This window comes from Aethalodelphis obliquidens, unplaced genomic scaffold (genome assembly GCF_003676395.1).
Source record: "Aethalodelphis obliquidens isolate GAN/ISIS:26980383/991018 unplaced genomic scaffold, ASM367639v1 scaffold38, whole genome shotgun sequence".
NCBI classification, from domain to species: Eukaryota; Metazoa; Chordata; class Mammalia; order Artiodactyla; family Delphinidae; genus Aethalodelphis; species Aethalodelphis obliquidens.
In genome coordinates, this window is record NW_020837982.1 from 18,653,904 (window position 1) to 18,769,204 (window position 115,301).

A 115,301-nucleotide genomic window follows, 5' to 3' on the forward strand; every position below is an offset into this window, starting at 1 on the left:
AGGAGCCTGGTCCGAGTTCGCTGTTGTCACCCTGTTCTCAGCCCCGGACTCCTCCCTCTGTTTCCCACATTTGACTGAACGTTGTCTGCCTGGGAGCACATCCTCCTGCCTCCGGCTATTTTTAGTTCCATTTCCTCGGAATTCTGGATTCTACCTGTGAGCCCAGTGGTTATTTGCAGCTACGGTGGAGCGCTGTGACAGTCCCTCAGATAGGAGTAACTGAGAATGCTGTGTTTATTCTGCAGAATCCACTGATTCAGCCACTGCCTTCACTGGGGGAATGACTCATGGACTTTCCTTCCATCTCCTGGGGACGGAGTCCAGCTTTGCCGAGTGACTGGGATAGTCTCTGCTGGGAGAGCCCATCTGTACAGGCTGTAGAGGATACACCAAAGGCTTCCTGGGAAGAGGCATCAGGACAGAGCTGCGGGCGGACGTGGGAGGGTCCCGCGGATTTATCCCCACAGAGCCTCAGGCCTTCGGAAGACCAGGCGTGGAAGCCCTCTGAATCCTAGAAGAAGAGGACATTGTTGGCCTGTTTCCTAACACCTATTCCTTTTGTGCTTACAAAACCTCCATTCGTTTTTGATACGGTGTTCTAAGCCAGTCATGGTCATTTTGTTACCAAATTTCCCAGTGTCTCATGCTGGTTGTGTGACCCAGTTCTGGCCAATCAGTCCTAAAGTGGAAGTCTGCTGTGGGGCATTTCTGGGAAAGCTTTTGCTCACTTGATGAAAAGAGACATGTGCAGCTACTGTGGTCCTTGACCTTTCCCCTACCTTTGGCTTGTCTGGAAGCCAAGTGTGATGACTAGAGCTATGGCAGCCATCTTGTGACTATGAGGCCAAAGCATAAGCCTGAGAGGTCAGTTATATTAGGGATGGTGGAGTCAGGGTCCCTGGTGCTAGCAACTGCCTGCCTCTAGTTGTGTTTTGTGGAAAAACGAACCTCCTGTCAATTTGTTTAAGCCTCTGTTGGTTGGATTTTGGTGTCCTGCAGGTAAATGTGTTCCTAACTGATACAGACATGAAGGCAGGGTGGGCAGCTGTGAGGGCCATCCCTGCTCAGAGGTCCACAAACAGCTCCTGGGACTGCCCTGTGCTGGGGCCTCTGCTGGTCCTTGGTGACATCCGGTGAATCAGGCCCAGACCTTCCCCTCAGGGGGTCACAGTCCACCAAAAGACACGACAGACAAATTGTGTAACTGATAAGAACTGTTGCCAGCTCTCAGGGTGCAGGAAAGCCCTTTTCTTCTGAAAATCAGATTGAACCCTACTTTCGTGCCCATGTGGCAGGGTTGGAAAAACTGCACAAGAATGTGATGAGGGAGGTGGGGTTGCTCATGGTCAACACGGGGTACCGGGGCGGGGGGGGCTTCAGCTGGAAAAGCCCAGGGACCTGGTCTTGCACGCCTGACACCCCCGCAGACCCAGGAACGTCCGGGTCCGAGTCTGGGCCTGGTTTACACCCAGCGTCTCAGGGGCTCCCTACGCGCGGGCCGGGACCGGAAAGTCAGCTGCTGCACGAGGGTCACACTGAGCTGGGCGCACGGGCCAGGCCGGAAGCAAGCAGGGCACCACCTCCTCCCGCTCATTGGCTGGGACACGGTCACGTGCCCACCCCACTCCACCCCCACCCCCACCCCCCGCCCGGGGCCTTGGATGCACCTGCGGCTCCCAGCGCCACGCCCACCTGACCCCAGGCCTGCCCTCCCCCAAACCACACCTGGCTGTCCCGGCGTTAGAAGCTTCCTTGACCTCCGCACCATCACACCCTGGGCGGGATGATCTTGGCTGTGGAGCCGGACCCCGCGCTGTAGCAGGCTGAGCAGCGTCCCCGGCCTCGCCCTACCCGATGTCCGCAGCACCTCCCAGCTGTGACAACCACAGGTGTTTCCAGACGGCGCCCAGGGTCCTTGGGGGAGGTGGTCACGTGGCAAGATCACCTGATTGAGAACCCTGGACTTCGGTGGGGGGTGGGGGACTGGCTGTGTCTCCCTGTGTCTATAGCAGCAGAAAAGGACAGCAAGACGGCGATTCAGTTCCCAGAAAGTCACAGCTAACATAATAATTGGGTGAGATCAACGTTGTGATGGGGTCTCTGTGGGGCTGGGGGTGTCTTAAAGGCAGGACCAAGGGATCAGCTCCGTACAGGGGGTGGGGGACTCGGCAAATGAGGAGTCACTTCAACTAGGTCTGAAGGCTGGGAGAGTTTGCCAAAGGGTGGGGAGCCGGGGGTGGGGGGGTGGCTTTGGTGGGTTTGCAAGGACGGCAGGTGCATTCTGGGAGTTGGAGGTGATTGGAAGTGGCAGGAGCGGGAGTGGGTACTGGGGAGCTGCCCCCTCTGGGAAGCCCCCTGCTCACTGGGTCTGGTCCCCTCCTCTCTGTCCCCACTGTCCCCCCCAGGCCCTCTGTACCGCTGGCCACCCTGTGAGGCTTGCTCCTCCTCAAAGCCCTGTCCTTTGTTCACTGTGTCCCAGTCCCTTGCATACAGTAGGTGCTCAGAAAACTGAATGAATGAACCAACGAGCGAAGGGTCTGATTCCGGGAGGGTCTCCTATGCCAGCCTGCGAGGACTGGGTCTCGGTCTGGGCAGTAGAGCCACTGCAGGGCTCTGAGCAGGGGCCACCTGCTGTCGGTGGAGGATGCTTTGGAAACGGGGGAGGCTGGGAGGCCAGGTACCTTGATAGTCCAGGTGGGAGCTGATGAGGCCTGAGCCTCAGAGGAACAGTTACTCTGAGGACTGATTCCTTATGGTGGGGAGGGAGGGGGCGAGGGGGAGGGGCGCTGCGTCGGGGACCAGGGAGCGGAGAGGGCTTCGGGCAAGGTGCCTGGAAGACACCCCCCCGCCCGCCCCCGCTCCCCCCCGACGCTGGGGAGGAGTTCAGCATGTGGAAGGAATCTGGAAGAGAAGTCAAACGAGAAATGGAAAATTAGAAGTCATTCATGTGTAGTGACGGGCAGAGAAAACGCGTACGTAATTCTATGTTTAAGAAGCGGGCAGTAACTATTTCTCCGTTCATACGAGGTGGCAGCAGCACTGATGCTGAGAGGAAGAGCAGCTCTTGGCCGGAAAAACACTTTAAGAGCCCTTGACTGGGTGGAAGGCCTTGGGTTTGCCTGGGAGCAACCTCCCAGGGGAAGGCGTGCTCCGTCCTCCCTGGAGACGCACAACAGGGGCTAGTGTCCAGTGATGGGGCTGACAACCGTGAGAAGCTATGTCCCGCCTTCCGTTTTAAAGACTCCTGGTGTGTAATTACCCTTGACCTTAGAGCTCAATAATATAAAGGCAAGTAACCAAGTAAAATGGGCAAAAAGGATCCGAACAGACGTGTCTGCACAGGAGACGTGCAGAAGGCCAGTAGCGCAGGAAAAGATGCTCGATAGCATTAGACTTCAGGGAAATGCAAATCCAAACCACAGTGAGGTACCACCTCACATCTGTGAGAATGGCCATCATCACAAAACCGAGAAGTAAGTGTGGAAGACGTGGAGAAACTGGAAACCTCGTGTGCTGCCGGTGGGAGCGGAAAGTGGTTCAGCTGCTGTGGAAAACGGTCTGGAAGTTCCTCCAAAGGCTAAATATAGAGTTGCCATGTGAGTCCGTAATTTCCCTGCTAGAGAATAGCCAGGAGAAATTTTTAAAAAGTGTCCATAAAAAAAACACACCTGCACGTGAATGTCCACAGCAGCCCTGTTCACAGCCCCCAGAAGGTAGAAGCGACCCCGGTGTCCATCAGCAGGTGATCAGATGAACAAGCGTGGTCCATCCACATGGTGGGATGTCATTCTGTCGTAAAGAGGACGGAAGTACTGACACCTGCTACAACGTGGGAGAGCCTCAGATGCGTTGCTCTCAGTGAAAGACGCCAGATGTGAAAGGTCACCTGTCGCCTGGTTCTGTTTATATGAAACTTCCAGGACAGGCAAATCCACGGAGACAGAGAGTAGATCACAGGTGGCAGGGGTGGGAGCCAATGGGCTCGTGTCTCCACGTGGATGCCGGAAGTGTTCTGGAATGAGCTGGTGACGATGGTCATACGACATTGTGAATGTGCTGAAAAGCACTGAATTGTACACGTTAGCAAGGTTAAAATGATTGATTTTACATCAGTACAAAAACTTCTTTAAGTGTATGGGAACTCTCTGTACGTTCTGCTCAATTTTTCAATAAAACTAAAAGTATTCTGAAAATAAAGTCTGTTAATTAAAAAAGCAGAATAAAACATGAAGTGGCCATGAGAAGGGTGCAGTCTGTGGCCCTGGGCCCCGCGGTGCCACTAGCAGGCCTCTGGGCACTGGGACCCCCCTCGTGCGCTCAGGGTCGTCAAGGCCGCCCGCGCCTCCCGAACCCCCCAGCTCACCCCGTCCTCTTCCTGAGCGAAGTCTGAGCTTCGCACGGTCCTCAGAGGCCGTCTGCCGGGAGCTGGATAAAGGGCTGCTGCCTTTGACACTCACGACAAGCTCGTGAGGAACTGGGGGCCCAGAGAGGTAAAGGCATCCGCCCGGCATCAGTCAGTGCATGTGTGCACATCTGGGCAGACCCCAGGTGTGCCCGGTCCCCACGTGGGCAGGAGGGGAGCTGCTGTCGGTCAGCTCCTGGCCTCTGGATGGCAGTGCTCTGAGTCAGAGATACAGAGCCATGGCCCTGGAAACACAGAAGTACACTCCCACCGACATGCACAGACCATACTGACACACCCATTCACACACACTTGCGTGGAGGCTGAAGCAGACTTGGACACGCCTGGAAACACACAGACACACACACACCCACATGCACACTGAAACAGACCCAAACGCTACCATCACATGACACACACCCGAGGGCCTGGGCCCAGAGCTGGGCTGACAGAGGTGGAAGCCTGTCGGGGTGGGGTGGGGCTAGGCTGGCTTTGAGTTTCCCGTGGTCTGTTGGTCACTGTGACCCGGCCGGTCCTCCCCACCGGGCACGTGGCCACCTGGGCCCAGGCAGCCCACTTTAGATGCCGCTGGGCAAGTTGGGATCAGGGGAGGGGCAACTCCAGGACCAGGCAGGGTGCTCCGAGAGCTGCCCCCGTAGCTGAAGGCTAACTCTGCTTCCAATTCATTAAACCACCAACGGTCTGAGTCCTCGAGGGCAGAGCCTGGGTCTCCTCACTGGACCCCGGGCGGCACAGCCAACGGTACGAGCGGCGGCTCTAGTGACAGTAGTCACGCAGGACAAGCATTTACTAAGTGCTGTGTGTGCGCCGGGCCCTGTGCTGAGAGCGCAAGCCCCTCCCACCCACCCCACAACCTATAAGGTCTGTTCTGTCGTTGACTCTCACACGGATGGGAAACACCCGCCCAAGATGCTCCTGGAGCCAGGCTGTGTCTGTCAGCTACTACTGCAGTGATGCTGTGGAAAGACTGCCTACACCAGGGCCTTACGGCCACGAGACTTACACTCAGGCTGTGGTGCTGCCTGACCTGGCCAAGTCCAGGCCTTGTCCAGGGGTGTTTGCTCTGGGGTCCAGGCCATGTGCTTCTCGCACTGGTCACTGGAGCCCAAGGAGCCCGAGCAGATCACATGGGCCACATTCAGGGCCTTCGCCTCATCTAACGGCTCTGTATGTCCTGCCCGCTATGGTTGCATCAGCCCAAGCAGCTCCCAGGCCCAGGTGGATGGCACGGGGACATCCGTTCTGCCCTCAGTGAGAGGGGAAGCGTGAGGGCCAGTGTTTGCTGAGCGATAATCCAACCTCCTGCTTGGGCTTAACTCAGAACCTGGGGCCACACGAGCATGTGACGTGGCCTCCATTTGTGGACAGTGGGAACAGGGGGGACACAAGGGTCAGGCCTATGGGGTCACGGTCCCGGCTCCAACTTCCTAGGCCTCACTTTTCTCATCTGTACAGTGGACAGTTGGGCAGTACAAACGGGATAAAGTGTCTCAAGTGCTTGGCTCAAGGCCAGCTCAGAGGAAGTCCTCAATACATAGTGTTCTCTAGCTGTTCTCAACAGGGGCCCACAAACCCCTCCTTGGAGTCATTTGGAAAGGTTTGTGGGGCGTTTTGGGTTGGGGGTGTATTTCCAGGGTGAGGGCCAGGGATGCCCATGTTTGCCCACAGCACAGAGCGTTGTCCCACTTGCCCTTGTCCAGGAACCTGAGCAGGTTCTGACCCGGGCATCTCCTGTCTGGCCTGCGAGGGGCAGAGGCTGTACCAGGAGGAGGCCCAGCATGTCCCACAGATCCAGCGAGTCTGCTGGCTGCTGGGACACTGGCTCCTCCGTAGGGATTTTCCCCTTAGATGTCGGAGATGCCAGCATACCAGGGACGCATGGACCAGGCAGCAGGGGCTGGGGTGACAGCCTAGGCCCTGGCTGCCTCTGAGCTGCCCTCCTGAGTTGGACTATGAAACCCCAGGAGTTTTGTGAATTGGTAAGAAGAACAGGCCAGGGCGATGGCCGAACAGATAACACAGAGGAAAGGAAATAGCTGAACCCGTGCATCTCTGCGGAGGAGAGGCCCATGCCCAGACGTCGAGCTCAGGCACCGGGAAGGGCAGCTGGAAGCAGGTTCAGAGGTCGCAGCACTGAGGGGACGCTCTGGCCCCGAGACCACCAGACAAAACCCACTTGAGGGCCAGTCTGCTCAACGGGACAGTGGGTGAAATTCGGACGTGGCCTCAGCGTTAGCTGTCCTCTGTATCCACCATAAACCTGCTGATTCTGATCATTGTATTGAGGTTTCCCAGGAGAATGTCTTTGTTCCTAGGAGAAATATCCACTGGAGGGTTTAGGGGTGACGAGTCTGCACGTGCTCTCAAATAGTTCATAGAAAAATAACTCCAGGGCTTCCCTGGTGGCGCAGTGGCTAAGAATCCGCCTGCCAATGCAGGGGACGCGGGTTCGAGCCCTGGTCCGGGAAGATCCCACATGCCGCGGAGCAACTAAGCCTGTGCGCCACAGCTACTGAGCCTGCGCTCTAGAGCCCGCGAGCCACAACTCCTGAAGCCCGCGCGCCTGGAGCCAGTGCTCTGCAGCTAGAGAGGCCACCGCAATGAGAAGCCCGTGCACTGCAATGAAGAGCAGCCCCTGTTCGCCGCAAGTACAGAAAGCCCGTGTGCAGCAATGAAGACCCAATGCAGCCAAAAATAAATAAACTAAAATAATAAATTTTAAAAAATTAAAAAAAAAAACCCTCCATATAGGGACTTCCTTGGAGGTCCAGTGGTTAAGACTCTGCACCTCCACTGCAGGGGGCACGGGTTCAATCCCCGGTTGGGGAGCTAAGATCCTGTATGCTACACTTGTGGTTCGGCCAAGAAAAAAAATCCACCCCCCCCAAATAAAACTCCTTATAAACAGATAAAGCAAATGCTGGAGAATGAAAATGGGTCAATCTAGTGAAGGGTATAGAGGTGTTTATTGCATAATTCTTCCCAATTTTTTGTGGCTTGGAAAATTTTCAAGGTAAAAAAAATTTTTAATCACTTAAGAGTTACAACGGCCCCATTCATTTAATTAAGAAGTTCAAGAGATTGCTAAGACTGAGGCTCACAGTTCTTTCTGAAAGAAAGCCCAGGAGGTGCACTGTTAAATAGGGCAAATGAAACACTATTCTGATCAAAAAGAAAAGCACATGGGAAAACGTCCAACATCACATATAATGGGGAAAAAACAAGTTAAATAAGGTATAATTATTCAACTATTAAATTAATGTAAGTATATTTGGAATAATAAGATCCCATGCTGGTGAGGAAGTGAGGCACAAACCTGTGGAAGGAGGTTGGGCTGACTGTATCCTCTGTGCTCCCGGCAACAGTCCTAAACGAGACTCTGCACGTGGAGCTGACGCTGTGCGCAAGGCCCTGGCCCGTCCTCAGCGCTGATCATGGTCGCTTCCAGCTCCTGCTCAGGCTGTGCCCGAGGGGCAGCCTGCACAGTCTTCAGCCTGAAGACCTGCTGAGACTCCACTCGCCCTGAGCTTTGGGCCAGGACTGCTGGTTCTTGTGCACACGCTCAGCCCCTATTACACCCCGCAGCCCTCAGAGCACCCAGCGCCCCACCCCAAGCCCTCTCCTCCGCTCCTGGAACCTGGGATTAAAGGGGAAAGGCCCCTCCTCCAAGAGGCTCCTCGAAGCCGTGTCCCCCACCTGACCCACTCCAGCCAGGTAAAGGGCCTGGTGGGTCCAGGGAACTCGAAGCAGCTAGAACTTGTCTCTGGGGTTTAAAAAAAAATGTTTTGGGTAATTCCCAAATGTTGGGGGCTGCGGTAGTTGCCTTCCTGTTTTCTAGCTTAATCCACCTGTGTTTGGGAGAATAAACTACGTGATCGCAATCCTTCAAAATCTATCGAGATTTGCTCTATGTGCCTCTGCATGTGGTCGACATTGGCCAATGCTCTGCGTGACCTTGACAAGAACGTATACTCTGCCGCTAATGGGAGGAGGTTTTGTGGGGAATCAAACCCTATGGGGGTTTCCCTGACTTTTCTCTCAGTGACCAAGGTAAATATTTTAACTCCCACAAGATGTTTCTATTGTTACAAACGTCCAATATTGATTAGCTTTAACGGCTAATTTTCAGTGCTCTTCACTCCTTCCAGCGTTCCCAGGCTCCCGACCAGCCTGCTGGGGATGAATTCTCTTAACTTTCCTTTGTCTGAAAACACCTTTACTTTGTCTCCATTTCTGAGGGACAATTTCACTGGACTGAAATTCAGTTTTGACCGTCGTTCACTTGTGTATTCGTTTGTTGCGTGAGTATTTGATGAGCCCTGACTGGTCTGAGTGTGTGCAGGTGCAGGAAACGCCCTTGCTCTCCAAGAAGAGAGGGAAGTGTGTGCCTGGCAGAGGGAGAGGGATGTGCAAAGGCCCCGTGGCTGGAGCACAGGGAGCAAGAAGGGCTGGGGAGGCGGCTGCACCTGGGCCACTTGGGACCTTGTGGGCGAGGAATCACGCTTTGCCCTCGTCCTTATAGGAGCAGTGAGGCTTCTCAGAAAAGACGAAGCTTTAACTGGCCCGTGAAGGGTGCATGTGGTGAAAAGAAGCTGAGAAGGGGGCAGAAATCTGGTGGGGTTGAGCACTGACTGTCTGAACCAGGGCTGGCTCCTGCAGTGGGTCCTGTGCTGGGCTTTGGGTCACCTGCTCCATTCTGGTGGTAAAGACCAGGCTTGGCTCTAGGCTGGCAGTTTCCAAGCCCGTCACTCATTTGGCTGTGTGACTGTGGTCCCTTCCACATGAGTCAGCTTGCCATCTCTCCTTCACTGGGTTGTTATGAGGCCCAGAGAAAACGGTGCTGAGCGCTGGGCCTGCAGCTTTGCAAGAGTTCAAACATCTTAGCTCTTGTTTTTGTGGTTAGGATTTTCTCATCTGCTGAGAGTCAGAGAGGGTAAGTCGCTTGCCCCAGGCCACACAGCCAGTATCCTTCTCCCTCCCCATTCCACTGACAGGGTCCCTGAGGCCCAGAGAGGTGGTTTGCCCAAGGATGCCCCAAACATGGGAGTGGCAGAACTATTCACTCATTCACTATTTATTGAGTGCCTGCTTTGTGCCAGAAGTGACCCAGGTGCCAGGGACAGAGTGGTGTAGGAACAGATAAACCCTGCCCTCGGGAAGCTCATATCCTCCTGGGGGTGACTGATGCTACACAGAATAAATAAGTAAACCAAATACATTTGTTAGGTGGCGACAAGGGCTTTGGAGAGAAATACAGTTGGGAAGGGGAAGGAGAGTGGGGGGAGGCTGACAAGTCCAGTCGAGCGGAAAGGTGGCCCTTGACTTGAAGGAGGTGAGGGAGGGGCTCTTAGGACATCTAGGGGAGCAGCATTCCAGGCAGAAGGCACAGCGTGTGCAAAGGTCCTGAGGTGAGAGTGTGCCTGGGGTGCTCCAGGCCCAGCAAAGAGCCCGCAGCGATTGCTGGTGCTTCCTGGGCCTTGAATTCAGGTGAATCTGCCGCGAAGCCCTCCTCCCAGCAACAGAGGTCGCTGGGGAAGGGGCTCCTCCCCAAGCCCCGGCGGAAGGGAGAGTTTACTCTTTATGAGCGGTGCTGCCCTGCCACAGCTCCCACCCGGCTCCTACAGAACCTGCCGTGGTTAGGGTGGGGGCAATCAGGCCTGGATGTAGGAGGGGAGCTGGGCATCATGGCCGCGGCCCCTCAGTCCCCTCCTGGTTTTAAAGAACTCGCGATGACCTGGTTTCCGGTGACCTGCGGTGCCCGCCACCGCCCCAGCCTCCCCCTGCTTCCCACCCCTCAGGGGACGCTGCCCAGCCTGCCTCCTCACCCACGTCCTCCCGGGGACTCGCAGGCCTCCCAGCTAGTACCCGGCTCCGCTAGGCCCCCCGTCATGGGCAGTCCTAAGCCGCAGCGTGTTCAGGTGCGTCAGGAGTATGATCTTAGGCAAGTCTTGATTGTATGGAAAGGAGGGAGACAGGCACCTGTTGAGAACCTACTGCGTGCCGGGCTGATCCTATCGGGAGATGCTATCGTACCTATTTTATGAACAGAAAAGAGACTCAGAGTAGGGGAAGGTTTGGGTTTTACCAAAGGCCACTCAATAAGCAAATGTTAATTTTAGTAATAAAAGCTGCTTTTGGTGATTGCTGGGAGCCAGGCAGTCAGATCCAGGGCCACTGGGGGAGGGAGGACGGCAAAGAAATGGCTGTTAGCTTTGATCCCCTCCCAGCGAAGGTCAAACTCCTGGCCAGAGAGGTCATCTGGAGATGTTTGTCCTGGAGCTGCCTGGGAGACACTCATGATAAATGGCTCCCATATCTGAAGAGCTATCAAGGGGCAAAGAGAGATAACCCTGAGGGTAGAAAGGGGCTGTTTGCTAAAGCTGCAGCAAGAGGGACTTTGGGTCGGTGTCTGGAGCAAACATCCTGTCCGACAGAGCAGCACGCTGCCTCAGAAGTGACTTCTCTGTTTGCCAGGGTTGCCGGAAAAGGCATATTCCCCGGAGAGAGGTCGGCCTGGGGACACCCCTGCAAGCTCACACCTGGGAGTTTTCAAAGGGCCAGGCAAGACTTCTGCCCCCAGATTTCTTCAGCAGGAGGGTTTTGATCTGAACAGTCCCGATCGATCACACTGGAAGCTGAGTTTGGCTTCTGCACGTCTGGGTGTGTTCCTTTCATGGAGCCAGAGTGGTGGGGGTGGGTTAGCGGTGGAGGAGTGGATTCCTCCAGTTGCATCAGCTATGGTGCGACCTCTGACATTTACCTTTCTTTGTTCCCAGATAAACCAAACACACAAAAACTAATATTCCTGGCTTAATAAAAGAATGGGGGGTGGGGGGGAGGAGAGTGGCCTGGTAGGTGGGGAGAAAACTGGGGCTTGGGTGAAACAGACTGTAGTTGGGGGGGAGTGCTCCCTGGGGGCCCTCCCCCTTGGCGGGCTCTCCAGAATTGGCTCTGGTTCCGGAAGGCCCTGCCTGGACACCCTGACGGGGTGGTCAGTGGGCAAACCAGCCCTGCAGCACCTGCTGTGCACCCAGCCCATTCGTGGCCAGTGGTTCTCAAGCACTTCCCACGGGTCAGGTCCTGTGCAGTGGGTTTTACCAGCAGCTATTTCCCTTTTACTTTTGAGAAAACGAAAGCTGCCTGCAACCACAGAGCTAGTGCACCTAGCTAGCTAGGTGCCAGCATCCTTCCTGTCTCTTGGTGGGCCTGCCCCATCCTAGGGAGGCTGTGGTCAGTACAGGGGTGGGCACACGGTGGCAGCTCACAAATGCTCTGGGCTGGTAGGTGCTGAGGGCCAAGGGGGAGAGAAGTGGGCCGGAATCAGGAAGCAGAGGGACTGCCAGGGCTCCCAGGTATGTGACACCTAGCTACCAAAGGGGCTCTCTTGGGACCCAACCAGCTAAAATCCCACCTACTTTTCTAAACCCCTTCCCTCCCGCTGTCCCCCCTCCACCACTACTCCAGCCTTTTCCGGATTACTGAGGACTCCTCTGGTCTCCAGGCACCTGCACAGGTGGTCCCTCTTCCCACCCCCGCAATTTGCATGTCTGCCACCTTCTCCGGCGCACAGGCCTCCCTCGGGCCCTTCCCTGAGCATTCCAGGGCAGTGTCCCCCGCTTTGCCATCCCAGCCCGCATCAAGCTATAATCCTTTATTGTGCTGCTCGGCTCTCATCTCCCAGGGGACAGTGAGGGCAGCCCCGGTGAGTGCTCGAGGGCCAGTGGAGGAGGGGTCGCAACCGGGTGGGGGGGCGGGAGCTGCGGGGTGTGCCCGCCTCCCCGCCACAGGCAGCCTGAGGAGGGGCGGGGGGGCCGAGCCGGCCAAAGTCCAGGTCCGCGGGGCTGCGCAGCGCGCTACTTAAACCTACGACCCGCCGCAGCCGGCCAAGGACAGGGACACTAGGTCAGTTGGCGGACCGAGTGGGGAGCCGGGATCCGGGGTCCGGCGGGCGGGGGCCCAGCAGCCGCGTGGCCTACTCGGGACTGGCAGGCGCCGCAACGGGCGGCCCTGGGACTTGTAGTTCTCGGCTCCGCGAGAGGCTGGTGCGAGCCCGGGAGCGCGGCGCTGCGCGGGGACGGGGACTACATTTCCCAGAAGGCCGGGGAAGCGCGGTCACCGGGAAAGCGCCGCGTCCGGCGGCGCTTCCCGGGCGTGATGGGGCCGGTCTTGGCGGTTGGGGGCTGCCGCGAGGCCCGCGCTTGGTCCCTGCAAGGCGGCCCGCGGCCAATGGGGCCAGGCCGGGCGGGGCCCATGCGCAGCTCGGTGGCGGCGCCCGACTGCTGCGGGGGCCTCGGCAACTTGGACTTCAGGAAGGTACCGACCGCGCCGGCAGCCGGGCCAGGAGGGGGGTCGCTAGGGCTGCTGGGTCCGCGGCGGGCGGTGCCACCGCCTACGCCCGCGGGCGGTGCCGCCGTTACCAGGCAACGGGGGCGGGGCGGGGCCGCGGGTGCGTGCGTGTGAGTGCGAGTGCGCGTGTGCGCACCCGTAACCGCGCGTGGGAGTGCGTACACGTGTGCACCTACGGGATCGCTAGGCTCCGGGGAGGAGGTGCCCCGAGCTGAGGCCGGAGGACAGGCCTCCTCCCGGGTGGACTGGCGGGGAGTTCGCGGCCTGCGGAGCCCCGCACGGGCCGGGCCGGGATGGGCCAGGCGGGACCTGGTTCTGAAGACCAGCCGGGCCCCTGGCCCCGGCCCTTAGAGTCTCCTCTGAGACAAGACATTAACCTTTTCGGCGTCAGCCACTCCCCGTGGAGCTCCCAAGAGGTCCCTGCCCGAGGCCGCCTTTTGTGGTCCATTCATTGGTACAGCCGGTACCGATCGAGAGCAGGTGTCCACTGAAGAAAAACGCACAACCTAATGGTTGCGAGTTGTGTTCTGTTGGGGACCTTACTGAGGACTCTAGCCCAGGAAGGAGCCTCTCAGTAGCTCTGAGGGGGAGCCAGGATATATAGGAGTTTTTGCTGGAAGAAAACCCACATCGAACATCAAAAGATTACTGCTAAACACAAAAAAGCAGACATCTTGTACATGATATTAGCACTTTTCTATTTGTGGGAAGATGCGAGAGTCTGGGCTCCTTGAAATTATTCCTCAGAACTGCATCTTAACTGCCTGGGGCCTGTCTCCTGTTTTTCTCCATCCTGAATCCCCCCTCAGGGTGCACTGTGGGGTTGGCAGCAGCAGCCGATGGCTTGATGGGGGGCGACTTCCCTTGTTTACCGGAATGGCAGGCGGCATTCTTTGTCGGCTCTCACTGACCATTCACTCCACTGAGGCTGGAAATTGAAAATTCTCTGCCGGAGATAAAACTGGTCAATGTTTTAGAAACTGGCTTGTGGGGAGGTGGGTTGAGATCCTGAGATAGCCGGTCCCTATCTGAGGAGGTGACCTCTGATCTGAGCCCTGAGTGATACGCCCTGGGGGGGTGGGGGCCCAGGTGCTCTGGTGGGGGGCTGGCAGACCAAGGCCTCGAGGAGGAGTATCTGTTCAAGAACAAAGAGAAGCCTAGCCCAAGGGGACCCTCGGCATTGCCTGGCTTGGGGTGGCTGTTTCATGGGTGAGACCTACGGGGGAAGGATGGGGCACCATTAACTGGAGGTGGGGAAGCCTTCGGGGCTTCTGGTGGAAATCAAGGGGGCAGTGGGCCCCGCTGCAGGGTTAGGGTCCTGCCCTCAGGTCTAGGCAAGGCCTGTGTTCTAGACCTAGCAGCGGGGGAGGGGGAGATTTCCTGGGTGTTGGGGGGAAGGTCTTTTCTGCCCTTCTTCCCTTCCCTGTGGGGCTGTGCAGTTGGAGCGATCTGGGAACCTTTCAGGGGACAGGTCAGGGTGACCCTCGTTGGCTAACATTCCGTTTTTTCCACTGCAGCCCTATTGGTACAGTTAAGCTTCCTGTTGCCAACAACGCTGAACGTTGTGTATTTGTCCTACTTGGCAGCCCTCCTCCCTCCTCAGTGAAAACCTCTGGTTTTGAGAGATGTCATCCTCGGGATGGTTTCTCTGCAGCTGGGCGTCTGAGCTGCATGATGGCAGCGGGTTGGCCCCGCGCCGTCCCTTGGCGGTAATATGTCACGCTGAGAATCTAAACTCCTCTAGTAGCCACAGTTGAAAGAGTAAGGAATCGGTGAATCACTTTTGACAATATATTTGACCCAATACGTAAAATATGTCATTTCATCACGTGGCACCGCACGTCCTCAGCAGCCACACGTATGCTGACATGCAAGCATGGGCACGGTGCCCTTGACCACTAGCTCCTGGGCCTGCTCCAGCTGGTGCGGAATTTGGGCTTTGTTTTGAGCTTAGAAAGTCCCCCCTTGGGCTGAGGCGCGTCCCCGCTGCAGCTTCGTCGACCGAGGCTCTCCCTGCCCGGGACTCAGCCAGGCTCCTCAGCTGGGCAGCTGAGGGAAGCCCGCTGGCTGGTGGGCGATGGAGCCGGACTGAAGGGCTCCAGTGGGGCCTCGGGGTGCTGGCTTCTTTGGGAGCACAGGCTGCCAGGGCACAGTCGGGGGGCCCCTTTCATGCCCATTTCCAGATGGTTCTCCAGCCCTTGTGAGTGATGGGTGGTGTAGGTGTCAAGAGGGGCCCTTCAGTTACCTGCTCTGTGAGATGGGACCTTTGTCAGCTGTAAAGTGCGGCCCACCTGAGGGTGGGTGCTCTTCAGAAGGCAAGGCAACTGTGTTCAGGCAGCGTCGAGACCATGCTGGGCGACAGGCCCCTTGGGCTGCCCGGTCCCTGTTGTGACTCATCTGTGACCATTTGGGAGGCAAATCCCAGGGGCAGGTAGGAGCTGCCTTCGGGGCGAGATGTTTGCCTGCTGCACTGAGTTGTTTTTCAAACTCTTTTGGCGTTATCACATTAGTTAGAATAAACAGCAGGCCGTTTCTCTGGACGACTTACTGTGTGAAGTTCTCAAGGACATAATTTTTGTCTTCAGTGTTTTTGAGTCACAGTCCAGACCTTGGGCAAGTCACGTAAGCGGGCAGAACCTCGGTTTCTTCTCCTCTGTTGAGGTGATCGTGGGGCTTTACTCCTCCGTCTGTCCGTATGGATGTTCTTCTCTTTTTTAAAACAAATATTTATTTATGTGATTTGGCTGCGTTGGGTCTTAGTTGTGGCGCGCGGGATCTTCATTGAGGTATGTGGGATCTTTTGTTGTGGCGTGCGGGCTTCTCTCTAGTAGTGGCGTGCGGGCGTCTCTCTCTAATAGTGGCGTGCGGGCGTCTCTCTCTAATAGTGGCGTGCGGGCTTCTCTCTCTAATAGTGGCGTGCGGGCGTCTCTCTCTAATAGTGGCATGCGGGCTTCTCTCTCTAATAGTGGTGTGTGGGCTCCAGGGCGCGTGGGCTCTGTAGTTTGCGGCACGCGGATGCTCTAGTTGAGACACGCAAACGCAGTAATTGTTGCGCGGGCTTTAGGTGCCCTGCAGCACGTGGGATCTTAGCTCCCTGGCCAGGGATCGAACCTGCATCCCCTGCATTGGAAGGCAGATTCTTTACCACCGGACCACCAGGGAAGTCCCTATTTGTGTTCTTTATTTTATTTTTATTGTATTGTATTGTATTTATTTATTTATTTTGGCTGCATTGGGTCTTCGTTGCTGCGCGTGGGCTTTCTCTAGTTGCGGCGAACGGGGGGGGTACTTTTTGTTGCAGTGCGCGGGCTTCTCATGGCAGTGCCTTCTCTTGTTGCGGAGCATGGGCTCTAGGCGCGCGGGCTTCAGTAGTTGTGGCTGGCAGGCTCAGTAGTTGCGGCTCAAAGGCTCTAGAGCGCAGGCTCAGTAGTTGTGGCGCAAGGGCTTAGTTGCTCCGTGGCATGTGGGATCTTCCCGGACCAGGGCTCGAACCCGTGTCCCCTGCATTGGCAGGCGGATTCTCAAGCACTGCGCCCCCAGGGAAGCCCCCTACTTGTGGTCTTTAACAAGGATCTTTCTGGTACTGATCTCTAGTTTGATTCTGCTTTGGTTCAAGAACACACACACTTTTACTGTTTCTTTCTTTTTCTTTTATGGGCACTTGCGAGGGATGAGCCGCCTCTGTTACGGGGGCTGCTGCTCTGGCCCACCTTGTCCTCACCGATTTTCTGCCTACCCGTTTTGGCTTCACGTGTTAGCCTCAGTGTTTTAGTCTGAAAAATGGGCAAAAACAGGGTTGTGGGCGGACTCAGTCACAGAGTAATAAGTGAGCTTCCTGTATCATCTCACTTAATCCTCCTGATGGTCCCAGGAAGGAGGGGCCACCCCCGTCAAAGTTTACCCAGGTTCCCACAGGGCATCGGACCCTGTCTCAGGACAGGCTCTGTCGCCTCTGCAAAGCCCTGTCCCAGGGCTCGGTCAGCTGGCTTCCTGTCACCACTGCCTTGGACACAGAACTGCGTCCTTAGGTAAATAGCCTTAGGCACCAGCGTAGCAGGGCCTGTCCGGGGCCCCTGAGGGCGAAAGTAGAGAGGGGTCTGCGGCTTACGGCTCCCCGCAGAGGAGAGGAGGCCCCAGACCCACTCCCAGGAAGGGCCCACCTTGCCCCATGGACGCGGGACCCCACGGGCCCTCAGAGCCTCGCGGCACGTGGCCCAGGACAGGCTCATCGGAGGAAGAGTGTGAATAAACAGCTTCCTGGGAGGAGTCATGGATTCGGAACACCGGGCAGCCGCTGGCCGCTGTCTGTATCGCAGGAAAGCAGAGCCTTCAGGTGGTCTCCAGTGCTGTCTCGCCCCCCGTCCCAGCGTGTGGGCCGCACCCCTCGCTGGCTGTTCCTTAGGAAGGGAGCATTCTCCGAGGGCCCCTCCAGAGAGCATGTCTGAGCGCTGGCATCAGGCGCACAGGGAGCACCCTCTGCCCCTTGTATCCTGGCACCTGTGTTCCCCTCTCGTCCCCCTGGGCGGAGATGGGTCATGGAGCTTCCTGTGGTCCGTCCCGGAGGGTGAGGGGGAGCCCCCAGCCCAGCCTGGATTATCCGCTGCCCAGAGACCTTCTTCGGCCTGGTGCCCCGCCATGGGGTCGTGGCCGCTCCTTCTTGTATGCGCCAGGCTCGGGGCTTGCAGCAGAAGTTTCCCGGTGAATGTCTCCTGAATCACCGAGAAGGCCCGGAGACGGAGGGTCCAGCTGGAGGCCCGCCCCGCTGCCCCCACCCCGTCCCCTCCCCCGGCAGGGAGCGGTACGTGGGTCCCAGCTGCGGTCGATGTGACTTTGATTCCCTGGGCCCCTGCGGTTTGTTTGGATGCCACAATGTGGCCCTGGGTGCTGTTGACCCTCACACGGTGAGCGGCACGGGCTCTAGCCGCTGAGCCCCTCGCGGGAGCGCTGCCCGGGCAGCGGTAGGTAGCCCATCTCCTCTCTGTTCCAGCGCCAGGGCTCCGCGGCCCGTGACCCTGGAGCCAGAGGGGGGCTCCGTTGTTAGGGTTACCGGGAGCAGAAGGCCAGGACTTCCGCTGCTTTAATCAGGTTGGGCAGAGGGTGGGTGGGCCCCGGTGGGCCCCTCCCCTTAGTCGAGGTGGCCCACAGGGGTACAGGGTGACAGGAAGGGGGTCTGGGACCCTCCTGCTCTGCTCTTGCCTGACCCGGGAGGGCACCCTTTCCAGCGGGTTTTGGGGGTGACAGCAACCAGGACGGGACCTGCAGGCCTCTGGAGCGGGAAGCCAGGAGGGGGCCCTCTGCTGCCACCTGACTTGTCCGTCATTCTTTCCTGCTCGGTGGGCCCTTCTCTGGGCAACGCAAATCCCCCCTCAAGGTGACCGGATACTTCCTGGATGAGAGGTTGACCGAGGGCCCTGGGACCTGGGCGGGGGCCGAGGTTCCAGTTTTGACCAGTTCAGCCCTAACAGGGAGCCCAGGCCGGATGTCTGCTGCTGGCCACCTCAGCCAGTGTCACTGCTTAACCGCTCTGCCTCAGTTTCCCCTCCGCCTCTGCTCTCCTAAAGGCGAAGAAGCAGTCTCTCTCCCGCTCACTTGCCCGGCCTCCTTGGGAGTGTTCGGGACTCATCCTCACTCCAGTGCCTGAACCCGGAATCTGGAATCTGGAATCCGGAAGCGCTGGCCTGGCCTGGCCCCCGGGAGCCTCTGGCTCTCTGAGCTGGCACGACAGCGGTGCTCGTCTTGCTGGGTGGTGGCCCAAGGTGAGGTGTGAGAACTTACATAGGTGCACACTGGCCTTGTTGCAGGGGCTTAGCTCGCAGACCCCCAGAGTGGAGCCTCCCGGGGTGCTCAGCGTCTGCTGAATGACGAGCAGTGGAATTCTTAAAAATATCTGGAGCTTGGGGCTTCCCTGGCGGTGCAGTGGTTGAGAGCCCGCCTGCGAGGCTGCCGATGCAGGGGACGCGGGTTCGTGCCCCGGTCCGGGAGGATCCCACATGCCGCGGAGCGGCTGGGCCCGTGAGCCATGGCCGCTGAGCCTGCGCGTCCGGAGCCTGTGCTCTGCAACGGGAGAGGCCACAGAAGTGAGAGGCCCGCGTGCCGCAAAAAAAAAAAAAAAGAAAAAGAAAAAAAGGGAGTCTGGCTGACAATGACACCCTTGTCTGCAGAAATGCCATATCAACTCCCGTGGGAGTTGTTGCTGTCATCAGAGTCCATAACTGGTGAGAAGCATGTTTTGTGGGCGGCCCTAAGCTGGATGTGGTGATTCAGTTGCCAGGCCGGGGCTGGGGGCCTTTGGCAGGAAGCATGGTTTATGTACCCGGCTGCCCCCCAGCTCTGCACCCTGGGCACGGCTGGCCCGCCTGGAGTGGATTCCACACTCCCCCACCCCAAGCCAAGGCTTGTGACTTACCTTCCAGTTGAGGCTTATTGTTATTCTGAATTGCATGTGGAGAGCTGCCATGAATTTCTAAAAAAAAAAGAAAAATACAAAGAGTAATGCAGGGACTCAGTGAACACTGACCACGCAGAACGTCAGCAGTGTCTCACGGTTTTTAAAGGGGGAACTCAGCATTGGAGGCAGCCAGCTGTTTCCTCCTCTTGTCCCTAGAGGCAGGGTCTTAGTTCTGTCCCCGGGGACATCTGGGCCACGTCTGGAGCCATTTTCGGTTGTCACAGCTGGGGAGGACGGCCGGCATGGAGTGGGTGGGGGCCACAAAGAGTGACCGGCCGGAGGGTCGACAGCGCAGAGGTGGGGAGACCCGCCCCGGTCACAGGGGGCAATGAATCTGGGGCTCAAAGCTGGCCCTCTGCACATACGGGAGGGGCACTCAGCGCTGTGTGGTGGGTACAGGGTGCTCTGGGCTTCTGCAGCGTCCTTGTCCTTTTGACATGTGTTTGAGAACATGGCAGTTTGACACAGACCTGGTTTGTTTCAGTTCACTGGTTTAGCTGCTTTGGGGACGGCGCATCTGGTTTACCCGAGCCCCCGGAGTGCACACCTGTTCCACGCGTGCCGATAGGAGCAGCTGTGCACTGTGTGTGAGCTCTCGGGGCAGGGGCCGGGCTTTGGAGCCCCCATGCCCAGGAGCGCCGGTCCAGGGGCTGCCGATAGGAGCAGCTGTGCACTGTGTGTGAGCTCTCGGGGCAGGGGCCGGGGTTGGGAGCCCCCATGCCCAGGTCCAGGGCCGGGAAGAGCTCATCTGCATTTTCCTGGGTCTCGGAGGCTGAGCACGGATGTCGGCCCCTCGGGTTGGCTCTGGGGCCTCTGAACACCTCTGTTGGGTCCTGGTCACCCTGGTGATGCAGACACGGGTCCCGGCGGGGTCACTGCCCCGCCAGCGTGCTGGACACTCATCCTCAGAGCTGCTGGTTTCCTCTCTGTGCTTCCGCTGCTGGCCCGGCCGCTCTCCAACAGGAACGACACGGCTGGTTGGGTTTCGGCTTTTATCTTCCGTTTTATGAGATTACATTGTAGTAACCTTTGCTGGACTTGGACGTGCCCAAGCCTCCTGACCTGTTCCTGGAGGGTAACTTTGTTTCCAAGTTCTGGGGCTTGTCACTCGCTCCCGTGTCTGTCCAGGTGGGGCGGGGCAGGGCAGGCAGGTCTCCCGCTGACGCCGGCTCTGTCCCTGCAGGCAGACCTCTGCGTTATGACCCGGCTGCTGGGCTACGTGGACCCCTCAGAACCCCACTTTGTGGCTGCAGTCCTCACCATCGCTTTCAATCCGCTTTTCTGGAACGTGGTAAGTGCCGCAGGACAGGCTGTGCAGAGGGATGGGTGGACGGACGGGTGGCTCTTCCCTCTGCTTGTCTGTCTCTGGCCAGCATGGGAGCATCGTCCTGCTTCCCCATCGAGGTCGGCACCCAGGGAGGACATGGACCGGGGAAGCCCCTCACCGCGGGGTCCCACGACATCTTGGCCTCAGCGGACAGCAGGTCCCTGCGGGGCTTTGCTCCCCTCCTGCCACACACACAGGGCAGCTGCCTTCTTAGGAGCCCCCCGCAGCAGGTGTGCTCCATAAACATCATCACTTTTCCTAATCGAGGCTTCCTGCAGGGTCATCTGCAGCCCTCGGGCTGAGGGGTGCTGGGGGCAGGAAGGAGCTGACAGCAAGTGAAACGGGAGGCAGGTCTGCGCCCAGGTCTTCTGTGGGTGCGGGGCTGCACGGAGGCTGGGGGCCTGGGGGGCTGGCCGGGTGGGAGGTAGGGGGGAGTGGGCTCTGAGCAGTCCCTCCTGCCAGCCCTTCTCGGAGACATCCCTCCCCTGTCAGGATGTGGGGGAAGCCCTTGGGGTTTCTGGTCTGCTGTCCAGCATCTCTGGTGGGCTGGAAGGGGCGGTAGACGTGCTCCCCGGGCCGCCCCCGAGGCGTCTGCCGATGCAGAGCATGGACGTCCTGTGCTCACCTCGAGGGCGGCCTGCTGAATGCACACGCCGTTCCGAGCTGTCTTCCTCTCAGGTGGCCGCTCGGTCCCTGGGGCAGAACGGACCTGTTTGCATCTGGTTGACGAGTTAGGCCTTTTCTTCATCTGGGGAGAGCAGGGTGGGGGCAGGCTGCTCATCTCAAAGAGGCTGCAGTCAACACGCCGTCCCTCCCGACAGACTGACTGGTCTTTCCGGGATGGACACACGGCCTTTTTCATACGCCCCGCTGGTTTCCTGTGCTGCTGTAACAAATGACCACAGACTGGGGACTTTAGAACAGCAGGAATATATTTTCCCCTGGCTCTGGGGGCCAGAAACCTGAAACCAGTACTGGTCAAGATCCAGGTGCGGGCAGGGCTGTCCGCTCCCCAGCTCCAGGGGAGGGTCCCCTCCAGGAGAGCCGGCTCCAGTCCTCAAGGCCAGCATCTTCCCCCCACCTGCCTCCCTCCTATAAGGAAATGGCGGGGGGGGGGGGACAGCAGTCAGGGCCCCACCGACCCAGGACAACTCCCACCTCAAGACCCTGAAGGCAAGCTAAGCCCCCTGTTTGCTGGGCAGGCAACCTCCACCAGTTCTGAGGTCAGGACGTGGACATCATTTAAGCCTGATTTTCAGCTGCCACACCCTTTACCCTTCATCGTCTGGTGCTGCGGGAGGGGAAGGTGCACTGGGTGGGACGCGGGGAGGGTGCGGGGAGCAGAATCTCCGTGGGGCGGGCGAGGCGCGGGCCACCCCAGCTCTGGCCGGGGCCTGTGTCAGGTCAGGGCCACTCAGGCAGGAGGGGCCAAAGCTCCCCAGGAGGCCTGAAGATGTTTCCCCACGAAGCGAGCTCCGGTCCCCCGCCCCCCAGAGCTGCTCCGTCCCCTCAGGCCCCCTCCCGCCGAGGCCTCTCCCCTGGCTGTGGGTCTGTATGCTGTAGCTTCCTGCCTAACACACCTGTCATCTAGTGAGTGAGCTGGTCTCCAGAGGCCTGCGAGCCGGGTAGAGAGTGTTGGAATTGAGCTGAATTGCAACACACCCGGCTGATGTCAGCATTGTTCGGACGTATGGGGAAGACCCTCCCGTGGAAATTGGTGCAGAAGCGGGGTGGAGGCGAGGGCTGTGGGGAGCTCAGACCTGCCCCAGGGCCTCCAGGTGGAGCCAGGTTTGGGGAGTGGCTGCCCGGGGCTGGGCCGCAGCTCTTGGGCCATCTCTGGACGCGCTGCCCTGCCTGCCCACCTGGCGCCAGCACCCCTGTTGCTGTGCCTGCAGGGGGCCTCCCGCCCTCTCTCGTGGGGTGTCCCTGACCCCGTCTCTGCCATGACCTCCTCTTCTTCACTCACTCACCCCACAAGTGCTCTTGGGGAGCCCGCTGTTGGAGTGCTGAGTGGCCCGCGGGGGCGGAGGGATGAGCCCACGAGGTGTACGGATGGGTTAATGTTGGGAAGAATAAGTGCTGCAGAGGGACCAGCTGGGGCGTTTCCTTTGTCACCTGTGTCTCTGTCTGGCCCAGAATCTCCTCAGTGCCAGGACCTTGCGTCCGGGTGCTCGGCCGCGCCTGGGCACGTCCAGACCCCGCAGAGAGCTTGCTCTTTGGCCCTGGCCCACACCTCCCCGACATGCTCCCTCCCCCACCTGCAGGAGAAGGCCGCCCTGTGCCAGGGTCTGGACCAGCCTGCCCTCCTTGCTCGCGGTTGCCCACGCCCCGCCCCCGTCCCCCTGCTCAGCGTGGCCCCACCAGCCGCTCCTCTCCACCTTCCGCTCGTGTTCTCACCCCGCAAACACAGGGCCAGGGATCGCCTCGCACCCCGCCTTCTAGGACAAAGTGTGAGCGGTATGGCTGACCCGCTTTATCCCTGGGTGTCCCGCGTGCCCAGAGCCTTTCGTCCTGCTAGGTCACCTGGTCTGCAGGGAGACGCACCTCCCCAGAAAGGGGGGCGCTCCCCATGCGCCTTGGGGGGCCCTGGCACAGGGGCGTTCTGCCGGCTGAGTCCTGGCGGCCGCGGGCTCTCGAGGGAGCGGGGTGGGGGGGGCAGCAGGACGGTAGGTGGCGCTGTGGGCAAGGCCAGGGCGAGGGGGGTCCCTGCAACCTTGTGGGCGTTTGCTGTGCGGCTTCCGTGTCTGCCTCGGTGTCAGCCACTGTGGGGTGGGCTCGGCTGCCCCGGGGACCCCCACAGGGGCTGGGAAGCTGATGCTGTGGATGCTGAAGCAAGGGCAGAGGCTGGGGTCCCAGCCCCTGTGTTCACGCCCCCTCTGGGCCTTGGTTTCTCCATCTGTGAATGGAGGCCCATTGGGCTCTGAAGCACCGCAGCCACTCGGCTTACCCTGCCCCCCCTGGGGTGACCCCGCGCAGGCCCCCTGGGAGAGGGTGGCCTGCCTTCCTGGAGTTGGCAGCGAGGTAAGACTGGGCATCAGACCTGTAATCCAAACGTCGGAGCTGGTTACAAGGAAGCTGGTGTCTGGAGCTTGTCCAGGAGGCAGGGCGAGGGGTTGGGCGGCTCCTTGGCTTGGGGGCTGCGAGGGGATGAGCCGGAGGCTGGGCTGCTGGAGGAGCTGGGATGCGGTGCAGGTGGAGAAGGGGACAGGCCGGCCGGTCCCCTGCGGGAGGGCCCTGAGTGCTGGCCTGCAACCGAGTTGTGTGCTGGAGCCGGCGGCGACGGGCGTGCGTGAGGTGTACACGCGTGTGCCCGTGTGAGTGCGGGGGAGTTGGGCCGGGCGTGGACAGGCTGTGTGACACCGTTGCTCCCGTCTGGCTCAGAAGTTCGGCTCCGAGGGCACGGCCACGTACCCACTGGCTCTGTGCTGAGTTTCTAGACGAGGCGCGTCCTGCGTTTGCAGGGATGCTGAGTGGGGCTTCCCGGTAGGGCCCGTGGCCCAGCAAGGGCTTTCCTCTGAGCAGAGCCGGCTGGCCGGCCGGGCCTCGCTGAGACTTCGGCTCTGGGAGCACAGGGCTCTGGCCGGCCGGCCGCCGTCCGTTCCGACCAATGTCGCCCAGGACGCCGTGGAACAGCAGCTCCCCTGTCCGCCCGAGCTGTGCTCAGAGCTGGATTCCTGCAGAGCTGATGGGTGTCTGGCCTTGGCTCTGCAGTGGGGACAGTCAGCCCCTTGTCACTAGGACCCATGCTGGCTCCTCTGGCCGCGACGTCGGCTCGAGCGCAGGATGTCCTGTGGTGTGTGCGTGGGTGTGCTTTTCGAGGAGTAGGCGTGTGTCCTCTGGTGCAGGCAGCCCTGCCCACCCCTCGGCCCCATCCCTCTGAAGGGAGAGCCGTGCCAGGCAGCAGCGTCGTCTGTGGGCAACGGGCTGCAGCTGCGCTAACTTCAGGTGTCCGAGGATCGTGGCGGTAAAGCGTACGTGGCGGCTGGAATGCGGCTAGCTTGCCTTCTGCTGGGACCGTGCGGAGGCTGAGGGGGTGAGGCGGGAGGCTCTCCCACCCGGAGCCCCGGTGAGACCCCACCTGAGCTGGGCTTCCTCTCCTTCCCGGATCCTGACGCTCCAGGGATGCAGCCTGAGTTTCCTCACGAGTCCTGCTGGGGGCCGTGTGGGTAGAGGATGCGCCTCCTGCTGGGGGCCGTGTGGGTAGAGGACGCGCTTCCTGCGACGCTTCACTTGGACACGACCGGCCTCTGCGCAGCAGCTTGGGTGGGACAAGGTGGCTGCAGCGGCGGGAGGGCTCCTGGTGGGTCATCTCTCGGGCCCCTCCCACACAAGGGGCAGTTTGATGACCTGGCCTCCCCTTGGGGTTCCCAACAGATCAGCCCTCCTGCTTCGACCTTCCTGTAGGCCCTGCAGCCTCGAGGGCCTGTCCACACCTCCGTAGGGTGTCTGCTATGACCTTCCCTGGAGCTCTGGTGTCTGCCCTCTGCCATCAGCAGGCTTGGTCTCCTCGTGCCCCCATGCCTTTGCACGGCCTGCTCCCTCCTAGAAGGGCTCCGCCACACCAACCTGCCTCCTGTTTCCCTCCCAGGCCTTCACTGGCCTTCCCTGTGCCCTGGCCCCGAGCAGACGTGGCCCAGCTCCCTTCCAGCCTCCCTGACCCGCAGATCTGTGGTCGCTGTTGCTCGCGAATTTACGTTTCACCTCCTACCTTAGACCGAGGGCTCCTGCCTTGGAGTTAAGGGCAGGCCCAGTGTGATCGCAGGTGAGCCCAGAGTGGCCCGGGGTGCCGTGGGCCAGGCAGTCCCTCCACTTGGTGGAGGGGTGCTAGGTCCTCTCGCTGGCCGCACGGTGCCCACCTGGCTGTGTCGTTGGCTTTGCCGCATTCCCTGGTCTTCCTCTGAGGCCAGCTGACGTTCCGGGGAAGATGTCCAAGGCTTGGGTTTTTGTCTCATTTCACTGCTGACTTGCTCTGCCCTGGGCCTCAGCTGCCTCATCTTAGTTCTGGAGGAACTTTTCTCAAGGGGGGCTGCCAGGCTGTGGGGGGAGGGCAGTGGGTGTGAAAGGGCCTGGAAGCACCGGGCATACTTGGCCCAGAGGAGAAGCAGCCATGGGAGCCGCCTGGGTGCAGGTGCGTCCCGGGTGCAGGTGCGTCTGGAAGGGCTCTTGCATCAGCGCAAACTCCCAGAGCTGCTGCCTGAGCTGAAGGCCCGGTGCTCTCACTTGTCCCAGAGTCTTATGCCCAGAAATGCTCCACGGCCTAGGGATACATCTTGGAGAGTGTTTTGTAGCTGGTGACCCTTTCCTCGCCTCCAGGAATCAGGAATTGGCCTGGGAGAGGCTCTGAGATGCAGGGGCAATGGGTGTGCTTGTCACTGGCCGACGCCGGGCCGTGTAGTGCCTAGAAGTGCCGTGGGCTCCCCGTGGTGTCCGGCCGCTGCCCGCTTTGGGGCCTGCCACCTTTCCTCTGATCCCGCCTCCTGGTCCCCTGCCCTGGCACCCTGAGCCTCAGGAGGGCTAGGAAGCGAGGTGGTCAAGTGCCGGCCCAAAGACCCTGGCGATGGATGCCCACAGCACCTCAGGGAAGGCCCCTGGCCTCGCCGTGTTGCCGGATCTGAGACTCTTGTAGTTTCTGCAAAGAGGCATCAGCCTGGAGTGTGGGCTCCGGGGAGGCAGAGATCACGAGAGTCGGGGGGCCGGAACACAGGGGTCCTGGGCAAAGAGGGACGGAGAACCAGGCCACCTGATGCAGCAGGGAATCAGGAGAGGGCGGGGCGGAGCCTGCACAGCTCCCCCGACGGTACTTCCGGCTCCGGTGCCTATTGTCTGAGGCCCTGGCCAGCCTCAGAGGGCAGCCCCTGTACTTGGGTACCAGCCTCTGCAGGGAGCGAGGGTCGCCCCGCCTGTACACACCTCTGCTACCTTTCGCTCTGTCCAGCCGCCCCTGCTGCGGAGGGTCCCAGGTGGCCCAGGGGCTGGTGGCTCTGCAGCACAGTGAGGGCCACTGCAGCTCAACATCGGACTGACCCCAACTGGCCACCAGACGGCGCACAAGGGATGCGAGGTCCTCCTGCCTTCCAGGGCTGTGCTTGTGGGCAGAGGGGACCGCAGTGAGGATGGTGAGGGCCCCTCAGCCCCCTGGCTGGACAGGGTTATCCTCCTTCAGAGTCATCCTGCGGCTTAGGTAGGAAAATAGCCTGGGAAGCATACACTTTCCACAGGTGTGTATACAGGGGCCTGGTCCTGGCACATAACGGGCACCTGTTCGCCTGGCGCCCCACCTGTCCACCCACAGGGCTCCAGGTGAATAACGGGTGGGAAGGGGGTTCTGTGAATTACAGTAAGAAGAGTCCAGCCCTTGTCCTGCAGGTCATGAGCGAGGTGGCTGGGCGTGGGCGCCTGCGAGGGTCAGTCAGCCGTTGGGCGTGGTGCCTTGCTCTGTATCTCCCCACCAGCCCTGGGGAGGGGAGGGGACTGAGGGATTGCACCGCAGTGACAGGGTCAGGACAGCCTTGGGACTGGGGGCTCTGGGCGTGGGGCGCACTCGGTGATGGCCGTCCTGGGAGTGAGAATTACTGTCACCAACCCCCAACAGATTTGATGTGCAGACCCGGGGTGGGGGCGGGTCAACCCCAGAATTTTCAGAAGCAGCAGCTGAGGACCAGAGAGGTGGCTTGATCTGCCCGGGTCACACAGCTGTAAGAGCAAGAGCTGGGCCTGGCAGCTGCGGCTTCCGCTCCTGGGTATCATGCCCGCCTCCATCCCACCCCCCGGAGGGCCTGCCTGGTGCAGACACAGCCCTATGTGTCGGCCTGGCCTGGCCCAGATTGGGCAGGACCTAGGGCCCTGATGGCCGAAGAGGCCCTCACGACACCTGCTGGGGGTCCAGCCCTGCAGCCTGGGGTGCACGAGCGTGCCCCGCGCCGGCTTCCTGGCTGGTGTGCACCCCGCCCCGCCTGTGTCAGTGTTATGACGGCACGTGGACTTTCTGTGGGCAGGGCCGCGTGTGGGGCGCCCACGAGGGGCAGCCACCTGGAAGGGGCGGCTGCACGTCCTCGGGCCCGTCCTTGGCCTGCTTGGCCCTAGGAGCCCGGTGCAGCCGTGCCCCCCACCCGCCCCTGAGTCCTCCCTGCCTGTCTCGCGGCCCGGGGAGGGGCGTGGGCCTCTGAGCACACCAGCCTGTCCTGCTGCTGTTGCCTCCTGGCCGGGACCTGGGCAGGATTTTTCGCTTTTCTGAGCCTTGGTTTTCTCATCTGTAAAAAGGCACAGAAGCTCGCTTGGAGCCGGCCGGCAGCTGCCGCCCCTCCTTCCTCTCCGGCCACCTGGTGCCCTTTGTCGGCCTCGCCCTGGCCGTTCCTCGTGGCTGGGCTGCCTGGGCAGTGATGCCATCTTGCAGTGACAGGGCTACACTTGCCGGCCCAGCCTGGGGCAGGCCCCCACCCTGCTGGCCTCACCATACCTGCCAGGACAGGTGCTCCACGTTAGCCGTGCCCAGGTGCCGCATCAGTGCCCCTGTGCCCGTGGCAGGTGGCCCGGGAGCAGGTTGGGGAGTATGTAAGTTTCGGCCCCATCGACCGTCAGGCTGCTCGCTAAAGGACAGAGGTCAGACCTCACACCTCGGCTGGTGGTGGAGGTGAAGGGAGCCGATCCCCTAATGCTGTCTCCCTGTCCTGACGGCCAAATACCTGCACAAACTGCTTCCCGAGAAACAGACAAGGGGAGAGGAAGGGGTGTGGTTGAAAGCACCGGGGTTGCCTGGCTGGCAGGACCGTGGTCCTCCCGGAGGTGGCCATACGGATGCCATGAGCAGGGGCAGGGCCCTTCCCGGGAGCACTGTGGACTTAATGGGTGCAGAATTCGGGTCCCTCCGAAACCAACCCTGATGGCGTGGGAAGGCGTTCCGGCGTGGGGGCGGTCCTCAGGAAACAGGGGGAGTCGCAGGGACCTTCACGGGCAAGGAAGGGAAAAGGGCAGGTGCTTCCTGCCTTCCTGCAGCGGAGCGCAGACGGCGACCCTGTGGCCAGGTGACAGGTGGAGGACCCTGGCCGGGTCTCCCCGTCTGGGGGCAGTTGGAGCCCTGATCCTGGTTCTCTGGCCCACGTCTGAGTGTGGCCTGCATGGAGGGTCTCAGCAGTCGGCCCTGAGGACACGGTGGGGATGGTGGGGACCTCATAGCCTTTCTAACCCCGCCGCCTGCCAGGCGCCTTCAGGCCTGAATTTATGGAAGTGGTGAGCGGCCGGGGGTGGTGGGGGGCGCTGGAACCCTGCGGGCCGTGGTGCACAGGCGGGCAGCCCTCCAGCAGGCGGGGCTGGGACAGCGTGTTGAGAAGACACTGTTCCCCCACACGGATCTGACACCTTCCCGGGTCAGTGCTGACCCCCACCCCCCCAACAGGGAGCTTGGAAAGTCAGGTGTGAGATCCAGTGGCCTAATTTTAGACCTTGGGTGTGCATGTCAAAACAGCAGGATGATTAAAGAGAGAGAGAGAACAAGGACAGCCCGGCTTCAACCCTTAACTCTGAAGCCAGCACGTTCCCTGGGGGAGCATCACCTGCCACCTGACAGGGCTGCCCGTGGCCTCGGGGGGCGGGTAGGAGCTCCCCCTCCCCGGGCGGAGCTCAGCGGAGATGTGGGCCGGACCAGCAGGTGGGCGGAGGCCTCCACGCCGCAGAGCAAGTCATGGAGTGGAAGAGGTGCGTTTGTCCAGCACCGTGGGAGGAACCTGCTTTGGGCAATAAACCTGCTGGTGCGCAGGGAAGCTTTCAGCTCACACAGGTCCCCGGCCTGCTCGGGTCAGACGGCTTGTTGGCCCCGGGGCTGGGAGGCAGGTCCTGGGCTATCCAGTGGTTCTGACCCCTCGCCGGCTGTCACGTCCCCTGCCCACGTCTCCCTCCTGACCTGCCACTTACCTGCTGTTCGGGGCTTGTTAGGATCATGCGTGAAGGGAGAGCGTGTCCCCCTGAGGCGGGAGTTACGGTTCCCCGCGGGGGGGGCACCTGGGAAGAGCGGTGTGACCCTCCTCCCCTTGGTCGGCCTCGAAGATGCAGGATCGATCGCTCCAGCCTCCCCCCCCCAACCCCAGGGTCCCTGCCGTCTGCCCCTCTCCCTGGGCGCGGCCACTTGTTTTAGTCTCTCTGCAGTTTAGGACGTTGAAGGTTTAAATGTTGGCCACGCACGTGCACCGTCCACCGTCTGCGGAAGGCGGATGGTGAGAACAGCCGTCTGAGCCCTGCCCCGGGCCCCGGACGTGCCCTGAGATGCCCACCTGCCCACCTGCCCCCACCGCAGCCCCTGCAGGTCCCTCATCCTTCCGTTCGGGAAAGCAGAGGATGCTGGTCTTAGAGCAGTGGTGGGAACTGGCCTTTGTTAGGGTCCCCTAAGCGCTGGGCCCTGTCCTCACAGCCCCTCTGAGTGGATTTTGGGGGCCATTCACTTTCACACCCAGAGGCCTCTGCACTCTTTCAGCCCCTGTGGGGATGTCCTGTCATTCGCTCAGCAGGCCCCACCAGTGGACGAGCAGCTGATGTCACGCTTTGCCCCATAAACAGCCCTAAAGTAAACGTCTTCATCCTGCTTATCTGCACATGTCCAGGATCTGCTTCTGGACCCTGGAACCTCCGGTCACCGGACCGTGTGGCTGTGACTGGTGGAGCTGGCAGGGAGGCCCAGGGCCCCACATCCCGAAGCCGACTGGCTGGTGGCTTGAGCGCGACCCTTGACCCCTGGGTGCTGCAGGAGTCCCTGAGCCGCCCCAGCCGTGCATCCACGAGGCCCCTGGGGCTCCTGCTTCAGCCGGGCTGAGCAGCGGCTCGGGAGGCTGTGCGGGGTCTTCCGGAGAGAGCGTGCTGTCATGCTGTTGTGCTGCGGGCAGGGGCCGTCCTGTTCTGTGTTCTGTCTGCCGCGTCCTCGGGGGACACAGAGCCACAAGCCCCCCCTCAGGGCCCCAGAATGTTCCCGCGGTGGGGGGAGCGTGGCGATTAGCACAGAACACGGTATTTTGACCCAGGCTGTACTCAGTGAGGAGAGACTGTCCCCAGGCGCAGGGCTCTGCGAGGGGATTGGGTTTCCATCAGGACGCAGCCTTTTCGTGTTTCTCAGCTGCCGGGCGGGGTGGGGGTTGGTGAGGACGTCACAGCCTCTGGGAGCTGTGTGGCCGTGAGCAGGACGCGCACCTCCCAGCCCTGAGACCCGGCAGAACAGCATGGCCTCTGCCCGGGGAAGGGTGGGTTGCCTCGGCTGTGGCTCCAACGAGTGCGCAGTGGGTCTGGGAGGCGGCGGGCGGCCGGAGGACACGGGAGCCGCCGCGCTGTCTCGGCAGCTGTCGTGGGAACCCGCTAGATTCCAGAGTAAAAGGCCAGGCTGCCGTCACTGCGGAGGGCTGGGCCCGGTGCTGGGTCCGGGAGACTTCTGGACGGATGTCCCAGATCGGGCGTGTGCGCGGCCTGTGGCACCTGTGCGTCCCGCCCATCTTCAAGGCCTGCATCCACACATTTGGCCGCTGGCCGCGGGTATCCGGGCCGCTGGGGGCCGCAGGCGAGATGACCCCCAGCCCTCTCCACGCCGCTCTGCTCCTCCGCCGTGGGGCGCCCCTCCGTGCGGCCCCCGGCCTCGTACCTGCTCCCTGCCGGTGCAGCAGCCCTCGAGCCTGGTCTGTGGGTGGCGGGTCCTGATCAGCCGGGGTTCCTGCGAGGAGCAGGTGGTGCCGGTGGGCCCTGGCCGCCGGGGGTTCCTTGTTCGACCCCAGTGATCCCACAGGCATCTGGGGTTTCGGATTTCCTCTCTCTCTGCCTCCTTCGTTCCGCCGGCTCCTCCCCCATTCGCTCTGTCACCTGCAGTGTCCCTCCCTGCGCCTCTGGCGCTTTCTGGTGAACCCTGGCCCACTCCGCCCCCCACCCCCCACCCCCCAGGCCGGCACATGGCCTGGCCGGCTGGACGGGACTCCGCTGGTCTGGTCTGGACAGCACCCTGGGGCGTTGCAGGCCACATGTTCCTGCTGGAGGACCCATCTCTCTGTGCTCTGTGTGGGTCTCCTTTTCAGCCCTCAGGCCTCGAGTGAGGGTCACCTGCCAGAGAGGCCTCCCCACGGCCCTACCCCAATTTATTCTTCCTCCCAGCACACTTCTCTGGCGATCACATCCCCAGTACATCTGCCCCGCCCTGGAGGCCCCGAGGGCAGAGGCCATGCTGGCCTGGTCTCCTCGGTACCCATTGGCTGCCGGGGTCGGGGGGGGGGGTGCGGGGGGCAGGCCTGCAGCGCGGGGAGACTGGCCTGGCCTGGCCGCGGCTGCTCTGTAAATACCTCCCCTGGGTGCCCCTCGGTGCTGGATTAATTGTCCTGAACCTCTGCCCCAGGAGGCCGTGCCTGGCCCCCAGCACCTGGAGCAGGGGGGTGCTCAGCTCCGGTCCTGGAGAAACCACGGTCCCCCAGCCTCAGCGGGCCGCCGGGCTCAGTCCTGAAGGTCATGTAGACTTGTGCAGAGGCCCAGCCCCTGGCCACCTCGTTTCTGTCCTTTAAAAGGAGAGGAAACCAAATGGAGCCCAGTGGACAGGGCCCAGGTCGGCGTGCGGCAAAGTGAATGATCCCAGCTCAGCGCTGAGTTCAGCGGCTGTGAGGACACCAAGCGTGTTTGTCGGCACAGAAGCTCAGCAATTGTCAGGAGCTCGCTGGGACTTGGTGGTGGCCTCCAGGTCATAAGCCGTGGGCCACAGGCGGGGTCAGCCCTCCCCTGGAATGGCAGCCCCTCTTCCCCTCTTACTAGCTGAGACCCTGGAGTGACAAGCGTGCCTGTTGATTCCCACCCCGCGTGGGGTGAACGGTGGGGTCGCCCCCTCCCTGGGCTGCACTGGCCTCCCAGCATCTTTGTGCTGGTCCCTGGGCGAGAGGCGGTGGCCGGCGGGGTCGTGTGTGGGACGGGCCGCTCCAGGCTGCTACTCGCAGCCCCGCAGGCTCGCGTCCTCGGCAGACTCAGCAGGAGCCTGGCCGCAGGAGCCTGGCCGCGTGTGCACGGCCCCATCTGCTTCTGCACAGAAAGCCCCGCTGCTCCCGTGAGGCACCCAGGCCATCTGAATGTGCGTCCAGTGGGTTCTGGGCTGCTGGGCTGGGGTGGGATGGCGCCCTGCAGGTTCCTGCCGTACCTTGGCTGCGGGACGCGCTCTCCCCGACGCTGTCGCTCCCCTCTTTCCCCATGAGCGACGGCTTTGCCTGCCCCTGCCCACCGCCCACACGGAGGCGGCTGTGGACGTGGGCACTTAGCAGGTCGGGGGTTTGGCCAGTGTCCGCGAGCGCAGGACGCCCAGGAGGCTTGGAGAGGAAGAGGCCCCCCCCCTGGGGTTCCCAGGCTGCTTGAGGAGGGGGGAGCCTCCAGAAAAGACTCCGGGACTCGGAAGACGGCATGTGGCCCAGGGGATGGAGAGAACAGAGTGGAGACCCCCGAGGACGGGAGGCTCCTGGGCAGAGGGAACTGTTTTTTTAATTTGCAAATTTTAAGTATGTGGAACAGTGGCGAGAACGGGCCTGCTGTCACCCGGATCCCAGGACATCCTGCATGGTTGCTGCCCCTGCGTCGTTGCATCCCCAAAGCTAAGGACGTTTCCTGCCTCAGCACGACCTCATTATCATGAGAGAGAACATTGTGAGCAAACTTTGGAAGCAAGAGCAGGGTTTGTTTTGTGTTCTGGAACGAGCGGGTGAGTCATGGCATTGGCCGCCCGCCCCTGGCCCCGGGGACAGGGGAGGCCGTCAAGGCCCTGGGGTCCAGGGTCTGGACGAGGTGAGGCCTGGACCCAGGATGCAGGACAAGGTGGGAGGGACAGCCAGAGGAGGGTCTTCAGCATGACCAGCAGCAGGCGAAGGGCGGCGGGCAGCCCCTCCGGATGGCCGGGACGTGCAGGAAGCTGTGGCCTCCAGGCAGATGGACGTGAGGGGACGTGGGGCCTGTGGCCGCTGGGTGGCCTGGGTGGCCTGGGATGCCGGCATGGAGCAGGGCTGCCCGGGGGTGGCCCGTGGGGCTGGGCTCCATGTCGGTGGTCCCGGCCGGCCCGCCTGACGTGCCCAGGAGAGGTCAGGCTCTGAGGGGTGGGGCCTGGTCGGGAATCCAGCGACGTGCCGCCCGGGGGCAGCTGGGGACACCGGTGGCCCTCAAGACTGGGAGACGCCTGGTGAGGCCAAGGGCCTGGGGCCGTGGCGGCTCTGGAAGGGGCACCGGAGCGTCACCTCCGTCACCAGCGTGGCCTCCCCTCCCTCCCACGAGTGTTTCTGGCTCCACCGACAGAGACATTGAAGGTTGGGGTGGGGGGTGGGGGGGCCGTAAACTGCCCGCGTCTCCGCCCAGGCTTCACGTGGCAGAAGCTCCTGGTGTGGTGGGAAAGGGCTCTTGGGCCCCGAGCCATCGTGCCCAGCCCTGCAGGGCGTCGGGGCTGGCGGGGCTGTTGAGTCCAGCCCGTCTGGAGATCGGTGCCAGCAGATCGGGGTGGGGGGCAGGGGGAACAGCCCGGAGGCCCAGGGGCTTAGTGGCTACAGACAGGCTCTGGGTTCAAGGCTGGGCTTTCCCACTTCCCAGCTGTGTGGCTCTGAGTGAGTCACTTAACCTCTCTGTGCCTCTTTTCCCTTGTGTGTAAACTGAAGTGCTTTCCTCGTGGGTGGCGGCGAGGACTGAGAAGGTCCCCGGGCGGGCGCTGCACACAGTAGCTGCTGTGCTCTGATCCCATGCAGCCATCATGAGAGGTGCTGACTTCTCCTGGGAAGGCCGTTCCCGAGGTTCGCCAAAGCAGGAGCTCCATCTGCGAGCTCTCTCCTCCGAGGCGCAAAGCCTGTTGTTACAAGGACCTGACGGCCACCAGGGTCCCCAGAGAGTCGCGTGCCCCGTCAAGCTGAGAGGTCAAGGAAGGCAGGAGCTTGGTTTTGCCGTCTGCCTGTAGCTGTACTCTGAGCCCCAGACGGCCCAAGGGGTGTGTGTGAGATGCCTTCTGTGGCTGCTTCTAGGACAGCACCTTCCAGGGGTCATCCCGTGGGTGGGGAGACGGGAAAGAGGCTCACACACCAGCACGCCCGAGGAGTCGAGTGTGCAGCAGGGTCGTGGGTGTGCACAGAGGAGCCCGAAGCCAACTTTGGGGGAGCTGCGTCGGGAGCAAGCGGCTGCAGGGTCCCCACCATGTCCTGGAGCAGCACAGCTGCCTCGCCATCCCAGGGTGTCTGGTTAAAGCGCAGATTCTGACTCGGCAGGTCTGGGGCAGGTCCTGAGAGCCTTCCAAGCTGCCGCTCTGCGGACCACTCTGGGTTTGAGGAACAGGTTTAGAGGCAGCGAGGAGGCCAGCCTGTGAGGGAAGGCAGCTGGAGAGAGCAGCACCGCGCCCCCAAGCCCTCCTGGCGTCAGGTCCCCCCAGACGGGGCAGCGTCCCCAAGGGACGGCATCGTGGCCCCGGTGGCCTCAGGCCTAGTGACTGCACAGCAGGGAGGGCCCCTAGGCCCGGCTCAGCCCCGCTCACACCTGGATGCCACACAGGTTCAGGAGTGGGTGCTGTCCTGGTGGAAAGGTTCAGACCACAATCGCGACTTTCTTCCACGAAAGACAGTCCCACCAAAGCGCGATGCCCTGCCCTGGCCAGGTCGTGTCCCTGCTGTGGCCCAGCTCGCTCCGGGAGGCTGGTGATGGCCAAGAGATGGGCCCCTCCCAGCTCCGGACGCCTGACCAGGAGGTGAGCTGGGGCCTGGGCCACAGCGAGGTGAGCACCCTTGGACGGAGCTGGTGATCTCCGTCCCGAGCCGGGGGGCCCGCGGGCCGTGTCACGCCAGTCCATGCAGACGGGGCCTCTTTTTCTGGATTAACTGTGAGGGAGCACAATTAGGCAAAGCACTTTCCTCAGCGCAGTTCCTGCCCTGGAGGATAAGAGGATTAGCTGCACCCTCGGGCTCCGGCACCAGTATTGTGACATCGGCTGGTGGAGCTTCACTAGACCTCCGGCACATGCCCATCCTCTCTGGGCAGTGGGCTCACAAGGAGAGCCCCCGGACAAGTCCCGGCCCTGCCTTTGTGCATCGCGGCAGGTTACCTTCCCTCTCTGAACTGCAGTTTTCACCTGGAATGTGGTTGTAGAAATATTGATCTGCCTTCCCCCCCGCCACGCAGCCCAGGTCTGGGGCTGACCTTTCAAGCCCAGCAAGTGGGTGGCCTCCTGACAGATGCCACCACTGTCTGCTCTCTGGACCTGGGGACCAGGCGCCACACCCCACTGCTGCCGCCCCCTGGGGGGTCCCAGGGCCGAGAGGGGGCAGACGTCTCGTCTACAGGCTACAGGGGGGCTCCGCACTGCTCCCTGCTTCCCAGATGAAAGCGGTCTGGGGCAGAGGGGCTCAGGCCCGCCCTCCTGCAGAGCCCCCCCCCCCCGTTCCGCCCTCCCTGCCCGGGACTCCTCCCCCTTCCTTCTTGTGTCTCTTGACTCCTCCCCCCTTCCTTCCTGTGTCTTGTGACTCCTCCCCCTTCCTTCCTGTCTCGTGACCCCTCCCCCTTCCTTCCTGTGTCTCGTGACTCCTCCCCCCTTCCTTCCTGTGTCTTGTGACTCCTCCCCCTTCCTTCCTGTCTTGTGACTCCTCCCCCTTCCTTCCTGTCTCGCGACTCCTCCCCCTTCCTTCCTGTGTCTCGTGACTCCTCCCCGTTTCCTTCCTGTGTCTCGTGACTCCTCCCCGTTTCCTTCCTGTGTCTCGTGACTCCTCCCCGTTTCCTTTCTGTGTCTCTTGACTCTTCCCCCTTCCTTCCTGTGTCTCTGTCCAGGCTCAGGAAGGGATCTCTGTGCCCCAGGCCTTGGCTCCTCGCTCCTGCTGTCGGCTCCACGTCCTGCCCCCACCTGGGCCTCGGGCTGTGCACTGTGGGAGGTGCCCCCGAGGGTCCCCTGCCATTGCCCGGTCAGTCTTCCCAGCCCACCGTCCTGGGGTCGCACAACACGGGCTGGGTGGGCACAGGTGTCCAGACCGCTGAAGGCTCGCTTCCCTCAGCCCAGCAGACGTGCGTGCACACAATCCTGGGAGCAGCTCTGCTGACACCAGCAGAGCTCGTGACGCAGGGCCCCCAGCTGGGGTGCGTGAGCCAGCCATGGTCCATCCACGCACAGCTCCCTGGACGGTCTGGTGGCCACACACACTGGAGAAAGCTGGACGGGGCAGAAACCAGGTCAGGGGCCGTGGGGCGGGGGCTGGGGGGCGCGGGGAGCTTTCCAGGGCGACGGGAAGTGTCCTGTGTCTCACAGAATTTTACTTTTACCTCTAAAGCTGACCGAAAATAGTCTCCCCTTCTAAAATAACCTACTCTTAGCTCAGAAAAAAAAGAGAAACAGCCGTCTGGCCGCAGGTGCAGATGCTGTGCCGACACTGGCATTGGCACTGGTCTTGGTGGCCTGTCCCGCCCGCCCGCCTGTGATGCCGGAGGGGGCCCAGCTGCCTATCGAACCCGCGTGTCTAGACAGCTCCCCAGCTGAGTGCCAGCACGGCCCAGTTTTCTTTCCGAGGCTGAAGTCCGTGTAAATATTGACCAAATAAGGCAGACCCGGTTTTGTACTGTATTTGGTTAGTAGTTGAAGAGCCACTCACTCCACGGCTATTTTCCCAGTGGCTTCCTACAGGTGGGCCTTGTTTCATTTAAAATTTTAAAAAGACCCTAAAGAGCTGTGCGTAACTCAAACATTGTAAGTGTAGGGGGAAAACCAGCACATTTAGATGAATCCCCGAGCGAGCGGATCTTTCAATAAAGAATCAACTTTCGGGCTTCCCTGGTGGCGCAGTGGTTGAGAGTTCGCCTGCCGATGCAGGGGACACCGGTTCGTGCCAGTCCGGGAAGATCCCACATGCCGCGGAGCGGCTGGGCCCGTGAGCCATGGCCACTGAGCCTGCGCGTCCGGAGCCTGTGCTCCGCAACGGGAGAGGCCACAACAGTGAGAGGCCCGCGTACCACAAAAAAAGAAAAAAGAGTCAACTCCCTGCCCCGTTAGTGTATTTATTATGTAAAACTGAAAAGACAGGTATTTGGTCTGCTTAAGGACTGTGTCGCTGGGTCCACGGGTGCCCCCTGCCCCAGCCTGGGGCTCTCGGGCCACGTGGCCGCCGCATGGCCTATTGAGGGGGTGGTGGGCTTTCTTGTGGGGGGGCTGGGCAGCTTCCCTGCTTCCTCCAGATGTGCATGAGTGGGGTCCCTCCGGCGTCTTCCTGCACTGCCCCGTCGCAGGCACAGGGAAAGCTGCTCAGACAGGATGGGCTGCGCGGGGGTGGGGTGGGTGGGGAGCGGTCCTCACAGCCGAGCCGCCCCCCTGATGGATTTGCTGGCTGAGAGCTCCCAGGCCTCTTTCCCGGACTACCTGCGTTGGCAGGTTGGACCCCAAGACGAGGTCCCACCCGAGTCACAGCTGTGACCACCTTCCGAGTCAACAAAGGCGCCCAGAGCCGCCCAGAGGCCGGGTGGCGGCGGGGACCCTCGCCACGTCCTGAGTAGTGCCTGGCCCCGAGGCCCCGCTGCAGAGCCAGGATCTGGACCAGCCGTCTGTCCCCCGCCTGCCCGGTCCAGGGCTGGCCCGTCCGAGGCTGGCGGGCTCCACGGGGGCAGAGCCTCCGGGTCCCTTTCCTTCCCGCAGAGGCAAACATCAGGGACGGGGGAGGTGGCCACGGGGCAGAGTGTGAGTAATCGACATCACAACAGTGATCCTTTGGGGGGCCGGCGCAGCGGGGCAGTTGTGTCCTGCCCTGATGAGGTGACCTTGGTCGCCCTGGGTAGAAGGGGCCTGGGGACCTGCCCGGACGGGATCTGCCCTCGGGGGTGTCAGCAGGGGCGAGGAGACGCAGGGGACCCAGGGCCCAGGAGCAGGAGGGGGTCTTGTGACTCGGTCTCGTGGGTGCCGAGGAGGTGGCAGGGAATGCCGCAGGCCGCGCCGGAGGGCTGAGGGGGCCTGGCGGGCATTTGTGCAGGTGGAGGGCAGCTGGTGTGGGCGCTGGGGGCTGCTCCCCGCCCCCCGGGGAGAGCGACAACAGCCCAGCCCTCCAGCCGTCAGCCGGAACCCGACCATTCATCACATCTCCGCGTCTACGAATTGTGCTTTTCGCGGTGTATCTAAGAAATCACTGCGTGACTCGAGGTCATACAGATTTTCTAGTTTGTTTTCCTCTAAAAATTTTGTAGCTTCAGTTTTTATGTTTAGATTTATAACCCATTTCTGTTAATTTTTGTATGTGGTATGAGTTCTGCGCACGACACCCAGTGCCGTTGTCCCCTGCCCCCTGAATTAATGACCTTTATACTTCATCACAGATCGGTCGACCTTACACACGTGGGTCTATTTCTGGACTCCCTGTCCTGTTCCGATGGTCTGTTTGTCCACTTTGGCACCAGCACCCCAGTCCTGGTCACAGTGGCTTTATGATACGGTTCAAAATCTGTCGACTTAGCCTCCCTTTGTCCTTTTTCAGTTGTTTTGCCTATTCTAAGTCCTTTGCATTTTCATGAGAATTTTAGATTCAGGTTGTCGATTTGCAGCAAAAAGCCTGTTGGGGTTTTGATTGGGTTTGCGTTGAATCTGTAGACCAGTCAAGGAGAATTGATATCTTCATAGTACTGAGTTTCCGGACCCACGGACACTCTGTATCTCTCCGTTTATTGAGGTCTTTTCTTAAATTCTTGGCGAAGCTTCACAGGTTTCGGGGTGCCAGTCCGGCGTTATTTGTCAGGTTCATCAGCGTTTCTGTAGGTGACCGTGTGTCACAGTTTACTTCACATGATGCCTTCTTTCTGGTCTAAGGGAGCATCCGGGGTGATGTCAGCTGTAGGGTTTTCACAGATGCCTTTTGTTAGGACGAGGGCGTTTCCCACTACTCCTCATGTGCTGAGTTTCTGTCAGGAGTGTATGTTGGATCCTTGTCAAATGTTCATGTCTATTAAGGCGATCGTAGTGTGTTTTCTTACTTACTTTGTTTATGTGGTGAATTACATTGAATGGTTTTCAAACGTTAAACCAACTTTTTGTTCCTGGTATAAATCTCACTCGGTTATGATGTATTATCCTTTTAGTATGTTGTTGGATTCTGTTTGCTAATTTGCTAACATTTTGTCTAGAATTTTTGCATTTTGTTCAGGAGGGGTATTTTTCTCTAGTTTTCTTGCAGTGTTTTGGTATCAGCTAATGCTGGCCTCATTGAATGAATTGGAGAGAGTTCCTTCCTCTTCAGTTTTTGGGAAGAGTTTGTACATAATTGGTATTATTCCTTCCTTAAATGTGTGGTAGCATTCACCAGTGAAGCCGTCTGGACCTGGAACGTTTTCTCGTGAAGGTTTTTGACTATATGTTAAAATATGTTGATGGGTATAGTGCGTGCTGGTCAGACTCTCTGCTTCTTTTCCTGAGTGAGCTTTGATCCAGTTCATTGGTATAAGTTGTTCACGTATTCCTTTTTTTGCCTTTGTGTCTTTTTCCCTTGATCTCTATTCAGATCAGTCTGAATAGAGGTTTTATTCATCTTTTCAGAGAACCATCTCATGGTTTCATTGATTTTTCTCTAGTGTTTTTCCATTTTCTATCATTGATTCCCACTTCAAACTTTCCTCTACTTACATGGGTTTCGTTTTCTCTTCTTTCTCTAGTTTCTTGTGGGAGTTGAGACCAGTGATGGGAGACCTTCCTTCTTTCTCTCCTGTGGGTGTTCAGTGCCATAAACCCTCTCAAGCAGCAGCATCCCACAGACGCTGGTATGTTGTGCTTTCATTTTTGTTCAAGCCAAAATCCTTCTAGTTGCCCTTTCCGTTTCTTCTTTTTCCCGTGAGTCGCTTTTTTTTTTAGAAATGTGTTACTTAGTCTCTAGATGTTTGGGGATTTTTTTCAGCGATCTTGTTGTTATTAATTTCTAATTAACTCCATTGTGGTCAGAGAACACACTTTGTGTGATGTATAATTCTTTTGAACTTACTGGGACTAGTTTTATTTCCCGGCACGTGGTCTATCTTGGTAAATGTCCTGTGCGCACTTGAAACTAATTTCTACCGTTTTTTTTTTAAAATTAATTATTTTTTGGCTGCGTTGGGTCTTCGTTGCTGCGCGCGGGCTTTCTCTAGTTGCGGCGAGCAGGGGCTACTCTTCGTTGTGGTGCGCGGGCTTCTCACTGCGGTGGCTTCTCTTGCTGCGGAGCACGGGCTCTAGGCGTGTGGGCTTCAGTAGTTGCGGCACGCGGGCTCAGTAGTTGTGGCTCGCGGGCTCTAGAGCGCAGGCTCAGTGGTTGTGGCGCACGGGCTTAGTTGCTCCACGGCATGTGGGATCTTCCCAGACCAGGGTTCGAACCCGTGTCCCCTGCATTGGCAGGCGGATTCTTAACCACTGCGCCACCAGGGAAGTCCCTCTCCTGTTGTTGAGTGAAGTCTTCTATAAACGTCAGTAGACCAAGTTGGTTGGTAGTGTTCAAATCTATATCCTTATTTGTTCTATCAATATGGAGAGAGGGGCATTGAAATAACTATTTCTATTGTGCAGATTTATCCGTTTTACTTCATGGACCACAAGCTCAGGCATCGGGTGCATGGATGTTTCGGGTTGTTATGTCCTCTTGGATAATCATGAAACGATCTTCTTTATCCCAGTAATAATGTTTGCTCTGAAATCTACTTTGTGTGAAATCAATGTAACCACTCACTCTCCTTTTGACCAGTGTTAGCAGGATGTCTCTTGAGCCAGCCTGTTACTTTGATCTGGTTTGTATCTTTATAAGCAAAGTGTATTTTGTGGAGCCGGCATGCAGTTGGATCTTGCTTTTTTATCCAATCTGACAATCTCTGCTTTTTCTTTTTCTTTCTTTTTTTTTTTTCCTGTCTGAACCCCATGGCATGTGGAACTTCCCCGAGAGGAATCAGCCCCGAGCCCCCTGAAGTGGAAGTGCAGAGCCTTAACCACTGGACCGCCAGGGAAGTCCTGACAATCTCTGCCTTTAAATTGAGATGTTTGGCCATTAGCATTTAATGTTATTGATGGGGTTAGGTTTAAATCAGCGTCCTCCATTCCTTCATGTCTGGTGTCTGGAAAGCCCTGGTATATTTGTCCGTTTTGGGTGGTTTCGGGTGAGAGGCTAAGCTTCATCCATCTTAGCTGGAAGTAGAAAGGACAGCAGTAATGACTTAATACCATTCAGTACTCAGCCCGTGTTTAATTTTCCCCAGTTGTCTCAAAAGTATCTTGTTCCAGTTGGTGTGTTTGAATCCGGATCTGAATGAGGTCTACGCGTTGCATTCAGTTGATGTGATTCCCGAGCCCTTTTTACCCAGACCAGTGTCCCACCCCCTTCTTTCCATGTCACTTACTTCTGGAAGAAACTGAAGCACTTGTCCAGTAGAATTTTCTGAGTTTGGGCGATTATATCTTTGTGATGCTTTTTAACGTGTTCCTCTATATTTCCTGAACCTGATAGTTATAAAGAACTCTTCGTAAACGTGCTGCGTGTTCGGTTGAAGCGTGTGAAATCGCCAGTATTTGATTATTTGCCCTGCCAAGTGCCGTGTCCAGACGTTCCACGTCACGCTACCTGTCCCAGCCCGTCAGGAAGCGCCACTTTGCATGACACTGAGATTGACCAGTGGATTCAGGAGGTCAGCCTGACCCTCACGGCCAGGTTCTCCGCCCTGTCCCTGATGATAGAGTTTCCTGGGTCCTCATTTAGGAGTTGCAGATGGTGACGCTTCAGCTCCGTCATGCCGTGTCGGGAAGCTTTCAGGTTGTCTGGGGTGGGCAGTAGGATTTGGGGACCGTCTCCCAGGCAGTCGAGTCCAGATGGGAATTCACTGCTGGGGGAAGACTGCGTGCTGCTCAGCGTCGATGTATTCCCTGGACAAGCCGGTGGAAGGTGTCCAGTGAGCAGGTGATGGCTGAGCGAGCTCATGGACAGTGGTGAAGGGGCAGTTCGGCTGGGGGAAGCTCTTGGACGCCACCCTGTGCGACAGGGCGCAGCTTGGGACTCCCTCTCGCGGAGCCCTCCAGCTCCCACCCTTCCCAGTCCCTCCAGGCCAGGCCGTCGCCCACTTTTAGATGGAACCAGCTGGGCGGGCCCCACCGAGCCCCGCTGCAGGGAAGCCCCTCACCCAGCAGGCTGGGTGGGAGGCCGCTGAGCTGTCGTGCGTTCCCGCGTCCACCCGCGCGTGGAGATCAGCGCTCGCAGGGGCCCCCTCTGTTGGCCGCATCGCGTGCGCATATGACACTGAGCACAGACAGAGGTGGGGTGTCATTTGACGGTGGAGCCAGGTGCAGGGAGCGGGAGGTTCTGGCTGTGCTGGGTGGTCCAGGGCAGCTCGTGGCGTGCATCGCAGGCAGGAAGAAGAAGGCGAGAAGGCTGGAGCACCTGTGTGTCTGGCGGGAGGGGACCGCCACCCGAGCGGGAGGGGTGGTGGTGCACAGGTGGTCGTGCTTCTGGGCTGTGGGCCCCTTTGAAAAACGCAAGGAAACGCTGGCTCCTTCTCAGCAAAAGCTACAAATGCAAAAGCACTCGGCCTTTGCTTCCGTTTGGGGATGTTTACTGAGCCCCGGAACACGCCCAGGCCCCCAGGTGGAGAGCCCGGACTAGACGGTGGCCGGCCTCCCTCCTGCCGGGTTCAGGGCCGCGGGGGCTGCAGGGGGAGGTTCTGGCAGACGGGTGCCCGCGTGGTCCCAGTTCTGCCGGCCCTCACCGCCCGGGACGCGGGCACAGCAGGCTTTCTTCACCTGTGGGCGGCACCTCGCCGCCCCCGCTTGTCCCCCCAGAAGGAGGCAGACAGCGCCGCAGTCTCCTCCAGACACGTGTCAACTCCCGGACTCTCACAGCAGCGCTACGAGGTGCGACGTCGCTGCTTGGCTCCCTCTTCCGGGTTAGGAAACTGAGGCAGAGAGAGGGGCTGCAACGCCCCCAGGTCACACGGCTGGTAGGCAGAGGAGCTCGTGGGCGAACCCGGGACCCGGCACCCAGCCCACCTGCCGTCCTCCGGGCGCTGGGTCCCCACCCAGCAGTCAGTCCTTTAAGGAGCGTGGGGACCGCTGCCTCACTTCACGGACACGTGGGGCGTCTGAGAAGCTGGGGGCGGTCCAGAGCAGCACCCCCCCCCGCCCCCCGCCACGCTGTAGAGGTGCTCAGGGCACAGGTTCCTCCTGCTGCCCTGGCTTTTGTCCTGTGGAGCCATCTGGGCTTTGAGTTATCACTGTTAAATTACATGTACCAATCAAAGCAAGCACTTCCTTCCTGGGTTTTTTCCCCATTTTCTTTTCAAGAGAACACTCTAGCACAACATCAGGCCTGTAGTAGGGCCCCCAGTAAGAGCTGGACGTACAGATACATGGGCGCTTGGTGGGTGGGTGGATGGATCGAGAGGAAGGACTTCTCATGCTTCCAGCGCTGGACACTCTCTGCTCTGTGGACCACAGGCCCTGAAAAGACCCCCCAGGGTCCACCTCTGTCCTTGTGGCCTCACCCCCATGCCCCGTCGTTTCAGTTGCTGTCACCCACGCTCACTGTGTCCCCAGTGAGATGCTCGGACAGTGCGGGATGCTTGGCGGGTCCTGGTTCTAACAGGTGCCACTGGGCTGTCAGCCTCCCTGTGTGAGGGTGTCCCAGGGGACACACTGTTGCCTGGCCCTGGGCGAGCATGCGGTCCCTGTGACTGTCTGTGGTCAGTACCACTGGTGTTTCAGGCAGAGGACACGGCCCACGGGCACACTGTCTGCGACAACTGGCCAGGGTCCAGGCCTGCTGAGCCCGCGGAGACCCCCCTGGCTCACACACAGGAGTTCCAGGTCCTGAGTCAATGACGTTACCCGTCAACACTCTGATCCCTGCGCCTCAAACCCAGCAGGCCTCCTCTGAGTGTTGGGACACAGCGCCCTGCGAAGCTGGTGGCTCCTAGCTCAAAGGCCTCGCGTGTCTTGGGAACGTGTTTTTTCTCCTTCCCTGTGGACGCTGGCGAGTTGGCTTTGCAGTTAACGGGGCTGCCCATCCGGCAGGCATGCGGCTGTTGTCTCCCTGCCGCCCCCCCGCATGAGCCTGCAGGAGCCCGACCCCACATGGGACGCCTGCTCCCACCCCGGGCGTGGCTGCGGCCGGGGTTGCCGTGCAGGGTGGAAGCCCCCATAGCCTCAGTGTCCAGATTATTCACCTCAAATTGGATGCCTGGGTTTTTGTTTTTTAATTAATGTATTTATTTTTGGCTGCATTGGGTCTTCGTTGCTGTTTGCGGGCTTCTCATTGCAGTGGCCTCTCTTGTTGCAGAGCACGGGGTCTAGGCGCGCGGGCTCAGTAGTTGTGGCGCGCGGGTTTCGTTGCTCCGCGGCATGTGGGATCTTCCCGGACCAGGGCTCGAACCCGTGTCCCCTGCACTGGCAGGCGGGTTCTTAACCACTGCGCCACCAGGGAAGCCCCAGATGCCTGGGTTTTAATATGGAAATTCTAAATGGTGTTGAATTGTTGGGTCAAATATATTTTTTTATTATTATTTATTTATTTATTTATTTTTTATTGGAGTATAGTTGCTTCACAATATTGTGTTAATTTATACTGTACAGCAAAGTGAATACAGCAAAGTGAATCAGCTACACGTATACATATATCCCCTTTTTTTGGATTTCCTTCCCATTTAGGTCACCACAGAGCACTGAGTTCCCCACGTTATGCAGCAGGTTCTCACATAGCATCAATAGTGTACATGTGTCAGTTCCAGTCTCCCAATTCATCCCGCCCCTCCTCCCCGCCTTGGTGTCCATACGTTTGTTCTCTACGTTTGTGTCTCTGTTTCTGCCCTGCAAATAAGATCGTCTGTACCAGTTTTTCAGATTCCACACATATGCGTTAATATACGATATTTTTCTCTTCCTGACTTACTTACGTCACTCTGTATGACAGTCTCTAGGTCCATCCACGTCTCTACAAATGACCCAATTGCGTTCTTTTTCATGGCTGAGTAATATTCCATTGTGTATACGTACCACATCTTCTTTATCCATTCCTCTGTTGATGGACAGATATTTTTAAATAATGTGGGTTTGACCAAAACACCTCTGGGCTACGCCTTACGCCCTCTGAGCCCCAGGACGCGGGCCTCGGGCTGCCGGGGGGAACAGAGCCACCTCCTTTACAGGCAGACCCAGCACCATCAGTGTGGCCGAGTGGGACCCGGAGGGGACCGAGACGCAGGGGCTGCTCTTGGAATCAGGGCCCCTGGGGGAGGGGCCCTCTCCACCCGGACGAGGCCCTGGTGCTGGCGTGTGGCCATCCATCGCCCGCTGGCTCTTCCCCGCACACTGGGAGGTGGATAAGGAGTCACTGGCCCGTTTGTCGCATTTCCCTGCTGACTCGGTTGACGGAATGTACAGCTGGCGGCTGGCGGTCAGGGACAAATTCCCCCGATTTCCATCCATCCCAGTCCCCTCCTGCCCCGGCAGCCTCCTTCCTGGCCCAGATTCTGTGGGAGAGGTTTGCAAAAAAAAATCAACATTTTGGGGAAGAGGCCTACCCGTTACAGAGGTGAGCTGGTGACCCTGCCCGGGGTGCGTGCAAGGTGGCCCAAGGTGGCAAACGCAGAACCAGCCCAGTTCACTTGGATTTCAGGGAAACAACAAATGGGAGCTACATTTGGGGCAACTTGTACTGAATTATTTGTTCTTTATATGAGATCCAGGTTCACCTGGGGGCCTGTGTTTCTCCGGCAGCCCTCGGGAGAGGGAACGTGAGTGTGGGGTAGGGCCAGGGGCTGGGCCAGGGCATCTCCATTTTGGGGTCCTGGCAACCTAGAAGCCAGGCCAAGTCAGGAGGGTGACGGCAGAGCGTCTGGTCATCCCGCTTCGCACCAGTCACTCGGCCCCCGGGGTGCTGACCCGCCTCATCTCACGGCCCAGCCCGTGGTGGCCAGTCCCCTGTGCTCAGCTCCACTGCCTGCTTCCGGGCCCCTAATCCGATGAAGTGTGCAGCTGGGCCCCGAGGAAGGCCAGGCGGGACATTAACCTCGGACCCAGCGAGGCTCCTGGCTGCTGCTTTATTGATTGCCTTGAAATAACAACCTGTCTAAGGCTGGCCAGCCTGGAGGCAGACAGCTGCTGGCGAATCGGATTCGCTGTTTCCCCTCCTCCCTCTCCCACCTTTTGTCTCTGGGTTGCTCAGAAAGTGCAGTTATGACCCCGCCGTTTCCCAGGTGAAGGAGCAGGCGTTGGGGGGCCATCTGGGAGGCCAAGGCTGGCAGAGCCGTCCCCAAAGGGCCTTTGGTGGAAAGACGCTCCACCGTCCGCGAAGCAGCGGGGGGCCCAGCCCGGAGTCCGGAGGTCCCGGCGCCCGGTTCGATCGGCTGAAGCTCGGCCCCCTCCGCTGCCCAGGGCTCTGGGCTGGGGTGCAGCCGGTCACGGCCCCCTTGGGTACAGGGGAGAGGCCCCTCCTTCAGGGGCCGGACCCGGCGTGTTGTGAGCAGAAGAGTCTGCCCGGGTGGGTGACGGGTGTGGCCGTTCTCATCTGTCCCTAGAGCTCAGATTCGACAGGGACGGGATGTTCAGGAATCAGCTCTATTGAGCTAGAGTGTGTATACAATACAGTAAACACATTCTAATGTAGTTTGAGTCTTGACAAATGTATACGCCTGTGTCACCACCGCCCTGATCAAGACCCTAACCCTTCCTTCCCCAGACGTCCTCTCCCGCCCCTTCCTAGTCAGACCCCCAGCCCAGCCGCCGCGGCTCTGCCTCGTCACCGTGGTGGGCTCTGCCCTCCAGGCCTTTGCGAGGATGGAGGCTCCTCCTGCGCTGCATGAAGCCGATGACAGCCGTCCTCTGGATGGACCACACTTCGTCCACGTGCCCCGTTCGGTGGGTGGCCGGTTCGGGGTGGGGGGAGAGCGCGGAACATGCCTGCACCGACAAACGCGGGGGGCTCTGGGTCTGGCCCCCGGGGCTTGTGCTCCCGCACCGGGCCTGCAGGAGGGGTGAGGACGTGGTACTACGCGGTTTCCCACCCATTTCAGTGTCCTTTTGAAAGCGTTAGCTCGTCAGCTGGGAGGAAAAATCAATGGCCTTTAAAGCTGCATCTTGAAATCCCATACCAGGAACAAGGTTTTGTGACAAAGACAGCATGTTTGAAGGACAACTGGGCCCCTTCAGATAGAAGGGACCCTGGGCCCGGAGTCTCGGGGTCGCTCGGGTGCTCCTCTTTGTGGCTGAGTGACCCCCCCCACCCCAGTCACTTCTGAGGGGCCCCGTCTTCCCGACGTGTAAACGGACCTCATCCCACCCACCCCAGGCTTGTTTCTTTTTTTTTTCTTAACATCTTTATTGGAATATAATTGCTTTACAACGGTGTGTTAGTTTTTTTTTTTTTTTTATAAATTTATTTATTTATTTATGTTTGGCTGCGTTGGGTCTTTGCTGCTGCGCGCGGACTTTCTCTAGTTGCGGCGGGCAGGGGCTGCTCTTAATTGCGGTGTGCGGGCTTCTCATCGCGTTGGCTTCTCTTGTCGCGGAGCATGGGCTCTAGGCCCGCGGGCTTCGGTAGTTGTGGCTCACAGGCTCTAGGGCGCACGGGCTCAGTTGCTCCACGGCATGTGGGATCTTCCCGGACCAGGGCTCGAACCTGTGTCCCCTGCATTGGCAGGTGGATTCTCAACCACTGCGCCACCAGGGAAGTCCCAGTGTGTTCGTTTCTGCTTTATAACAAAGTGAATCAGCTATTCAGTTTTTCACCATTGAGAACGATGTTGGCTGTGGGTTGGTGATATACGGCCTTTATTATGTGGAGGTAGGTTCCCTCTATGCCTACTTTCTGGAGGGTGTTGAATTTTGTTGAAAGCTGTTTCTGCATCTGTTGAGGTAATCATACGGTTTTTTTCCTTCAGTCTGTTAATATGGTGTATCACATTGATTGATTTGCGTATATTGAAGAATCCTTCCATCCCTGGGATAAACCCCACTTGATCCTGGTGTATGATCCTTATAATGTGCTGCTGGATTCTGTCTGTTAGTATTTTGTTGAGGATTTTTGCATCCATGTTCATCAGTGCTATCGGCCCAGGCTTGTTTTGAGTGTTAAGTGAGCGCAGGTAAAAGCACTTAAATCGTCAGGTGCTGAATCGACGGTTGTGATTTTTATTGTTGGCGTTGGCATCCCTCGCTTCTTGGGACGTCAGCGCCCCTCCCAGCTCACTCTGCCTGGACGTCCCGTGCACCCTTGTGGCTTGAGTCTCGGGTCCATGTGTGAAAGCAGGCTGCTTCCTCCGGCCAAGGACACTTTGCGTCCACTTTCCCGACGGACAGTCACCCTGCAAGGACCTCCCTTCACCCCTCGGTGGGTTCCCTTTGGTCCAGCTGCTTTGGAGGGGACTGTCCCCCAGGGGCCCCAGAAGGAAACGTGTGCAGGTTCCTGTCCTGAAGGCCGACCACCCAGACGCCCCCGCGACTTTGAGCAAGTTGGCCCGGCTGGCTTTCGTGCCACAGGGACAGGCAGGCAGCCGTGGAGACGGCAGAGGCGGGAGGGAGCTGAGGGGCCGCCCTCAACTTGGCTCCGCTGTCGGCTGCCGAAGGTCGAGATTTCAGGCGTGACGAGCTTGAAAAAATAAAGGCAGGCTTCTGTGGCTAAAAGTTAAAAGCTGGAAAGTCTGTTTTTGGCGGCGCACTGGGGTGTAGGGCTGAGGGCCCCGGACCCGGTGGGAGCGCCCCGCGGATGGTGGCGCTGGGCCACGTCCGCAGGCTCCCTGCCCTCCGCGGTCCCCTGTGTCATGCAGTGGGCGACCCGAGTGTGTGCCAGGCCGTGGGCAGAGGAAGCCAGGGCGGCAGCGGGCCGCGCGGGCTCAGGGCCGCCCCTGCCCCCGTGTTTGTCGTGTTTGCCGGGAGAGGCTGCTTCCGGGAGCACCTTGTGGTCCGTCCGTACAGGACTCGCAGGGTGGATGCCCCACGGGGCTGGGCTGAGAACCCCCGGCTGCCAGCCGCATCCCCCCATCCCCCCTCCTCCTGACCCTTCCACCCCGCTCCTGCCCTGCACCGTGACCCTCCGCGCAGGCCTCACACGCAGGCTGCTTCTCTCTCCGCTGCGTAGGTCGCGAGATGGGAACATAAGACCCGAAAGCTGAGCGGGGCCTTCGGGTCCCCCCACCTGGCCTGCTGCACCCTGGGCGGCGCCATCCTGCTTCTCAACGTGCTGCGCTCCCACTGGTAAGACCCCCGCCCCCCGCCCTGCGCGCCTGCGGGAGGGGCAGCCCGACCGCACGGAACCCCGTCCCCTCCACGAGAGTCCCAGCCGCCCGGGAAGGCTCGTGCGGGGGTCAGGCGGCACCCGGGACGTGGAAGGAAAACGGGAGCCGCGAGCTGTTGGGGGGTGGGGGGCGCAAACGGATGACGACCAGGGAGCGAACGGATGGACTGTTCACTTCCACTGTGCAGGGGCTGCTCTGAGCTGGGCTAACCTCGCTCGCCTGGCTCTGCTGGCTGAGAGGTGCCCGCACAGGGCAGCGAGCAGTGACCTCGGGGGGTGGGGGAGAGGACAGCCCTGCGGGCTCTGTGTCGGCTCCTGAAACCCTCCCGCGGGCTTGGCTGCTGGTGCGTTTGTGCTGCACTCCGGCCTTCCTCCCCCAGTTACTCTCTAGAAACTCAGCCTGGGGGGAGAGGAGACCCAAACGGCCCCACCTGGGCTGCAGGCCAGCCCAGGTGCTACCTTTCGGCTCGATTGAATTTTTTTTTTTTTTCCTGTTTTCTTCCCTAACGAGCCTTTGCAGATACTCTGGCCCTTCTGAATGAGTGCATGAATGAATGAACGGGTGAGCGAACGCGTGAGTGCCCGAGTGGGCACATTCCATCCCCGCCGGCCGCTTTCTTCCTGGCAGTCACCGAGGAGGCATCTAGAGCTCCCGAAACATCAGTCTGTTTAGGATGCAGGACCTGCCTTTCCCCGAACAGAATGTGCTGTTCCCGGTTCTAGACTTCTGCGTTCTTGGCTTCCTGAGTCCAAGATGTAAAGAGAAAACCCCAATCGGGCTCTCCTCAGCCTGGTACCTGCTGGCCCAGAACCCTGGGCCAGCCGCAGCTGCTGTTTCTGGGGGGTGGAGGCTGACAGTCCCTCCCACCCTGCAGGTGGGCTGCGCCCAGGTGGGCAGCCAGGCGGGGGCCGGGGCAGCAGAGGGGCGGAGGGTGAGGTGATGGAGAGCCCGGCGGCCCAAGGGCTGAAGGGGGCCCCCTGGGGCCTCGACCCAAGCCCCCTCCCTTTGCCAGCGCTCCGTAGAGGCAGGTGGCTTTAGACGAGCCCCTCTCCCTGTCCGTCCTGCTTCTGTACCCTGAGGGCCAAGCCCCGAGGGCCGACGGCCTCTTCCTGTCCCTCCTGTTTCTTCTTGTGTCCTGGGCCCTTAGGAGGCCTGGGAGGAAGTGACCCCAGGTCCAGCGCCCTCCCCACCGTCCAGGCCCCTGTGTCAGTGCCGGCCAGGCCTGGTGTCTGGCTGAGCTGGCCACCCAGGGAATCTGGGGGGAGAGAAAGGACGCCCCCCCCCCCCCCGCCCCCCGCAGGCCTGTTTCCTCTTCTCCCCTCTCGGGTCCTCCTCCCGGTTGCCCCCTGCTGACAGGTCTGGGTGGTCTGGCTGGGGCTCTGCGGAGGGGCTCTGTGGGAGTCCCGCCCCCTTCCCTAGCACCCTTCACCTGTCGCTTTATGTGGTTCCTGCAGAGGTGTGTGTGTGTGTGTGTGTGTGTGTGTGTGTGTGTGTGTGTGTGTGTCCGTTTCAGCCATCTTAAGGTGTAGTTTTGTGGTGCTCAGGACCTCACCATGTGAATGGGTGTCCGTCAGTCATGGGCTGAGGCGCAGCGGACAGGAGCCGGGCTGTGCTGGGGGGAGCAAGCCTCCGCCCACACCTGTGTGCTCGTTGCCTGAGGGCAGGTCCCTGCGTGTGGACCAGCGCACTGGCGGGGTGTCAGCACGGGTGGCTCTGTCCCTGTGGCCATCTGGGTGCCAGCCGTTGCTGCATCAGAGTCCAGCTGGAGCTGCTCAAGGACATGGTCAGGACAGGCCTGATGGCTGAGTGGCCGCACGAAGGAGCAGTGAATGGGGCAGACAGACGGGAACAGCTCACTGCAGAGCAGGCCGGGCAGCCGGTGCAGGGGGAGCACATAGAGATCGGGTGGGGCCTCCCCCAGGCTCATGGGCGGGGGACAGGACTCAGCTCCTGTGGCTGCAGGACCGAAGCTCTCATCCTGGAGTCTGTGCCCTCCCCACAGCAGGGCGGGCGCCTTCCTCCAGGCCAGCAGGAGAGTCTCTCTGACCTCCAAAGCCTCTTTGAAAGGGCCCCAGGGTAACATTTTCGGTGAAATGCCCTGACCTCGCACCACCAGGTACTGGCACCCCTGGTGTTCACAGGGCAGCCCACCCTCCAGGGGAGGGGTTGTGGGGTTATGCAGAGCAGGGTGAGCCTGGTTATCAGCCTGGGCTCCTCCCCCTTCCTTTCCCCAACCGGGCGGATTTGTAAGACCACAGACCCTCTCTTGGCTGTGATGGGTTTGGGGAACACTTTGGAAAGGTGATGTGTTGATCAAATGTACAGAATCAGTACAGCATCGGAGCCCTAAATTCCACATGGTTTTTCACAGGTGGAAAATGTTACCCATGTGAACATTTTTTTTGATTTTGTGGTTGTATGCTTATTTTAATGTGTGTTAGAAAACACAAGTGAGCCTGTCAGATGCTACTCTCGTGGACAGTTTTGCTTGGTGTGGGTTGAAGAACCGGGAGCTTAGTGCCCCGAGCCCGAGACGGTGTCGCGGCCACGTCCCCGAGCGGCTGGGGTTCCCTGGGCTTATCGGCTGCGGATAGAAATGGGCACCAAGTGGGACACCCCTCCCCATCTCCACCCATGTTCCGGGGTTTCTGGGGAGCAGAATGCAGACAGCTTTGTCACATTGGTGACCAAAAGCTCAGTCCAGGTTTTAAAAGCAGAACTAGAGACATGGATGAGGCTCTCCACTCGCACCCCCAGCGCAGAAAACCCCAAAAGAAACCGCGTCTCCTCCGTGGGCTCACAGCTCGGGCCCCGCCCAGCGTGCCTGTCCTGCTTCGTCTCATGGGGTCACCCTCAGTTCACTCCCCTGTCCCTGAGCTCTGTGGGCAGAGCGCAGCGGGTCACATACCTCCCAGTGTCACCATCACAGGGGTGAAAACTGAGCCTGGGGCACCCAGGCCTGTCTGAACCCAGTGCCACTCTTCTGCCTGAGCCCACGGCGCTTCCATCGGGTCGCCATGCGGTGCCCCCACTAGAACTTGGGGCCGCAGGCGGCCTAGCGATGGACGGGGTGGGGGGCCCGGCATGCCTCGCTGCCCTAGGTTTGGGGGTTGGGGGTCAGCCTGGGCGGGGGGCTGAGCGGAAGTGGGTCATCCGCGTGGAGGCCTGAGCGCCTCCCCCACCCCACTCACGCACACTCGCTCTGCCGCGTGGTCCCTAGCACTCTGGTGGCCAAGGAGCCAGGGGCCTGCAGGTGGGCTCTTCTGGGCCAGGGCCCACCTGCTGCCCACACCCGGCCCCTCCCACTCCACTGCCTGCAGACAGGAGAGGGGGAGGGGCGGAGGCTGCTGGTCTCTCAGAGCTGGGGGTGGGGAGGGGGGCACGGCTCGGCCACCTAGCACAACACTGCGTGTGCGCGGCCCTGAGCCAATCCCAGCGGCTCAGCCTGGAGCTGCAGGGTGACCCTGAGCCCGGGCAGCAGGAGGGGTGGGTGGAGAGCAGGGGGTGTGGGCAGCGTGACCGGTGGCCAGGTGTGCCCTGACACGTGTGTGCCACTGTTTGACAGGTCACCATGCAGGCCTCTGCCCACGGCGTCCTGTTTGCTGTTCAAACAGACGCTTCTCCCTCTCTCCCTGCCCCCCTTCTTCCTTTGCGGGGAGGGGAGGCGAGGGGAGGGGGCTGCTTTTCCTCTGGCTACTGAACACATACTGGGACCCCTTCTGCCTGGCGTGGGCTGGGGCCAGGGAGATGCTCGGGGCAGGAGGCGCCGCTGTTCTCCACGGGCTGAATGTAGTTCGGGCGGCCCCCCTGCACCCCACTTCACTCGCTTTCGGCAGCCGCCTTGCACCGAGTTCGACACTCCTGGCCCGGCTACTCTGGGGACCCCAGGGGGTGGGGGCGGGAGGGGCAGGGTGGCCCCTCTGCACAGCAGTGACCTGCCTCTCCTGTCCCCTGCCCCGCAGCTTCACGCAGGCCATGCTGAGCCAGCCCAGGATGCAGAGCCTGGACAACCCCTTGGCCTACCGCGTGGGCCTGGCACTCCTGGGAGTGGGCGGCGTGTTTGTCCTTTCCAGTTTCCTGGCTCTGGGCTTCACAGGGACCTTCCTAGGTAAGACCCCCAGGGCGGGGGGCCGGGGCCCGGCTACCACCAGCTCCAGGCCGCCTTTGCTCCTCCAGGCCTTGGTCTGCCCTGCTCCGTTTGGGAGGCCGGGCTCTCAAACCCCATCCAGCTGCTTGGCCGCCAGGAAGGGCGGGATTTCTGTTCGCTGTGTGCGGGCTGCGAGCCGGAGCTGGCAACACATGGGGGGCGCTGCGCCTTCTGCTTTCCCCACTGCCTGCGGCTCCGGGTGCTTTGGGGCTGGGAGCCCAGTGCTGGCCTGGCTGGATGTCCTCCTGACGTCAACTCCCAGCAGCTTGGAAGCTCGGGAAGGGGAGCAGCCCGGGGGCGGGGTGGGGGCCGCAGGGGCCAGGGCAGCCCCGGGACTGGGGGAGGGGAAGGGGGCCACTGCCGCAGAGAGTGCCCTCCGGGCACACGGGGCACAGGGAGGTGACCCGGCTCTGACGGCCTGGTCAGGGGCTCCTGGGTCCTCCTCCCCTCGCCCCAGCCAGCTGTGGAGTCTTGGCCTCCATTCCCTGCAGTGCCTGGGGCGGCCTGGGGCTCTGCGGGCTGCAGCAGGGGTCCCACAGAAGACCCTCGGAAGGCAAATGAGACTTGTCGTCCTCTGGGGACCAGCACTTGGGCGAGGACCTGGCAGCAGCTGGAGGGAGCCCGGTGCTAGAGGAGGGTGTGCAGGTGCAGGCGGAACCCGGAGGGGTGGGGTGCGGGGCTGCGGGCGGGAGGGCAGGGTGGCTGGTGTGCAAGGGCCAGTGGGGCCAGAGTGGAAGGCCAGCCGGGGGCCACGTCGCACGTGTCCCGAGAGCCATGCAGGGGACTGAGGTGTCACTCCCGGGGAGAAGGGGGCCACAGGCGTGGTCTCCCAGCAACGAGGAGGCGACCGGTGGGTCCGAGCTGGGCTAGGGGTCAGGGAGGAGGTGGGGACCACGGTGTGGGCCTCATGGAGGGGGAGGGAAGGGTGGTGCTGTCGCCTCAGGTCAGGAGAGCCGGGGTGAGCAGCCCCACAGCAGAGGGCAGCAGGCGGGGGCAGCGCAGGGTCTGGAGGAGGGAGGGGGAAGGGCCCAGATACCAGCTGCCGCCGCGGAGAAACGGTGTGGAAACTCAAGGTGCCCACAGACTCTGGGATGTAGGGCACGGCGGCCGCTTCCCTCCGTGAGTCACCCCAAAGCTGGTCTCTGTGCCACCGGGAAGAAAGGTTCCCGCGGCTCCCCGGCCCCGAGCCCTCTGTCCCCAGACAGCGATGACGCCGCTGCCACTCCTTCTGCCCTACTTGTGCCTGGAGCTCAAAGGACATCGGGGAGAGGGGGCCTTAGTGAGCAGTGCTGCGCCGGACACTGCGCCTGTGTCTCATGCCTCTAAGGGAGGCTTCTCGGGGCGGCCACACGCTCCCCTGTGAGCGGCTCCAGGCCGGCTGGTGGGGCCCGGGGTGGGGGGCAGCCTGGTGGGGGGCGGAGGGCGGAGATGGAGGCAGAGACGGTGAATAGCAGGCAGGCCTGCCTTGGACAGTGTGGGGGGAAGGGTCTACAGGAGGGGATGTGAGCTGAGGGAGATGGCAGAGGAGAGGTGTGCAGGGAGCGGGCAATAGGCACCCCAGGCAGGGGTAACGGCGTGTGCAAAGGCACAGAGGCAGCAGCAGGTGGGCGTGGAGACTCACAGTGCCTCGGCCCCTGGGGACCCCAGGCCCCTTCGCCTGGGATGGGGTGGCCAGGGTGTGACTCCCCGCCCCCGTCCTGCCCACCCTGTGCACAGGCGACTACTTCGGGATCCTGAAGGAGACCAGAGTGACCACGTTCCCATTCAGTGTCCTGGACAACCCCATGTACTGGGGCAGCACAGCCAACTACCTGGGCTGGGCCATCATGTAAGTCCCGGGCTCCCTCTGTGCCTCCTGGGCGATGGGTCAGCTCTCGTGCCACCGTGGAGCCCAGGGCACTGGTCAGGGTCCCCTTCCTAGAACTGGGGTCGGTAAACTCCCTATTACAAGAGTGGGAGGTCCCCGGGCTGCAGGCAGGTGAAGGAATGGCCGTGGCTGGGGGCCCCACTGCCTTGTTCATGGACACTGAAATTAGAATTTCCCGTAATTTTCACGAGTCACAAAATATTCTTTTTTTTGATTTTTTAAAACAATTAAAATTGTAAAAGCTGTTCTTGGCCCGGGGCCTGCAGGCTGCTGACTCGGTGCTGGAACGTTTGGGCTGGGAGGCTCCCTGCCCACGGCCAGGCTCAGGGATCCGCGCCCTGCGGATGAGGCCCCGAGCCGACCTCCGTCTGCGTCGCCAGCTGTGGATGCCAGCAAGCGGCCCGCCGTCAAAGAGGCTGGCACAGGGCATCACGCCGCTCGCCCCCCAGAGCAGCTCCCATTCGTCCATTTTCTGGATGAGGACTTCTTCCATAGAAAGTTGTTTTTGTAGAAAGTGTTCTGCTTGAAAACCACTTACCTAGAAGGTTACCAGTGCTCCCAGAGACCAGAAGGGCGACAGGACCCAAAGGAATGAATCAATGGTGGAAGGCCTGGAGCGAGCGAGACGTCCCCTCCCAGCCCCACCTTCGGGGGTGGCCCGGGATCCAATCACTGGGCTTTGAGTGACGAGGAGCTAGAGGGGCATGTGTGGGTCTGTGGGACACCCCCCAACCCCAGTCCCACTTCAGACCAGGCAGCCCCTGCCCACCTGCCTTCAGCCTGGCCCCTTTCACCTGGACTCAGGCAGTGGGATCCAGTGGGGCAGGCTTCACATCCCTGACTTACCCACTCCCCAGAGCATCTCCCACATGAGACTGGCAGGGTGAACCCCATGCAGGTCCCCCTGCAGCCTGCCCTGCTAGCACACCCAATGTTCCCTCCCACTTGGGTCTTTCCAAACCCAACTGGAGATGTCCCCTCCTCCAGGAAGTCCTCCCTGACCACATGCCCCCAACACACACACACACTCACACACACTCACGTTCTTTCTCTGTGCTCAGACGGGGCCTCCAAGGGCAGAGCCACACACTGGGTCCTCTCTGTGCCCCAGCAGTGCCTGGCACCCAGAAGTGAGAGGTCGCTGCCTCCTCAGCGCTGTCAGGCCAGGCTCTCAGGAACACGTGAGGGATCCTAGGGGGGCCAGGCTCCCACAGACCCCTCAGGAGGACAGCAGCCATGCGGTGATGAGGAGGGGGCCTCGGCTGTGCTGGGGATGGAGCCCTCTGTCTGAGAGCTCATTAGAGACAAGCCATCACCCGGGGCGCCAGACGCTGACCCAGCAGGGCTGCCCCAGGCCTTCCGCAGCCCATCTGTCCCCGACCTGCAGCCCCACGGGTGGGCCTTCCGGGTACCCAAGCAACCAGGTGTGTGGGAGCCCCAGAAGGCCCAGAGCAGCAAGATTCTGGGGGCACCAGGAACCGGGCCTTCTGTCTCTGGGCCTGTCAGCCCGAGTGAGACGCGCCCTCCCCAGTATGCACAGCCAGGTCCCTGGGACCAACCCCACCTACCCTAGGCTCGGGGCCAGGCCTGGGCTCCGGCATGTGGGTCACTGTGGACCTCAGTTTCCTCATCTGCAGTGTGGGATGATCATCTCCACATAGGCTGTTAGGTGCGACAGGTCTTGGAAGGTGGGAAACTTCACGTGGACGGAACGGAGAAGGGCCCATGTCGGGGCTGACCAGGCACCGGCTGCCCCGACCCTCGCCTCCGTAGAGCCTAGTTAACTCTGCTTCCCAGGCAGGGGCCGTCAGCCTTAGGGATACAGTGGCCACAGAGCCCTGGCCCTGAGGTCCCCTGGGGGGTCCAGCCTGCCCCTCCCCAGCACCTGGGCTGCCTGGCTGTGCGGGGGAAGCCCTGCCCACTCAGGAAACAGCACCAGGGCCAGTGAGCAGAGCCTCAGGAGGGCAGATCTCATTTCAGCCCCAAAGCATCTGTGGCCTTGGCATCTCCACGTGGCAGTGCCGAGGGCCAAGCGGCCCAGTCCGCCTCTCAAGCTTGATTTGAATGGAGCCCATGGAACGGGAGTTGGCGGTTTCGTAGGGGACACTTACCCTTCGCTGTTGCTGGAGCCCCCAGATGGACAGTGTGGTGTCCCAGCGGGAGGGGAGTGGGCAGGGCAGAGGGTCCCCAAAGGGTATTCGTGTGTCTTCGAGCCCCTGTGCCTCGGGGCCCCTGGCCTGGGGCTCACGTTCCCCTCTGGCTCCTGGGCTCCACCAGCCAGCTCACCCACCTCTCTCCTCCCCGACTGTCTATGCAGGGGCTCAGCCCCCACAGCAGTCACCAGGAGAGAGCCCGTGAAGGGGCCCAAGGGACGCTCCGCCTGGCTTTGGCGGCCCTGGACCCACTTCTAGAAAACAGCCTGAGAACATCACCTCTGGTGGGCAAGGAGAGCGTTTTTTGCCCCAGGACAGCCTCCTGTGCAGAAGACACGCTGACCACTCAAGTGATTTGGGGAGGCCAGCCATTCCGTCCTCCCCACATCACTGTTCTGAGCTCCTGACTGGGGCTGGAGGCCTGTGGACAAGGAGCCAGGCCTGGACGGGCAGTGGCGAGCTAGTCCCCGGGTCAGGGCCTGGACCGTGGAACCCCGGTCCGAGAGAAGGCTGGACCCGGGCCTGCCCCTGACCCGCGTTTCCCCGCAGGCACGCCAGCCCCGCCGGCCTGCTGCTGACCACGGTGGTGGCGCTCACCTACACGGTCGCCATCCTGTACGAGGAGTGAGTAGGCGCCGTCTCGGGCCAGGGCTGCCGTGTACCGTCCGCGTCACCTGCACCAGCCCTGCCTCTCCCTCCAAGGCCTTTCCTGGGGCCTGGGCAGCTGGCCACGCCGAGTCACCATCAGGGTGGCAGACGAGCAGCTGAGAGCGGGCACAGGGTGGCCCGGGTGCCGGGCAGGTGGTGCTGGACCCTCCTGCTCCGACACGGACCCCTCACCCTGTCCACGCCGGGTGGGGGGCCTGGGTGGCAGCGTCAACCTCGACGCCAGCTGAGTGAGCCTCTCTCCCACCCCCGCAGGCCCTTCACCGCTGAGATCTACCGGCAGAAAGCCTCCCAGGCCCACAAGAGGAGCTGACGGACCGCGGCCACTCCGTGGGGGTCCCCACCTCGGGCTTGCCCCGAGCACACGCCCCTCGAGGGGAGGGGGAGAGCGGTGCCTGGCCTGGGCCGTCCAGTGCCTTGGAAACGTGGCTTGGGGGCCTGGAAGGTGCCGTGTGGCCCCAGAGCCCCCTGCCACCCACCACATCCTGACCAATAAAGGCGCCTGACCCCAGCCCCTCCTTGGTCTCTGTCTGTCCAGGCCAGGGAGGGGCAGGCTGGGGTCTGGGAGGGGGTCCGTGAGCCAGGAGCGGCGCCGCCATCCACGCCGAATGGGGGGGACTGCCCAGGCCTTTGGGCCTCCTGTGCCACCAGCCTCACCCCACTTCTGCCCCTTGCGGGGGGCCAGCGGGACCGGCCCTGCCTCGGCTTCCTGGGTCGGAAGCACTGGGCCCTCCCCCATCCCCCTGCTGAACCTGGTGTCTCTGGGTACTGACATTCCTCTCCTAATCCCTCGTGGACCTCGTGTGGCCACAAGGAGCAGCTGTGGGGCCATCCGGGGCCGGTTGCCGGGCCTGACCACAGAGCCACAGGGACGGGGCAGGACCCGCATTTGGGCCCGGCGTCCCTTGCACAGCCCCCAGCCCTCCAAGGGCACAGAACTCGCCTTTCCTCCCTTCAGGATGGCAGACGGGTGTACTCTGTGTGCGCCTGGCCCTGAGCCTTGCGTTCTCACCTGTGAAGTGGCTGCCACAGCCGTGCCCGCCCTGGGCACCGGAGCTGCTGGGCCCCCACCCCGCCATGGAGCGCCTCAAGGGTGCCCTTTGGTGTCTGGGCTCCAGAGGTCTCCGGGCTCGAGGGGCCACAGGAGGCACAGAGGCTGATCTTACCCGACGCCTCTGCTCACATACCTTCAGGGACAGGAAGCTCACCCCTCCGCGGGCACCGCTGCACACACATCCTCCCTAGCCTTCAAGGACATGCTGGCCCCCATGGCCTAAGCCCTCCCTCTGTCAGGGCAAGACCAAGCACCTCCGGGCCTCTGACCCGCGGGTCACGCCGCCGTGAGGGGTGGGCCCGGAGTGGGGAGGGTCAGCTGTGATGGGAGCAGCCCGCAGCTGAGGAGGGAACTGCCGAGGAAGCGAGGTCAGAGGGGAAACCCAGCTCCGTTCAGCCCTGCCCTCTTCGTCAGGTGTGGCTGTGGGCCGGGGTGACACAGGACCCTCTGGGCGAGGAGCTGCTGGGGGTGGGCTCGGGCGGCAGGCTGGCGCTCAGCACAGCATCCATCCACACGCCCCCTGACGTGGCCTGCCCGGCACTCCTCAATACGGCTTTCAAGAACCTTCTAAACCACTCTGTGCCAGCAGACCAGGCTGTGGTGGACACTTCCTGCCTTGGGGTCCAGCTGTCCGACCCCAGCCCACCCCCAACGTTTGGGTTCCCCATTCCACTCTGAGCTGGAAAATCGCTTCATTGCAAGGAAATGATACAGGCAGGCGCTCAAGCATAGGAAGAGAGATCACTGGTAACATCGTAAACCTGGACAACCTAGAACTAATGCAATGGTGGGAGGGAGGGGGCACACTTTGGGGAAAGAACGACAGGTGTGCTCAGGGCCTAATGAACTTGGCTGACCTGGGAGAACAAGTCTTAGAACCCGGCATCTGTGGGTGGGGATGGGCCCAGGTGCCAGGAATCGAAGGTTGAGAACCCAGGCTGGGCTCAGTACCCACCACTGTCACCAGCTGGAAGGGGCCGGACCTGGGGTCGGGGGAGGGAGGCTCTGACCCTAGGCTGGGTCCTGGCCCACTGACCACCCCAGGGAGAGCTGTGTTCAAACCCTGGACCCTGCAGTTACTAGCTGTGGGCCCTGGGCAAGTCACTTCCCTTGCCTCAGTTTCTCTACCTGTAAAATGGAGAGAGTAATAGTTCCCACCCCTCACGGGTGCCACGAGGAAGGACTTAAGAACAATGCCTGGCATGGAATACGTGGAATAAACACTCTCCTGGCCCCCCTGCAGAGGGTGTGAGATTCTGCTGGAATCCTCGTCATAGAGGGCTGGCCGAGAAGCCCATGAGAGTCTAGAGGCCCTGTGTAAACAGCTAGGGGTGCGGGCTGGCACCCCAGCATTGCCCACAGCTCCGACCTGCGTGGATGCGTGGATGGGTGGGTGGCAACAGCTAACAGCCCTGGCTTTCTCCCAAATCAGAGTGCCTCGCCTGTCACCACGGGGAGCGATGGCTTTTCCATGAGCTCCAGGCCAGAGCTGGCCAGCTCCGGCAGCCTCTTCCCCAGCCTTTCGGCAGCAGCCCACTCCTGGTTACTGATCTACCTGCTGCCCCCGCCCCCCGGCTTGTCCTGCAGCCTCGTGGGTCATTTGCTATTGTTGTTATTACTAGGTCCTGCCCCTACACTGTTCGCAAGTTCTCAGCCAGTCAGAGCCAGACCGCCATCTTCCAGAAGAGGAACCCGAGGTCCAGAGAAGGCCGGAGACTGCTGTGATGCCCACACAGCATTCAGGCTCACTCTGGCTTCGAGACCAGCTCCCCCAACTATAAAAATGGGAATGTTGGCCCACGGGACTCCAGAGGCACAAAATGCTATGGGGAGGGGAGGGGACATTGGCCTCAGACTAAGCGCAAACCTCTGGTCCTTCCAGTCTCCGACAGGAAGATGACGGGACAGCCTCTGGCTGAAAACCCCTGCCAGGATCCAGGGGATCTTTGGTTGGGAGAAAGGAGCTGAGCCTGCAGTAGAACGCGGGGTCGGGACGCTCTGGCTGCGCTGACTCCAGCCCTGAGCGTGGCGCTCACGGCTCCCCGTTCCGGCGGCGGGGCCTCTGCTGCACTCTGGCGGCCGGAGCGCGAGGCGCCCACCTCGCGCTGGCACGGCCGCCCGGGAGCAAAACCCGCCTGGGACGCGAAGGGGCCTACGCTGGGCCAGTTCGCAGAGCTGGCGAGAAGATGGGCGGAGCCCGGACGCGGTGCCTAGCACCAGGCAAGCACATGCCATCACGCTGCCCAGTGTCGTTATTCTCTGGCGAAGCTGCGTCCCAAAGAAAGTGAGTGTGTGCGCGTGTGAGTGCTGCGGTGGCAGGGGAGTGGGGGGTTCTTTGCCCCAGGCCAGAGGCACAGCCGGGACTGTGTCCCCGACGCCCTTAGGGCCGCTGAGCCCCGCGCAGCGGAGAAGCGAAGGGTCCGCGCGCCCGTAGCCGCAGGCAGACCCTGTACCGTTTCCTTCCCGAGCCCCGCGGGCGGGAACGGGCAGCGGCCCGCGGAGGTGGAGGGAGCGCGCGGTGGGGCCCGCGAGCGTGCGCACCGTGACGCGCAGAGGCTGGGCGGGCGCGGGGCGGGGCGGCCACGCGGGCTGCATATAAGGGCAGTCGCCGGGCGCTGAGAGGCAGAGGTTTCGTCCCGAGCTCGAGCCGCGCCGCTCTGACCCGTTCCCCCAGCCACAGTCGGCTCGTCTCGCGGCCCCGCGCCCGCCCCCGCGGTCCCTCTGCTCAATGAAATTGGCCGCGATGATCAAGAAGATGTGCCAGAGCGACTCGGAACTGAGTATCCCGGCCAAGAACTGCTACCGCATGGTGGTCCTTGGCTCGTCCAAGGTGGGCAAGACGGCCATCGTGTCGCGCTTCCTCACTGGCCGCTTCGAGGACGCCTACACGCCCACCATCGAGGACTTCCACCGCAAGTTTTACTGCATCCGCGGCGAGATCTACCAGCTCGACATCCTCGACACGTCCGGCAACCACCCTTTCCCCGCCATGCGGCGCCTCTCCATCCTCACTGGTGAGCCGGGACGGCCGGGCAGCGGGCAGGGGAGGGAGCGCGCCGCCGCAGTGCCGGGGACCCCTCGTCCCCGGACGCCTGGGTTGGAGGCCTGGGTTGGAGGCGCGGCCGCGGAGAGTTCGGCGCGACCCTCGCGGCGGCCGGAGCCCCGGCGTCGGGAGGCCCCGAAGTCAGCCCGCTTAAGTTGTCCCCTGGCGGCTGCCCTCACCCTCTCCTTTTCTGCTCCCCGTAGGAGACGTGTTCATCCTGGTGTTCAGCCTGGACAACCGCGACTCCTTCGAGGAGGTGCAGAGGCTCAAGCGGCAGATCCTCGACACCAAATCTTGCCTCAAGAACAAAACCAAGGAGAACGTGGACGTGCCCCTGGTCATCTGTGGCAACAAAGGGGACCGGGACTTCTACCGCGAGGTGGAGCAGCGCGAGATCGAGCAGCTGGTGGGCGCCGACCCCCAGCGCTGCGCCTACTTCGAGATCTCGGCCAAGAGGAACAGCCGCCTGGACCAGATGTTCCACGCGCTCTTCGCCATGGCCAACCTGCCGCGCGAGATGAGCCCGGACCTGCACCGCCGGGTATCGGCGCAGCACTGCGAGGCGCTGCACAAGAAGGCGCTGCGGGGCAAGAGGCTGCGGCGAGCGGGCGGCGACCAGGACGACGCCTTCGGCATCTTGGCGCCCTGGGCGCGCAGGCCGAGCGTGCACAGCGATCTCATGTACATCCGCGAGAAGGCCAGCGGCGGCGGCCAGACCAAGGACAAGGAACGCTGCGTTATCAGCTAGGAACTCCCGCCCCGCGCGGACGCAGAGCCTCAGAAGACCCTCTTGTCCAAGAGTCAAGTGTCCGGGCCGTGCGTCCCGAGCCGCGTGCGGGCGCGCGCGGACGGGCGTCTTCCTTCCCAGCACTCCAGCCTGTTCACTGGGGAGACTCAAAGAAACCGAGAAGGGACCATTATCTGCTCCGGAAGGAAAGAGAGCTAGCTGAGCCCGGGCTCCCCCCACGTCCGATCCCCCGTAGGCGCCCGCTAGCCCCACCCGCCCAGCAGAGGTTGAATTTGCCTTGTTTCTCACAAAGACCTAAGAATGGGGGTGGGAATGGGAGTTAATCAGCCACCACTGGGCTTTCAGAAATGGGTCCTGCCAGCTGGAGGGCCAGGACAAAACGGGGCATTATCTGTGATTGGGGGTTGCCATGACAGCTGGCCTGAAACTGAGGGCGGGGTCCGGTCTAGGGAGTGCCTTGTTTACATGTGTGCGCAACTGCACAAAGCGAAACAGAGAACTCGCACTGGATGGTAGTTCTGGTGTCACCACCTGACGTGAACAAAACCTTACCTTTGAAGTCAGTCTTGTTACTGGTTTTTTAATGTAAAATAAAATAACTTAAAATGGAAAACCATGCTTCCTCTGCTTTTAGAAATAGGGGGAAGGGGGAAGGGTGAGAAGGGAGAGGCGGGTTTCTACTTCTGTGGAATTAGACTCCCCTTCCCCAGAGCTGGAAAATAATCCTGGCTTTCTGAACACAGCTCCAGCCCTCCTGGGAGAAAAGGCTCCACAAAAGCTCCAGCTGACTGGATGCCTTTCCGCTCGGGGAGCCACTCCTCAGAACGCCAGGACAAAAACAAAGCACTTCAGCGTCCTTCCTAGAGATGCACCTTTCCAGCTGTTTACCTGCCTAGGTTGCCCACTAGCCCAGCCCCAAGGGCCTCCGGGACCGGCCGGCGCCGTCCTATACTCAGCACAGGCCCAGGGCAACAAAGCGTCACCAAACCTGGAACCCGCAGACGGTTCAAGGGGTCCCTCGGGCCCTCTTCTGTGCAGGACCCTCATCCTGAGTCGGCTTCAGGCTCTGCCACGTAGCCACCCGGATCCAGTCACAATGAGCGGCCCCGGCCCCTCCGGCTCCAGGAAGCGCTCGCCACCCACGTGGGGTCCAGCACCCCCTCTCCCAGCAGTTGAGGGCACCCAGTCCCAACTCGGGACCCAGCTCTCTCCGCCACTAGTAACTGTGCACGCCTGGGGCAAGTGACGCCTGCCATGCCCCAAATTCTCCGCCCGTGAAATAGAGAGCAGACGCCTCTGCTTGGGGTTGCTGTGAGGGCCACGGGCAACGTCTTACATGGTGCCCACCAACAGGCATCCAAGTGAGGTGTCAATGCTGTCCCGGGGAGGGCTTTCAACCGTTCTGGGGGACTGCCCCCCACCAGGGCCCAACCCACCTCTGAGAGGAGGAATGGCAGCCCCGGGGGCCCCCGGGCCAGCTGCACCCTGGGGATGGATGCCACTCCCGGGAGGGTCAGCCCATGTTCACGTTGGTCTAGCTGATGTGGCCATGTGTGCTGGGGGCTGGCGCGGGGGCACAGAGTGGAGGTGCCCACAGTTCCTTCTGTCTCCTCCGAGCAAAGCAGAGGTTTTCCTCTCCACTATCCAAAGGGGAGGTCCTACTGTGAATTTCTCAGTACAAACCCAAGACGTCCTGACAGCAGAGCACAAGTTCTTTTAATCACACGCTTGAAAAGTGCCACAAGTCACAACTCTGGAGCACAGGAGAGGCCCATGAGGAGCCCGTGTCCGCCGCAGCCTTCCGGGAGAGCCCGGCCGCCTGGTGTTTCTGAGCTTCGTGTCCCACAGTATTTGGTCGGAGCCTTAAAACCGGCCCACACACTACTCTGAAACGTCAAGAAAATAACTGATTCAGTTGATAACATCCCCATGGTAGAGCTGGACTAACAGGTGACACCCACTTAAATTCAGAGCCTGCGTCTCTGGGCAAGGCCGCTGAAACCTGACACCCCCCTGCACGCCTGACATGGACAGAACCCCTGCTCAAAACATCTTCAACCTACATTCCTGCCAACTGGCAGGCAGCTGTTAAGCCCCCGACTCGGTCAGCACAGGTTATGAGCCCGTTTGTCCCGCATCCTTCAGAGGCGAAGGAAAGAGATGCTCTTACCTCAGTCTGGTCACACTAACACAACGTCCGTCTAGGTGAAACAAAGGTGTTTATAAGCATCTATGAACCAGGCCTTGGCCGCACGACTGCCAGGTGAGTTCTCCCCACCCCGAGGGGCTCTGAGCGGAAAGCACATCATGGCCGCCTGTTTGCGCGCAGTGAGGCCAGAGGGGAAGCCGCGCTAAACCAGGAACAGGACTCTGAGAAGCTGGAAGGGGTCTGTTCACCTGGAGACCACGTGGCCTGAGGCGGTCTGGCCATTCTTGGGCATGAAGTGGCTAAACGAGCTGCCTGAAGGTGACAAGGGACAGAGGAGCAAGAGCCTCTGCCACCCACCCACACGTAGGAGGCAGAAACCTGGAGGCGGGGCTGCCGGCAGGGCCCTGGGTGGGCAGCCCACGGATGGTGACACCCACCCCTCAAACACAGAAGGAAACAAATATTCCAGAGCAAAAAGCCACCCTCAAGTCTTTAGGAACCGTGCCGTTCTCCCAAGGCCTTTTTCTATCCTAAACCCTCGCCATGTGAGTGCAGGCCTAACTGTCCAGTGGACTCCACGCACCCTGCTGCTCACTCAACACTGGCTACCTGGATACCCACCACCTGGGCCGGGAGCGGAGGGGAGGGGCAGAGGGCAGCCGCCTCCCTTCCCCGGGATCTGCCAGCCCAGCCTGAAGGCCGTGCCGCGGCCCCGCCCCTCCGGCCTCAGGAGCCCTCCTCCATCCGGCGGCATGCACACAGTCATTATGCATCTGGACCGTGGGGACAGTACACAAGGACGCCCAGGGAGGCCAGCACGCACACCGCTCCGCAGTCAGGGCCACGTTCAGCTAAGCAGGCAGTACCAGAGACCCCCTCCCCAGGGCTGGAAGACAGGAGGCCCGTGCCCGCCTCGTCCCGGAGGCCAGCTCATCTACTCCTTGGGGATCTCGAACATGCACAGGCTCTTGTACTTCTGCAGGAGCTCGTTCTTGGTCCGGACCTGCTCGCGGAGGCGGTGCAGCTGCTGCTGCTGCCGCTCGGGGCTCAGGTGGATGCCAGGCATGGCGCCGACCACCTTGCGCATCTCCTGGAACTTGGTCCTGAGGGCGTTCAGGTCCTGCTGGACATCAGGGCTGTCCTTGTCCATGCTGCGGAGGCAGAGGGCAGGTGTTAGCACCATCAGCCCAGACAGCTCCATCCTCGCATCCCCACGTCAGAACGCCTGTCGCCTGTGTCCCCGGCTGGGCTGGGCTGGGCTGGGCTGTGCGCCCGGGGGACGGGGCGGGTTCTTGCCTGTGCAGCCGTAGTGCAGGCGGCACCCCAGCCCCCAGCAGGTGCCCGCCGGACGCTGAGCCCTCCCGCAGAGCTGCTTCCCCAGCCCGGGCCATGGGCGCTGCACACACTGAGGCAACATTTGCTGAAAGAGTGGACGCCTGGCAAATAAGTTCCTAAGTGTCTGCTGAATGAATGAAAAACTCTTACCAATGTCATGTAACAAACGGCAAGTAACACTTGCTGAAATACCACATTTCTAATTTGAGACATTCCAGGCCAATCAGGAGACTATCAACGAGCAAAAGATAATTTTAGCTGATGTTCAGATGCTTGAACCTGTTTACATCCTAATTTCCACAGAGCTATTCATAAATTTTAAACTAGTTACAAGCTACTGGAAAATTTTCAGCAGGTACCCATCCTCTCCCACCACACTCGTGTAAATTCCTCGCCTTCCGGTCACGCTCATTTTAAAGGCAGGATCGTACTCTTCACCTCACAGCTATTACTAGCTGCCCAGAGATCCATGCTCCCTGTCATGACTAAATTAAAAGCAAACAACAAGAACAAAAACCTTCACCTACGATCAAAGAAACGGCCTGTCAGTTGCTCCTATAAATTTTTTAAAAGTTAGTAGATGGATGGATGAGCTTTTGAAAACAAGGCAGTTGAGACTAGAATCTAAAAGCTGATTCACAGGCTGTTTTCAAAGTCACCCACTGAGTAGCGTGAGAGGGGAAAACTGTCAATGATCGTTTATTTTTTTTAATAAACGTTCATCCCTGATGGGAAATTTCAACCCAGATGGTGCCAGTTCATGTTTCTTATTAATCATTTCTCTGCTTACGCAGACAGAATATCCATCTTTCCTGGCGATCCGCCGGTTACAGCTCATTCCTGACAAATGAGATGCACCAGGCCTGCTCACTATTTATCAATAGCTTGAACTTGGAAGCAAGATTTGGAGAATCAATAGTTTATTCTAGGGAATGAATGGCCAACCAAACATTTCCTCTTGCCATCTGAGGCCCTCAATTTGCACACACCATCAGTGGTACACCTTACCCCAGCTTCGAGGGAGCACCTTATATTCTAATTCTTTTATGTCTCAGCTCAGATCTACAACCCTGGACAGACACCACTTGGGCTTCTGAAATCATTCCACTTGGATGGCATATGTGCTAACACATCGTTACGAATTTAAGTCCCAAGGGAGTTTTGAAATTAAAATATAGTTTTAAGAAAACTGATTTACATCACACAAGTCTCAAAGGACAAGGTAAAAACAAACAAAAATATATAAAATAAAAATTAGGTAAATAACAGGGTCCTACTGTATAATACAGAGAACTATATCCAGTATCCTATGATAAACCATAATGGAAAAGAATATTAAAAAAATGTACATATATGTGTAACTGAATCACTGCTGTACAGCAGAAATCAACACAACATTGTAAATCAACTAGACTTCAATAAAAAAATGCAAAAAAAAAAAAAAAGGGAGGGGAGGAAATTAGGAGCCATTTATAAAGCCCACCCGGAGGGAAGCTGAGCTGGGAGGCGGCTGCGCAAGCTTCTCAGGCTGCCTGAGGCGGAGGCAGCGGGACCCTGACTCCAGCCAAGAGAAGAGATGGCCTGGGTACCAGGGAGCAAGCGGGAGCTCCAGGGGGCCCGCCTCTGTGGCCAGTGCTGGTCGGCACCTGACTCAGAAGGAAACAAAGGAGACCAGGCTGGGTGGAGAAGCACAAAATCCACAAACCAGGGCAAGGTGAGGGCGCTCAGGACACCACCGCGTGGCTCGAGTGACGGGCCACTTCCTGCCGGTCCTCTGGGCGGGCCCGGGTGATGCGTGGCGGCGCCCGGTGGGAGACACGGGCTCGGGCACACCACACAGTTCTAGCGGGTAAGCCTAAGAACGATGCTTCACTTGCAGGTGCAAACTGGCGTCAGCTGGGCAGGTGTGTCCACTGGTGACTCAGAAGCAGAAGGAACCACCAGGTCACTGAAGTCACGTCCTCCCAAATCCGAGAGGCATTTCTTTGATCTCTTGGTGGCATCCGACTCGGGAAAGAAATGGGAAACTATTTCTCCCTCCTCAAAACCTCCGACCCCCTTGGCCCCATGTCCCCACACCCCCAATGTCCTCCTCGCCGACCGGCCCTGGGACCAGTCTTCTCCCCACACTAACGTCAGTGGCTGGCATCTTTCTAAAATAGTAGGGCCTTTAAGTTACGACAGTTACAGGGCTTGAGGCAAAAGAATGTTTAATGACAGACAACCAAGGCTTACAAAAGGGAAGTCCCTCTAATCCCTTGTCCCAGGTAAGCTCTGTTAACACGTGGTGCGTATTGTTTAATATCTCTTCAAGATAGTCAGTAGCACACAAACACACACATACTTTTCAGTTTGTTTTGACAAATGTGGCCACACTCCACACACGGTTCTGATTCTCGCTTTCTTCATGTAGAATGCACCCTGGGTGTCTGTCCGTGCTAAGATGTACACGATTATACGGCTAGATGACTTGGCTGTTGATAGGTATGCGCGTGTTTGCAACTGATCGCCTGCAATCCAAACGGCGATGACATCCCACACCTACACCCCTGTGTGCCGTGTGCCCCACCGCCCCCCGCCCCCCCAGCCACTCCACCTGCCATCCCCCTCAGGGCACCCCTGCACCTCTTCCCACTATTCCTGTGGACCCAGTCCTTTCCCCCTTCTAAAACCCTCTGTCCCATCTAGCTCTACAAAACCCAGGCCTGAGCTCAAAAACTTCAGATGGCTCCTCGGCTCCCAGACAAGTTCACACTCTGTGTGTTTGTGTGCGTGTGTGTGTACGCATAACCTCAGGACCACCCACAAACAGTCTCCGACCTCCTGGGCTCCGTGCTCTCCTCCCAAGAGAGAATTCCTTCAAACAGCCTACCAACAATCCCTATCTGGGCACTTGGCCTTTTCACTCGGATTCAGCAAAGAAGAAGACAAGGAAGGGCAGAGCTGCTGCAGGTGAGTCGTGGGGTCACCTCCTGGCCATCAGGACCCAAGGCCAGGCCGCGGCTGGCGGGTGCTGGGCGGACTGGAACCGGCACATGTGTGGGAAGAGGCCCTGCGGGCTTGGGGTCCTGCTGACCGGCCTCGATGACCCCTGGGCCAGCTCCAGCCTCGCACCCCAAGTGAAGGTGAAGGCCGACCCAGCGTGAGGCCCCCAACCCTCCTCTGCCACGTCCAACACGCCCGGGGGGACCTGCAAAAGTTTAAGTACCCGTGGTGACGGGTAATTCCACTAAGTGAGACCAGCCTGACAACCACGACTCCCTCCCTACATTGGATTTATGCTCCAGCTCCACCAAACCAACCGCGGACCCCCCACGGGTCAGGGATGTTTCTCGGCAGCCTGTCCTACCCCACCCACCTCCCCTCCCTTTCATACTTCTAGACATGCAGCTGGCATCTCCCCCAACAAGCCTTCTGACCCTTCCAGGCTCCACGAGGCCTCCTCCCCCTCACTGCCCTGACCCTCAGTAGCCTAGCAGCTCAAACAAATGCCGAGACACAGTGTTTAAAATCAGATCCCAGCCTTTCCTCAGGCTCACAGCACCTCCCTTCTCTCTGTGCGCATTGGATTTCCACTCTGCTGCTCAGTCCCGTCCTTTTTACTTGGGGTTTTCTTTCTTTCTTTTTTTTTTTTTGCGGTACGCGGGCCTCTCACTGTTGTGGCCTCTCCCGTTGCGGAGCACAGGTTCCGGATGCGCAGGCTCAGCGGCCACGGCTCACGGGACCAGCCGTTCCGCGGCATGTGGGATCCTCCCGGACCGGGGCACGAACCCGTGTCCCCTGCATCGGCAGGCAGACTCTCAACCACTGCGCCACCAGGGAAGCCCCTACTTGGGGTTTTCTTCTCATGCTTAGTGGCTTTGGCTGTCCAACCACATATTTAAGATTTAAGAGTAAACACTATTTGGGTTACATGTATAATAAACTGCTTCCACCATGCTGAGTGAAGGAAGAAAAAGATGTAACCTTACAATAAGGAAAATGCTGATTATTACAATTTGGATCAGATGGGGAGGGGGAAGCTGAAGGCAACAGAAAATATAACTGTTTTATATCCCTTAGTAAAAAAATGGGGTATAAATAAATACTGAAGAATACTAAAAACCCAAACAGTGAAACACTAAAAGGCTGAGTGGAAACTCTTGAGTATGAGTGAAGATCTACTTTCTTACAATGAACTAAGTTCAATGTCTCTGGGGTTGTGTGTCGGGATCGGACACCCGGGAGAGTCTGTTTTCTTTGGCTGCCAGTCTAGAAGCCGGGGGTGGGGGTGGGGGTGGTGAAGGCGGGGGCTGGGTCTCAACACCCAGTCTGTGGACTTGCTCTCAGCCCTCTCCTCAGGACGGCTCCCTTCCCTCAGGTCCTGCAGTGCGCCTGGTGTCCCCCAGTCCAGACACTCTCCAGCTGACTCTTTCCTAAAAACAACCTTGGGAAAGTGTGCGCCTTTACTTGTCTGCTGAGGTGGAAGGGTCGTCACTGTGTGCTTGCATCGGGGAGCGGACTGAGGGGGTCCATGTCCAAATGGCCTTTCAGGTAATCCTCCTGCTCTAAGTCCCCCTTCACCAGGGGTCCCTGGCTGTGCCATCTCCTGGGATTTGGAGGGGGCCACGGCCAAAGGCAGCTGCTCCGGGCTGCTCCTGGCACTGGGAGGTGGACTGGCCCTTGGCCATCGCTTTGTGGCAATCATCTCCTCTCCCGTCCTCTTCGGTTTTATGCTTTAAAACCAGTCTTCACTGTGCTTTCAGAGGGAACAAACACATGTGGCCAACCCGCCACCTTTCACAGGAGGATGCTCTTGAGACTCCTCACAACAACCTTATGACTTAAGTATCACTAGTCCCCGTTCACAAGAGAAAAAGAGGCTCAGAGCAGCTGCTTCACCAAGGTCAGTACATCATAAAGCTATCATTTGAACCCACCATTTGAAGTTCATTATTATTATTATTCACATATTAGAGATAAAAAAATTAAGGTCTAGAAAGGCTACGTATTTACTAAGATTACAAGGCAAGCAAGCGTCAGCGGGCAGACCCGAATTCAAGGCTATCTGACTTCAAAGCCCATGTTCTCTCTCGTGTACGTTACTTCTCGATCTCTGAGTCCAGCCCAACCCAACTGCTCTATCAGCGTGCAAGAATATACACCATGTATTTTCATTTTTCCATATTTTCCCTAAAACCAGAATAAGTATATTTGGGTTGATCTGGATAACGCTTTTATAATCAAGCACTGCCCTGGGATTGCAGGGTCTGCATTTGCGTTTGTGTTTGCTATATCACTGCAGCCTAGAAGTGCTACTTGATGATCACAGGCTCATGAGGACAGACCGGTCTGCCTTACTCGATAAACAGTATGTTCGCACCAAGTGAAGCCAGATGAAGTCAAGGTCTACTGTGAGAACAAATGCTTTGCAGCTGTTTAAAAAGCGGTGGAGGGACTTCCCTGATGACGCAGTGGTTAATAATCCACCTGCCAATGCAGGGAACACGGGTTCAATCCCTGGTCCAGGAAGATCCCACATGCCGTGGAGCAACTAGGCCCATGCGCCACAACTACTGAGCCCGCGTGCCACAACTACTGAAGCCTGCGTGCCTAGAAGCCCGTGCTCTGCAACGAGAAGCCACTGCAATAAGAAGCCTACGCACCACAACGAAGAGTGGCCCCCGCTCACAGCAACTACAGAAAGCCCGCGTGCAGCAACGAAGACCCAACCCAACCAAAAAATAAAAAAAGCAAAACCCAGCTGAGGGCTTCCCTGGTGGTGCAGTGGTTGAGAGTCCGCCTGTCGATGCAGGGGACGTGGGTTCGTGCCCCGGTCCGGGAAGATCCCACGTGCCTCGAAGCGGCTGGGCCCGTGAGCCATGGCCGCTGAGCCTGCGCGTCTGGAGCCTGTGCTCCACAACGGGAGAGGCCACAACAGTGAGAGGCCCGCGTACCACAAAAGCAAACAAACAAGCTGGGCCAGTAACAATATTTTCATGTTGTGAGTAGCAATTCCATTTCAGTAAAACATCCAGGACCACAACTGATGTTCACCTGAATGTTACTGTAAAAGTAACTTTGTTGTAATTTACTTTGTTTTGGTTTTTAATGGCTGAATAAAAATTTTAAGCCCAGGGGTTTACACTTTGTTTATCATAAATAACGGTAAAAAAATAATTTGGGCAAATGTGGGGATTGCGAAGATTTTGGGTGTGTGTGTGTGTGTGTGTGTGTGTGTGTGTGTGTGTGTTTCTTCTAAGGGTCAGTTTGAAAAGTTAGGTAACCTGAAGACTGGCCAAAAGGAGACAATCACCCCGTGACACCATGTTACGGCACCGTAAGCGCTAGCAGACGGCCAGCACCCGTTTCCTGTAATGTTCCCATCATCACCCCTATAATCTCTTTGCATTATGGGTTATTCTCTCTCACGACGTTTTCCCTTCTAACTGGTTACCAACGTGGGGGTGAAAAGTCTGCCCTTTCACCTGTACACCCCACAGCACTTAGCAGTGTGCCACACACGTAATATGATACACATCTGTTGGATCTGTTGGGAAAGACGCCGAAGTGAGTACTATACCCCTAATGACAGGTGAGAAGACAGGCTCAGAGAAGCCTGATTGGCTTCAGGCCACCAGGCTGCACACGAGTGGTCTGACCGTAGCGGGGCCTGCCAGCACGGGGCCTGGCAACTCCCAGGGCCAGAGTCTGCTGAACTCTTGGGACGACTGGGGGTGGTCTCGGCGAGGCCGCTCCCCTCCGGGTCGGCCTCCTCCTTTGTACCGCGGGGCGCCCCCGGAGCTCGGAAACGTGACTGGCAGCGGGGGTCTTGCGGGCTGACCCCCCTCGAGCCTTACCATTTGATGATGTTGTGAACCAGTGGGAGGAAGGAGCAGTTCTCCTCCGCCTTCACGCCGGCCGGTGACGGAGGCCTCGGCGGCGGTTGCGGCTGCGGCGCGGAGACCGGCGGCGGCGGCTGCGGAGGCGGCAGCGGCTTCGTCTCGGGCAGCGGCGGCTCTGCGGGTGGCTGCAGCGCATCCTCGGCCTGCCGGCCGACAGACACCCCCACAGAAGCCATGGCGCCCGGGACCCACGGAGCCGGTTAACGGGGCCGGCGGCCGAGCGCGCCGGAAGTGTCTCGGACTCTGTACGTCACCACTGTGCGCCGCGGGGGCGGGACCTGGAGGGAGGCTGTGAGATCGCGCGCCAGGGCGCGGGGCGGGGACCAGGGCGTGGGGCGGGGCCAGGGCGCGGGGCGGGGCCAGGGCCGTCGTTACTAGGCAACAGGCGGCTGGAGGGTCCGGGTTGGCCTGGATTTGGCTGTGCCTGAGACAGCTAAAATTTTCAATAGTCAGAAATAGGCGTACTTCAGGAATAACATCTTATTTCTATTCACGTTACAAAGAGGGTCCAAAAGCAACCAGTACAAGAAGACTTGAGATAAATAAGGCCTCGCGAAGAGGGGACAGCACCTGCCGGGCACCTGCAGGTGTCAGACCCTGGGCCCGCGAGCGTGGAGAATCCGAGGGGAAGGGCCCAGGGTTCCCACCTGCGCAGAAGCCTACAGGGGAGAGGCCCTGAGCCTGCCCTAAGGACGCAGAAACAAAGAAATTGCGAGGGCCTAATAACTGAACACTTAATTATTATCATAATTATATTATCACTTATCTTCTGGATGACACACGCTGTGCTAACTGTGGGGGTGGGGGTGGGAGGCTGTCTCAACTTCAACACGAGCGGGGATTGCCGAAGGGTATTAGTGCCAGGAATAAACATCGTATCCGAGGGGGAAGTCAACGTCAGGTATTCTCCGTACCTGTGGGCCAACTCCTTAAGCCCCTGGGTGTCAGTGTGCTCACCTCTAAAATCTTCTTGAGTTCAGGGTCATGACAGAGCTAAACTACTCTCCAACTTCAGACACGTGGCTGATCTCTGAAGGTGTCCTTGGCATGAGCTCTCACTCCCTGCTGTCTTAGGCCAAAGTGGGGACTTCTCCTGGGTTTGTGGTTACGCTGCCCAAAACGAGTCCTCCCGAGCCATGATGTGGGGCTGTGTGATACGTTTCTGGACAATGGGGACATGCATCCTAAGCTTGGCTAGGAAAGCCCTGCCCTTCCTCAGCGGCTTTGGAGAGGCAAGGGGTCCACAGTCATTGGCAAGAGCACTTAAGAGCAAGGTGGCTGGTCCCAGGGAAAGCCTCAACAGTGATATTTTCAGATGCATCTGGAGGCGTCTGTGGAGGCAGGTCCTAGGGGAGGAAGAGTGTTGAAGGAAGTGGGGAGGTCGGAGGGTGTGCTGAGGGGCGCTTTGGTAGCGGGCCTCAGCACAGCTTTCTTGTAAGAACTGCCCAGGGCACCCCACAGGGAGAGCACGGGGAGAGGGTGGCCTGCTAACCATGGGCCTCTGCCCCAGGGGGAAAGTTCAGGGGTCCTGGTGGAGAACAAGGAGGAAGGTCCTGCTGGGACAGGACTAGATGGGCTTGAAGAGACTGCACCCCGTTGGAGTCATCTGGGGAGATAATGACGGTATAATAATGGTAATTACCACAACTACTGTGGATCAAAAGTAGGTACAAGGAACAGAGCGCAGTCATCTCATTTAATCCACAAAAAAACCTCTAGAAGGTAGATGTTAGTATCACCATTTTATAGATGGTAGATTCTGGCCCCAGGGTCACACACCTGCCTGATACAAAGCCCATGGTCTTAACCAACACAGAGGACACCTCAGGTCCCTACCAGTTCTGTGACTGTATGATTCAAAATGTTAAAGTGAGGTTTTTATTCAGAATCAGAAAAAGAATCCAAAGTTCATCCACAATCTCCCCATTGAAATCACATGTCATCTTTCCCTCCCAGTGTGTTTACAACTTCATTACAAGCCCCGACTTCATCGTTGGCAGAATAATGAGGACATCTCTTAAAAAAAAAAAAACACTTCAGATATAAATAGATATGGCTAAAGAAAATAAATTGAAAATGTAGGAAGCAGGAATGGGTAGAGTGCATTGACAGTTTGCCCTAAAAATAGTTAATATAATTAGTGGTAAAGGGTAAAGTTGACCTCATAACATTGGCAAGAAAAATGTTGGATGTCAGAAAAGTACTGCCTGTGCTGGTTTCAATAAGGCTGAAATTACCACAGATGTGTGTCGTCTCAGAACTGCTCTGTTAAAAGTTAAAAAAAAAAAAAAAGAAGCCCCACTGACACATAAGGACTGTGTGGTGTTGATGTCCCTGAGTAAAGCTGTCTGCTCGTTGAGTTCACGGCTCTCTCTTCTTCTCATGGGCCCCTGCAGACCAGCTGGTGGCCAGGCCAGGCCCCACTCAGCCTGTTTGAAGCTGTATGACTCTGAACTCTGCACAACCTCCTTCATGCAGGCATACAACCTCCCAGGAAGACTGAACAGGTTATTACACATAAATCACCTTGAAAAGTCCCCAGGAACAGTAACAATCACTTCTTACTTTTCAGACTTAGGGCTTTCTCCTTCACCAATTGACAAAACCCAGACTTAGGGCACTTAAGAGGAACGAGCTGGATCAATGCCCTCCAACAGAAATAGACGCAAAGCCACTTGGGTCGTTTTCAGTTTTCTAGTAGCCACACAAAAAATATCAAAAGAAACAGGTGGAACTAATTTCAGTAACATATTTTACTTAACTCATGTGTCCAAAATATTACCGTTTCCACATGTAATCAATACTAAAAATGATTAAAGAGGTGCTTTACTGTTTTTTATACTGTCTTTGAAATCTACTCTGTATTTTACACGCATAACACATCTCAGCTGGAATTGCCACGTTTCAATTGCTCAGGAGCCAGACGTGGCCAGCGCCCGGACCTGGACAGATCGCAATCCAAAGGAACTAGAGTATATTGCTACTTATATAAATATTTGCAACATGAAAAATAACACTATGTATCGTCCACAGATATAAGACATACATGTAAAAATGTTTTAAAAGGAACTGAACGGTGCACCTCATACTCACGGAAAAGGGGAAGGTGATATAACCAGCACTGCAGCTTTCTGTGTGGTGTTGTATTTCTTCTATAGATTATAAGGAAAACTGTGAACGATTGCCAAGTGTGGGAGGGATACCTTAGAACCCAGGCTCTGCTCTTTCTGGCTGTGTGACCTCGAATAAGCCATTTATCCTTCCCGTGCCTCAGTTTCCTTATCTGCAAAATGGAATCATAACAGCACCTAACAGGACTCCTATAAGGGTTACAGGAGTTACCATGTGGAGAGGGCTTCAAACAGTGCCTGACACTAGGAAGCAACCATTGAAGCTTTAGCTACTACTGCTACTGTTCTATTAAATTTCTCAAAAGAACCAAACCTCACGAGTACTCCTTCTGAAACAAACTGTTACTACAAGAACACACTTAAGAACCAGGCTGCATCGAAGCCTCGAACTTTCTGATTCTCTAAGTGGCCCTACGCCACAAATAGCTATGAATGTGCTCGTGATACATTTCTGCTACCTGAAGTCCAAAAATAGTCATTTCTCTATCAGACAAACATCGCGGGGATTGCTAGACTGATCATGTCGTTGAATGATCCGGGCTTTTTCTTCAAAGCTATATTCTTACATCTGATTCATCCTTTCCTTTCATTAACTGGAGCCTCAGGCGGGTAGGAAAAGCTACATGATACTTTGACTTTTGTGAGTTTAAAAGAAAACAGGCAGCAAACATGGTTCAGGCCAGCATAGTGCGACGTGTCCCAGGAATCGGCTCGTCCGAGCCATGATTCACGGCTCAGACCTCAGGACGAAAGCTTTTCCTCTGATCCTCCCTGAGGATGGCCTTTCTCCTCTCGGAACTGGATTTGATTTTCTTTCTTTTAAAGTCTTTATTGAATTTGTTACAATATTGCTTCTGTTTTATGTTTTGGTTTTTGGGCTGCGAGGCATGTGGGATCTTAGCTCCCTGTCCAGGGATGGAACCGGCACCCCTGCACTGGAAGGTGAAATCTTAACCACTGGACCGCCAAGGAAGTCCCTGACTTTCTCCTTTTTATTCCTTTCAACCTTCCTCTCTTACTCTAAAATACTCCAGAATGACCAATTTCTCCTCTCACTTATGTTAGTGTTTCATTTCTCAGAAGCACTCCTTTTGGGGTCTTTCAGCTCACGAATTTGACTAAGTTTCTTTCAGACTCAGAATTTTCTCCATAAAACCTTTCCTTTAGTCCTTATTCCTACTTCTTCTTATCTTTGACCAGACCTCCATCTGCTTTGGATATAATAAAAATGAGAGGCAGGGCTTCCCTTGTGGCTCAGTGGTTGGGAGTCCGCCTGCCGATGCACGGGACATGGGTTCGTGCCCCGGTCCGGGAGGATCCCACGTGCCGCGGAGCGGCTGGGCCCGTGAGCCATGGCCGCTGGGCCTGTGCGTCCAGAGCCTGTGCTCCGCAATGGGAGAGGCCACAACAGTGAGAGGCCCGCCTACCACAAAAAAAAAAAAAAAAAAAAGAGAGGCAATCCATTCCAGAAACCTGTTTTTGTCTAAAATGGTGCGTTACTGTCCCGAAGCCTTACACCATCTGACCTCCTTATTCAGTCATTTTCACTCACATGATTTGTGAGCCAAGCTTTTTTCTGTCTCCTCAACAGCCTCAGTCTTAACCTGTCCTGTTAACCCTTTTCGTCACTTTCATTCCTCCCTATTTCTGGAAGTTACCTTGTTTCCCTTATTGGATTTATTGTAAGTCTTTTGACTCTCGATTGCTAACTCCAGTTGCAAAATTATAGTTAAAAATTATTATGCACCTGGCGTGCTGGAGAGCACCGCGCATCTGCTGCCTGTGAGCGGCGTGTGGCTGGTCCTTCTGCCCCGGTCCCGTGGCTGGGTTTTCCAACCCCTTTGTATGGGAGGAGTTAGCCTGTAACCGCAGACATTCAGAATGTCCCCAAACTTCAGAGGCCAGCAGGTCCCAAGCTGAATCCTGGAAGCAGCGTCAAGAGAGGGACCAGCAGCCTCTGTCCCACTGTCCGTCCTCTCCTTAGCACGTCTTTGAGAATGTGGTCTGGTGAGCGCTGCACATTTCCTGCCGATCTTCGGCTCGGCCACACGGTGTGACCCTAAGAGCCATCAGAAGATCCCCCTGCCCGTCCAAATGCTCTGTGCCAGGACCTGCCAGGGGAGAAGGAAGGCCCCGGGCCCGGCCACAGGGGAAAGGACTGGGGGTCCCGGCTTGTCCCCAAGATGCCCTGGTCTTCCAGACGAGGAAGCAGGGGCCTGGGGAGGCTGAAGGAGTCGCCTGTTGGTCGAGGAACTGGGGTCGGCATGCAATGCTGACACGAGGAAGAAATCAGGAAGCGGAAGGGACAGACAGCTCAGGGATAAGGGCCTACGCATGCTTCCTCCCCAGAATGTTTACTGGATTTAAATCCGCAGGAAGTGTTGTCGCAAGAATCCAGGGCTGGTGATGAGGAGAGGGCTGAGTGCAGCCCAGAGCAGAAGGGGAGGGGGTGTCACGCCTCTGGGAGCATCACTGGTTTGCGTGAGCCGTGATTTTTCAGGTGGCCTTAGTGACAGTTGACAAGGGGGGTGGCTTCTGTCACGGCCCGACCTAGGGCTGCTGTGGCTGCAGGGAGAGGAGACAACGTGGAAGACCGTCCCCGACCAGGGGTACCCAGGAGCTCCCTGTCCATTTTTGAAAAGTCCTTGGCAGCCAGGCTTACGGAAAAGCCAGCCGCGGACTGAGGGCTCCCGGGGACAGCACTGCCCTCCAGCCCCGCCCCGGACTGCCAGCTGGTGTCCTGGGTGAGAGCTGGGTTTTCTTGTAGTGAGAATCAGTGGGGAAGGAACAAAGGTGCAAAGTTAACCTGAAGCAGTGACAGGAACCCCTCGTCATGTGACCTCAGGCTTCAGGGGGGCCCCCCGAGGGACAGGCTTGAGGAAGAGGCTCCAACCCCACACCTGCCAAGTACCAGCTCCGAGACCTCGGACGAGTGATTCCCCCACCTGTATCCGGGCATCTCAGTAGTACCCACCCTTGCCCACCTGGGCATCGGGGGTAAGAGACCATCCCGTCCAGGGTCAGGCACAGCACCCGGGTCTCGGGGTCCCAGGGAACGGAGTTAAAGGACGATTCCTGCCCGTCCCTGCAGGTGGTTTCCTGTTCTTTCTTCTTCTGTCTGCAGTTACACATCTTGGGAGCCGCCCACACACAGTGCCCAGTTAGCCAGCGGCGCAGGAAAAGCAAGTCAGACATCAGAGCAAAGAGAATCGCGCTACTGCGTCTTCCCTCCTGTGCGTTCGGCGTTTCAGCTCTTGTTTTGGTGTTACGTGCAGCCAGGCTCACGATCTCGTCATCGCGTGATGCTGCTCTGGGGACGGGAGTTTAGGGGTCAGCACTGATGGAGCCCGGCCCCAGGCACATGAGGAGCGAGGGTAGTGAGGACGAGGGTTTGACTCCGGAAGCAAGTCGTCTTGCAGGTGTGGGGGGGAGTGAGAACATTACCCAAGGGACAAGGCTGGCGTTGGCCGAGAATTGATTTCCCCAGAGGAGATACTTGCTGACCCCCTGTACACGCGTTTTACAGGCAGATCCACTGCATCTGGTCTGAATGACGTGGGTCCTGCTAGGGGGGGTGGGAGGGGGTGGGAGGATACACTGTCTTCAAATGGCCTTGGCAGGAAGATGGGAGAGAAGTGGCGAGGCTGACCTCCACGTGCCCAGTTCCTGGAGATCTTGGTCGGGGTGGGCGTGGGCGGGTGAGCACGTAGGGGAGGGAGACTGAAACCATCTATTGTGCAATGTGGACATTTCTTGCAAGACAATTTTTGGGCTCAAACATCATCCATTGCCTACATGTGCTCTCCTGGCCTCCACTCCAGCACTGGGGGTGAAGGGACTGAGCTGAACGAATACCCATCCTCTCATTCCCCTTGGCTTGTGACTGGTCTAGAGGCAGCCGTGAGACTGTGCGGCCATTGATATATCAGCAGAAGTCTGTTGGTGGAGCTTCCAGGAAAACTTGCATTCTTCTGTGAAAAAGGGATAAATAAATGTGGCCGGGGCTGCTAGTTCCTCCCTTCTTTCTTCTTGGGATGTAGATGTAATGCCTGGAGATGCATAGCCATGTTGAGGTCATGAGGCTACAATGTGCAAAAGTGGCAGATATCGAGCTCCGGTCTCTGACAGCATCATTGCACAGCTGCACAGGCCAACCTCCAGGCTTATTAGGTGGGAAAAAGAGGCCACCTCTTACTAGCCCCTAATTCCATCCTAAATAACAATTTCCTTAAGGATTTTTTAAATTCTAAAAATAATATTATTTTAAAGTCTGTTAACAAAAAAATATTGAGTGAAGGAGTTTTGGGAAAGTGCAAAAACAAAAAAAACACAGAAGAAAATAAAAACTTTCTTCAAACACCTACACATCCATGTTTAACATCTTGTTGTCTGTCTTCTCCTACATTTTAAATGTATATGTGTTTTTAAAACAAATTTGGGATCATGTTTGTTTTTTTTAAGGATCTATTTATTTATTTTATTTACTTTTGGCTGCATCAGGTCTTAGTTGCGACATGTGGGATTTTCATTGAGGCACGTGGGATCTTTCGTTGTGGCGTGCAGGTTTTCTCTTCTCTGGTTGTGGCACGCAGGCTGGGCGGGTGGGCTCTGGAGTTGTGGTGTGTGGGCTCCTGGGTGCGTGGGCTCTGTAGTTTGTGGCACGCAGGCACTCTAGTTGAGGCGCATGGGCTCAGCAGTTGTGGCACGTGGATTTTAGTTGCCCCGCAGCATGTGGGATCTCAGTTCCCTGACCAGGAATCGAACCCGCATCCCCTGTATTTCAAGGCGGACTCTTTACCACTGGACCACCAGGGAAGTCCCGATCACGTTGTTTTGTAAACTGGTTTTTTCCTCTTAACAACTTGCCGTGAATGATTTCCCATATAAGCTAATATTCACTTACAACGTGTTTTCAATAAAAGGATGCATGCAAAAAACAAACAAACAAATAAACAAAACCACCCTAAACTAAACCAAAGAGAAAAAACAGCAAATTCCTGCAAAAGGCCAATAATAGCCAAGATTCTTTGAGGGACCAGGCACCCTGAGAAGCCTGCAGGATTTTGGGAATTACAGTGATGGCCGGGAACCTTTGGGGACCATTTTTACTGAAATGAAGCAATTTTTACTTCCTCTGGGATTCCTGTTTCTTAAGCTGTCTTGGAATCTCATTTCAGCCTCTTAAACACTTTAAAAAGGAAAATGGTTTATTATTGGTTCCCTGCCACCTCTTTCTGCCAAAGCGCCAAGACACTAGATCTTAAAAGTGACATATATCTGTACACACACCCACGGGTACAATGGGCTGTGTGCCCGGGTCTCCATCAGAACCATTCTGCTCGACACTTGAGAGCCAGCGCCCAGCAAGTGTGCTCTTTGACGGTGGCCTCTGCCTGATGGCTGGTGTTTCGACTGAGTTCTGAGCAGACCTGTCCTTGTTTTCATGCTCTTTCCTCCACGATTGCTTCATCAAAGTCTAAACAACCAGTAGGCAATGTAGCGTTACCTTAAAAAGTCACTGGAGAGTGATGCAGGCCCCCCTCTGCCCCCTGCCTGGCTACAACTACACCTGTGATGTCTTCATCTCGATAGGCACCCACGCAAAGCCCCAGGTTTCAAGCAACACACGGCCTCCCTCCGTGGGCTCAGCGAGACCTGGAAGGGCTTTGAAGGGCATCGTGTCACGCCTTCGTCCGATTTACAAAACAGAAATGTAAACTCAGCTCTACCAGGTGAGTTTCTAATCTAAACACACACCCACACGAGAAAGAGAAGATTAGAAATTACGCTCAAGAGCAGGGGTTTTTTTCTTTCTGGAATTAGAAAACAAGTCATTGGGATTCCCGAATAGGCAACCAAGAGGTCAATTACCAGGGTAACCAGATAAAACTCTTCAGTTTTGAAATGTGAGAATGTTGTCCAGCAGGCAGACAGAGTTCAGGTGAGCAGTGAGCAGACTGGCACATCGTTCAACGTGCTGTGATGAGCAGTTCCTGGGTGTCCAGGTGCTGGGACGCGGCGGGAAACACAACAAAGTCCCTGCGCTCCTGGAGCTCGGATGCCAGGCCAAAGCCACAGTCTACTTGGCTCCCACGATTAAAATCTATATGATTTTTTTTTTTTTTTTTTTTTTTTTGCAGTACGCGGGCCTCTCACTGTTGTGGCCTCTCCCGTTGCGGAGCACAGGCTCCGGACGCACAGGTTCAACGGCCATGGCTCACGGGCCCAGCCGCTCCGCGGCATGTGGGATCTTCCCGGACCAGGGCACGAACCCGTGTCCTCTGCATCGGCAGGCGGACTCTCAACCACCACGCCACCAGGGAAGCCCTATATGATGTATTTTTAACTTTGAAGTATCACATACATCCAGAAAGGTGCATGAGACATGCAGTGTACAGCCTGGCCGACGTACATAAGGCAGACACACCCATGCACCCAGCACCTCGACTGAGAGACAGGGCTCGAGCAGCATCTCGGAAGCCGCTCTGTCGCGATCTCCCCGGGAGTGAGCACTCCTGACTTCTGACGCCATCATAGATTCGTTTCATCTGCTTTTGAACTTTCAATAAGTGAAATCCTAAAGCAGGTACTTTTCCCCTGGCTTCTTTGTTCAGCATTATGTTTGTGAGATGAACCCATATGGGGCGAGTAGGTGTAATTGTCGTTGATGTAAAGTGAACTGTTATGTGAATACCCCTCTATTTGTCCATCCACGGTGGCTGAGCAGTTAGGAAGTTCCGGGCCTGGGGCTGTTACGGGACTCGGTGTCCAGCTGCCCTCTGCGAGCACGGGCGCGGGGACACAGCTGCGCCTGTGCTCGGCTCAGCAGGTGCTTCCAGGTAGCTTCCCAGTGGCTTATTCCGGCTTCCACTCACATCAGCAGCTCTGCATCCGTGCCAGCATGTAACACTGCCTGTGCTTTTCACGTTAGCCACCTTGGAGGTGTGTCTCTGTATTGTCTTCCACAACCTTTTACAAGACAGGCTGGGGATAGGTAACAGGAGAAAGGTGTCATGGCAGGGTGTGATGTCCAAAAATGGCGGTCACCGTCTCCCCTGGGACCCCCTGAAAAATGCTGGGCAATCTCTGTGCTAGCTATTGTCTGGTTCTTGACTCAGTGAGGATATGGTGCCTGTTTTACTGTTAAGTGGGAGATTTGCTGTAGGTTTTCGGTAAAAACTGCGAGTTAAGGAAATTTCTATCTATTTTAAGTGACTAAGTTCTTAGTGATTTTCCTAATAAACTTCTTTCATTGATAAGTGTAACTTCAGTTTAATAGACAATCTTTTGACTAGAAGTTACCCAGATTCCATCGCTGGTGACTGGATCAAGAAAGACCAGTTTGCCCACGTAACCGAATTCTCCCTGAGGCTGGAATTCTCAAATTCTTGCTGAATTTGAGGAGCAGCTGGAAAGCCCAGCAGGGAAACCCTGCCGGGTGTATGGCCTCTGCTCACTCCTCGTGTAAAATCCTATCACGTGTAACTCATGTAACTCATCAGCATCTTCATTTGTAAATAATGGAGCTGGACCAGGGTTCTGGCCATAAGATCCTTGGCTGTGAGTCTCTGAGGCTATGAAGGGGACAATAAACTGGAAGGTAATACGTATTCAAACCCCAACTAGTTATTCGGTGGTGGGATTGTGGGTGCTGTTTATTTTGAAAAGTTCTTGTGTGATTATATGGCCTTTTCCATAAAGGAGAGAGTGTGCCACGGGCCGTACGCTTTCACCACAAAAGGTACACATAACACTCTGTTCTGCTGGAAAAGAAAGAACCAGGAGAACTGGATTTAACAGTCCGTCTGGAGGGTGAGTGAGGGGTGAATATCTATGGCTGACCTTCTGAGGCCCAGCTGTGGGCCCTGTTTTTCCCTGTTTTGGGGGCTTAAGCAAACCGTCCTTTGACAGGAGAACAGGAGCCCCGTGAACTGGGCTGTTGCAGAGCTGTACCAAACTGATTGGGGAAGTCAGTTTCTGTCTGATTTACCGAAGTCTTTTTGACCCTGGTGCAGCCACCAGCGACCAGCCGTCAGCAAATGGCAGTCTGCTGTGTGGCATATGCAGGATCAGTTCCCCGACCAGCGATCGAACCCGCGCCCCCGGCAGTGGAAGCTCGGAGCCCTAACCACTGGACCACCAGGGAAAGCCCCCTGTCTGCGTTTCTTATGAGCCACGGCACACGGGATAGACTATGGGGCAGCAGAAAGTTATTCTGAAAACTTGGTCAAGAAACATTTGTTCCAATCCTCTAGCTGCCTGTCACTGCAAGGTCTTGGCCAAATGCTCACAGATCCTGAAGCTGGACAGACCGGGTTCAAATCCCAGGGGCACCACTTACCAGCTGTGTGACCTGGGTACATACATGACCTCTATTTCTTCCTGAGTAAACCTGGAATAATAAACAAACATATCTAGCTCAGAGGGCTTGTATAGGTTAACTGAATTAATCTATGAAAAGAGCACAGTAAATGTTCAATAAGTTTAGCAGTGGTGATGGTGACGATGATTATGATGGTGATGGTGGTGATGGTGATGATGATGGAGGCGGGGGTGTTATCACAATCATGGTGACAATGAAAACGATGATGGTGATGGTGGTGGTGGTGATGATGATGATGGTGATGGTGGTGATGGTGGTGGTGGTGGTGATGGTGATGATGGTGATTATGATGATGATGGTGATGATGGTGAGGATGATGGTGATGATGGTGATGGTGATGGTGATAATGGTATTGGTGATGATGATGGTGATGGTGATGATGGTGATGGTGGTGATGTTGGTRGTGATGATGGTGATGGTGATGATGGTGATGATGGTGATGATGGTGATGGTGATGATGGTGATGATGGTGGTGATGGTGATGATGATGGTGGTGATGGTGATGGTGGTGATGTTGGTAGTGATGATGGTGATGGTGATGATGGTGATGATGATGATGATGGTGATGATGGTGATGGTGATGATGGTGATGATGGTGGTGATGGTGATGATGATGGTGGTGATGGTGATGACGGTGATGATGATGATGATGGTGATGATGGTGATGGTGATGATGGTGGTGATGGTGGTGATGGTGGTGATGGTGATGATCATGACGATGATGGTGACGGTTGTGATGACTGTTTTGTGTTGGTCTCAGACTATTAATAGTGATGCTATTGGCTGGGAATGCCAGGGGTGCTCACCTTGTCCTGTACTACTTGTGGCGAGCCCCCAGAAACATTTCCCCTTTTGGAACCAGTGTTGTGGCTGGACCAGCCCCTGTGGTTCTTTTTATGATGGTAAGATATACCTCAGCAGTAACCACCAGGGAACTTTGAAAAAGCAGGTTTATTACTCACAAGTCCTGGAAGGCACCCAGCGAGGTCAGAGAGAGAGAGAGGGCACAGACCTGGGGTTCTACCGTTATTGGGGTCGAGGGTGGGGTACCTAGGGTTTTGCAGCTTTACTCTGTTGACAAATTGAAAACATAAGAGCGAGAATTAGGGTGTTGGGAAGGAAAAGTGGGGTCATTCAAGCAGCCAGTTATCTGGGTCACCTAGGGCTTTCGAAAAGTAGAATTTCGTGGGTGGGGCGGCCTGACCCTTTATCTGCTTGTGTAGCTGGTAACTGTGTCACACAGCTGGCAATATGTTTATTCGAGACGGGCGTCTCTGAAATGAAAGCCTCAGCAATCAAAAGCTCATCGTCAGGCACTCACTTTACAGCGAGGGTGGTGATCAGTACGAACACCTTTTGGCCTATTTTTACATCAGTCTCTGAGGCCCGTTCCAGGAGGTCTTCTATGAAATCTTTTATCATCCGGAGAATCAACCCAAAGATATCAGCTGCAGGACCACATGTCAGCAGGGCCCTGGGGTCCCCTCTTGCAGCCTGAGTTTAGCTCTTGTAGCTCACGTAGGCTGCAGAGCAAGCAGCCCGGGCCTGCTCTCTACGATTGCTTGCAGCCCTGCAGATGTTGAACTGAGCTGTGATATCTCAGTCGGGCATAACCACCAGCACTTCAGGGCTAGAGACGTACAGAACAGTGACCCACGGGCCCCTGCCTCTCTCCGAAGAGTGGGTCTCCTCCATACCTTCGTGGACAAAGCACCGCCTCCCTGGGCACCTGGTGTATTAGCAGGTCGACTCCCAGAAGGCCCAGATGCTGTCTGCTCCAGAGTCAGTGCTTTTTACAAGCCTGCGATCACGCAGCAGACCTTGCGGTGTCCTCCCTCTTCTCCAGCGAGGCCTGTCTTCTAGAGCCATCTGGGTGATGACACTGGCCTGCGGCTCTACCCTCTGGTCCTCTCGGGGATGCTGCAAAGCTGGGGGTGGCTTTATTACTCTGTCTGTGGCTGAAGCCGAGAGCCAGAGGCCTGAGCAGCAGTGGCCGCAGCTCCGTGATGGCCCTCACCGCCCCTCAGTCCTCTTTTTCCACTTCCGGCCACGTTGGAACCCGCTCTGGCTTCCAATGCCCGGCCTTGCTCCCCCCGAGAGCCGGCCCTGTGGAAAGGGGACGCATGGCCGAGGACTCTAGGCGGGGAGAGCTGTCCCGGCTGAGTCGGGGCACGGCTGCCCGTAGAGACCCTCCAGTTCTCAGGAGCAGAGTCCTTCCCAGCCCTTCAGACATCCTCACTCTGTTAGGGAGAGATTGAGATTGTTGTTGCTGTCATTTAAAAAGCCCTTCTCGGGGCTTCCCTGGTGGCGCAGTGGTTGAGAGTCCGCCTGCTGATGCAGGCGACACAGGTTCGTGCCCCGGTCCGGGAAGATCCCACGTGCCGCGGAGCGGCCGGGCCCGTGAGCCATAGCCGCTGAGCCTGCGCGTCCGGAGCCTGTGCTCCGCAACGGGAGAGGCCACAGCAGTGAGAGGCCCGCGTAACAGAAAAAAAAAAAAAAAGTGCACAGGGGCTGAGAGGCCAGAGGACTCAGTGCGCGGCCCCGGACCAGGACCGAAGGACCCGCTTCCCCATGGGGGAGGGGAGGGGAGGGGAGGGGAGGGCCGGCGGGGCTCGAGAGGGTGGCAGGGACTCTCAGCGGTTGAGTGCGGGACACGCAGGGAGCCCTTGGTGCCCGGCCGCTTTCCGTTCACAGGGGACCCTGCAAACACCTCGCCTTCAGCCCTCCCACAATAGCCCTGGGAGGAGGCGGCCCAACAAAGGAGGTTCAGGAACTGACCTGAATCCACATGACTAATAAATAAAATGAGCTCTCCCAGCCTTCCTTCTATCTGTGGAGGAAAAACGAGGACAATTCCTCTAAAGGTTTGCTTCCCTCTGAAAAATCCTGTGAAATGAGCGTTTTTCTGTAATTGGGGCAGTCACAATGGAACAACCGGCACTGACACCATCTGCTCCCAGCTCGCGTTTGAATAAGGCCCATTCGTGTGCCCCCCACGTGGAGATTCAGGGGAAATTGGGTTTCTGTGCACCACTTGGCAGGGGAAGGCGACCAGCGCGGGCGGCCGGCCCTGGGCTCCGCAGCCTGACCCAGTTAGCGCCCCAGGGCCAGGTGCAGACCCCATGCAGGAGCTCAGGGTGCCCCACGTGCGGGAAGGAGGGTTGCCGGGGTTCCTGGAACTTGCACCTGCAAGGGACCCCCAAGGTAGAAAGGGGCTGGGCTGAAACGCCCCACCCACCGTGGGGAGGCAGCCCCAGCCGCAGCCTTTGTGCCCAGGGTTTTGGGCTGGGACAGTGACTCTACCTGTCCAGTCGCCGCTCCCCGCCCCGAGCTGCGGCTGGAGGGTTCCCCGGACCCAGTCAACAGCACTGACTACCTCGAAAGCCCAAAGCTGGGCCCCGGTCAGGAAGCCCAATGCTACAAGGCCCTACGTGGAGGCAGGGGTGGCGGAGAAGCAGAGTCTGAGATAAAGCCGGGCAGGGCCGCCACACTTGACTAGGAAGCCCGGGGCTGAGTGAATAGCGGCCACATTCTGAATCCCTAGGCAGACGGACCTTGTACATGTATGATCTAATGTAATCTTCATGAAAGCTACATTCAGTGACAGATCTGCTACTTGCCACGCATTGTTCTGGGTGCAAGCGACACGGCAGGCAGCAAGAAGATGTTCGGGAAGGCTTGGTCTTTGTGCAATTTCTGAAAGGGGTGGAGAAAGACAAGGTATAAACAAAACATAGGGTCAGACGGTGAAAGTATCCGCTTGGATTTCCAGCTGCGCCCTCTGGGGCAGAGACTGCCTATTAGTCCCCAGGATCTATGTTCCTCCATAACAGTAGAACCCCAGGCTCTACCTGTGTGCATGGTAACTCAGGACAGAAACTTCATTACCCCCGGCTTCTCTTTCTGCTGGTGAAGCAATTAACTGAGAGGTGGCCAATGGGATGTAAGCTGAAGTCATATATAAAAATTTTTGGAGGCATCTTTAAAGGCACAGGGCATGACCCTCCTCCCTTTCCTCCTTTTTGTGTCCTGGAATGTGGACATAATGGTTGGTGCTCCAGCAGCTATCTTGGATCGTGAGGGAAAAATAAACCATTTTGCTTAGTCTATGGTTCTTTGGGGTTTTATTTCCTTATTCATGGCTGAACTTAATCTTAACTAATTTAGTCCCTCTTACTAACTGTGTAACTTTGGGCCACTGGCTCAAACCTTCTTTTCCTCGGCTATAAAATGGGACACATTGTCATACCTACTTCGTAGGGCTGCATATGCCAGTGGCTTTCAAACTTGAGTGTGCATCAGAATTACCTGGAGGTTATTAAAGCCCAGAGCGCTGAGCCCCACCTGCAGAGCTTCTGATTCAGTAGAAACTCAGAAGTGTGCGTTTGTACAAATCCTCAGATGCTGCCGCTGGGCAGACACTACATCTTGTAACTGCAGCCCTGTGTAAGCGCCCCTGCCCCACGCTGTGCAGCCCCCCGGAAGGACACGAAGGAGGTCCAGACTGCACCCCCAGGTGCAGCATCCCGTGACCTTTCACCTCTGTGCCTCTCCTGGGCCCCTGGGGCCCTGACCCCCGATTTCTGGAGGAGTGAACCCAATTCAGATGCCGTGTGTAGAGGGCTGCAGTGGAGGGCCCAGGGCCCAGCCCCAGGGGGGCCCCTCGGCACGAGGCGGCCTCTGCCCACTCCACCCGCAGGGAAGTGGCCTCCACTCCCATTAGTCACAGGGCGGCTCAGGCAGCGAGCACCACCTTCCAGGACCCCCTTCTGCCACATGTGTCGTCCTACCGTCTGCAGTTGCCGGTGGGGGACCAGCCCTGGCCCGGGGCTCCTGGATGGTGAGCAGGACAGGTGTGTGCTTCGGACACGCGCACCTGTGCTCGGAAAGGGGCCCGTGCACATGAGTGGGGCTGAGGCTGGGCCCCCCATTCTCCACTGGCCATGGCAGAGACTGCCTCTCGTGTGAGAGGTGCCCGGGCGCCAGCTGACAGCACGAACACCTCCCCGCCAGCCGCTCCAGCGTCATGAGCGGGTGTTCACTGCTAAAGGCTACACCAAGAGGGCGTGGGGACAATGTGTGTCCCTGACCTAGTGGCTAAGAGGGCAGGCTCTGCACCTCCTTAGCTGTGTGACCTTGGGCGAGGGGTCGAACCTCTCTGGGCCTCAGGCTCCTGCTCTGTAAAATGGGGGTTATCACAGTCTCTAGACTCTGCAACGATCCAGGTGCTTGTTGTAGGCAACATAAAATGAATTAGCTCTGCTAATTGAAGCAGAAAAGGCATTTCTGAAGAGGATATTGACAAAGGGGGCTTCCAAAGGGGGCTTCCAGGAGCCCCCAGGAGGTGACTGTACTCCACAAGGCAGGGGGTTGCCAGATGACCCCAGAGATTCTGATGAACTGATCGGGGGAGAGGCCCAGACACAGCCATCGTTATTTTCAAGCTCCCCAAATGCTTCCAAGTCGAGTCCGGGTTGAAAAGTACTGCCCTGCATCTTTATATACGAATTCTGAAAACTTTTTAAAGGGAAATGATGAAATGATCTAATAGCCCCAGAGCCTTCAGAGTTTCTGTCCGTCCAGACCCAGGGCTGGCACACCCTGCTTTAAATGAACCGAAGTACAGTGCTCAAGGCTTAGCAGACTCAGCTAAAGAGCTTGTTAAAGCACATCTGCTTTTAAGGGGACTTAAGCAGTTAAAGTATGACTCAGTTCGCTGTATCATAACTGCTTTAAATAATTTCCGAACAAGGTGGAGTCACCTTGGACGGTATGTTTGGATACAGGAGGAGCCGCCCCGCTGGTTCAGACGGTCTGGTGACCCGCCGGCCATGCAGGACCAGTGCCTGCCGTTTGGACTATTCTTGGGCTTCACGGAGCATTAAAAAGAAATAAGGAAATGAGGAGGAACGTAGCTAATTCTGGGAACAAAGCTGAGATTGCTGGGACTGGGGACTGGCAGGGTTATTGCTGCTTCTTGCATCACTTTTTTGGCCGTTCTTTCCTCCCCGGTCTGGGAAGGCACCCACGTGGCCATAGCTTCCTGTGGCTGCCATAATAAATGGTCACAAACTGGGGGCTTCCAAGGACACAGATCTGCTCCCTTTCTGAAATCAAGGAGTCGCAGGGCCGCGCTCCCTCTGAAAGCTCCTGGTAGCTGTGGCCGCATCACTCGGCCTGTGTGGTTGTCGCCTCTTCTGTCTCTTATCAGGACACTGTCATCGGATTTAGGACCCGCACGGGTAATCCACGGTGATCTCATCTCGAGATCCTTTATTTCATCTGCAAAGACCCTGTTTCCAAATAAAGTCACCTTCACGGGCTCTGGGATGGGACATATCCCGGTGGACCCACGGACACCTTTGTTCAAGGTGCATTTCTACGTTGAGCATTCTGAATCCAAAAGTACGCTTTGACCCAGCCCTGGATTCCAGATTTGGGTGAAAACAGCAGCTTCTGAAGGGCCCTTCAGAGTTGGCCTCCGCTGAGCTGGGGCCCTGATTCTCCAACCCTACTTCTGCTTCTCCAAGGTTAAAATGCAAGGATGGGGGGCAGGGGGTCATCTAAAGTCATTTAAAATGCAGATTCCAACTAGTAGGTCTGGAGTGGGGTTGACTGTCTGCATTTCTAACGAGCTCCCAGGCGATGCTCACCCCTAGAAGCAAGCCTCTGGTGCGTGTGAGAAATGCCAGGTCCCTCCCTCGCCCAGTCTCCATCCAGAACGGTGCAGCTTCTGACACCTGAGAAACTGGTCCAGCAGCCCCCAGCCCCAGGCTCAGGAGCAGGGCCAGAACTGAGCCCCGGCCTGCTCCTCCCCAGAGGCACCTCGGGATCCTGGAGGCCAAGGGGCTCTCCCGCCACGGATGGGAGTTCCAATAGAGCCCATGACCCGTCGGGAGAAGTCTGCACTCTTCCCACCACCCCCACCCCCTCTCTCTTCTGCCCTCTGACGAGCTCGCAGTCTGGTACTGAGACCAGCCCCCGGTTCCACCTGCTGCCCCCCTCGCCCACCCGCAGGGGCAGCCCAGGTGAGGGCACACGAGGTGCCCCTCCCTCCCATCAGCCTGGGGTGCAGCAAGGTGTCTAGCACAGGGACAGCAAGTCCGCTGGGGGAAGAGGTGGCTGTATATTTGAAGGGCCTCCCAGAAAACCTTGTCATTCTGCAGCTGGGTAAGCTGAGCGCCCTCGGCCGTGTGGCCAATGCACGTTGTCCTTGCCGGCGGGTGGCACAGGGGACAGCGGTGGAGGGAACCCAGGAAGGAGGCTCCTGTGCCTGTCCACCTGCCTGGGGCCGAGGAGAAGCTGGCAGAAGGGTGAGCTGATTGCAGCTGGGTGATGCTGCCTCCAGCCCCTTGTTCAGCAAAGGGCAGCACCCCAGACAGCAGCAGGCGCGTCCCTCCTGGACTGGCCAGGCCCTGAGGCAGCTCAGAACTGTGCACTGCGTGTCCGTGAGCTTCGAGGCAGCCATGAGAGGGAAGCTTAATTAAAGGAGGCTTGCACGCCCTTGAACTTGACTCCCACTGTGTCCGGCCATCTATTCCCTCAATCTGACATGAAAGGGAAGGGCTGGGCGTTGATATTATCTGCAAACAACTACAAATTCCTTTAGGAGAAAGTCACACTCCGTGGAGTAGACGCTTATGTGGTTCGCAGCCCCTGCGGTGACCTTCCGCACCACTCTGTTTACAGTCGGCCCCGGAAGTGCCTGGTGTCTGGCTGATGTCAACAGTGACCCTCCAGGAATGTTTGCACACCAGGCATCTTTGGATGGCTTATCCAGGCCCTTTCCTGCTCCCCAGCACCCTGCTTCCCCCAACAAGGAAGCGGCTATTTTAGGCGGGAGAAATGAGATGGCAGGATTTTCCCCAAAGGCAGCAGTGCCTGGCTCAGGGCTCCGCAGCTCCCCGGACAATGGCCCTGTGTGTCCGGCCCATCCTTCGGTGACTTACAGGCAAAGGGAAGCGGGGGGAGAGGGGACGGTGATTGGTGATTAGGCAGGACTGGCCCAGTGGGTGCCAATCACGGAGAGGAGAGCAAGTCCGCAGAAGGAATTACTTCTGCAAGTGACGAGCTCCCCATCAGATAAGGTGTGCTAGCAGAGATGGGATGAAGGTGTGGGGATGGAAGTGGACTCCTATTGTTTTCAAATGAGTCTCCCTGAAGCTCTGTTTTCTCTGGGAGAGTGCGTTTCCCCACCCACCGGGCCTGGGGGCTGCCCTGCTCGTGGCCAGATTCTGGAGGACACAGCTGGAGCCCTGAGCCAGCAGCCATGAGAGCCTTTGTGAGCTGGGGTTTCTGTCTTGCAGGGTCCTGGCTGGTATGCTGAGCAACTACTAAATAGTATGGCATCTCTTTCAAAGATGGGGGTTCAGCAATGGGAGACGAGGGAGAGATACAGCACTTTGGACAGTTTCCCGGCAGCACTCATGGTGGACAGGAACGTCTTGACCGGGATCGGGGACGTGCCCGCACACGGCTCTCGGCGGGCCCTGGGCTCCTCGGTGGTGGCAGGTGTTTGGGAGGGTGAGGGGGGCTCATTTGGGAAAGCAGCTTGGGCAGGTGACCACAAGGCTTGGAGAGCCAGGCGGGAGGGTGGGGGAACCAGGCAGGAGGTGCGGGGGTCTGAGCCATCGTCGGGGAGCCTGCTCGGGATCTACTTCCTGCCGACAGCGGGCCTTCCTCGAGTCCCAGCTCGCCTGCTAGGAGTGGCGATGCTTCAGCCGGAAGGGCCGCTGGGAGAACTCGGTCGCGTTTAGGATCTGCTCCTCCCCAGCAGATTTCACAACTGTTCTGCGGTCGCCATGGTTGCCAAACTTGCCCTTGATAACACGAAGACATCCTTTCCGTCCAAACCTCGCCTTCTTCCCCATCTTGCTCAGGAGGCAAAGCCAACGGTGAACACGGTTTTGGGCTTTTTTTGGCTGCATTGGGTCTTCATTGTTGCTGCGCGTGGGCTTTCTCTAGTTGCAACGAGTGGGGGCTGCTCTGTGGTGTGCGGGCTTCTCACTGCGGTGGCTTCTCTTGTTGGGGAGCACGGGCTCTAGGTGTGCAGGCTTCAGTAGTTGTGGCACGCAGGCTCAGTAGGTGTGGCTCGCGGGCTCCAGAGTACAGGCTCAGTAGTTTTGGCGCACAGGCTTAGTTGTTCCGCGGCATGTGGGATCTTCCCGGATCAGGGCGTGAACCCGTGTCCCCTGCATTGGCAGGCGGATTCCCAACCACTGTACCACCAGGGAAGTCCCTGAACAGGGCTTTTAAATCAGCAAACTCAGTGTGGAGACAGTAGGTGCGCCCTGTGTTCTCAGCGTGATTCCACTTGTGAATGTTCAGTTTTGTAACAATCACTAATAGAGTCACTGAGAAGTGCTTTGAAAATGATTCGAGGAAACTTTCCAAGTGACTCTGTCCCTAGAAGTCGGAGGCCATGCCTGCCTGCATCAGTTACCTACAGCTGTGTAACAAACACCCCCAGACTGCGTGCCTTGAAAGAACAATGGACTTTTATCATCTCCCACAGTGTCTATGAGTCAGCAAGTCAGGAGACTTAGCTGGTGGTTCTGCTTGGTCTCGTGAGGTTGCCGTCAGGGTGTCGGCCAGGGCTGCCTCCTCTGGGGCTCGGCTGGCGGGCGTGGGGGTGGGGGCGCCTCCACGGTTCTCCTCACGTGGCTGTGGGCAGGGCCTGCGTGTCCAACCACCCAGCTGCCTCTCCAGAGAGTGATCCAAGGAGAGCAAGGCAGAAGCCATGACGTCTTCAGGGTCCGGCCTTGGGGTCGTTTCTACCATGGCTTATTGGTTCCAACGGGCAGGCTGGAGGGTTCCGTGAGCTGTCTTGGGGGCACTTAGTCCTCACTCACATGGTTTGATTCAAGAACAGCGAGGAACTTTTCCACCTTGGATTGCCAGGAAGCAGGCAGACCCTTTGGAGAGCGCCAGAGCAGCCCTGCTGAGCACAGTGGGGGAAGGGCGGGACAAAGGCTGCTCACGCACGTGCCTACAGTGCACACACACTCTCCGCTGCCAAGTCTCGAGGGTGCAGACCGTGTGCCTGCTGCAATCGCATCTGTCCCACGTGGGGCCCGTGGGCTTGCCAGCCACGCCATCCTCTGGCTGCCGGGGTGAGCATGGGACCCAGGTCTGGCCAGCTGTGGGGCCCATTCCCCTGCCCAGAGTTATTGGTCCAAGGAGAGGGCAGGTGACCGAGCAAGGCCGTGGGAATCCCTCCGTGAAGTCCGGTACGTGGAATCCGCGATCATGAGCGAGGCTTACAGTGTAGCTTGAAGCTACCAGAGAACGAAGAGGAAGGGGAGAGGAGACTCGAGCACCTGGATCCAGCTGTGACTGAAGCTGGTGAGACGCATCTCTGTTCCTTTCGCCGGGCTTGCTTGCTCGCTTTTGCTTATGTTCACGCGAGGTGGCATTCCATCATCACAACTAGAAGATAGTGGGCTTTGCAGCAAAAACAAGCAAATGCAGCAGATTTCACGTCTTTATTACAGCCTCTCAGGGGCCAAGGATCCCCACCGTACCCTCTGCAGCCCCCAAAGAACCCCTCCTCCGCCACCCCAGGAGAGAAGCCAACAAAAATGAAAAGGAGCGAACAGACCACAGTTTGCCTCCTGGTTTGCGACCGAACGCTCCACGGCCAGCTGGTCCCACCCGGGACGGATCTCAGGTCCCAGCTGCCCTCAGAGCCTGTGTTTCCTGTTTTCACGGCCAGCTTCTGCATGGGCATTACGAGTCGACATCTAAAAATGGCTTCTTAAATGAACCGAAACGCCTGAAGCTTGTTCTTTTAATGACGGCCGGTGTTGAGTGAGTCCTAACTCCACGCCGGGCGCCGGGCCAAATGCTTTACCGGCAGTATCTCATTCAGTCGCCAGGCCGGGAGAGGCGGGGTCTATCATCATCCTCGTGTTCCAGGGGACAAGACCGAGGCCCCAGAGTGGGTCACTTTCCCAAAGTGGCCCCTGTGTCCCACCACCGTCACGTTTCACCCGGTTCTTTGGTCCTGAAACATCCACGCACACCCTGTTTTCTCTCTCGCTGCCCTGGTGGTCTGGCCCTGGCCCAGGGCTCGAAACCAAAACATGACGTTCTCTCCCTGCCGTTAGCTTCCCCCACCCTCGTGGGCCCAGGCGCCTGGGCTTTTTCCTGAGAAAGCCCAGGGTGGAGTTCTCGGGGAGGCGAGCGCCTGGCACCTAGCCGGGCATTTCACGGGCACCTGTGCACGTCTAATTGTGTTTTCTGTGTCAGAAGCATGGGCTGTGCTCTCCAGAAGCTCGTTAGAAGCCCGGCCAAAGGGTTGTTTGTGATTTCAGGGCCGGGGAGGAAAGTGCAGGACAAGGGTTTGGGCGCCAAACGGTCTCCTGCCGAGCAGTGAATCAAGGGACCAGGTCAGCACTTGCCCCGCCCTGTTTTTGTGTTTGTTTTCCCCAAGTCTGTTTATTTTGCTCCTCTAGACAGAAGCCAAAGGGAATACACAGCTACCAAAAATCTGTGGGGAGCAGATTTTCCTGGTCCTTCCAGAAACAGAGCAAGCCGGGCTAGTCCCTTTTCTCGGGGGATTACGCTGAAAGCAAAAAATCCCTCACCTCTCAGACCCGGTCGGCGATGCCAGCCAACAAGCCAGCAGCCCTGTGTCAGACACGTGCCGTGAGATACTTGTCCGTTCCCACCAAATTCCCATCAGGGCTGCCTGGGCATTAGAAGGAATCCTAGTGCCTTGCTTGCAATGAGGGCATCATGCCAGCAGGAGGACCAAGACACTTTGGACGAGACTGAAAGACCCAGGCTTCTGCCTTGAGCCCAGTTAAACGTCAGCAGGATTAATCTTTTCTAATTGCGTTTTTGTGTCGTATCAAACACTCCACATAAGGCAGCACCAAAACCATGTGGCGTTTAGAAATACCTGGCTAATTTCAAAAACTGGATTTAACTTTTAGTTGGGGTAAAACTTACATAAAACTTACCATCTGAACCATTCCTGAGTGAACAGTTCAGTGGAATGAAATGCATTCACATTGTGATGCAACAATCACTACCATCATCGGCAGAACTCTTTCATCTTCCCAAACTGAAGCTGTCCCCATTAAACACTAACGCCCCACCCTGCTGCCCCCTCCCCCCGCACCCGCTTCTACTTTCTGTTCCTATGAATGTGACGACTCCAGGGACCTCACTTAAGTGGAATCAGACAGTATTTGTCCTTCTGCATTTCACTGAGCATAATGTCCTTAAGCTTCATCCATGTTGTAGCCTGTGTGAGGATTTCCCTCCCTTCCACATACATTTGTGATAAAAACTTTCAACAAAGTGGATACAGAGCGAACGTACCTCAACATAATAAAGGCCGTATGTGACAAGCCCACAGCTAACATCATATTCAATGGTGAGAAGCTGAAGGCTTTTCCTCTAAGATCAGTAACAAGACAAGGGTGTCCACTCTCTCCACTTTTATACAACATAGTGTTGGAAGTTCTACCTAGAGGAACTAGGCAAGAAAATGAAATAAAAATCATCCAACTCAGAAAGGAAGAAGTAAAACTGTCCCTCTTTGCAGATGACAAGATATAATACATAGAAAATCCTAAAGATGTCACCAAAAAACTAGAACTCATCAATGAATTCGGTAAAGTTGCAGGATTCAAAATCAACATACAAAAATCTGCTGCATTTCTGTATGCCAGTAACGAACTGAGAGAAAGAGAAATGAAGAAAACAATCTCGTCAGCAGTCGCATCAAAAGAATAAAATATCTAGGAATAAATTTAACCAAGGAGGTGAGAGACCTGTACGCCGAAACTATAAGACCACCGCTTCTCAGGATGCGTTCTCTTCTCCCCTGAAAGGCCAAGAGGGAGTCCTGTGGGGCTCAGGGGGAAGCAGGTACAGACCCACGTTAATAGGGGAATTGCTTTTGGAATCACTTTGCTGGTCGACTGGTCATCTTTATGGGAAGCTCTCAGCTGAGCCCAGCCCTTTTAAGCAGTTAGAGTAGAGAAGGTGGCTAGTTTTCACATGCCTTTATTTTCCTATATGCAGTTTTCTCTGTCTAAACTGTGAGCTCCCTGGAGGCCCCTTTTCTTACATAGCAAGTATTGGGGGGGGATTTTTTTTTTTTTTTTTCCGGTACGTGGGCCTCTCACCGCTGCGGCCTCTCCCGTTGCAGAGCACAGGCTCCGGACGCACAGGCTCAGCGGCCATGGCTCACGGGCCCAGCCGCTCCGCGGCATGTGGGATCTTCCCGGACCGGGGCACGAACCCGTGTCCCCTGCATCGGCAGGCGGACTCCCAACCACTGCGCCACCAGGAAAGCCCAAGGCGGGGGGTGGGGGGATTTTGCCTGCCTTCCCGTTAGTGCTTGAGAGTCCACAGGGCCAGGAGGCAGGCTGAGGACGGACGTGCTCCCTGCAGAGGGCACCCCGAGTTCCCGTGCGCTGGGCCTCCCGGGAGCTGTGTCCGTCACCCCGCCTTGCTCTGTTGGTTCACGGGGAACGTGGAAGTCTCAGTGCAGCCCGAGGTTTACTCCGGGCGGTGGCCCCCTCTAAACCTCTGGCCCACGTGCGCGCACGCATGTCCGGGACAGCTGTGTCCGGTGGTAGAAGCAGCTTAAGCGGCTCAGGCACAGCCCTCGCCGCCTCCTCATAATTCCTGGCTTTTCACAGGCAGATAGACGCCAGCTGAGTCGGAGCCGGTGCTCGGAGGTGACGAGCGGGGGCTTGGAGAGGAAATGAGACAGTCCTCCCACGGGGACGCTCCTGGGACAGACCCCTGGATGTGCTTTTCCATCGGTCCTTACAGCAAGCCTGGGAAATGTAGACAGTCGGCTGCTCTGTCCTCTTGGAGGCCTCGGAAGCTCCGGGCTGCACTTAGGCAGCTGACACTCCTGATCGCCTAACCCAGGTGTTGCCCCTTGTCACGGCAGGGCCGCATACACCCAAAGTGGGAGAGAGGAAAACAACCCATTTGGGGCCCGTTCTGTGAGAAGCCACCTGGTCGGCAAGGTGGGGTGGGAAGGAGAGAAAAGCCGGCTTGGGCCTGGTCCCCTGGGCCCAAGTGGTGTGAAAGTGCCCGTGGTGGGAAGCACTGCCAGGACCTCGAATGCCCTGCGTGTACCACCGGGTGCGAAGGGTGACTGAGGAGGAGAGGTTGTCCCTCACGGGGAATGAAGGAAGGCTTCTTGGAGGAGGGGCCATTGTGGCAGGTCTGGAAGGTAGGAGGAAGTTTTCCGGGGCATTCCAGACGGAAAGAGGAGCTTAAACCAGAACAAGTGCTGGTGCCTACCTAAGAAAGAAGGACAGCGGAGGGACTGCCCTGGCGGTCCAGTGGTTAAGACTCCGCACTTCCACTGCAGGGGGCACAGGTTCCATCGCTGGTCGGGGAACTTAGATCCCTCATGCTGCACGTGCAGTGCGGCCAGAACCAAAATTAAATTAAATTTTAAAAAAAAGAAAGAAAGGGCAGTGGGAGAGAAATCGGGGGAAACAACTTCTTGGGAACACGAGGGGTGAAGAAGCACATTCATCGGGGAGAAGCGAACGGAGACCAGACGGAGCACCTTCTTACACCCACCACCTTGGCCCAAGCAAGAGATCCGACGGCACCGTGATTCCTCGAAGATTCAGAATGACGGGGCAGCTCCGCCACCGTCGGGGGTGTGAGTCGTGCGCACAGCTCGGCGGCGTCCCGCCGGGTGGGCTGTTCACACTCCCCAGGACCCAGCAGTGCCGCCCCTCCGCCTGCAGCGTGTTCACTAGCGGAAAGAGGGGTCGCACCCAGATCCTGTTCTTCTCTCTCCAGACACATCCCAGGCGACTCCCACTGGCAGAAACTGTACTGTGGGCCCAACCATAAATCAGTCATTTGGGGGTGAGCATTGGGGTAGAACATGCTAACGGCTTAAGCCCTGCAGGGCTCCCTCCTGAGGCCCCAGCGAACTGAGCTGGGCTGAGACGGGTGTGCCCTTCCCAGACCTCCCCGGGGCCGCGCACTCTGAGCCCCTTCCCAGGGCAGCCCCTGGCTGTGACCCACTGGGGAGGGAAGAGTGACGCCGGGCTCCCTGGCCTCCGGCAGGACAGACGGGGAGGCGTGATCCCCTGTCGCTGCAGGGCTTCCCCTAAAACCTCACCCTGGTCTCCACCCCTGCTTTCACTCCCTGGCAGGTTTCTCCCGAGGGCCTTGAATCTTTGACTCAGCATCTGTGTCTGTGGGAGTCTGACCTAAGACAGGTGCGATTTTATCAAAAGAGAAGCGAACAGAGGCTGAGCTACGAACACGACGGACCGCACTAAGCGTGGTGGAGAGAGATGGGTTTTATAAACGTGGACAAATTGCGAGACTCTCTGAGCCTCAGTTTCTTCATTTAGAACAAAAGATGCAACCAGGCAGTTTACAGTAGAAACAGCTGCAAACGGTCAGGAAACCCGGGGACACCTGCACAGCATCACGAATAATCAAAGAAACGAATGAGCTCTATGAGCTTCTCCTGCAGCACAAGAAGCCAAAGAAATGTACCTAAGTAGGAACACTCAGCATTGTTTGTGAGCAACAACTTGCAAAGCACCTAATGTCCTTCAGCTGGGGGTTGGCTAACACTGATGCACTTTCCCAAGGTGGGTACCTGACAGCCACTGGGAGGAACGTGGTCCAGCTCCAGGTCCTGGCGAGGAAACTCGCCCCCAGTGGGTGACTAAGTGAAAAAAGCAAAGTGCAAGGCAGCATGTACAGTGAAATTCCATGTTGGTACAAAGCATTTCTAAACATGACTGTTATAAATTTGCAAGTACATAGAACACAGTCTGGAAGAATGTACGGTGAGCTGTGTTAACTGTACTTCCTCTTGGGAGTGCGGCTGGGAATTTTCTAGGTAGTTTTGGGTTCTTTTGTAGTATTCTATTTGAGTGTTTTGAAGAAGATGGGTCACTTTTGTCATTTTTTTAATTTAGAAATTTAAAACAGGTGTACGCTCTTGCCTATCACAGAATCTGCTATCTAGTCCTCACAAAAGCCCCACTAAGGTGGGAATTGCAGCTGTCACCCACTCTACAGATGAGAAAACTGAGATCCAGAGGTCCCTGAAGTCACAAGTTGCAGGGATGAAATCCACCCAAGTCTGGACTCTTAACCACGTTGCTTCACAAAGGAAGAGAGGGGTGGGGGGCATCCAGCTCTGGTTTTTAGCACCAGAACCCATTCTTCCAATAAAACATTGGCTGGAAGCCCGGTTCATAAAACGGGTGAGAGGGGAGTCGCTCTGCTGAAGAAGAGAGGCTGAGAAGCCGCTGGCTCTCGGACCCCCGCCCCTTGAGGTACCCCAGCACCCAGGGGATCCCTGGGATCCCAGTCTGAAAGTCGCTGAGCTAGGTGACTCTGAAGGCCAGGATTCCAAACTGCTTCTGTTGAAAGGGACGAAGATAGAAATGTGTTACTGGGTCATGCAAACAGGTGGAGTCATCTTGCTTTAAATAAACGCGGGTATCAGGCTGCCCTGATTTAGCCTGAATCACTGCCCCCCACAGAAAGCTTTTGTGGGGGAGACACACTGGCCTACTTTGGTTTAGATATAAAAAAAAAAAATCTAGACCCTCAGCAGCTGCCTGGAATAAACAGCACCCGCCCCCCACTCCTCAGGAGAACAGCAGACAACTTCTGTTTTCCTCGCTGTTCCGTCTCCAGCAGTGCCCGCGCAGTGATGCTTGTTGAATGAATGAACGAATGGACGGACAGGGGCTTGACTGGTTGACCTTCATGCAAACAGACACCTACACGCAGCCCTCAGCCACACTGGCTTTGAGATTTGAGCAGCAAATCAGGGTACAGAGGAGTAATGTTGTATTTTAACTCATCAAATAAAATCAACATCCATGCGTCCATACGGATTTAAACTAATAATTGCACAAGTAAATGAGGAAGAAGGGACAGTTTTCCTTCCAGAGAGTTCTACTCAATAAACGTGGCAGGCATGAAGGACAGCAAAAATCACTGCTGCAGGCAAGGTCCACCGTGGACACTAAAATTAGTGGGAGAACGTTTAAGGAGAAACAAGATTTGCACGGTAGCAAACTATTCCCCCCCCAAATATGTATTAATTACAGAGGAAAAAACAATGATTTTACAGTGGAGACCTGGTGGACACCAGGATCACTAGTGATCAGAGTTAGTGCCCCAAGCAATGGGACGCAGTGTCACGTCCCTCCTGATACGAGACACTGAGGACAACACGTCACCACTTCTGTGCCATTTTTCCAATAACGCACAGCCTCAATCCGATCCTGAGAAAGCGGCAGACGAACCCAAATCGAGCAACATTTTACAAAACACCTGACGAGGGGCTTCCCTGGTGGCGCAGTGGTTCAGAATCCGCCTGCCGGTGCAGGGGACACGGGTTCGAGCCCTGGTCCAGGAACATCCCACATGCCACGGAGCACCTAAGCCCGTGCGCCACAACTACTGAGCCTGCGCTCTAGAGCCCACGAGCCACAACTACGGAAGCCCACGAGCCACAGCTACTGAAGCCCGTGTGCCTAGAGCCTGTGCTCCGCAACAAAGAGTAGCCCCCGCTCGCCGCCACTAGAGAAAGTCCACGCGCAGCAACGAAGACCCAACGCAGCCAAAACTAAAAATAAATTAATTAATTAAAAATAAAAACCTACCTGACGAGCGCTCTTCGAAAAGTCAAATTCACGAAACAGAAGAAAAGACTGAGGAGCTTTTCCAGGTCGGAAGAGACCAAGGAGACGTGACACCAAAGGCAACTTGAGACCGAGGCAGAGCAGACACGCACAGGGCCCGGCCAACAGGTGGCTTAAGAGATTTAAGACGAAAGTGTCTCCACTCAATTCTGAGGGCCAGAGCCAAAGGCGAGGGCAGGTCTGTTTTCCTTCTGGAGGCCCCCAGGGAGGATCTGTTTCCTGCCTTTTCCAGCTTCTGGAGGCGCAGGCATTCCTTAGCTCACCACCCCTCCTCCATCCTCAGAGCCCTCTGACCTCACACCTCCTACCACTCTGACTCTCCCGCCTCCCTCTCATAAGGGCCTGTGTGATGACATTGGGCCCACCTGGACCATCTGGGCTACTCACCCCATCCCAAGATCCTCACCTTGACCACACCTGCAAAGTCCCCTTTTCCATGTACTTTAACATATTCCCAAGTTCTGGGGATTAGGACACAGACGTCTTCCGGGGAGAGGGAGCGCGGTTCAGCCTCCTACGCTGATCAACCATGAAGGTCAGACTTTCTGCGTAAAAGATGCCTACCCCACCTCTGGCCCCGCGTGCCCTTTCCAGGAAGAAAGATAAAGAAGAAGGAAGTGGCAGCACCTCTATTAGCAAAGGAAAACCTTTCCCACAGATCCTTAGCAGGTTTCCACCTGGGTCTCACTGACCATCGGAACTGAATTTTGTCAACGCTTTTCCTGCACCAGTCGAGCGTGTGATTCTCCCTCCTTCATTCTATTAACGTGGTGTGTTACGTTATTGATTTTCGTCTGCTGAGCCGTCCTCGCGTTCCAGGAATACATCCCGCGTGGTCATGACGTATAATCCTTCCAACATGCTGCCGAGTTTGGTTTGTGAGGAGTTTTGCATCAATGTTCGTGGGGGATGTTGGTGTGTAGTTTTCTTCTCTTGTGTGTCTTTGCCTGGTTGTGCTATCAGGGTAATGCTGGTCTCATGGAATGAGTTAGAAAGTGTTCCCTCCTCTTTAATATTTTGGAAGAGTTTGAGAAGGACTGGTATTACTACTTGAAATGTTTGATAGAATTCACCAGTGAAGCCATCTGGTCAAGGATCCTTCTTCGTTGGGAGACTTTTGGTTACTGATTCAGTCTCCTCCCTAGTTAAAGGTTTTCTGGTGCCAGAATTTGAACCCAGGCTTAGTTCCCATCACAGTCTCTGGTACCCACTATAAGAGGGTTTAGGAGTATGTTTACTCTGCGGCCGCGCGTGCGGCCACAGATAATAAGATGACGGGGAGGTGTTTTCTGCTTTGGACAAAACTCCATTAGACGGTGCATGACTTGAGGGTGGAGACTGTCTTATTCATTGTTTCACTCCCAGTAACTGACACTCAATAACCGTTTGCCAGTAAAGAAAGCCAGTTTTCCCAGCACCTGAATCTAAATTATACACCCCTCTTCCTGGAGTATTTGTGGGACCTCCTTGACCATATGTCTTAGTTCAGTTTCCTCCCAAAGCAGCGTCAAGGCCCTGGGTGCGAGTAGCCCATTTGAAAGAAAGAAGGGGATCCTGAGGAGGGGACAGGACGTGAGCCCGGCCGGCGATGGCCGGTGCTGGTGAGTGGGGAAGAGCTGGGAGGAACCGGGGTGCAACCCTGCTGACAGCTCTTTCTCTGCCCAGTGCGGGGCTGGGACACTGACTTACCAGCTCCTGATTCCTGACCGTGGGGTCTGCCCCCGGGGGCATCCACGGCCCACCCTGCACTCCCGCTAGGAGCTGCTCTCTTGCATGAATTGTTGGGATTTTTTTTTTTTTTTTCTCTTTATGGAACAATTTATATCCAGCAGACTCTAAACAGAGCTCTCTAAGATGGGATTTGGTTTAAGCCGTGATCCTGAGTTTAACGGGCTGGAGTCGGTGGGGGGGGGGGGGCGGGGGCTCTGTGCTTACTGCCTCTCAGGCCTCTTTGAGTCCACTTTGCGCCCAGGGCCATTATCTCTGCAGCCATCCGTGGCTGGTTTCTCCTGGCCTGACCACTGGCCCCCGCCTTAATCTGGAAGATCAGCGGCTCTGAGCTCAGGGGGCCGGAGACCTTCCCGGAGCTCCTGTCCCCACCTGTTCCTGCAGGACTCTCTCTCAGACCACAGCACTACCCAGGGGAGCTGCTGGCTTCCTGGAAGGCAGAGAAGACGTAATGAAAAGGGAGGTGCCCAGGGGGCTGGGAGGGAGAACACAGGCGGGAAGATGGAGTCTTCTGTGTAAATGAGTAAAAACCAGGTTGTGGGGTAGAGACCCACTCGTTCATGCAGCCCCTGTGAGCACTTTAGGAAAGACACCTTTCTCCCAAGTGCAGCTTGGTGGGAAGAGCACAGGCTGATTTCAGCTCCCTTTGATCCGTGGGCCAGGCGAGTTTTGCAGTGCACAACCTGAGCAACTGCACAAGGGGGGCTTGTGGGCATCCCCGCCTCTCCTCCTGGCACCACGACAGTACGGCACACAGGCAACTGGGGATCATAACTTATCAAGTGCTCTTGTCGACCGACCGTGTGCTGGGGATGCAGCTGAGAAAAGCCTGTGCACTTCAGATCAGTCTGTTGCCAGAAATAGACAAGAAAATCATCACTTGAGAAACAAGACAGCGTGACCTCAGAGGGAAGTAACATGAGCAGAAACAAGGCAAACCAAGGGCACGATCACCGTTTCACCTTCAGCATCCTAGGATGTAGAAACAGAGTTTGCCGAGGGCTCCAGGGAGCCGTCCAGACAAAGCCCCTGTTTACAATGTCTCTCAGAGCCGTGGGGAAACGGAGAGGCCCCCAAAGGGCAGCCACAGTGGCAGCTGCTGCCACCCCTAGGGCTGCCCTTCGGTGACACTCATGGCCCGAGGCGAGGAGGGGGCCAGGAAGAGACCCCCAGCGGCCCCCTCCCTCCCTCCCTCTCTGACAGCACCTCCCATGGAAGACAGAGGCCCTGGAAAAGCAGCCAGGTGGGTCTGTGTCCAGGACCACGGCAGAGTGGACGTGGAGGAGGCTGAATCCGGAGGGGCAAACGTTGTTAACCTTATTTTGAAAATGAACAAACAAAGACACTGAGGCCCAGAGAGATCCAGTAACCTGCCCGAGGTCACACAGCTTGCAAGTGAGGAAGACAAGAGCCCCAGAAGCACAGGAGGTTTTAAGGGCAGGGAGAGATGACCCCTGAGGGGAAAGGCCAAAGTGACTTCCCCAGGAGCTGAGAGCTGCAGGCAAAGTAGGGGTGGGAGGGGAAAGGGCGGAATCTCGCTCCAGATGGGAGAAAGCGCGCCTGCACGAGGCAGGGGGAAGGAGCCGCAGAGCTGGCACTGGCTTCCCCTCCAAGCCCAAGGTGGGTGGACAGGCCCTGGGGTTTCAGCAGGGGCAGTCTGACCCCGGTCCCATTTCAGGAAGTTCACTTGGGGTCTGCGTGGAAAACTCGGGAAGGGTCTAGAGGTGAGGGGGCTGGTGGCCTGGCTTGAAGCCTGGCCATGGGGTGGAGAGCTGTTTAGGAAGTAGAACGATGGGTGAGACCTGGACGGGACAAAGGGAGAGGGGAGGGCAGGATGCTGCTGGACTCAGGCTGCTGCCCTTCACTGAAACGGGGGTGGGGTTAGGGAGGCTCTCAGCTGCAAACACTGGGCTCTAAGCCAGACAGTTTAGGCACAGGAGAGATTGATTAAAGGATGGAGCCGATCCTGGGCCCTTCAGGCAGGCCAGAGCTCTCTCCAGTCACAGCCCAAAGGAACAGGGCCTGGGGCTGGACGCTGCCCTGCACTGGACGTGACCACTGGTAACTCTGGACCCTGGTGGCCACGCCCACCAGCTCCTGCAGCATCTCCTGCGGGCGTGAGGGCCTGGCTGCCGCTCGGGAAGCAGGTTCCTGTCTTACTCGTGGGAAAGTCCCCTGACCTGGGGGGGATGCTCGGAAGTGCCGCCAGCCGAGGAGTGACTGGCATCGGCCCCACGGAGAGAGCTGGGGGCTGTCTGGGCCACGGGGAGGGAGCAGATGAGGAACCTAGGCTTAGGGAGAGGAAGGCTCCTGCCCGGGATCCACGGCTGGAGGTCTGGAGCCTGCCTCCCCTCCACCACTGCAGGGGAAGATCTTGAATCACCCAAGGCGAATGAGAATCAACTCGTCCAAACTTCTCTTTTCCACAGGGTGGAGACGGAGGCACAGGAAGGAAAGGGGCTTGGCAGGGACCCGCAGGGGGCGAGGGGTAAAGCGGGGCCTGAGCGGGCTCTCCTGAGCCCCTGGGCCCTCCTGAGCCCCTGGGCCCTCGGGCTGGGGCTGGGGGGCCGGGGATAGGATGCCGCTCAGTGAGATAGAACGCAGGTGTGATCCTGCTTTCCCAACAAAACAGCTGATGTCCGGCTTCTACATTTTTAAATTTTTGTGTCTTTTTAAATGTTTTTGTCAGCCATCCCCACGGCTGTAAAAATAGAGCTGCACAGACGCAGGCAGAGCTAAGCCGGGGGCCGGCCTGAATATTCAGCTGAAGGGTGCAGACCTCCGGTAAGCAGTGAAGCCTGATGAATTAACCAGTGTCCCTGAGCTGGGCCGGCTGCGCTTTTCCACTTCCTGTGGCTCCTTCCCAGGCCTGGGGTCAGGGGAGGGGAGCCCCTGCTGGAAGGGGAATAGGCTGGGTTTCTGGGTTCCAGGGGGAGTGGGCTTGCCTCTTCCAGGAAGCCCTCCAAGTTTTCAAGAAGTTGCTTCACCTCCTAGGAGGACCATGGAGACCAATTTTCTCTTTGTCGGTGTCTGGTTCCTTAAAGTACACCCCTTGCCATCTGGAAGCACCCCCTGCCCCGCCCCAGGGGGGCTGCTCTACCCCTCCCAGGAGTTCAGGATTAAAGCAGGAACACAGGTCCCTTGGCCTCACCTAATCCTGTTTTTGTCTCTCCGTGGGGTTGGTTGGTTGATCCGAACACCTACTTATTTATCCGCCCTGCAGACGCTCACCGGGTGCCGACCAGGCCCTGTGCTGGGTGCAGGTGAGGCCGAGCGAGGCTGCCGCCGACCTGGGAGACGTGAATGGTCACCCGGGGGAGCAGGTGCGGGCAGGTCACTGTCACAAGAGGCTGGTGGCCCGAGGAGCATAGCAGGCTGAGGTTGGGGCAGGTGGAGGCTGTGTCCACCTCTGTCCCTGCCCCACCCGCTCCCAACCCTGTCTACACTTGCAGCCCCCGGGGCCTTCTTTCAGCCCCCCTGCCCAGGGTCCTCACATGTTATCTCTCCCCGCCGACCCCACCGACCTCCTCTGGTCCCAGTTTGAATGTCCACCTTCTCCCTTGCCTGCACGGCCCGTGCTTAGGAAGGCAGGGACGGGGCCTGGCCTCCCCAGCATGATCCTGTACCCAGAACGGGCCTGGGCACACTGATGACCCCTTCCGCCTTCTGCCCTCAGAGATCACCCCAACCTGAGTGAAGCTGGGCTGTGGAGGCCCCGGAGGCCCGGTCGCTCTAACGAGACACAGTGTTCGCGTCTGCGTCACGGGCTTGCTCTGGGGACTGAACAGGATGAAGCGTGTAGTTAGACCGCAGCGCACCGTAGGTGTACCGCGCTTGCCCTCGTGACCTCGGCCCAGGGGCCACGCTGAGGCCAGGACTCATGCATCACCTGGGACCCAGGGGTGCTGAGCAGAGGGCGTGGCAGTGTCAGAGGGAGGCGGGGCATGGGTGGAGCGGACCTGGGAAAGAGACGATGCCCTGGGAGGCCAGGGTCACGTGGACGTGGGCAGTGGGTCTGGAACCCAGGGGAGTGCCCAGGTGGCTGCAGCCCAGGGACGTGCCGCCCGCCGAGGGAAAGGGCCAGCGAGACCTACCCTGCTGTGGAAATCAGCCTAGAGTCACTGCGTCACCCGACAGTCTCGCTCCTGGGTTTTCACTGAAAAGAAGCAAGAGCAGGTGCTCCACAGAAAACTTGTATCCAGCGCTCAGAGCAGCTCTGTTCACAGCGGCCTAAAGCTAGAAACAGCCCAGGCGTCTGACCAGGATGGTGGGTAAAGTGTGGCAGATCCATGCGGTGGAATGTTATTTGGTCATAAAAAGGGACGAAGTTCTGACACCTGCTGTGGCGTGGATGAACCCAGGTGAAACGAGACAGGCTCGGAAGGCCTGTTTCTGCTCCTGTGCGATGTCCAGAACAGGCAAATCCACGGAGACGGAAAGCAGCTGGGGGGTTTCCCAGGGCTGGGGGAGGGGAGAATGGATTTGGGATGATGGAAAGGTTCTGGAACTAGAGAGTGGTGATGGTCCGATGTACCTAATGCCATGGGATTGTGCGTTTTCACTTGGTTAAAACGGTAAATGTTACATGTATTTTACCACTATTAAAAAAAAAAAACAACCCAAGTGACACCATCTGGCCCCAGGCTGACGTCTTGGGGTCCCTCTGTTGCCTTGAAGGCTCCTGGGTGGCACTGGGCTCCACCTTCTGTCCTGGGAGTCATGTCACAGGAGGAGAGGCTGGACCATCGAGGTCAGGGCAGCCACCCATTGGCTGAAGGACCATGGGTGACTCAGAGGCCTCATTTGTGCAACGACAGGGTTGGACTAGAGACACAATCTCTGGGGAGTCTGCCTCTTTGCTCTGAGTGTCCTGTCCTGACCCGCAGGAGCGTCAGAAGGGCCAGGGCAGTCAGTCCAGGACTTCTCACCCAGGCTCCAGGGCCCCAGGGGAGTCTGCGCCCCTTTCCCCCCATGCCCGGCTCTCGCAGTCCCTTGTTTCCAATTCTGGAAAGTATCCCAACACATGAGTCAGGGATTCTTAATGTTTTCTAGATCATCAACTTCTTAGAGGATCAAATAAAACCGCTAGACTCTCTCCCCAGAGGGGACCCAGAGCAGCGCTGAGAGCACCGCTTACGCTGATTCACGAGCTCCGTGTGGCTTAGCGATTCACAGCTGTGTTGCACCGGATGGGCCCAAGTCCCAGCCCCGGCCCTGCTGTGACCTACTGGACCTGTGTGCACCTCAGGCTTCTCTTCCTCGCAGTGGGTGTTAAGAGTGACTCGTGTAAACTGCTCGGGAGGTACCCAGTGGAGGTTGGCAAGTCCAGGCTCACCGGCGCTGTACCCTCCCCACACTGAGACCGCCACCCCCAGCCCTCACCTGCTCAGAGGGAAGATGCCCCCCTCTGCCGTCTGGGTCCCCTCTCCCAGCCCGGCTCCCCTGCCTTCCCAATGTCACCTCTTCCCGGGCCCTCTGCCGGGAGCAGTGGTTCCCACACCTGACAGTGCAATCCAACAACTCCGCTGAGCTCAGCCACTGATTCTTCCTCCTTTTTCTAAGGAGAGGGTTGTACTGTCTACAAAATAACTGGCTTTAGCTCTCCTTTTTCAATATTTCAATTTTATGACCAGTCCATCTGTGTGTATTTGAAAATAACCCAACGTCTTTTTGAACTGTTTGTATATATATAGTCCTTATGTTGCCTCTCTGATCTGTCAGGTGCCAAGGAAAACGAATTCAAGCCTCCCTGTCCGTGAAATCGACCACTTCTCTTTAGCGTTCTACCAGTTTTTGTTTTAAACGTATTGAAACTATGTTGTTAGGGGCACAACTTTCCATAACCTTTATTTTGCGGGCAGGTTGCCTCTTTCAGCAGCACGAATCCAGTTTTGTCCCTTTTAAAATATTTTTCCTTTGATTTCTGTTCTGAGCCTCGTGCACACTCACCGATTTCCTTTCATTAGGACTTTTTTTTAGGATGTCTTTTCCCTTCTGCTATGAAACTGTCCTGGGTCGTTATCACTTATTCATGTCTCTTGAAGATGGGATTTTGGCTTCCATCTGGGGAGATTTTTTTCCTGAATAGGCAAATTTAACACATTCACATTTATTGCAACTACAGAAATGTTTGATATTATCCCTGGTGTCACTTTTGTTTTCTATTTCCTATGCTTTGTTTTCCACTTTGTCCTAGTCATTACTGGATTGATTTCATTTTTTCCATTTCAGATTTTCCTTCTAATAGTTTGAAGTTATGTATTCTATTTCTATTTTATGGAGATGTCCCTTGACATTTCACACACATAGTGAATTTTATTCTACCAGTGCTAGACTTATTCTGAACCTACGTCCAGTGAGAGCTTCAGCACACTGCCCTCTGCTCCACAGACCCCAACCTCATTTGTTGCTAACATCTACTACGAGTTTAGTTCCAGATTGTTACTAATTCTTAAGCAGTCCACACTTCTTTAGATTTAGCAAGTTTTGTCCGTTCCTGGCTCATCATTGTTTCTTTTTTAAATTTTTTAAATTTATTTTTAGCTGTGTTGGGTCTTCGTTACTGTGCACAGGCTTTCTCTAGTTGTAGAGAGCGGGGGCTACTCTTCGCTGCGGAGCACGGGCTTCTCATCGCGGTGGCTTCTCTTGTTGCGGGGCATGGGCTCTAGGCGTGCAGGCTTCAGTAGTTGTGGCGCACGGGCTCTAGAGTACAGGCTCAGTAGCTGCGGCACACGGGCCCTAGAGCGCGTGGGCTTCAGTAGTTGTGGCGCATGGGCTTAGCTGCTCCGCAGCATGTGGGATCGTCCCAACCAGGGTTCGAACCCATGTCCCCTGCATTGGCAGGCGGATTCTTAAACCCTGCACCACCAGGGAAGTCCTCATATCAATTGTTTCTTGTATTCCATTTCCTGGATTGCTTTTTCTTCTTGCTAGAGCACATCAATTGGTAATATTTTCAAAAAGGAATTGTTTTCAATGCCAGACCATCTGAGGCCTCGCGTGTCTTCAGGAAGGGTTTTTATTCTTACATTTGGCTGGGTATAGAATTCTGAGCGTGAAATTATTTTCCCTCGAAATTTGAAGACAATGACCGCATTTTCTTCTTGCTTCTAGCATTTGTTACATTGTCTTGCAAGCTGTCTGGCTTTTGTCTGTAGATACTTAGAACGTAGTCACACTTCAACCCCCTGTTCCAACCCACTGGTGGCCCTGGTGACCTCTCTGAGTCAGAGTTCTGGACGTTTTCATTCTCAGCTCTGGGAAGTTTCCTCCTGCATTTTTGTCTCCTTTGGACTAGCAATGAAGCGCATTCCCCATGTCTGCTAACTTTTATTTTGCACCTTCCGCCCCTTTGTCCTTTTGTGCTGCAACCTCAGGTTCATCTTCTGGCTTGTCTAGTTGCTCTGCAGCTGCATCCACGAAGCCCATTTTTTCTTTCAAGTGACCAGATTTTAATTTTCCAAATACTCTAGTTGGCCTTTCTGAGGGTCCAGTGTCCTATCACCTCTGTCTAAGGATATCAGTTACGCCTGTTCTAATTTCTTGTTCTCATCACATTAACCCCTTTCCTTGGTATCAGTTCACTTGTTCAGGTGTCTGATGCCTGTTGTTTGTACCTGAGGTTCACCCCAGCCGCACAGCCTGCCCCCAGCGCGTGTGAGAGCAGAGTCACCCCTAGACAATGTCCGATGTTCTGTGCTGGGGGCCCCCCAACCCCCCGGGTGTGCCGGTCATCGGGGCCCATGCCCATCCCTTCAGCTTGGCTCCCACGCTCCCTCCCCCCCCCCCCAGATGCCTGTGTTCTCTGCTTGGCCCAGGTGTGTGTGTGTGTGTGTGTGTGTGTGTGTGTGTGTGTGTGTGTGTGTGTGTGTGTGTGTGTGTGTGTGTGTTGGGGGGGTGATGGGGAAGAGGGTTCAACTCACCTGGTGGCTCCCATGGAGGTGCCCTAAACCATCATCCTGCAGCGGGCCGGGCCCCCTCGAGCCCCAGACACACCGTCCAGGGTCTCTGGCTCCTCTCACGTTTGGCAGCAGCCCCCATCCATCAGGCTCCCTCCTTCCGTCAGGCCCAGCTGCCCCCACCTTTAAGGTGTTCCGCACAGTTGCAGGTTCACCTCCTAGAGGGGGCGGCTGTTCAGTGCGCTGGGGACCTGGGACCACGGGGGGCTTTGCTGCGAGTCACCCACCACTGGGGCCTCCTTCCTTGTGCGCCTCTGGGTTTCCCATCCCTGCCCCGAGCGGCAGCTGTGGACGCTGGGAAGGGCATGGCTGTTGGCATTTGGACCGAAATCAGGCTCCGCTCAGCTTCAGTTTTCACAAAATTAAAACGAACTCATCTCACCTGGCCTCGTGGTCACGTGGGAAGATGGACGACGTGGCTCACGTCCAGCAGATGCTCCAGGAATATGGGGCCTTTCCCCCTGCTCTCAATTCTCTTTCCACTCACTTAGTGGGCACCCCCTGCCCAGGGTCTGAGTTCAGGCAGTCAGTGCCAAGGAGGTCAGAGGAGGATGGGGCCGCGGCCAGGCGGCCCTTGTTTAGGTCAGAGGTCAGGGGCTCGATTGCCACCAGGGTCCAGGAGGCCTGGGTCGTTGGGGGGTGGGGGATGAACCCTCTGCTCGCACAGGGGTGAGAGCTGGAGCCCAACCAGAGCGGCCGACGCCCCTGCCCCCCCGACCCTGGCCTGGGGCCAGACCCCTGGGCACCTGAAAGAATATGTCAGTCTGTAAACACGTCTGAGGGCTCCCATCTGCACCTCTGGTTTGTATGGGGTCCTGTGAAGGCCGGGAGACGGGAGGCGAGGCTGGGCCGCCACAGAGGAGTCTCCAGGAGTACAGGGACCCTCTAGGTCTCCCAGCACCCGGCCCTCCCCAGCTGGGCCCACGTGGACCGCAGTCTCCCGCCCTGGTCTGTCCCTGGGGCCCGAACTGCCACAAGGCCTCTGCTTTCATGTACCGTCCACTCAGCTGTCAGCAGCTGGGGTCCCCTCTGTGCACAGCCCAGGCGCTGCCCACAGGAGTTTCCAGAACCAGGACGATGAGTCCAGGACCCGGGGCAGGGGCGGTCTGGGTGCCCGGCTCCTTCCGGCCCCGGAAGGTGAGAGCCGCCAGAGCTGGCTCTCTGGTGCCATCCGGTGTCCATCTGTGTGAACTGCAGCTCCCGGACAGGCCGGCACCACCCGCTACCTGTCCTCCCCGGCGGCGACTCCTTGGCCGCACACCTCTCCTGGCTTCTATGTGAAAAATTCCCAGATCATTTCGGGCCTCCTTAGGCCTCAGCCTGTGGGTCCAAGCCAGCTTTGCAGAATCGAATCAATAATTTTTCTTTTAAAGTTTCATCCAAATTGCCAACAGGGCCGAGGTGTTGGCTGGGCAGGTGATTGGTCCTATTTCTGTCATTTGCGGCAGCTGTGGCCTAGTCTTCGAGGGAAGCAGCTTTGTTGAGCCTGCAGGCCTGCCCCTCTCCCCTGTGAGGCCCAGCCCCCTGGACAGGGCAGCCGTGGCACAGACCTGCCCTCATTCCCTTGGACCGCACAGGGCTGGGAAGACGGTGGCCTGACTCCCCACAAGGAGGCTGGGGGTCGGCTGGGTGCAGAAAACCCTCCGAATGAAAATGCAAGCAAGACACAGGAGAGATGCGCCCCAGGAACTGGGAGGGGTGGTGGGCGTCTGGGGGGTGGTCAGGCACGTGCCGAGGCCGCCTGGACCCGCGCACGCTCCTGACTCGGAAGCAGGACGACATCTCAGCCGCTTGGAGGTCGTGAGAGTGGCAGGTGCTCTGCTGGCCAGGCAGGCTGGACACGGTCCTCAGCCTGCTGACACGCAGGGTCCGACCTTGTCCCCAGTGGCCTGGGAGAAAGGGCAGGAGGGGCTGGTCCAGGGGGCTGGGAGGGAGTTTAGGGGACCTGCGCTTCCTTCCCCACAGTTGCCTGTGTCCCCCGTAATCGCCAGCACCCCCATCTCTCTCTCTCTCTCTCACACACACACACACACACACACACACACACACACACACACACGCGCGCGCACCCCTGCATCCATTTCAATGGGCTGTGCTGCCACCTGGTGCTCGAGCCAGGACTGGCGCCCCTGGTCCCCGTCAGAGCTTCCAGAGCCCCCAGCTCTGGCCACTGGGGCTCCGGCCACCAGGCCCCACCTTGTTTCACAGAGCAAATCCACTTCCTCCACCAAGCAGCCGCGCTGTGGAATAAACGTCCCTATTTCCTGCAACCCTTTCTCGCAGAAGCTGACCAACCTTGGAAATGGCTCAGAGACTTGGCTTTGCCCAGGTCACAGCAAGTCAGGGATAAACCAGGCCCCAGCCTCCAGGGTCCCAGTTCCTAGCCCCTCCTGCTGCCTCTCCCCTCCGAGCTCTGGGGGCTGAGCTCGGCACCAGCCCGCTGTGCTGGGTGGCCCGGGCTCACCTGTGACCCTCTCTAAGCCCTGGCCTCCTGGGCTGGGTGTGGGCAGGACCAAATGTAAATACACTAAAACTCAGACCTGCTGGTACATGTTCATTATTCACTATAACTGATCCCTTTTAATCAACAGCTAAAACGAATTCAGTGTCTTTCCACCTAAAATGGCTTCTTTGGCCTCT

The 115,301-nt window shown here is 57.7% G+C and overlaps 3 protein-coding genes across 5 annotated transcripts; 2 read left to right on the plus strand and 1 right to left on the minus strand.

The window, feature by feature from the left end:
- Positions 1-11,607: 11,607 nt before the first annotated feature.
- Positions 11,608-59,072, plus strand: PEMT (phosphatidylethanolamine N-methyltransferase). Of its 2 annotated transcripts, none has more exons than XM_027131292.1 (7): positions 11,608-11,775; positions 20,401-20,508; positions 49,572-49,687; positions 53,691-53,836; positions 55,592-55,703; positions 58,445-58,519; positions 58,817-59,072. In XM_027131292.1, the coding sequence occupies exons 2-7, from the start codon at positions 20,416-20,418 to the stop codon at positions 58,872-58,874; spliced, it is 600 nt and encodes a 199-aa protein (XP_026987093.1). In that variant the 5' UTR covers positions 11,608-11,775; positions 20,401-20,415; the 3' UTR covers positions 58,875-59,072. The 2 variants fall into 2 exon arrangements, with proteins under 2 accessions (XP_026987093.1, XP_026987091.1); XM_027131290.1 differs by lacking the exon at positions 11,608-11,775 and adding an exon at positions 12,565-12,736.
- A 2,725-nt stretch (positions 59,073-61,797) lies between these two features.
- On the plus strand, positions 61,798-64,013 carry RASD1 (ras related dexamethasone induced 1). The gene is made up of 3 exons (XM_027131289.1): positions 61,798-61,899; positions 62,290-62,629; positions 62,862-64,013. The coding sequence occupies exons 2-3, from the start codon at positions 62,344-62,346 to the stop codon at positions 63,404-63,406; spliced, it is 831 nt and encodes a 276-aa protein (XP_026987090.1). The 5' UTR covers positions 61,798-61,899; positions 62,290-62,343; the 3' UTR covers positions 63,407-64,013.
- Positions 64,014-65,100: 1,087 nt separating this feature from the next.
- On the minus strand, positions 65,101-74,016 carry MED9 (mediator complex subunit 9). 2 transcript variants are annotated; one of them, XM_027131293.1, is made up of 2 exons: positions 73,730-74,014; positions 65,101-66,706 (listed from the first exon to the last, which is right to left on the minus strand). In XM_027131293.1, exons 1-2 carry the CDS (start codon positions 73,948-73,950, stop codon positions 66,490-66,492), a joined length of 438 nt encoding a protein of 145 aa, XP_026987094.1. In that variant the 5' UTR covers positions 73,951-74,014; the 3' UTR covers positions 65,101-66,489. The 2 variants fall into 2 exon arrangements, with proteins under 2 accessions (XP_026987094.1, XP_026987095.1); XM_027131294.1 differs by lacking the exon at positions 65,101-66,706 and adding an exon at positions 68,257-70,080 and having other exon boundaries at positions 73,730-74,016.
- Between the last annotated feature and the right edge of the window lie 41,285 nt (positions 74,017-115,301).

Coding starts and splice junctions, on each gene's coding strand:
- PEMT (XM_027131290.1), top strand. CDS start 12,578: ATGGGGCCGGTCTTGGCGGTTGGGGGCTGCCGCGAGGCCCGCGCTTGG. Junction 49,688..53,690: donor AACGTGCTGCGCTCCCACTG/GTAAGACCCCCG, acceptor CCTGCCCCGCAG/CTTCACGCAGGCCATGCTGA. Junction 58,520..58,816: donor GTCGCCATCCTGTACGAGGA/GTGAGTAGGCGC, acceptor CCACCCCCGCAG/GCCCTTCACCGCTGAGATCT.
- RASD1 (XM_027131289.1), top strand. CDS start 62,344: ATGAAATTGGCCGCGATGATCAAGAAGATGTGCCAGAGCGACTCGGAA. Junction 62,630..62,861: donor GCGCCTCTCCATCCTCACTG/GTGAGCCGGGAC, acceptor TGCTCCCCGTAG/GAGACGTGTTCATCCTGGTG.
- MED9 (XM_027131293.1), bottom strand. CDS start 73,950: ATGGCTTCTGTGGGGGTGTCTGTCGGCCGGCAGGCCGAGGATGCGCTG. Junction 66,707..73,729: donor GTTCACAACATCATCAAATG/GTAAGGCTCGAG, acceptor CTGCCTCCGCAG/CATGGACAAGGACAGCCCTG.